The sequence below is a fragment of the Lampetra fluviatilis genome, chromosome 21 (assembly GCF_964198595.1).
Source record: "Lampetra fluviatilis chromosome 21, kcLamFluv1.1, whole genome shotgun sequence".
In the NCBI taxonomy this organism is placed as follows: Eukaryota; Metazoa; Chordata; class Hyperoartia; order Petromyzontiformes; family Petromyzontidae; genus Lampetra; species Lampetra fluviatilis.
Genome location: NC_136295.1, coordinates 5,263,640 through 5,407,818, shown reverse-complemented (window position 1 = coordinate 5,407,818; position 144,179 = coordinate 5,263,640). Strand labels below are relative to the sequence as shown.

General features: G+C 43.7%; 1 protein-coding gene across 1 annotated transcript; it reads right to left on the bottom strand.

Annotated features, from left to right (window-relative positions):
- Positions 1 to 45,721: 45,721 nt before the first annotated feature.
- LOC144938045 (parathyroid hormone/parathyroid hormone-related peptide receptor-like) lies at positions 45,722 to 100,374 on the bottom strand. Its single transcript, XM_078865735.1, has 13 exons — positions 100,309 to 100,374; positions 90,537 to 90,642; positions 82,606 to 82,716; positions 79,994 to 80,115; positions 75,536 to 75,630; positions 73,734 to 73,896; positions 70,195 to 70,345; positions 69,313 to 69,373; positions 67,292 to 67,358; positions 61,854 to 61,948; positions 52,644 to 52,785; positions 51,512 to 51,553; positions 45,722 to 46,758 (listed from the first exon to the last, which is right to left on the bottom strand). Exons 1-13 carry the CDS (start codon positions 100,372 to 100,374, stop codon positions 45,982 to 45,984), a joined length of 1,998 nt encoding a protein of 665 aa, XP_078721861.1. The 3' UTR covers positions 45,722 to 45,981.
- Positions 100,375 to 144,179: the final 43,805 nt, after the last annotated feature.

Here is a 144,179-nt window from a genome sequence, read left to right as displayed (position 1 = left end):
AATTTTATTTAAACACCCAATCCCCAACAATATTCCGGGACCTGAGTACAGAAAAAAAAAACAGTTTAAATCTCATCAGGAAGCGAGTTTTGTACGTATCGAAATGCGCAGTTCAAAGAGTCCCAGCCATTTACTCCTCAACATGGATGGCGCATCACCGATTGCTTTGGATCACAAATTTATCATGGATTAAAGGAGCCACTCGCCACATCAGAATAAGAATATTTATACTGGAGGAATCTGATAAGCTGTAAAGCTCTTTTGAACACATAACTTCCCCTGTAAAACGCATTTTTGCGTATTCACAGAATCGTGTGGCTAATTCCTCCTGTGATCCACGGCACACCACGTTGGCTCCTACCAGGCATATATTTTTAGTTGTTTTGGAATGTATTTATATAAATATATGTATTTATAGTCTGGCTTTGAGATATTTAATAGATAGGCATATATGTGGAACTTTGCACTTGTTTTTGGCTCCACCCGAACCTCACCATAACCCCACCACCAACGTTGGACCTTTCATGGGAATGGATATCTGCGATGCTAAATAACACTGAATTGCAAGACAATATATGGATCTGATGTCCACGTCTCTGAATACACCAGACTCGAAAGCGTTACTTTTGTTCTCTTGGACTGCAGTCTCCATCACAGCGATGTTTCTACACCTGTCTCGCTCTACAGGTCGCCTTTGCTGTCAATCATGACGCTCTGATCTTGAACGCTCACCGAGCTCAAGTTGTATACAGGTGTTGGCTTCGCTCTCAATACCCAACCCAAAAACTCGGCAGAATGTCCCACTAAGTCAATCACCGTGCATGTGCGCTAACAATCGCCTGTACCACACTGTCTGGCTTCATATAATCCTGGTGCATCTTGTGGGGGCTGACGCCCACCTTCTCCTCTCCCCCCTCCTCCTCGGCCACTTCTCGCCGGGCCCCCGCCGATCGGGTAATCGGCCCCCTGCACCAGCGTCCTTTCACGTGACAGATTTGACGTCACAGCTCACTTGCCGTGAAAAAAATATATGCATTATTGAGCTCCCCCCCCAAAAAAATAAAAAAGTGTATTTTTATATTTTTTGCATGGTGTACAGTCTGGAAATTACCCACATGGCAAATTTCAAGCTTGTTGCATGTCGGGAAGTACTCTAAACATTTTGAACAGAAACACATAATAACAACTTTGCCTTTTATATATATGGAGATAATAATAATACTGGTCAGGAAAGCCTCCTACGTGTTAAAGAGAGACTTGTTAAAGGAGACAAGAAATGTCCGAAGTGTGGACTTAAATAGGGGACGAAATCAGCAGTGCAGATAACCAAAGGGTGAGCAATTCACACAGCAGGGGCAGCGGACAATGTACTATTAGAGGAATTTAAATACAGCTATGCTGATGTATGATTGATGTATTGAATTTTGGAAAAAATTGTATTTGAGAATATATGTTAATATGAATGTTGAGAGGCACGAAGACGTACGGCAACACGTGGTACATGCCACATGTTTTGCCATAATAACGACAACGCTCAGTGTTTTTAGTGCACAAGAACTGTCTGTCGTGTTTTGAGATTGAAATGGCCATATGGTTTAGTTTACGATAGATGGCACTATTATAGCCCTCTGATGTGTGTTCGTTTTTAATGTGTATTCGGCATGATGTCTGACGATACGCTATTCGTACTGAAGAATAAACTCCTGGAATGTGTAGCGAAATGTCGGAGTTCGTTGCAATACATGACAAAAAACACATCAGATACAACACAACTGCAAACACATATACAATGGTATATGCCACTTTTCAAATGTAAATACGGCAATGGCGCACATACGTACACACACATGCTTAGACATTCAGGTGAAATTACTGCAGTGAGGAAGAGGTCTATCTTGGTCTTAGGAAGTAATTTTTTCTTCTTTGATGTAAATGAGCAGAAAAAAACCCAGTGAAGACGAAACATTTAACTTTAATCATGTCGCCTATTGAGCGTGGCAGCTGCACGCATTGGACCCTGAATAAGAAATGCTAATCATGCACCAGGCTTTGATAATTCCTTTTAAACGTAAAACATGTTCAAACTTTACTCTCCTAATGTCGTGTCCAGTGACTTCCCTGGAGCAATAATAACAAAGCAAAGATGATCATATGCCATTGTAAACTTTACAAATCCTTGCATTTTTTTTCCATTAATAATAAGATCCAAGAATACATTTGTATATTAATCAGGGACCCAATAAAAGGCTTTTGTGTGCATAAATCTAGCCATCATGGCCAAGCAACCCGGCTTGGTAATCTGAATGTATTATCCGTGTAATAAAATGTTAAAGCGTATTACCTAAAATTCTACATTAAACAGTCACAAAAAATAAATTAAATAAGAATCTTCATATATTTATTGTAGTATAAGTTATTTCATAATTGTACTTCATGTGTACAATGCTATGAGGCTGCTTCATAGGGGACTGGCATGAAATGCATTATACCCACATGTGACAATGATGCAAACTTTTTCGAAAAAATATTACAAATCCACATTGTTATACTTGCAATTAATCTTGTTCATATATAGTTGTTTCTATTGTTTGGTGATGTAACTCACTGACCCGCCTCTACTGGACACCTTTGAAAAAGAGCTTCATAGCTCATCAGATACCTTCGTGATAAAAAAAAAACATTCTCATTCTGATCCTGAAAGATTCTGATGTATTTACATTAAGAATGGTGAAGTTTCTCTGTCGTTGGTGTTGAACGATTGCAATTATTGAAATCATCATTGTGTGAACCACCTACTTAAAATATTACAATGTGGCGAGAACATGACAGGACAGGAAATAGGCCATTTACCTATGATTTTGGCGGGGTTGAGAAGTGGCATAGTGGTTAAAGCATTGCACTATATACTCATCCACCTGAATTCAATTCGTAGCCATGGCTAGTACAAGTGGCAAGTGATATTGGAACTGGCCCTTCCCACTAAACCATACCGCTATGGTCAACATGGTGACGTTTATGGTGCAAGGTTCCCCACAACCTTCATCCAGCAGTGGGTTGACAAAGGGATATTTTACCATTAAAAGTAAAATTTTGTCTGTCTGTGTGTCTGTCTGTGTGTTGACGAACCCTGCGATGGATTTGACTCGCGTACTGTGGGGTTTACATGTTTAAAAAGTTCCCAGGTACGACGCGATAAGCTCCGTGGTGAGCCAGCGCTATTCGAATTTCGCATCTGTCAACTTTAAAGTATCATGGGACATCCTTTGCCAGTACCAAAATATGAGAATAGATTTTCCCCTTTTTTCTGGCAACAAAACAGGTGTTATGATGTTAAAACACCAAACTGAAACCTTTTACAAGGAATCATGTCTGCATTAACCACAATACTTGTGGTCAGAATGCAAACAAAAACATAATATACTCATTGGTTCTTTCGGTAAAGTCATGTATGTAGAAATAAAATAAAATTTAAATAAATCAGAAATACATTTAAAAATAAATCACGACGTTTCGAACGCAATACGAGCGCTCATCATCAGGCGGAAATGTGGCAAAACACATAGCGAGGGAACACACAGAAGGACATCACACACAGAGCACACAGAACGGCAAACTATACAGCAAGAAGATGGGAGACGCGAAATCAACAAATCTTAGAAACATAATGCGATGCAAACCAGTCAAACAACACAGTTAGACACCACGCGGTGGTGGTAGTTCTGGTGGTCTCTTCGCGTGTTTTGTCTGTTTTGACTATATTAGTTACTACTATAGTCAGTGGATACTACTATCGTCAGTAGTTACTACTGTAATAAAATACTTTGTTAGGCACTGCTGGTCTCCGTTGGTCTTTTATTTAGTTTCCTCCTCGCACCCCGCTGGTCCTGACCGCGGACCAGCGTCTCCTCACGCGCCCCGCACGCGCTCTCTCGTCGGCTCCTCTCCTCGCGCGTGCCCCGCACGTGCTCCCTCGTCAGCTCCTTTGCTCTTCCTCGCACCCCACTGGTCCTGACAGTGGACCAGTGTCTCCTCGCGCGCGCCCACGCGCGCTCCTCCAATAGCTCCTCCACTCCCCCACTCCGCACACCGCTGGCCGACGGCGTGCCGAAGATCCTTCAGCCACGTGGCCGATGGCGTGGATTCCCTCCGGCCACCCAACGTGGCTCAGCCTCTTTACTCCCGCAACTGGCCCCGATCCCTTCCGGGCTCCCACCTATATCCTCTTTCCCACGTGACCCTGACTCCTCCTCTTCCGGATCGTCAGATCCGGCCTTCCCATACTGCCCTTCTGACTGCACCCCCATTAACCTCGCTTCCAATTGGACCCGAGGTGAACGGCGGCCCCTTTCACACGCCCCCCATACTGGGCTCCGCCCCCCAATACCCCGGGCCGTGTGATTGGGCCAGAGCCCAGCAGCAAACCCCGTTTACGCTCGCATTACACTACTATAGAGTCGGTAGATACTACTAGAGTCGGTAGATACTACTATATTCAGTAGATAATACTACATACTCTTAGTTATTTCGGTAAAGTCACGTAGGTAAAAAAATTAAATTAAAATTAATAAAAATAAAATAAAAATCACGACGTTTCATTTCATTTTTTTACCTACGTGACTTTACCGAAAGAACTAAGAGTATGAATCCTTGCAGTCACGAAAGCTTAAAATCTAGAAGATAATACTACAGTCAGTGGATTCCACTACAGTCAATATATACTGCTGCAGAGTCAGTAGTACCATTAATGTAGAAATTATTCACCAGAATTTAATAAGGAACATCTCTGTACTGAATGGGCTAGCAATGAATGCTTAGTAGCTCATTATTGTCCATAATAGAGTTGTTTTGGGTTAGATCGCATACATATAAATGCGTTGTTAAACCCACCACCACCCGACACAGCCAATTAGTATAGTTTGTCACGAAAACAAAACATGCCAATTCGTTACTAGTTCAGTACACCGGTGTGTTGGAGAGTAAACCCTCAACATTTACCGACGTTTATATTTACGCGGTTGAACCCAAAAACCTCTATTATCGATAACATATGTCACGAAAGCCTACATGTTAAGCTAGCATTGAAGATTCCTGGCACACCAACATCAGTCTCCAATATCAGCAATGGGGGAAATCACGATGTACTTGGTCTATTCTATCTAGTTGGGGACCATGCCCCAGTTGCCACTACAGTACTTATTCGCTGTAGCACAAAGAGTTAACATGGAATCATTACTTTTTAAGTGGGCCAACATTGTATAAAAGGGCCAGCTGCTCATTAACTTTGCCAGCAACAAAGAACCACTACTTTGTTAAGGGGCTAGTAGTAAATAAATGCAAGAACTCTTCATTAATTTGGGACGATTATTTTGAGGATTTACTATTTTTGATATACGCCATCACTCTATTAAGATATTCCTATTTGCTTATAAGTCGAAGTAACCCACATCATGTCATGCCATTGAGCACGATGAGAAAATTGAGACTATATTGTGGAAGAGACGCGGATGTTCACTGAGTGAGGACAACGCAATCTTTTCTTATCCTGCGAGGAATGATGTAAAAGGTGATATGTACAGAAACATCAACCACACTGCAAAGCACTCACATATAGGACTCTACGTTGTTCCCTACGCAATTAAGAGCTGGTAAAAAAAAGTATTAAACATTAACATATTTTGCAACCGATTATGTAAAATGAGCGCTATGCTGGTCTGTGTAAAATGTCTTAGTTTTGAGAATGTGCATGTCAATAAACGGGTTACATTATATAAAGTACTAGCGGGAAGTACCCGGCGTTGCCCGGGTGAAAAATATATTTGTAAACTGCTCTAAAAAACATAACAAATACATACACAATTACAGAAAAGTGTAATGTATATATAAAGTATTTGTGTATGCATTTTACGTGTTTAGGAGAATACAAGATAATGTAACAAAATGAAGAATGTTTTGTTAGCAGGGTCTCATTTAAAGCTGATTCGATGTATGGGAGGCTCAGGACTGGTTCAGATAATCGTCACCGGTGTTGGCCAGAGAGTGGGAATCGAACTGGGGCCGCCAGTTTCGTGGTGCAGCGTGCTTACCGCTACACCACCGACACACACACACATCACCTGACACACACACACATCACCTGACACACACACATGGACTTAAACACACACGGACATCGATCCACACACAAACACATCGACTTACACACACACAAACACACATATGGACTAACACACACACACATGGACTCACACACGGCTCTTGGAGGCAACACGTTTATGGTAACATTAAGGAACATAACACAATGGGGTAACGGCCCCTTCCACCCGATACTCTAGGGAGGCATCTCCTCCGGACTAACGTGCCCTTCACTCTGGTCAAAGCTCTAACCCTACACTGGTTAAGCATTTAATCCGACCCTAGCCAGGGGTTCGGGTTCTGCCCTTCGGGCTCTTCTCTTCAGGTCTTCAGGTGGCTATTCAGGTCTTCAGGTGGACGATGACTGCCGGACCCGTTTAGGGGTCCGGCTTTTATACGAGGTCCCGTCTCACTCCACCCCTAGCCACCCCTTCCTTCTGGAACTCTCTAGAGGGGCCTGGAGTATGACGACATCCCCCAGCCCCCTCTTGGGGGTTTGGGGTCTGCACCTCTGGTCACAGTCCTCCCTGGGGGTTACTTTGGCCTAACAGCCCGACTCATCCCACTTAGCCTATCTTCCGCCCCCTGTTGACACGTCGCCGCTACTACAGGTAAGGAGTAGTGGCGATACACAGCGCGTAACAATGCCACTACATTTGTATTGGTATATATTTTATATGTTTGGAGATTTCAGGGACACATCGTGCCTGTATTAAGTAAACATGGCTATGACATGGACTTTAGTTGAGTTAAAAGCTTCATGCTACTTCGCAATAAATCCAAACTTATGAAATAACTTGATCCACTTCCTAAGCGTGTATACGGTACACACAAATAAATGTACCGTAGTTATGTTGATGGTAAACTCTTATGTGGTAAAGTTATGTATTTCTTTTTTAAAACGTAATACCACATGTGTGATCTCTCATTAAACTATGCAAAAACACAAAGCCAAAGATCCTCAAATATTCTATTACAGACTGTTGAGGAAAGTGCTGTTAGCGAACACTTATGAAGGCTGGCACCGGCACACGAGGGAATGGGTGGCCAGCACCATGCCTGGGCTCCTTTGTCTCCCCAGTGCTGATGTTCACATATTATACCAGGTATTTAATTCAGGCTGAATCGACCTAAGGGAGGTCCAGGACCAGGTTCAGATATTCATCATGGTTATTGGTTGTGAGTAGGAATATAATTTGGGTCGCTGGGTTCAGACCACATTCCACTAACCACCACACTACAGCTCCCCCTTGCACTACTTCAACTATGTAAGCATTTTCAAACATATGTGGTGGGTTCACTGAGAGACAAACACTAACTCACGAGGGAACACGTTTATTCTATGCACCACAACGGGATAACTACGTAACCCGGGTCAGGACAGTCAGCACACTGCCTGACCCACTATGCCGAGCACGAAGACCTAGGGGGAGATGTACCACGGAGGACTCAATTCCAGCAGACAGCCCCGACCCAGCCTCGGTACCTCCCTTTTATGCTCCCCAGTGTGGCCTGGCTCCACCCTCGGCCACGCCCCCTTCTGAAACCTACCAGAAGGTTCTGGGCCATACCCCACATCTCCCTTCTGTATTTATCTTGGCCTATCACGTGCCCTTGCCAGCCAACCGGGCTGCTACGTCCTCAGATGCCCCCTCTCTACCAGCCACCAGAACCACGCCCCCTAGGGACCCGTTCCATGAGATTGCATGCCCTACTGGCAGAGAGGGAGACTTCACTCCCAGTTCCCCTCACTATCAGTAAGCGCGAGGTGCCAGTGACCCATTTTATGTCACTACACTGACATACCATTATTTTTGAGGGCTTAAACTGATAATATATAAGCAATGTCCATAACTCTCTTTAAAAATTCCCAAGACATTTTTTAAGTTTGACAAGCTTACTGAAATTATGGAAGGTATTGGAAATTTACATATGGTTATCATTTAAACTCAATACTAAGTAATATTTCACCAAACACAGCCCCTCCATCCACTCCATCTCCCTATTAATACACATTTCACCATTGTCTTCATGTAGGTGCTTAGCCAACGCAAATGTAAACATTTCATAGTTAAAAAATGCATTTCAATGATAAATATTGATTGATCCAATTCACCATTTGTTTCCTGGCTGGACGAATCCATGCAAATACATGTCGATTCGGGTCTCTAGCAGGGCAGTCCGGGGAGACACTCCAATCCATCTTGCCACATCAGAATAATGTTCATCTTATGATAGTCACATTGATGTTTTCAATTTAGCTACAGGACCAGATTACATGTCACAGTTGTTTTTGTTGTTGTCCAGTCATTGGTGACAGGGCTGAGACCATCAACTTACACACTCGAGAACCCGGTTTAATCACAGGTGGCTGCTGGGATTGAAAGCCAGGATTCTCAGTTGTACCAGCTCATTGCACTGACATCTGACCCACATGGCCACCTCCACTCTTAAGACACATTTGTATTCTGAAAAAGCAAGTTGGGGCTTGAACCTAGAATCGTGAAGGTGTTGGCTAAGAAGGAGCATCAACCCCACGAGTCTCCTTTTTTGTGGCTGCCTTTCAAATATCTGCTTTAATTTGGCTGCGCATCACTTTCAGGTGTGCATTCTAATGAGCTACCTCATTAAATTACGCAAGTCTAGACATGTGCTCGACATGATTGTGAGCACGACTTAAATTTAAATAGCATGGGTATTTGTGTGTTGTAAAGAAATTCTTGAGTTAATGGTAAACTTTTATTTTGAAGATTCCGAATAAGTCACGTTCAGTTTTAAGACATGACAAAGGTTTTATGTGGACATTGATGCCACAAAAAACCATTTTGCACTCCCTTGGAATATGTGTTAGAATTTAAAAGGCCCTTATTTCCATCAGCAATGTGCGAAATTCATCTGTACACCTCGCACAATTGTTGATTCACAAAGGATATGTGATTTAAGGGGCTCAAATGGAAAGGTGAACACTCATTAGCGCTGATTGCTGTCTTGTTAGCTGCAATCATGAGGGATTCCCAGAAAGACACATCGTGTGCACTTCCTTGCATACAGAGCGGATCCTTCTACCTTATTACATGTACATATCGTCACATTTATAGTATACTGTTTATGTTCTGACTAAATTGGCACTTTTTACGTTATGAACATGCTCATATATACAGGGCATATGTATAACAACATAAAAACCCAGTAATATAAATAATATATAGTATGCTAAATACAACCTATCAAATGTGTGAAAAGTATAACAATACTATTCATGATCGAGTTTTCAGGTTAGATGCTGGTTGTAATCACCAGTGAAAAGTCGTAATACATTTGAATGCTGTGACTTTCTTTCGAACACACCGCTGTGCTTAAGTAATAATACATTGGCACGTTCTATTCACATGACAACCATACTAATTGGCTGTGTATGGTGGAGGTGGCTGCATGACACATTTACACTTATGCGATCGAACGCAAACATTTTACCGTGAATATTGGTCGAGAAAGCGCATGTGATAATTTTATCCCAATACTGTACACTAATTCATTACAACTGTAATCCCATAACAGAATATTTCGTAGAAAAAAACAAGATCATTTATTCACAGTTATTTTTTACACAGCAAAAGGGGAAATTCCGACCGTTGTATCAGTCTTTCCATCGTGCCTTGCATGTCACGCAACATCACCATACTGTATGCGTAATTAACACAACCTTGTATCTGACCAACTCAAAATAGTATAAACAATAATAACGAACACGAGTTATAAAGCGGACGTATTTTACAAATTGGACGCCATGTTAGATCGAGGATGAGAGCCAGAGCTAAAAATCTCACTGTATGCCAACCTAAACAGGTGAGAACCTCAACAGGTTAGAGCCTGAACAGGAAATATATTTGACCTGCCGCTTGATGCTGGATGGTGCTTATGTAATGGGTTCCGGAGACACTTGTAGAGGTAACTTCTTTATTACAATCCAACACTCCAAGAGTCCTGATACTCTGTTACAGCCTAGGTACACAGCCTAGGTACACAGCCTAGATCCACTACTCTGGCTACGCTCTGGAACTCGCCCTCACAAGGACGTAGAGCCGGGAGTTCCAGAGTCCCACCACTGGCTCTCACAGCATCCCAGGGTCCTGAGATGGCTGGTCTTGGGTCTTGGGTCTTGAGCTACAACTGGCCCTGATCGGCCAGGGAGCTGCTCTTTTATGCCTCGTCCCCAACGAGGGGTGGGGTTGTGTGCGCCCCCAGATATCCACAGAGCACACACAGCCCCCCTCCTCCGTTGGTGGCGCCAAGGGGCTTAACTGGCTGGGTTGTCTGGGATCCCAGCACCTGGCGCCAAGGGGCTTAAGCGTCTGGGTTGCCTAGGGTCCCAGAGCCCCCAGCAGCCCCTCCCCTCTTATGTAACTACACTTAGATTCTGCATTGTGTGGAGTGGGAGAACATTCCAGACGATCGGTGCAGCGATGTAGAAACACCCTTCAGCCAGAGGCAGTCCTGGATCTGGGTAAAATGAGTAGATTATTGGATGTATTCTGAATAACACGGCGTTTTTCTGTGGCCATATTATTTTAGAAAGCAGCAGGACAATGATACAACTGTTCCATCCTTATTCAGAATCATCAGTATAGTATAGCCATCATTGCTTACACCTTCTGCCCCAGTGGCTGCATGTGGATAAGCTATCCCAGATCACTGTGGGGACGATTTGGTTCTGCCTACGTGAGACAATAAGCCGATGCTACCATTTTATGTAAATTATGAGAAACTCACCAGAGGTGTATTTATGGCTGGAAGCAAATAAGTGTGAAAATAATAATTCCGAACGATGGTGGTGCATGCAGTGCCGGATTATCCTAGTAGCATAAGTAGCATATGCTACGGGCGCCGCACTTTCAATGGCCTCGCGCTAATTGCTTTCAAGCTATCATATCCGGTTCAGTGAATGTGCACTTACTATAGTACTATACTGCCTTCAACTTTTATAAACGACTTGGTGTTTATGGTTAGCGATTTGTCGTATTATCTGGCTGTCTAGCAAATAAAAAAATACAATTACTTTACTATGAAAGTAAACAATTTGTGCTTTAATATTTACGTGTTTTTTTTTTATTTAGGACCCCTTTATAACATATGCCACAGGCCCCACACTAGCTTAATCCGGCACTGGGTGCATGCCTGTGTAAAGAAGACTTCCAAGCACTTGTCTTGAGATGGTTTCTTTATTAAGGAGCTACGTGCTCACATTCGAACAGGCAGAGACCCCACTGCAACAGCCCCGAGTCTCCCGCGCATCTCCCTTATATACGGTCCGAGGCCACACCCCCATTCCCGAACCTTCTCGCTGGTCCTAGACGCTCACTCTACCAGCAGACATTACCGTCCTCTTCCGTCACCCGGCCACGCACCTATTCTCGATCATTCTCGCAGCCACCAGTCCACTCGTTCTGCAAGCTGACTCCCCTGTCATTACCTCGCGTGGCCACTAGTCCATTCACACTGTAGGCTGACTCCCCTATCATTACCCCCCGTGTCCACTAGTCCACTTACACGTAGGTTGACTCTACTGTCATTATACCTGTATTTCAGTGCTGTGGAGGTGAGAGTTTGTGAAAAGCACGAATGTCATGAAACTCCGTTCCAATGGGCCATACGTTGGCTTGTTATAATATCACAGTCCAGCAAGTAGATTGATTCCCACATATTTTCATTTGTATAGGATAGAGTGTTGCTTCCCAAGGCACAAGTGGGTTTTTCCGGGTACTCCAGCTTCCTCCCACATGTATAACCACTCATTAATGGAGTTGGTCAAACATCCCAATTTATGGTCACGAAACTTTGGGCATGTTTTGACACTGGCTCCGGCTGCATTCACACTCGTCTGTGATTTCTCACACCATTCAATCTAAAGAAATCTGTGCATTAAACATTTGTAACTTTAACTTGTCAACTTTAATGCATGTGTAGTGAGTTCAACTGAGTCGTAGGCATAGTCTTGGAGGCAACACATTTATTTAACACCGACACACGGAGTAACAGCCCCTTAACAGAATAACAACCTATGGTAGTGACCACCAGGCTAACTACACTAATTATAACGTAACTAGTTACAACGGACCGGACCACAGCTTGAGTCCAGGTCCATGTGTTGGAGACTCGGTAAAACATAGGACGTAGACGAAGGTTTCTTCAAGATGAACATCGCCGGCCCCTCAGGGCGCCTGGCTTATACCCTCTGTAGCGTGGCTGGCTCTGGCCTTGGCCACGACCACCTTCTAGAATCCTCTAGCATGATCTGGACCCCGACCACGTGATCACCCCTAGCCCCCACTTGGGGGCCCTTTGTCGACGTGTCCTCTCGGGTCAACCAAAGTGCCACGGCCTTTAGTAACCTCATTTCTATAGCCGGCACTCCCACACCCTATCTTGTAGCGGCCAGCACTGCACACCAAGCGTGGTGCCATTCAGCGCTATCAATCAGCGCTCACCGAGCCCCTCTAGGGCTGGTACTACACCCATACCAGTGTGGTGTCCGCGATGTCAATACACCGCACGCCGTGCCTCTCTTGGGCCGGCACAGCACAATGACATCCCGCGATGTCACTACACATGCAAAAAGTATTTTATAGACAGTAAATGGTGAATGTTGGATGTGTCCTCTCATCTTTCCTTGCATGTCACGTAATAGGTTACTGCTCTTTCAACATTTATTCAAAGATGAAGACCACGTGAAGGATTTCTCCTGAGAAGTCCTGTGCAAAATCACCTGCAGCATTCTCTGACACTGGGCACACAGCTCTGAGAAATTTCTGAATGGATTATTTGTTTTTGCACCTCCGATTAGCACGGTTGGCTACGTACTGTGCGAAGAAAGTTCAACATACATACATCTCGTGACATGATGCTGATATCACGAGTTGAGAAATTGGGGGGAAAAGATCAAAAATATTTTCTTGTAAAATTACCTCCAAAATGGGTGTCATGGATTAAACTATTGTAATATGTGAGTTGTTTTTATAAACCTACAATATACCGGCGGGTGTCTCAGTCTTTTATGAACATCAAGTCAACATGGTTCATTAGGTCGTGATTATTAATTGTGCTACTCTATGATATAACTACAAATTGTTACATGAAAAATATTGCCATAATTAAACCATAATCCAGCAGCTTCCAAGATAAATATAAGCCATTTTAACATCGTGTGAGATTCAAAAACATCGCTTGAAAAACACAAATTGCAAATCGTACAAGATTGGCTTATGCAATCGTTTGGTTACGTGATTTGTAGAGCAGGGAGACTCTCCAACACCATCCTGCAGGGCCCAGTCGAAGAGATGACAGCGAGTGGTCAGCCAAGAAGAAGCTGCTGGGTAATTAACATTGCTTTGGTCGGGGAGGTCAGTGGCAAATATGCAGATTGCAAAAGACCGCAAGATGTGGAGAGAGTTGATTACCAAGGCATGGTTAGTGCCCCTACTACCCCCATGGTTTAACCCAGTGGCGGCTCCTGCAAAATCTCTCAGGGGGGGCAAATGTCTGGATGATTGATAAGGATAAGGTCCACCCATGCAATGGGTAAATTAACAGCTTAAGCATGTAAAGGCAACTTCACTTCTTTAATATTAATGAAAAATAAAGTGACTCTTACAATACATCTTGTTTGTTTCTATACTCACTATTATTACAATCTTACTCAGTTTCTTTTATCAAAGATTCCACTAGGTGGCGACAAATAATATTGTTTGATGAAACGTGCTTACGTATGATGACGTAAGCACGTTAGTGCGAGCCCTCCCGGAAGCCATAGAGAATGCATTGCAGCGCCCGCCGTTCGAAAAAAAACATCTTTGAATGTAAGTCTATGGGAACACTCTGGGCGATTCTCAGCCAGAGTGAAATCGCCCAAAAAGAGGCGGTACTCCACAGAACGTAGCATGACGCTGATTGGACTATATCCAGAGGCACAGTAACGGCTCGCGAAACTCTGTGGTTGAATGACATTGGTGGTGCGTCGCCCAATTGCCCTAATGAAGAAACAGCCCCTGGTTTAACCACTGATGATATTTTACAAAATACAACATTCTGTGTAGTAGAACATTCCACTTCCACAGAAACATTTCCTATATATCGTACGGTATTGTACTGTATACATATAAACACGTTCAGCTGTCGAGAACATGATGTCAATAATTACAAACATTTTATCGGTGTATGTTGAAGTTCTTTTGCACCGTATGTAGCCCACCATGCTAATCGGAGGTGCGGGGGAAGGGCAACAAACTAAACACAAAAAGCAGTTCTAAAGAAATGGGGTTCAATCTAGATTTAAAAGTGCATAGTTTGAGTGGCTTCCTCATATCGAAGAGTGTTCCAGACGGCCGCTGAAGCACATCTGAAAGCGCACGATGCATTGACCAGCAAGGCATTGTGGTTCATTTGTGGCATGCACTTTGTGTGTAATGAGTACGACTTTATAATGCATAATGTGTCGGTCCTATGTTATTACATTTCAGGATCGTGAGATGTGTTGGCGGCTTGGGAAGGCCTTCATACAGTGGTATAATTGTCCAGGGCTGATGATGATGTTTATCATAATATGGCTTAATACATATGGACTGTCATTTTTGAAATCTTATATTTTGAAAAGGACAATAACTGACTGGGTTATCTCCCTATGAATCACACTTCTTCCACCGTAAATCAAAGTAAAGTGCTAGACCCCAAAATAGGCTTAAATTGTTTAGCCCACAGTGGCTCATTTGAAGTCCCCTTCATGTATTTATCACATCAAGTCATCGGTGACTATCTAAACCCTGGTCAACAAAACCATCTCATCTTTTTTAAATGTTTCTTTAAATCCATACTGCTGCTCATTTCAAATGTCCTATTATAATAAGTAAGGGGGAGTGGTGGTGCGGTAGTTGGTCCACTGCAATAAAAAGACGAGTTCAATTTGCAGCCACAGATAACATCAATGGCAAGTGTCTCGTCAAACAATCCCCATCACCGACAGGACATACCGATGCCTTCATATAGCAGTGAAATGACAATGGGCTGTAAATGTTCGTAGTTCTTATTATTAACGTTACAATAGAATATTTTCAGCATGTCAACTGTATGACGATTGTTACACATTTTAGCACTCAGCTCAGTACGGCAAAATTATGATATTCATTTTTTCCAGGAACATGCAACTGAGCTGAGAACTTGGTTTCATCATGGGTGGCTGTTCTAATTTAAACTCAAAATTTCAGGGTTCTGGATCAATGCTTTAACTTGGGCATTTTTAGCTCAAAAACTATGGGAGCGTACAATTGCAGATGGGAGAATATGATTACAAGAGTAAGTCATGTTTTGTTTGATTGCAGAGCTTCCTCAAAGTACTGTAGGTGTAAGGGGTAGCTTCATTGAATGGAGCCTCACATTGTAACTCTTTTCTTTGTAGCAGCGTTGTATGGGACGATGAAAACGACTAGTATAAACAGGAGAACCTCTTGGGTTAACAATGTCCTTCAAGTTTCACTGCTACACATTTAAATGTAGGTATCATATGCAAGCAGAGCCTCTGGATACTTCTGCTTCTTCAGCAGTAAATGAGTAACTGGCGAATAGATTTAATTGGTGAATCAATGAGAACGTGCTTTCGATATGTTCTGCCCAAAAGGGCTAACCACTCTGCTAATGAGGGCTTTGCAAGGACACAAAGAAATTGGTCACAGTCTGCAGCACTATAAACCTGACCCACATTGACAAGATTACATAAAACAAATAAACTGCATGTACATACAGCAAATAGGTATAATTAAACATCTGATCTATGTTTAAAATGTATGAAAGAAATTGTCTAATTTAATGGAGATGCCAGTGTGTATATTTTCTGGAGACTTTTTTAGACTTTGCAGTTTCAATTCCACATTACACCATCACTACTGCTTTACAGCTGAGCCAGCACATATGGCAACTGTTCTATTTTGGTTTTGATCAAAGGTGGGTATTTATATATATGTACATGTCTAATGACAGGGTGACACCTGCTGCAATGACAGGGTGACATCTGCTGGCCTGGGAAGGGATTCACGGGTACGGGCACAGAAGTAACAACCAATCAGAGAAGGAGGTGTATCTGGGGCAAAGGTAACATGTGGGGTTAGCCGAGATACTCCGGAAACTTGCTCGAAGGTTCCACGAGAGGGCGTGGTCGGAGGCGAGGCCTAGCTACGCCTGGGGGGGAGAGGACCCGGAACTTGGGGCTCGTGTATGGGGTCCTGGCTGTGTCGCTGTTCACCGACATCTCTCTTTGTCGTCCGGCCACGTGGAAGATCTCATGCGTGGTTTCTATCGCCGTCATCGTCACGCCGCCAGCCAGCGACGTGGCCGAGTGAGGGTGAGGGGACCATGCCCAGTGATCGGCCGTGCATGTAGCCAGTGGAGGTGTTATTACCTAGAGTTACACTCATTGTGAGGAAGAACAAGTGTTGGCCTGTGTTCTGCCCAGTGTGAGTAATAAAGAAGGAGTACCCTCTCTCTATACGACGTGTCATGGAAGTCACTCATTACACATTTAGATATCTACGCTCCCTACGTTTTCATCATATTTGAAACTTGTGATCATATTATATTAAATCCAGCTGAATCGCAAGACACTGAGATGTAGTATATGTCCAAATAGTTTTTTCTAATTACATTTTTAATGTAAACCTCTAAAAGAAATTGAAATACATTTTGACTTCAATCTCTTAAGTAAATAAAAATTACATTTGCAAACATTTCTATCGGAAGACTAATATAATGACTATTATTATTTAATTTAATTTCTTTCTACGTGACTTTACCGAAAGAACCAAAGAGTAATTCCTGAAGTCACGAAAGCTTTGAATCTAGTTTTAATATAATGACTTGTGCATGTAGCCTTGTTTTTCAGATTGTCTGTCTTGGTTGATTCTTTCTAGAGCTATCTGCCTTGATATAACCTCCAAAACTCAAGTATCAAAAACTCACTTATGGTATTATCCTTTTTTGGTTAACGACTATGATATTCAAATACAAATGAAAAAATAAGTACCAGCCATATTTAAATAAAAATGAAGAGAATATTTGACAGTTTGAATTATTATTACCTTCGGCACTGGCATGGCTTCGCTTGATGGGTAGGGGGTGGCAAAGTGGGGGTACACACTCATACTCACAGATCCGCACACACAACAACCACCATTCGCCACTAAGTGGCGGTAACACCACCATCACGCCTTTGTCAGATTAGGTGCACATTGAGGCCACGTGAAGTGTCCACGGCTCGCTGACAGGCCACATGACGGACCCAGATGCCATCTGTTGACTGATTAAAATGACTGGCAGATGCACCAGCTGTGCTCCCTACTGTGCCAAACTTCATCTTCTTGGTTCTTTCGGTAAAGTCACGTAGAAGGGAAATAATAAATTAATAAAAATAAAACATTATAAAATACAGTTCTCACGACGTTTTGGCCACAACGTAAGCAGCCGTCCTCAGGTGAAGAACAGGTCTGTCGGAAAGACAGCGTCTGAATGAACACCACCAAGCTTGGCAGCGTATATTTAAGCTGGGTTAGGCGAGGAAGGGCGCCTTGACAAATGAATTTGCATATCAAAAGAGGAATTTAGCATATTTTTGGTAAATGCAGATATGGGATTAGTCACTTCTTGTGGAATGCGTAGGAGGTGGAGGGGTCTCAAAGTCATATTATGCCCGTGCATTATATAGGATTAGCAGCAACAAAGGGAGGAGGTAGAGTTAGCAGTAATAAAGGGAATGAATTTTAATAGCAAGGAGCTGCAGCAGCCACCCCACCACGTAAAAAACTAAAATATAAACTACATCAATATCATCAATATACTAAATATACTGTCCAATAAGCTGAGCTACTAATAGTAAGTCATACATTACAATTCTACGTCGCAAAAAATATAATATGCCTCCAGCTAAACTTTTTCCTTACATTGCACGGATCTACTCCGTACTATATATACTGCCATAGACAAACCCAAAAATTAATTATATACTGCATTACCACCCCTATACCTTAGACTATACATTGTAATACATTGTAATATTACACAATGTATTTTGTAAAACATTGTAATATTACACTATGTATTATTCTACCCACCCTACTGTATACCACACTGCTGTATATTCACTATACAATTACGATACTATATATTACCTTATACATTAGATTAAACATTACACTTTTATACTATTTATTATTATACAATCTGCTAAACACTATACCATTGACCGTCGTGTGAAAGGTACTAAGAGGAAGCAACGAAATATGTCAATAGGAGAGTGGTGTAAGGGGACTTGCAGCGGAGCAACGACTCCATTCCCTGCGGAGAATACAAAAGATATATAGTCATTGCCAGTGAGTGGATTGCGGTCTGAAAGTCACCCTTAATGTGAACACAATCAGTTAAGATCCGAAATGGTTTATTACGTCCTTCCAATGATTGCTGAGCCAGAATCCATCTTCTCGGTTGAAATTGTCTCTGTGTTTGTATATGTGGATCGCCTCATGAACGAATCTCTCATGGTAGCCAGATGGCTTGCAGATAACCTCTGTCTTGGAGAAGTCAATGTCATGTGAGCCCACTGAATTGTAACAGTGATCTGCCACGGCTGAGGTGTTTGTCCTACCGTGTTTCAGGTCTGCTTTATGTTTACAGATGCGGTCCGAGACATGTCGTTTGGTTTCTCCAATGTAACTGCTACCACAGAGGCAACTTAGTTTGTAGACTGTATGTCTGGAACCACATCTTTTACAGACGGACCAGATCACGGATTTTATGTGCTGTGTTGAATCAGACCTGGATCTTGTGTTTATTCAGGATTTTGGAGATTTTTTTTATGACCCCCGCAATGTAGGATAAGGTGATGGTTTTGAATGGCTCCTCAACCGGATCCTTCTTGATGGTTGGAGTGATGGCTTTGCGGATTGTGTAGTCGAAGTAACCATTAGCCATAAGAGCTTGGCGTACGTGCTTGAGTTCACTGGCAATGTGTTCCTGGTCGGAGATGCATTGGGCTCTATGGTGTAGGGTCTTTATGAGGGAATTCTTCTGGGATGGATGGTGGTGGGAATCCGGTTTTAGGTAAGTATCTGTATGGGTAGTTTTCCTGTAGACAGAGTGGCTCATTGAACCATCAGGTCTCATTTTCATTAGGACATCCAAAAGGGTAGCTTGCCATCTTTTTCGACTTCCATGGTGAATCTGATGGCTCGGTGCATGGAATTGATGTGGTCGAGGAATTGGTCTAGAGCAGGCCGGCCATGTGGCCAGATGACAAAAGTGTCATCTACGTACCTCTTCCATAAGGTTGGGCGTAGAGTGGCAGTCTGGATGGCGTCAGTCTCAAATTTCTCCATGAAAACGTTGGCTACAACCGGAGATAGGGGGGAGCCCATTGGGGTGCCCTCAGTTTGTTTGTAGAAAGTTCCATTCAAGGTGAAGTATGTATTGGTTAAGCAGTGTCTCATCAGGGTGGGTACCTCAGTATTCAGTCCTTGATGAACCAAGTCTTCAATGATTGCGATGGTGTCAGGTACAGGAACTTTGGTGAATAAGGAAACCACATCAAAACTGACAAGCAGGTCGTCTGGGGACAGGGAAATGTCCTTGATTGTCAATACCAGGTGAGTAGAGTTTAGTACCCCAGAGGTGGTTTTTCCAGTGAAAGGCCGCAGGATTTCAGACAAAAAACGAGCCAGTTTGTAGGTGGGGGAGTTGATAGTAGAGACAATGGGACGAAGGGGTGTATCTTCTTTATGTATTTTTGGCAAGCCATATAATCTTGGTGGCCTGGCTGCAGAAGGTTTCAACGAGAACTGTTTGGTTTGATCAATTAATGCGGTTGAATCAGAAATTATTTTGTTGGTTTTAATGACGAGGCTGTTGGTGGAGTCTCTTTTTATTTTTGTATAGCTGCCATCGTTGAGTAGTTCTTGAATTTTGTTGTTGTATTCTATTTTGTCCATGATGACAGTGGCATTGCCTTTGTCGCCTGAGAGGATGACAATGTCATCCCTCTTTATTAATTGATGCACGTAAATATGCTAAATTCCTCTGTTGATATGCAAATTCCTTCGTCAAATTTCTTTGTCAAGGTGCCCTTCCTCCCCTAACCCAGCTTAAATATACGCTGCCAAGCTTGGTGGTGTTCATTCAGACGCTGTCTTTCCGACAGACCTGTTCTTCAACTGAGGACGGCTGCTTGCGTTGTGGCCGAAACGTCGTGATAATTGTATTTTATTATGTTTTATTTTTATTATTTCCCTTCTACGTGACTTTACCGAAAGAACCAAGAAGATGAATCCCTGCAGTCACGAAATGTTTAAATTGAAATGTGCCAAACTTGCTGTATTTTATCTGTCCGGCGCTCCGCTCGTTGTTGTGAGCATCACTCCTGTGCCCCCGTGATTGTTGGAGGGTGACTGCCTTCAACTACCCAGTCGCGTTCTTCACAAACCTCCTCCACTGAGGCCGATCTTGACACCGCTGGTACTAATCTTCGGCCAGTCCACTCACCTCCACATCCTTCTGTACCATATCAGTCCATCTCTTTTCCAGCCTGTTGTCGTGCCTGTTTAGCCCCCTCTATCCAGCCAAACAGCAGCTGCTTGGGCATGCGGTAGCTGGGCATGTGTGCTCCATGACCCAGCCAACATAGCATTGCCCGTGAGAGGAGCCCACTGATTGGAATGTATCCAGATCTCACACAAAACACTCGCATACAGTAGCTAGCAAGTGTGTCTCGTCTCATCGGTGGCGTCGAATACAGTAACATCTAATGTCAATTCTGCGATCATGCTTTTCCGTTGCCTCAGCCACAGAAACATCTTTGTCACTTAAAACACACTTAAAATCTACCAAAATACCATACAAATAATATATTGTACTCTAAAGGAAAGGGCATTTTTTTTATGTGCGACGCAAAGCAATTTGTGTTCAGGGTAGGTGGAGGTGAAGGCTGAGAGGCGGCGGATACGAGAAAGGACGGATGATGCTGTCAGCGACGTAAGTGCGGGTTGATGCGATGCAAATCAGGTTGTGGTATTAAAACAGTGACGACGTATTTTCGAAACGACGTAAACAAATTGAGACGTAAATCAGGGTATTTCTGCACTATTATTGGTTATTTCTAAATATAAAAAAATATTCGGATAATAACAGGTTAATTTAAAATATGCAGCTGAGCAATACATTTCAGACAGAACCATTTGTATCATAAATCTTGAATGAAGAGAAGATAACGTTATTGACATTCCAGAAATCATTATCTATATAAACTATACAAACAAACGCTTTCAGCAATAACCATTACGGCCACGTTTTTAAAATTCTCTTTGTGCGACAATCTGCCAATTTTTACTTTAGAAAAGAAAATGTTTTTGTTATTTGAAAACACAAGTGGAGTGGATGACCACAACAACATTTTAATATAAAAGGAGCACAATGCTTATGGAATGCTCTTTTGGAGAAATTGGTTGGCTGTGCATTTGCGTGGAATGGCCAGATATTGCACAAAGGGTGTACTTGTGCTTGAATGTGTATAATATTTAATAGTGAGGTCTTTTGTTCTGCAATGAAAATCTGTATTAAATTAAAACTTTACCTTCAAAGTTTAACACGTAGACTTTCGCGACCAATATGATTAATTATACAGGTTTTTCGGTTAGATCACGTAAGAATAAATGTGTCGTAACCCTCCACCACCCGACAGTCATTAAGGTTTGTCACGTGAACACATTTTGAGTACGACGTTTCGCTGGTATTTACATCCAGCATCATTGGGAATATGAAAGGTTTGAATCAGCACACACATGCACGTGTGCTGTAGACATTACTGAATATTTAGTAAGCTTTAAAGCACATACTGAACATGAAGAGCTCATGTATTTTGTATGTGGTAAAACTGTACATTGTGATTATACATTTGAGCCCATGCATAAAGTCTTACTTTCGAAATGTAATTTGTTTAAAATTGTATAGTAATCAGCTGTGTTCTGTCCACTGTGGGATGAGGGGATCATCACACCTTTACCATCCCGAACTGTCCTACAATATAGAATCCATCTTTCTCCTGCAGATAGGCAGACATTATCAATCTATTTGCCTTATGGTTGTTCTCTAGGGTATGTTCTTTCTTTTGGTTTCCATTCCATTACAACTGTCAACCATAGGTCATCTTCCCTGGCAGTAATTGTCAGTAGCCCACTTACATTTCCTCACAGTCAATGATGTCTCCAATTTGTATGTATTATCTGATCCATGGCTTTCTCTCTCTTTTTCAGGATAATTCCCAGCATGCATCTGACTTTTCTCTCTGTACTTTTAAGCCTGTGTTATATTTTCATTTTTTCTGCCTGCATTTATAGTGCTCAACATAGTGGATAATATGCAGTTATTGAAGCCTATATTTTCTAAGAACATTAGTATGTTACTTTTTAATATTAAGTTTATTCTTCCAAAAGCAATCTAACCGACTCGTTCACATCATTTTCATCATTTTGATCCTGATCCACCTTCATTAGTTGCTCTAGGTGTCATCATCATCAGTTAATTGGCCTTGGCCAGAGCATAGTGGTCACCATGAGACACCACCAGGTGACTCTATCCCGAGCGCGCCGCCACGCTGTGCACAGTGCAAGACCGTTTGTGTTTGATGTCAGCCTCAAAACAGCGTGCGTCCACATTAGCCATGGTAGTCCTTTGGCCCAGACCAAAAATATAACTTATTGGTACCACCTGAGGTGGCAAAGTCTAGTAATTATTTTTTGTAATTCTTCATGTGTGTGGGACATTCTGATGTGATAACTTTTGCGGAGTGGCAGCTTAGTTGTAGTTACCATGACTTTTATACTCACAACAATGAAATGGACATTAGTACTGAAAAACTACCTAGACCAAAGCCAGTTAGGTCACAAACTGATCGTTCTTGGTTTAAATACACAATGAAAACACGGGATGATAAGGAATACCATAGTGAGGTAAGGAACTACTTGAATATTATAAACATTGACATTTGCATATACTTAGTCAATGATACATGTGTAATGCTGGTACATCCCGTCATTCTGGTAATTAAGGAAGTGAGCCTGCTGGGGGGGGGGGGCAGAAGGGAGGGCGTAGCCAGAGGGCAGGGGGAAGGCCCTGCTAGGGGGATAAAAGGGCAGCGTGCATACGGTAAAGGGTTGTCATTGTGGTGGGTCCGGTCATGTCGTCAGGTTGGGATCTTCAATAGCCTCGTGTGTAAGGGGGTTACATAGTGTTACACAGTGTTACATAGGGGTAGTTACGTTTACACCAATTACACTGGTCACACTTTTTCTGGCATTAGGTATTCCAACGGTTTTAAGGATAATTTTGGGGTGCTTATTCCAAATCTGGCATCAGTTTTTGTCTATCACATCAGGATTTTGAGATATCAAACATAGCATTTTCAATAAAAACAGCTAATTTATGCTCATATACGAATAGCTAAACAGACATCCATACAAGAATACGATAAGATACAATATACAATAATAATGAAACAAACATTTAATGAGCCGTAGCACAAAGTTGTGAGAGTGACTGCATATCAATGTGAGTGAATGCATATTACCATGTAAGAATTGAATTGTGAAGATAAGAAAAATATGTACAAAAAGGTCATTCACAATAGTGATGTTACATCTGCATAAACGACCTCTTCTTTGACGATCTCCGATGTACAGCTTGTGGAATGTCTCTCATCAAGGACCAGCAGTAATCTGACATCATGTTTGAGTCCCATCGGCCTTGGTAACGTTCTTCATAACTTTAATGTCTTGATGAAAGCGTTCACCTTGCTCGTCCCATGTTCTCTGGAAACTGGGCCAAGTGACTACGTAAGTAGTGAACCTTGATGCTCATTCTACATCCAAGTGCTTGGAAACTCAAGAGCAGCTCTTCCACAATCTCTCGATAGTGTGATCAAGAGCTTTGACGAATTGCTTCATTAACCCAAGTTTTATATGCAGTGGGGTAAATACAATTTTATTCCTATCAACCAGAGGCTCATTCTTGATGTTCTTGTCACCAGGCGTCAAACTGATTCATAGGGCTTGGCACCACAGGGTTAGCCTGCAGACATCACTCCAAGATTGCTGCCTGATAGTTGGCTCGTTGAACATGCATGAAGAGACAGTCTCTACATGGTGGCAGCTGGCTGGACTCGACTTCTCCCCTTTTGGTACAGAAGAGCTGGTAGCGCAGTTTGTTCACCTCACCAGTGCTGCTATTAGCAACATACATGCGACAGGTGAACTGCGTAATTTTCTGGAACAGTTCATCACTCACATTTCATGACTCCCTGTCCCGGCCTCGCTGTGCGCTGCGTTGCACCGCTAGCTGAGTAGTTAACCTCACATCCAATAAACCCTCAGAGCCAGGGTGAACATCCGACTCCAAACGTCATTTATTGAATTGAAAGAGGTAAAACTGATGGAAAACACAGCACAGATACACCATCTGTTAATAACTGGAAACATCAACACAATGCATGAACACTACATCATCACACCATTGTCCTAAATAACATGTTTCTCAAAAATAGATCCTGGATCGACCAGGCACCTACATTAGTACTGAATAGCTATACAAGAATATAAGCTACTATGTTAAATAAAGGCACATCATGTAATCATCACACTGCACCCCAGATGTACAGTACTACACATAACACTGCACTATGAATGAGACATTTCGTCATCCTTGCTCTCCAGATCGCAATAAAGTTACTTGGGTACAAGTTTGACTCGACTTATTCGATTACAAATAACATTCACAGTAAGGCAACGAGGCCTCGTATTTATCATAACAATTTAACAGCATTATAAATGCATTTACGGCATTATAACGGTCATTCTAACATTATAACAGCATTCCCAGTATTATCAGAACATAAAGAACTTACAGACAATGCTTATTTAAGTCCCATAATGAACAATTACAGCTGGCTTCACTGGGATGCGATGTGCACCGCTATCTTGAATTCTGTGTAATGCGGAACCCCAGCCTCGTGGTTGAAAGGCTGTCAAATCGTAACTTCCTGTTCGCGTGACCAAACGCACCATCAAAACAGGAAATTCCTGTGTACTCACACCCACACTCCCGCATGGAGCAAAACACCTGCCTTGAGGCAGAACACTCCCCGAGTCGACCGAAAGTCTCTTGGCAGAAAGTGTCCTTTCTCACCATCTTCAGGGCATTCAGCTTCCGTCAACCTGCGAATGCACTGACAGTGTCGCAGCCTGTGAAGGCGTGTACGCCAATGAGGCTGTCACAGATGCTGCTGTCTCTGAGTGACCTTGCCAGTTTGCTGATATCGACAAACCGTGTGCGGTTGTGTCCCACACTTCTGGTAGATGGGACAGGTGATGTCCTTCTGGAAGAGAAGACAAAGCACCATGACATCAGTGTCCTCAGCTGTGATGATAACTGCCTTTGAGCCGACATTAGCTGCATGCAATGTGTTGCACACTTGAAATGAAGGACGTGGGTAGGTGCTTCAAATCGAGGGCAAACACATTTAAAATGCAACAGCACGTGTGTCACACACAGCAATCCTCAACCGAGTCGCCATTAACCACGTGACTGGTGTACAAGTCTGGTTAATCAATAACCCTGCCAGCCACCCACAGGCGCAAGTCAGTCATCTCATGCTGGTGTACACACGTGCATTGATGTACTGCACATCACATAAGGACTTTCACAAAACCACACTTTACTACCTTGATGCACGAGGAAATTATTAAAAGAGTGGTCCATTCTTAATGTGCCACACTCTCCCCCACAGAATGAGTGTTGTCTCGACACTCCATTTTCCCCCTTGCAAACCTTTTGCAGTCGTTTTCCTTAAACTGGCCATGAAAGAAGTTTATGAAATCGTGAAAACAATTTCTCTAGGGATCATGTCTCTTCCAAGATAGCGCCACTCCATACACTCTCTAGTATAGGTGAGCTCCAACTCTTTGTGCACGAAGGTACTTACTTATCGGCCTACCGACATACTTGAAACCTTTTTCTCACCATTTTTTCATCTTAAGCAATAACCCCTTCTTAACATATTAAACACAACGCTTACAAAAAAACCATATTAAACTAAACAACCATATGACTACAGCTGATAGTTTGTCTTGATCACACATTTTGTAGTTTAAAGTCCCTTATTTCACCATGGTCTCCAGTAGCAACCAACAGTTATCCCTTGTGCTATCGGGCTCCTCACGATGGTAGGTTCGCCCAACTTGTCATAGGTGAGTGTCTTTGGCTGTCTCCTCTCTCTTTGAGGGTGGAGTCTCCTGTTGTGATGACTACTCTCATCCTCTTCATAACTATGTTCCATGTCCCTTGCAGATTCACTTGCTGGACTCAACTGCTCTCCCTCATTATCTTTAGCCAAATCGGTCTCACTGTATTCTGATCCCTTCTGCAAGATCTGTCCCTCAGTTGCTTCAGTTAACTGATATTCACTCTCTGAATCTGTCTCCCTGCTCTCTGTACCAGCTGGTGATAAATATTCCTCGGCTGCTGCCGATAACTGTTGTTCACCTTGTCTTGTGTGGGTGGAATTCTTCAGCTTCTGGGTTCAATAGTGACTCCGTGTCTTGTATTACTGTAGCTTGCTGAACAGTTTTTGGCCAACTGAAGTAACCTCTGTCAAATCCTTCCTTCGTTTCCAACTCACTGTCTGTTGGTTCCTGCGTGTCTTTCCATGGGCCTCTTGTCCGTGTTTGGTGAGTTTTCTTTGTTGCTTTCTTACTCAGTTGCTTTTGTGATGGCTGCTCAATTGGGAGGAAGTCACAAGGTAGCAGAAAATTCTGATTAATCACCTTGGTTCTCCCTTCACCGCTCCCAGGTTTCACCTCATAAACTGGGCTGTCATTACGTTTTCTCCCAATGGTAATATACACCTTGTCCTCCCAGTAGGAGCGAATTTTGCCTGGTCCCCCTTTCTCACTCATATTTCTCACCAGGGCACGATTGCCTTGCTGTAGCTCTGCCCCATGAATTTTCTTGTCATACTGGCCCTTCCCTTTAGTGGCTTCTTTTGTTGCACAGTCAGATGCTATTCTGTAGGCTTCCATTATCCGCTGTCTCCACTTTTCCACATATTGCTCATATAATCCTTCCTCTCCCTGGTGTTCAAAACCAAAAATAAGATCCACTGGTAGTTTTGGAGACTTCCAAAACAGGAGATAAAAAGGTGAGAATCATGTGGCTTCACTACGAGTACAGTTATAGGCATGCACTACCATGGCCAGGGAGCTCTTCCAATCTGTCTTCTGCTCTTCAGTTAGATTCCTTAACATTGACAGCAGGGTCATGTTGAATCGCTCTACCTGTCCGTTACCCTGTGGGTGAAGGACGTGGGTAGGTGCTTCCAATCGAGGTCAAACACATTTATTGTGGTCAATCTGTAAAATGCAACAACACGTGTCACAGCAATCCTCAACCGAGTCGCCATTAACCACGTGACTGGAGTACAAGTCTGGTTAATCAATAACCCTGCCAGCCACCCACAGGCCCAACTCAGTCATCACATCCTGGTGTACACACGTGCATTGATTTACTACACAGCACATACGGACTTTCATAAAACTGCACTTTACTCCCTTGCTACACGAGGAAATAATTAAAAGAGTGGTCCATTCCTAATGTGCCACAAATGCATGCAGGAGCAGACGGGTGTCAGATTCTTCATGCGTGGAGCACAGCTCTGCTACTTCCTCACACTCATCTTCTGTCAACTTGTAGCAGGTTTCCTCACAGGTCATGTACAACACCTTGCCATGCAACATCTCTCTGTATCGTGGGAGTTTCCACCCATCCACCAGAAACTTGATGAGACTGGTCTTGTTTGAAAGACTGCACAGTAATTTTCTCCACTGCTGGACGTGGTGTCCCCCAGCAAGGTTCTTTTACTGGAGAGTGGTGGCTGAACCCTGGTTCAATCGTTCAGCATCTTTGATCGAAGTCTGTCGGTGGACATCAAAAACAGCATAAATCCTCTCACTCTGTGCCCCTTCGTGGTGGACCTGGGTCAAGGCTGACTCGGCCACCTTTGCAAAGATTTTGTTGTTGCCATTCATTTTTTGGACCAGGCTCATCCCATCAATGATGGAAGTAGATGGGGTTGGGATGTCTTCTGCAGCAGACACGTACTTTTCAAGCTCTCTGGCAAGGGCAGCCTTATTTGTTTTTCGTAGGGACCCATCAGTATTTGCCAGTGCCCATGGCTGTGGGCCCAGTGGGTGGGCAAGGACATCCTTAATATTCACCTTCCTGCTTTCAGCCACCAGGATAATGTGGCTAAACAGGTTTCTATCTGCCTTCAGAACCACATCCTGTGATTTCTTTCAGCGTGCTGATTTTGTGCTAATATTAGAGAATGTCTTCAGACTTTGCTTGGTAATCTTGTCATGGAATTTCTCAGATGGTGGGTCCTCAGCTAACCTTGTTTGCTTGAATACTTTTCTCAAGAGCTCTCAAGAGATTCCTGGTCACACCAAGTGGAGCCATGATGCCAGTGGAGAGGCTAACCAGACCTGTCTCATCAGGGGACGTAGGATTGATCCAGTTATTCTCCATAAGGTCAATGAGAGACTGGACATCTATCTTGATCCTTGGACCCTGTAGATCTGGATGGGACAGTTTAGACCTGCCTTGACCTATCAGGTCTCTCAGCTGTCTGAGGTACATGCTTCTGTATTCAGCTGTTAGGTAATATTTGGTCACGGCTCCTGGCTTCAAGCTGAATCCCTTTGTCCCTCCATTCAGACTCTGTCTTTCTGACAGACTTGTTCTTCACCTGAGGACGGCTGCTTGCGTTGTGGCCGAAACGTCGTGAGAATTATTTTATTATGTTTTATTTTTATTATTTTATTATTTCCATTCTACGTGACTTTACCGAAAGAACCAAGAAGATGAATCCCTGCAGTCACGAAAGCTTTAAATCGAAAGGTACATTAACAATCCATTTAGGGTAATGTTAGCACTTTAGATATCTTGTTTGTTGCCAGAAAAAAGGGAAAACCTATTCTCATATTTTGGTACTGGCAAAGGAGGTCCCATGATATAGCATAAATAAATAGAGTAAAACACGGCTATATACTATGACCAAGACTTCACCATAACATTAAAATACATTGTATATATTAACAGAGAACGTATTAGCCATCTAAAATTCCATGAACACAGTCAGTAAAACAACTAATGAAAATAGAATGCAAGCAATAGTTGAAAACGAAACAATGTATGAAAAAAAACACGATTGAATATATATACACTTGCGCTTACAAATATCTGCACACATAAGTATGCCTTGCTGCTCAAGACGGTGAGATGTAAATCACCGTGGGAACACATCCACAGAATGTCTCCGCCATTTCCAATGTGGAATTTAGAAGCACGACTGAGTAACAACGTCTAAATGTTAATTGTGAAAGCACAAGACTGGCAGTAATGGTAGGATTACCCACGCTAATACTGCATGCATGCACGTGTGTGGGTTTTTAATGTGATTGGCTTCGTGATTGCTGAAAGGTTGGTTATTTTCCTAATTGGCAGAGACTAACAGTGGCCATGGATATATAGATTATTGCACTCAGCTTACATGTCTTAAAAGCAACATTTGAGAGGCCATGATGTATTTAACCATAAAAACCTCACAACTGTTTGCTCAATAATCAATGCCATGTATGATTTAATGCACATTGTGGAGTGGATGCCTGATATATGAACACATAATGATGGCTTTATTACGAATGTGTCAGGGCGTTTTGGCTTTGCGTTATTGAGTGTGATGCTTCAAAATTGTTTCAAGAATCAATTTTTTGGGACACATATATGTTATAGGATTGTAATATTAGAAATGTATAACAATATATACTTGTAATGTCCATATATGAATATGTTTGGTCTTCAATTAATTTACTTTCAGTTGCTATACACTTGTTTTGTTATTTACATTTCTTGTTCCTGCAAAGTCCTGTAACTGTAGCACTCTACCTCCGTGGTCTGCTCTTATAATGGTCGAACAAAGATGGTCACCGCATCGCGTGATTTCAGATATGCTTCTGTAACCGTCTGTAACGCTCTTACTTCTGATATTATGAAGCCCCTGGAGCTATGTACTTTTAAATCTAAATTGAAAACTAATTTCTTAAGAAGTATATTGTTTGGGTCTTTTGGAAAAAGCAACGTAGATAGAAAAAAAAATATCACGAGGTTTCGATTGCAACACAAGCAATCGTCATCAGGTGAAAAATAGCGGGAGAGCTGCTGAGGCAGGATGTTATAAAGGTTTGAGATGGGTTTCGCCCAAGGGTCATAAGCGAAGTGTGTGGGGCTAGTAAATGTAAGATCGGGTAAGGGGGCGTCCATAAATGATGTAACGCGGTTTTGGACGATTTTTGAGCCCCCCCCCTCGTCACACGGTGTCACAAAAAGTCAGACCCCCCTCAAATATGACGTCACAAAGCTCTGCCCCCCACCCAAAAAAAATAAAACATGCTTCAAATCGCTTTAAACTATTGTCAATGTAGTGCGTATTTAATGTGCTGCTGCACTCTGATGTTGTAGGAGAAAACATTTATCAAAAAGTCTATTTAATTAAGTAGAACGTGTTGTCTATATTTATTTAAAGTTGCGCATTTTGATGTGATGTCACATTTCTTAAATCCCCCCCCTCGTCACACATTGTCACAAATGTCTGACCCTCCCCCCCTAGGTGCGTGACGTCATTTATGGATGGCCCCTAAATCGGAGAGCTACCTCCACGACGAGGAAGCTGCGGAGGTGGCCATTGTATTGTGAGAGATTAGCATGTCACTGTAAGATCGTAGAGCCACCGCCACATCGAGGAAAACGAGCAACGGTGGCTGTGTTAGTGAGACATTTAACCTGTTAATGTAAAGACATTTAACCTGTTAATGCAAGAGGTAGGATGGAAACATTCTTTAGAACTGCTTTTCATGTTTAGTTTGTTGCCCTTCCCCCGCAACTCGGTTGGCTACGTTCAACATACATCAATACACGTATAATATCTCACCATAAAGGGTTCACGCCTCCCCATTATTGTCAATTGCTGCCACTGCAATGCCTGGATCGATTAACTACCCTCGTCCAACTTCAGTTTCATTTATTAGGTATAACCCCGTGAGCCATGTGGCTCTTCACTCGGGTGCATCCGCAACAAACACAAACATGAACAAGAAACATCTTAAAGTGACTACACACAACAGAAAATCCAGGAAAAAACAGCAACGTCTTCCATAAAAAACACCGTATTTCAACGCTGTGTGCAAAAATCCCAGTGGGATGCAAGTCAAACAATAACAACCATAAAAAATTTGATTAAATTTATCAGTCTAACTCTGTACTACAACAAACAAATATGGCTTAACCAAAAGTTTTTGAAATCACCAAAATAAAGCTATAAAACAATGTAACAGTGATTTTAAGCTTTCGTGAATGCAGGAATCCATACTCTTTGGTTCTTTCGGTAAAGTCATGTAGACTTTACGTAAAGTCTACATGACTTTACCAAAAGAACCAAAGAGTAATGTAATATTGATCATAGGAACTGTGATTCAAATTTAACAATAAACGATATACATAACATGTACGACCAAACTTTGCAGCCATAGCTGGCAGCATAAGTCACTCCATAACACCAGGAGTATCAGTAGGAGTATCAACATTTTTCAATGCACCTTTAAAGATCAGCACACTATAATAATCAAAACTCATGATCATACTTTGCAGCGGCCATCTGGAGCGATACATTTGATTTCAGGCCACTGAATAGCAGTGGCAGCTAGGGGTGTACAACTCCTATAGAGCAGTTTTGAGTGAAGATCTCACAGGTAGTGATCGAAGTTGCAGTTTATTGGCGATAGCATTCCAGACCCTGGGGGCATCAATAGCAAAGGCCCTTCCTCCATGCACTGCTGTATTGAAAGCACGTACCACCACAGTCGGTATGCACTGTTGTAGTGATAGCAGGTCCAAACACAGTCGGTATGCACTGCTGTAGTGAAAGCAGGTACCACGACAGTTGGTATGCACTGCTGTTGTCATTGTGTAGTGAGTTCTTTATAGAGATGGAGACGTTGTCGACGAGGCAACATGGTTTATTGTTAAACTATTACACGGCTCCCCTTAACATCCACTATCTAGGGAGGTACAGCCTCCGGGCTAACGTGATCTCACACTCGGAAACCTGGCCCTTAGCCCTCCGGCTATCAGTGGCCTAGGGGAGGCTATGTGACCCGACCCAGCCAAGGTACGGGTCCGACCACTGGTCCAAGCTCGACCCGGCCCTTACAAGGGCAGCGGGCTCGAGGTCTCAGGGTCCTAGTCTAGCTTGTCTTCAGTCTTCGTAGCACTGCCCCGAGCTGTGCCCAGGGTGCCCCTTTGATACACCTTCAGGGGATCCTCCGCCCCTGGTACCGCCCCCTTTCTGGAACCTTCCAGAAGATCCTGGAAGGCCCCCTTACAGCCCCCCACCTGGGGTAGGGGAGGGGAACCCCGCCTCTCTTGGGTCCGGCTCCCTCTCTATCCCCTTTGTACTCGCTGGCTCACCCTACCGACCTCTGGCTGCAACTGCAGGTAAGTATATACGGCAAACGACAGGTAAGTGGATACCGGCGGTATGTGCATACGCGATCCGACACTACATCTGCATACACAACCCGACGCTACAATAAAAGGTACCACCACAGTATGCACTCATGTAGTGACAGCAGATACCATGACAGTATGCACTGCTGCAGTGATATCAGTTTCCACCACAGTCAGTATGCACTGCTGCAGTGATAGCAGGTTCCACCACAGTCGGTATGCACTGTTGTAGTGATAGCAGGTACCACCACAGTCGGTATGCACTGCTGTAGTGATAGTAGATACTGCTATCGAGTTGCTAGATACTGCTATATAGACTTCGTATATACAAAAAAAATCAGTATATACCACTACGGTCAGTAAATACTGCTACAGTCAGTAGATATTATTATACAGTCAGTTGATACTACTATAGAGTCAGTAGATACTGCTATATAGTTAGTAGTTACTACTATAGTCATGTGGATACTACTAATAAGTCATCAGATACTGCTATAGATTAGTAGTTACTACTATAGAGTCGGTAGCTACTACTGTAAGGCCAGTAGACACTGCTACGGTCAGTAGTTACTACTACAGTCAGTAGATAGTATTGTAGGGCCACTAGATACTACTTCGGTCAGTAGTTGCTACAGTCAGTAAATACTACTATACAGTCAGTAGCTACTACTGCCTCAGTAGATACTACTGAACAGTCAGTAGATACAACTACAGAGTCAATAAATACTACTGACTGTTGTCTGTAGGGTGTGTACGTGTATATAAACCTATGTGGGGGTAAAAATATGTTTTAAGCGGGGGGGGGGGGGGAGGTCTCGACAATTTTCGGAAACCTTTTATATCAACTATTTACCTACACTTTCTATGACTTTTTGTACTTCTGCAAGCTTCTTTTGTTGGTGGAGAAATGGACAAACGGCCCACCGGGTTTTCACAATAGCTTACTATCTGTGTATGTATATGTAAGGTTTTTAAGAGAAGTTTTGAAATATTTTGTCGCCTGGGCAACGCCGGGTACGTACCGCTAGTGCACTTATATTTTGATCTGTTCACAGGTATCAACATGCTCACTTACTTCAAGGGGTTGGGCTACACGTCAGTAGGAACAATGTGTAAATAATACAAGGATATTAAGATTAGAGTCTGCGAGGAACCTTCAACAGCATGTAAAGAAGAATGCATCAATTTGATAGGCTGGGTTGACAATGCCATTGGTAGCAGTACATCTATTACACTGTGTTAAAGGCATCTATAAAGGCCTCTATGGCACACAAGGGGGTGGGTGTTCAGCACCACGCCCGGCAGCCTTTGTCTTCCCAGTGGCGATGTTTACACACTGCACCAGGTACTCATTTGAGGCTGAGTCGACCTAAGAGAAGCCCAGGACCAGTTCAGATAATCGTCACTGGTGATTACCATGAACGGGAATCGAACTCGGGTCACTGGATTCGTGGCGCAGCGGCTTGCTAATAGCACTTGCCCCAACAGTCTGTAAAGGCTATATGGGGGATATTTCTCTTTCCCCCTTTGTGACCTTTTCAAAAAAGATTGTATCATTCATTTGCATTGGCTATCGTTTTTTACTGCTGAAAATTGCATGACTGTAATGTTCAAGTCTTGCCAATAGTATACGGTAGTTGGCAACAGGAGGCACCTTGACAATGAAACGTCACTATGCGAAAGCTATTTACAGTGTGCTCTTGAGCAGTGAGGTACACATAGTGTTAATCTTTTCTTATGACAGGTAAGATAATCACCCTATGTCAATGTCTTATTTGTAAACACGTTACAAGTCAACTGACTTAGTATAGTGTTATGATGGTTTAATGGATATATTTTATTTTAGCAAAATAAAATGAAACTAAAAATAATATATGACATCGTTTCGATTGGAACACAAGCGGTCGTCCTCAGGCGGAACACATAATCCAGCAGTGGAATTGCTGAACCAGCGAGAGAGCTCTTACAACAAGAGGCTATTTATGTGGCGATGGGCAAGCAAGTGGGGTCTGAGCTGGAAAGGAATTCCATCCCCGGACGCAAGCACGTCAGTTGTGTTAATGGGGGAGATTTGGGAAAGAGAGATTAGGGAGAGTGTTTAGCATGAAATGAGCTTCCGTCGCCGCATAACAGTATCATCCCCGCATATGTGCACAACAGCAGTGTTAATGGGAGATTATCACTATGTAGATGGGAGAGATTAGGCAGGGAGATTAGGGGGATTAGTAAGGTAATGTCATATCTATGTGTAACAAGCTGCGGCGCTGCCAACTGCGCTGTGAGGCAAGCGCGTCCATGCAAGGTGGTCGCGCCAGTGAGACACAAAGCCCATCCATCACACAGCCAGAACCATCGATACATCGAGGCTAAGGGAGCAGAGGTGGCCATGTTAGTGAGACCCTAGCCCGTTAATGCAGAGGCACCTAACAGGGCAATGCAACAGAGAATTGCCTGAGGATGACCGCTTGTGTTGCGATCGAAACGTTGTGATATATTATTTTTTGTTTTATTTTATTTTTCTACCTACGTGACTTTACCGAAAGAACCAAAGAGTATGGATTCCTGCAGTCACGAAAGCTTCAAATCAAGATTTATATTTTAGATTAAATTAAAATGTAATTTTACATTACAATTATCACATTAATCAGCACAATGAACGGATAGAACAACTTAACCCTTTCTAAGTGTAATGTGAGGATATATCCGGGTCGCTGACGGATCACAACTCGTCACGATGATTGGCTCTGCCGGTCCTGGTCCATAGCCAATGGGGGGAAGCCTAGGGGCGTGGCCCTGATGTAATGGGAAGGTGACAGCTGTAAGTAGAGGATTGGTTCTGCTGGCTTTAGCCACAGCCAATGGGGAGACGAGTCAGGGGCGTGGTCCCGGCAGCCTACGATGGAGTCTGGAAGATTCCATAGAGGCTAACCAGGATTGGTGGAAAGGTACCACGTTACCCGGGTATTAAATAGAAGTGGAGATGAACAACACGTAGTCAGAACAGGAACGAACGGAGGGAGAGGCCACGCGAGAGCGGGGGTCCAGGCTGCCACGTGGCTGCGCGCGTCTCTCTCTCTCTCTATCCCTCTCACGCTGTCTGTCAGCAGCGTGAAGGAGTGTTGTAAAGAAAGACAAATAAAGACCGGATTCCAGAAGTCGCTTCCATGACGTTTATTACATAAGTATCGCCTTAAGTGTGGTAATTGTAATGAACAATTACATTTTCATTTATTCCAAAATAGAAAATTGCAATGTATTTAATTAAATTATCAAAAATGTTCTAAGCCAAGTGAACAATGCAAACATGAATGCAGGATTCTGACTGAAAGAAAATTCGTGGACATATCTCATGACAGTTTCTATGCCTCCATCATAAAAAGGGAATTGAGGTACTGTGTTACTTGTGAGCAAGGTTAAACATATAACTGAACATGATTTTGTATATACATACACAATGGTTGGCGGTGATACCTGTGTAGTGACATCGAGGGATGTCACTGTGTAGTGCCGACCCTAGACAGGCACAACGTGCGGTGGAACGACACCGCGGATACCACAATGGTGTGGGTGTAGTACTAGCCCTAGAGGGGCCCGGTGAGCGCTAATTGATCGTGCTGGATGGCACCACGCTTGGCGTGCAGTGCCAACCCTACAGCACAGGGTGTGGAAGTAGGAATGAGGTTACTAAAGGCCATGGCACTCTGGTTGACTCAGCGGCACGCGCTACAGTGACTCATATCATGTCACTACATCACCCCCCCCCCTGTGAAAAAAAAAAACAGCCGGCCCAGCTGACCTCCATACATCGCGCAGCAGGACGACATTATTGTAAGGAATTACATAAAATATATTGTGATATATATTAATAAACATTGCAGACATGAACCAACTTTTAATTCTCTGATAAATATGGAAAAAAGCCGTGTAATGTTTACACTAACGCTTTCTTCTGAATCTTGTCTCCAACCATTTGACAAATAATTTTCCGATCTCATCATTGGATAAGCATTAACGTTGCAAAGTAATTTATTGTGTCTTGTACATCTTTGCTTATAAATATTTATAGCTGAATTGAACAGGTCACTCTGATTGTTGCAGAATAGACAGAAAAATATACCTTAAAGTAAAATTGGTTGTGATTGATTCATTCACATTGTCAGCATGTGCATTGTTTACCTTCAATTACTTGACTTATTTCATCCTAGGAACACAAACAGACTGAAAATGAATTGCTTTTATGCTAATGTTTATAAAGAATGACAGAAAGAGTAGTTAGGCTCTGTCAAATATTACATATTTGTAGGTTTTTTCAGCACCTGTGGTGCCACAGGCCTTAAGTGTTACTGTGCAGACTATCAGGGACGGTGGGGTGCTACATCCCAGCAGCCCTGAAACATTCCCATGTCAGAACCAATGACAGCCGGCATTAAAAACCGGCTAATGCGGCAGAGACTGAGAGACCACCACCACCACCCACACCTGCATGCATGCACGCACACGTAAACATGAAGGTTAAGTTCCAAACCCCATGAGTATTTGCCAGTGTTGTGCCAAGAGCCTCCTGCCAACGTGTTCATCCAAGGGAGTTTTGGGAGGGGTTTCATGCATTGCTAGTTTCCTTGAAATGGGGGAGAAACTGGCTGTTAGGATAGAGGGCAGAGCTCACTGCCAGATGTTTACAGAAGAAAGGGTCCCTGTATTTATGTTGGGGTATGTTCAGAACCTCCGTGCTGCCCAGGGAGACATTTAGAAGAGAGAAGACTGGAAGGAGTGGGGGTTTAAATTATACAGGAGGCACCACGTGTCAATCCGTTAGCAGAGCTACACCACATGGTTGTTAATATTACCTTGGGTGCCCAATGAGGATAAAATAATTACCACAGCTTGTTACATGCAGATTTAGGCATAATGAATTGAGTGGCCTGTTTTGGGGGACCATATTGCGGTTCTTGTAATTCGCGGCACACTGATGAGGTTATAATTCGCGAAAAAATGTTCAATGCAATGTGCAGCGGATTATTGGAGAAAAGATCTGCGCAAATCTATCAATCCGTATAAAAGTGCGGATTAAAGGCAGAGTGTGACATTGGACTAGCGGCTCAATTAATCCACAATAAATTGGTGGACTATGATGTTACAAATGCCACAAGTCTGCCATATGGGACAGTGTTAAAGGATTTTTCTTTTTTTATACTTGATATATTAATGTAACAAATGTATCATCCTTTTCCACAAAAGAAATCATGTTAGCACAACTAGTCTCTGTGACATAAACCGAATAAAAGCGAAATAAAAATAGTAGAAAAAGCCATACCTCCACTCTCTTTGCAGCTCCTCAAGCAGCTCCGCTTCAGCCCAGTTCTACCGATCGTGGTTTGTGGTCCGTAGTCGTGTTTTCCATCTGCTGCGGTGTGTCGCGGATTATGGAAGGTGTCACGAGCCGCCAATAATTCGCAAATTACACAGGGATTCGTGGATTATTAATTGTTGGGTTTCTGCTGTATTACATACTCTGACGTGGTGTACGTTACATTACAACATATGTTGATCTATTTAAGGAACGAAACAGGAGGATTTATCCACAAATCTAGCTGCTGCCTGATGATGCCGGTTGTAATTACTGGTGAAACGTCGTACTCAGATTGTAAATGTTGGGGATTTGATCTTTAACACACCGGCGTGCTCTACAAGTAATGAATTGGCATGTTCTGTTTACGTGACAAATCTTACTAATTTGCTGTCGGGTGGTGGCGGGTTAAACGACACATTTATATATTTACGCAATTTAACCCAAAAAACATATATTATGGATGTTGAACTTATTTATCACTGGACATAGCCAAGCGTGCTAATCGAAGGTGCAGAAATAATAAAACACAGGCTATGCATCGGAACGTTTAGATGTAAAGTCTGGCTAACAATAAATATCATGAAAATCAATGTAATAAAATGTAAATAACCCTGGAAACCATATTACAAGATCAGGTGGGCCAGAAACAATTACATGTTGAAACACCGTTCACTGACTTCCAACGAGCACTAACATTGTTGCTGGGCAAGCTATAAGAACCCCAAAAAATCCTGCCAGACAAGCCTGTCCATATTGCCTACTAGCTGCTGCCATAGCCCCAAGGGCTCCCAGGCAGGCTCTTACTGTGAATAAGGATATGTGCGAGAACGCTGCAGAAGAAGAACCCCTTGGACAGAAGCAGGTAACGATGAGTTGAGTGCAGGTGCCAGAGGGGAAACCATGGCAGTCCCAGGCAAGATGAAGGAGGGAGTTCAGACTCAATTCGCAAAGGCAACAGTGCTGTACAAATGTAATGGCCTAAAATGACCCCAAGACCATTGTCTGCAGTCTATATGACGATTCAAAGATAAACCAAGGTCTCTGATTGGAGGTAAGAGGCCTCGACAGGGATTGGTCAGGAGGCAGGCTTTTCAAATCTTACTTAGAAAAATGTTATGATCAATTACCGCCAGTTCATGCTGTGTCAATTGATGCCTTTGTAAATGATTGTAAGTGTTGTGGATTTGTCACTTCAGAGACACTAATATTAGGAGGCACACACGTTTATTCTACACTTCCACAGTACAGGGGATAACTACACACGGGCCAGGACAGCCGGCACACTGCCTGACCCACAACACCGAGGAAGTGAAGATGGGGACAAAGACTTCCGTAGACGACGGGTTCTATTCGAAACGACAGCCCCGACCCAGCATCGGGACCTCCCTTTTATCCTCCCCAGCGTGGCCTGGCTCTGCCATCGGCCACGCCCTCTTCTGGAACCTACCAGAAGGTTCTGGGCTTTGCCCCACGTGTCTCCTCTGTCACCTTAACCCTACATCCCTTACCCCGGCCTATCACGTGCCCTGCTGGCAGACCGGCGGCTGTGTCCTCAGATCCCCCCTCTATGCCAGCAGCCTGCGCTACGCGCTCCAGTGGCCCATTTCACCTGCCCTGCTGGTAGATCGGGCTACTACAGCCACAATCCCGCTCTCTACCAGTAACCAGCGCTACGTGCCCTCATGACCCATTCTATGTCACGACACTAGTAACGAATTGGCATGTTCTTTTTTACGTGACAAACCTTACTAATTGGTTGTGTCGGGTGGTGGTGGGTTTACCGACACATTTATATTTACGCGATCTAACCCAAAATAAAACTATATTATGGATATTAATGTCTTGTTTAACCATGTGAGAGTCCATATATGTTTATTGTAACTTTTTTGGCAAAGGCTCAAATGACAAGTTTTGTTTGTACAATTACTGTAAATTGTAAAATGTTTCAATATACAAATAAAAAATATAATGATTATACATTATTGCACAATTTTCTAAATTAAAATGTAGGGGTCTAAGAGTGGGCAATTGTTCAAATTAAGTTATAGCCTAGATTTTCAAATTAATTATAAAAGGTAGATATAATTGTATTCTATTGTACATATCTATTCACAATGTAAGAATCACGTTCAAATGAATGGATTTAATTTAATGTGGGAATCATCTATAGAAGAATAATGCATTTCTGCAGGAATTACCTTGGGTAGAATTGCAGCAAAATAGTATTTAAATTCCTTCAGGAATCACCAATATCCAAGATATGTATACACACACATCTTTAATATTTACCTTGTATTTATCTGTGAAAAGGAGATCCACAGCTAATCGGATTTGTCCAGGATAAATAAAGATTCTGATTATGATTTTAGCAGGAAGGAACCAATTAGCTAATCGCCTCTTTTTCATGGGCGTCCTGCTCGTTCAGTTACTCTAATACAATTAACAATCAATAAATCATCTATTAGTGCAACTGTGTGGACTAATGTTCGTATTATGCACAACATGCTTGTATGCTTCTCTGACAGATGAAAGTTGTGTGCCATAAATATCAGCAAATGTAAAGTTATTTGTAGTGAGTTGTATCATAGTGTGCTGCTTGTGTGGATATGCTGTATAGATTTGGAGGCCTGTAAAGACCAGAACTTCTACACAGACCATTACAATGTAGACATGTTTCAAATCTTGTTCACGATTACACAACTAATGGAGTGCATCCTCTATACACCATTACTATATATATATACACATATTTTACAGAGTATGCATGTATACAGGTGTTGTTACAGTTTTGTTTATCCACATGTTGTACATAGCTTTTTTCTTAAAGCAACTTTTTCTCATGAAATTCAAGGAAATTTTAATTTATACATGAACGCCTTAAGCATGACACATTCACTTGAAAATGATGCCCATTACAGTAAACTATTAAGAGGGCACGTTATGTGAAACAATTATACTTCACTGCTACCACAAGAATAACCGCAGTGTTTTGACATGCCACAGAGCTGAGATCGTTATACACTCACTACATTCACTTCATAATTACTGCTTTCATTATAAGAATTTTACACTTTTCTGTAAAAATTGCATTTCAAAGCATGAGACTGGCACTACAGTTGTGTTCAAACCTGTGTGGCTCTGGAGAACACGTCTGTAGATGTATGGATTATAAGGATCCTTCTAACCTGTGTACTGCAAAGCCACATACCACATCTTTGGAAGCAGATTTGAGCTGTTTTGCAGATAGCATGCTCACGATTGTAATCCCGTGTGATTATATAAATAATATGCAATCGCCTGTGATCACACAACCAAGTCAAAATCAGCTGTGACAAAAGGTCATTGCAATAGTAAACTGCATGCATTTACCCGAGCTCTCCCTTTGAAAATGCACTTGTTGCCTCAGTTATTGCTCACGTGGAATAATAAAAACAACTCAGCGGCAGTTGTCCTGCTGAGCACTTATGGAGCACACTCCCACGCCCCGCAGATGCTGCAAAATGCAGTCTAACGCTCTTCGAACCCCAAGTGTGCTCCGTTATCTCACACCTGTGATCTCCCCCTTGGTCGTAATGGGTGCCTCTCTGCTTCAGGTGAAGCTCTATCGCTGGGTTCTACTTGTCAACTGCTGTCCTGCACGTGAAGCAGTTTAACTCACATCTGAGCAAAGCCGTCATGATTCGCGTCACCGCTCTGGAAACGAACGAGAAAAAATTGCTGCCTTTAAAATACGTTTGTGATAATCGGGTGGGAATTGTGGTGCACGCAAAAGGTAATTGTCCTTTGAAGTCGTCTAGTACCTCAACAAACACAACACAAAGATTTGCAGTTATCCCCGTACACTTTTGCAATGCCAAAGTCCATATCTGATTTGATCCCCACGGCGATGTTTCTCTCATCGTCCCTCATTGCAATATGTTCTGTCCCAACCCAAGTACTTTCCTTCAGTCAATATTAAGAATCTGATTTGCATTTGTGCATTGATCTATGTGTTCCCCTTCCAGTCTCGTGTGTATATATATAACATGTAGATTTTTTCTCTTGTTAGTTTGTACATTCCCCTCCTTGCAATTTCCTGTATCCGCCACCACTGCCGATGGTCTTAGGCTGTGGTCAATGGGCCTTAACCAGCTAAAATAAAGTCTTAAGTCTCTGGATTCCCAAGCATGCATTGCTCCATGCTTCTTTGCACAATTTTAAGTTTTCAATTTTCTTTGAAAGCATCCATTTTCTTATCAGTGTAATTTCTGGCAAAATTAATTGATTGAAAACAGGCACGTTGATAAACTGCTTTAAGTGATCACATTCCACTTCTTAAAAGCACTGTAGGTTCCTCTTATTCCCCTTTTGATTAAGTCACTTTGATTTTTAACTGGCTTCAGTGATTGCCCTAAGTATACATGTTCTGCTGTTATATTTCATACCGTATGTTGTTGTTATAATGACGATACAGCATAATGACAAAGTGATAAAATGAAAAAGTCATGACAAAGTCAATTTAAAGTTAAACTTGTCATTATAACGTTACTTTGATTTGCACATTTACCTACAGTTCAACTTCGCAGCCATATTTGTAAAATTCTTTACTTTTATTAATTATCATTGTTTGCTTTCGTGACTACTAGCGGGAAGTACCCGGCGTTGCCCTGGCAATGTTTACGCACCACACCAGGTACTCATTTTAGGCTGAGTCGACCTAGGGGAGGGCCGGGACAGGTTCAGATAATCGTCACTGGTGTTGGCCGTGAGCAGGAATCGAACTCGGGTGGCCAGGTTCATAGCGCAGCACGCTAACCGCTATACTACCTCTCCCCACGCACACACACACACACAGCGACTCACACACACACAGCGACTCACACACACACATCGACTCACACACACATACATCGACCCACAAACACACACATCGATTTGCACACACACACAGCAACTCACACACACACATCGATCTACACACATAAACATCGACTTACACACACATATGGACTTACAAACATCGACGCGCACACACACATGGACTCACACACACACATGGACTAACACACACACATGGACTTACACGTGCACATATCGATGTACAGACACACAGCGACTCACACACATAAAGCGACTTACACACACAAATGGACTTAAACACACATACATAGAGTCACATAAACATCGACCTACACACACACATATGGACTTACACAAACACACATATTTACTAACACACACACACACATGGACTCCCATACATATCGACGTATACACACACACATCGACTCACACACACATACATCAACTCACACACACACATGGACTCACACACACACGGACTAACACACACACATCGACTTACACACGCATATATTGATGTACAGACACACAGCGACGCACACACACACATCGACCTACACACACATATGGACTTACACAAACACACATATCGACTAACTCACACACACATGGACTCACGCAGACACACATTTCGACGTACACACACACATATACTGACATACATGGACCCACACACACAGACACATCGACTAACACACACAAACACATCGACTTAAACACACACATACATAGATTCACACGCACATGGAACCACGCACACACATATGGACTTACACACACACATATGGACTAACACACACACGCATGGACTTACACACACACAAAGACTGACACACACACACATCGACTTAAACACACACCGCAGACACACACATGGACGTTCACAAACAAACACCGCGACTGTCACACACACATATTGACTCACACACACATTGACGCACACACACACGGACTCGCACAGAGACAACGAACACACATATATTTACTCACACGCACACATGGACGTACACACTCCAACTTTTATATAGACTAAATAAGTTTGGAAAGAATAGTTTTCTATGTACGTGACTTAAGCGAAAGAAGCAAGGGAGAGGGGAAATGCACGTGTGTATAATAAGTAAGTAATTAGGAGCGACTACGAGGGTGTTCCGCCATTTTGGTGCAAACGCTTGCCGCGAGTAAGAGCGGCAAATAAATGAAAGTCAACGAATACAAAATTAACCTAACCTACCTGTAACTATGAGCAGATGGGCACCAATCAAGCGTCATTGACATAACGTCACTGCTCAACCCCCGTACGGACGGGACAAGTGTAAATATGATAGAATGAAGACGTAATAGCAATGAGTATATTTATATATATTGGTGTGCCCCTGCGCAGTAAGTGATATTACGTGGCTGGTTATGCCTCAAGAGTACAGAAAAAGGCTATTCTTCCCCTCAAACCTGTTTTTTGTGAGCAGGACAGTGATATTTAGAAATGTACCTATGTTCAAAGAGAAAACGTGTACATAAGTGTCATGGCCTCACGTAAAGACGTGGTCGCTAAAGCAACGATAGTGGTAGTCGGGGAGAAAAATCGTGTTACTTAGGGTAACTGTCATAAACATTGGTTAATCCCTGTCATGAAATGTAACCTATAAAAGGCTATTTGTAATGAGCAAACAGTCATGGTAATACATGTTTGAAGGGAGCTGTAAATCTGTGTGTGTTACCTTGCGCAGTGTCCACACGAACGAGAATTCCCCTCTCACCCCCACCGAACGCGTGTGAGTTGGTGGGGTCGTGCATGCGCAATGTAATAAATAAGTAACCGAAAACGGCACTAAATCGCTAATTAAACTACTTTAAAGGTGACATGCGAAATCGGAATAGCGCTGTCTCAGCACGGGGCTTATGGCGTGCTACCTGGCGACTTTTTTTTAAAACGTCAACCCCACGGTTTGCGAACCAAATCCTTCGCATGTTTCGGCCACACACACAGACAGACAAACAATGACATGTATAGGTAAGAGAAGATATGTCGTCAGCCATTCCAAAATTATTAAATGTATTCACCGAGGCTCATTATGCATTTATTTCTCCCAATCCTATTTTAAGCAAATGTATTCAAGTATTCTTGTGAATTTTCTTTGGTGAGATCGTATCTGCCTGCCGCACTTTCTCTTGTGCTTTGCTTTTTGCTCCTGCCAGCATCTAATATTGATTCAATTCCAATTGACTGATTCCTTCTTTGCAATAGTTTTAGTAATTTATTTTCATTAATAAGGCATTAGTGGGCGTTCTGGTTTAATTTCATAATACATATTTAGTAGTATGTTTTTACCCTTTTAAACTGGTACAAAACTGACACCTTTATACAAGGCATCATGTTTGCAATAACCACAACACAAGTAGTCAAAAATGCAAACAAAAGAAGCAACTGGCCTGGCAAACAAAAGTGTGGTGTGTTTTTCATTTCAATACATCTACAGAAATATTCATTTAATGTCACTTGTGACACAGTTGAAACAAAAGCCACGCACAAAATAGAAGTCTGAAAATTAAGCACTGAATAGTTTTACCCTCATTTCAGAATATACCATATCAACTCTATTTAATACATACGGTCACAAATGCTGTTAAACACGATCACCTCAACACAATCTAGGTGTCCCAGCAGATCCTTTTTGCATTATAAAACATTTAACATGAAACGCGTATATCGGTAACAATTGGTTTACATCAAGAATTTATCACGATAAACGAAATTCAAATAAAATGCTGCTGCTGTAAAACAGTACGCAATTAACAAGCTACTAGCCACAACATATCAAGTGTCACGATAGTAGAGGAATGTTACCATATCAATTTCAGTTTTCTTTTTATATAGATTGTTCAATTGTGAACATCTCAACCTAATCCATCAACCGACATTCATCTTACCTATGCTCAATAGCTCCCTTATGCACAAGTTGCAGCATTTGTATTCACATAATTCCCTCATCCTTTAAAATTGTAATCACTGGCCACTCATAGTCTCCGGCTTTTTGGCTGCCTTTGTTGCCAGGCTGCGATGGATTTTGACAGCAAGGGCTAAGCGAGATAACCTTGAAATTCTTTTCCACCTCCGAACTGTACGTGACATATCCTGGCAAGTTCCACGGCTCAGGAGATGCCGCGGGGCATATTTCCTTTTGAACGCAGGTGCTCAAGGCTTGCCGAGGCCCAGGACTGGGTTGAAACCCGTCGCCTGCATTACTTTGTTCATCGGGGGCTTTTGCAGCACCTTGAGACGTCTCCCCGAAGGAAGAGCATCCACACGCTTCGACGGCTTGGTTATCCTCGGTTTTAGAACAACCACTGGCAAGTCTTAAACCCTGAAAGGATGGTGCTCTCAGGTCAGCTTCCAGACTGGTGGACACCTGGTCGTTGGGCTCTATGGAGGCCCATAGCACTTTGGTTGTGTCTGACAAGCGCATGCTCCGTGACAGTTCTCTGAACGCTTCGTCGTACGGTTGCTGTGCGATGGCCACAACCCGCTGCTCGTCGGGTGGCGGCTGCCTTCTCATGAGAGCTATCGTCGCGTCCCTCTCCGGGGTGAGACCTTGCCTCGCCGCCCTCGCCGCGCTCGGGATAGCGACGGCTCGCACGCTGCTCAGGGTGCCAACGCTCGCAGCCATGTTGTAGCTGCAGCTCCCACTCCTTCGTTTGAGGGCCTGGTTCAAGCTCCACCGTGACCACAGCTTCTTCATCTCCCCGCGCACCTGCATTGTGCGAGCATGCAATGGTTAGCGTCCACGGTGTTTCAAACACTCAGCGACCCAGGTTCAATAATGCACTGGATTTGCACAACTACCATGCCGACTTGGTTTTGGGATTCCTCTGGATTGACTAAATCTAGAATATCTGGAAACTGACACAATGGGTTTCTTAAACGTAGGCACCTACCTCACATGCACACTACATTACACAAGCCACAAAAGTTATTTCGTTAACAAATGATGATTTACGAAGAAAAGCCTCACTGAGTCTCAAAACACACTTTTTATGTAAGGTTTTCGTTGGAATGTCTGGACATCACAACTTGGGAATCAAAGATGACTGGGCATGCATTTTCTGAGTACACCAGGACTTGCCACAATAGTTTATATATGCTAACATTGGGGAATATCTGTCTTTGTATGTATTATTTTACATGCTGTAAATGGTATGGATGCGTGTGTGCACCTGCGCAAGTAGATTTGAACGCCTGTGCGTGTGTGTGTGTGCGTGGGTCGATTCCCACTCACAGCCAACATCGGTAATGAATAGCTGAAGTGGTCCTGGGCCTCCTCTAGGTCGACTCGACCTTAAAATAGTACCTGGTGCAGTGTGTAAAACATCAGCAATCGGGAGACAAAGGTGGCCGGTCATAGTTTTGGCCACCCACCCCATCGTTTGCCGTCTGGGGCCAAATCAGTGTTCGCTAACAGTACCTTGCCTCAACAGTCTGTCCAAGGGTAAATCGGGGATCTTTGTGTTTGTGAGTCTTAAAACAAGCACAATCCGTAATAGAGCACAGGAGGTGATTTAAAAAAAATTGTACTGCCTTGGTGAAGTAATTTCTTTTTTTACTAATGAGCAATTCTACTTCACTTAGAATTTGGGCATCACAAAGCTACAATCAGTCAGCAGAGGTGTGTAATTTCAATAATTATTCTCCCCAAATGAAGCAACTACGTAAAAAAAATCGAATTATTATTACCGTCATCAACGGTTAACATAGAGTGGTGCATATACCTCTCCATTAACCAAACTGTGTGGCATCAGAGAGTGTCGTAATTCACGTGGCATGCATGCAGATAAGGTATGGGCATTTTCTGCTGATATTCGACCAAAGTGACACTGTGGTGCAGCTCTGCGAGTGCTGACATTGGTGTGCACGAGTCGTGCATTCCTGATGGTTGGATTGATCTGAAAATTCTGGAAATCGAGGCCACATATGGAAATTTCGGATTATCCGAAAAGATATTTAGTTTAAGATTGACCCCGTCAGCATGAATGACGTAACTTGTGTGCTTTTCTTACCAAAGATGGTGTCGCGTGGCGTCTGGTAACATCACTATTGTTAGCACAAACATATTTTAAGCTAAAACGAATGTGAATAATCTAGAAAATGTGAAAAAAATATCCAAAATTATCCTTCAAAACGTGAAAGTCCGAAAAGCATCTCTAGCATACGTTGTTTAGAGCAGTGGTTCTCAAACGGGGGTACACGGATGCCAGGGGGTACGTGACAATGTGTGAAATTATATCATGCATGAGTCATTGGTGAATAATAATGTATGAATCTTCCAATATAAAATGACTTATAATTTTTTTTATCCATACGGTAACCTAGAACGATATAAAATACATTTCTAAACTCATTGATCGTAAACAATGCGGTTTCTAAGAGTAACCAGCGAGCACGAACACATTACGTCACACATGCAGAGCGTCCGTTGATTTTTGCTTTTATTCACTTGAAGTTACTCGCTAGTTAGGATACCTCACAAAATCAACAAGTGGTTAAAATATTGATGGTCATTATAAAAACATTTATTTCTCAGAACGATGTTGGGTCAGGCAAGGGGGTTATTCATTTAAAACAAAGTCCAACAAGAGGTACAGTAGCCAAAAAAGGTTGAAAACCACTCGTTTCGATAAAGCTTGATGAGTAGCAATTGAGGCTCAGCTCTTGTAGTGACATCAACAGATGCAGCCCATCTAGACCTGTGCTTAAATGTGCAATCTTTCCACGTGAGAGCACTTTGAAAGAGAATCTCTAAATAAAAGAACCACTGTCACCCAAATGCAGTGTTTTTAACATGAATGGAAAAATAAAATCTCTGGGAAACAACAACTGAAGAGATAGAGTAATTGGGTTTCATGTCATCCAATTAAAGGTATTCCAGGTGTTGTGTACAGTACTCATTGTGAAGTATTTTGGTACACAAAAAATACAAATCCCATTACTGTTACTCCTGCACATTGTTCAAACCCCGTTTCAAGAGCTATCATCGCTTTTATCAATCCCAAGGGTTGGTGTTTCTTGGTATTTTGCAGTGGTAGATCGGTTGTTTGGGGCGTTGGGGTGTGTACCCCGATTAACATTTGTTTTATTTATTTTAATTAAAAAAACATTAAAATACAAAACGAGTGCATAGGCTGTCAGCTTATTAGATTTAATTTTCTTTTCTAATCGATTACAATAGAATCTATTAACAACGAATATAATTTGAAGTGACTGCTGTTGCTTAAATCTGGCCCCTCATGAAATTAAAATTTCAGCATTTTATCGGTCAATAAAATGAATTTTCACCAAAAAAAAAACCCCTGGTGTAGATGGCTTGCCATCATCGCCCCTGGCCAATCACAAGATGCCATGCCAATACATTTGCACGAGCACAGCCCGGATGCAAGTGTGGTCCCTCTCCATCAGTGCTCAGCGAAATGCTATTCACAGGCCCTGGTAGTGAAAGTAATTAATTATGAAAATGGTTCTGGTGAGTGCATTGGTTATGATGATGATAATGAATATAGACATTGGCTGATGCCTCCCAGGGTACACCACCCTCTTGGCGTCGCCAATGCATTAAATCAAGTAAGATGATGGTGATTATATGCACTGCTTGATGTTGGATGACAATGATATGCAATTGGCTGATGGTGATAGATATTGTATGACAATGGTGTTGATAAAAATATGTATGAGCTGACTTAAGGTGGTGGTTCTGAGGACATTAGCGATTGTGGTGGTAATGGAGATAGATCATAGTAATGTTGATTATGATGATAAGCATAGTAGTGAAGATGATAGTAGTGGTGATTATTTTTATGGTGATGATAGTGGCGTTTGGCGTAGGAGTGACGAACAAGACTGTACTACTCGTCAATTATTGGCACACCACTCTACCCCTTCCCCAAAAATCAGAGAGACACAGGGAGACAGGAGTAGAGAGACAGGCAGACAAAAAGTCAGAGGCATGGGGAGATAGAAGAAGACCTCCAGATAGAGGCAGAGGAAGACACTGATAGAGTGATACAAAGAGAACGATAGAGACAGAGGACTCCAGAGAGACAGAGGGAGACAGAGATAGATAAGTTGATAGACATAAACAGGCAAAAGACAAAGATCCCCCTATAGCCTTAACAGACTGCAGGGGCAAGGGCTGTTAGCGAGCACCTATGAAGGCCGGAACAGTACATGAGGGGTTGGGTGGCTAGCACCACGCCCGACCGCCTTTGTCTCCCCAGTGGCGATGTTTACACACTGCACCAGGTACTCATTTGAGGCTGAGTCAACCTAGGGGAGGCCCAATACCAGTTCAGACAATCTTCACTGGTATTGGTCGTGAGCAGAAATCGAACCCAGGAACATATATGGACATTGAGGAGCATAGATGGAGTAAAAGGGGAGAAAGAGAGATGTGTAATTTTATTGAAAAATTAATTTAAATTAATATTTGGCTTTGAATTCAAATACGCACAATACTGATTTATAAAGGAAGAGTGCAATGTAGTATACATGTAGTGATTGTATGTGGGCAATATAAAACACATTCCTGCGGAGGGAGCTGGTAGGAACGTTGGGTTGTTCGGTCAATGGCCAGGGTCAACGGCGGCGTGGTGTATTCCGCAAATATGCCCGACTGTGAGGGCGGGCACAAGCCGGCGTGAGTAGGTTAAACGTTGAGTTTTATAAGGACACCACGGGGTGACCAGCCCCTCCCCACCCAGCCCCACCACTCCTACCCCCCACCCAGCCCCACCCTCCCCACCCCAACCTGCCCTCCCTTCCCAGCCCCTCCCTCCCCACCCAGCCCCTCCCTGCACGACGGACGGACACAATAATCCTCTGTGGGCTGGTGTAACCAGGAGGTTCCTACCAGTACAAGATAATATCCAAACATATTTAAACACGATACAATGTTCTTTCGACATTTAATGGTTCGAGTTGTCAGTGTTCGGTTCGATGAAACCTCTGGTCAGCCTGATGAGGAACGTGTAATGCACCTCTAGAATAACCCTATTCTTAGATAACCTATCTAAAACATACTTGCCGTGCTGCCCCTGTTGACGCCTAGTCGCCCAGCATGCTGAAAACTCGTACACATCATAGCGTCATCTCTGTTTGATCCACCAACGTCACCCACACATTTGTTGCATCACAGCAATGACACTGCTTTACGTTTGTAAAAATGGTATGCTCTCCACGAGCACATTTCTCAGAAATCTACACTTCCGCGTCATTCAATATTCCACCTTGTTACATTGATGCGGAGATGCACATCAACATAAATTGCATGCATCGATGAAATGGCAAACACATTAACCTTAACATCATGGTGGAAAGGAAGACATGATGTATACAAAAATGTGGCTCTGATGCATTAACGGCATTGATATGGATGCAGTGTTCTTGATTTATGAGCGAACAACGTTCATAGGTTTTGAAAACACAAGCACACATACAAACAATACAAAGGGTCTTACCTCGCCATTGCAAAAGCAATATATTATTGCCACGAAAAATCCCTGCAAAAGAAAATAATGGGGTTTCTTCACAATTCCCTTTTTTGTTTACATTCGCAGAACATGCAGTGCTTATTAGTCTCGAGTGCACTTATTGTGAGAAGCATGTTCGCCGTTGCCTTGGTCATAAGAAGCTAAAGCAAGGCAAACTCACAGATTGTAGGATATTTACCCCACTCCTGTTAGCATTCTCAAGAAGCTGCTGTCGATTGCCACTATCAGCCTTGGGCGCTGAGACTTAATTTTAAACAATTAATGTGGCTCTAGTTGAGTTTATTTGATGTAAAAATATAAATATCACTTGTATTCAAAGAATAGGTGACAAGATAAAGGTGCTCACACTGTTGCTGGTAGAAGGGCCTTCACTTTATGGAGCCGAAGAGAGCCCTTTAGAGGGTGTTTTGGCCTTTTTTTCACGCTGGCCAATTGTCTAGGAAGAAGCCAGTACCCACACTGCCCCACCATACGCGACCTGCCAAATCGACTAACTGGTTGTACCCATTTATATGTGGAAATTAACAAAGAAATGGAACAGAAGCCCAAATAAGTTAACACTACGTTTATTTGAATAGTTAAGGAGTCTAATAATATGTATCTTTCCATATAAATGTAAACAAGGATATCCCTGAAGGAGCAAATTAAAACCATAGGCAAGTAGAAAAAGCAAACGAGACGCAACCTGGCGCTATGGAAAAAACAGAACAGCTGTAACGACTTGCCATGTTTTGTTCACGTGACAAACCTTACTCATTGGCTGTCGGGTGGTGGCGGGTTTAACAAAACATTTATATTTACGCTATCTAACCCAAAAAAACTGTATTATGGAGAACAGCTGTAGTTGATTGGGGAGGGTATGTATGCATGTATGCTGAACTTATTTTGCGCTGTACATTGCCAACAGTGCTCATGAAATGTTTGTAAAATGTTGGTGTTTTTAACATGACTGGAAAACAAAATCCCTGTAACAATCAGTAATGGCATTATAGTGCTTACGGTCCTTTACTTAGTAAAATGGGAAATAGTAAAGTTCGAACATGAATGATTCATGTGAGTGGCAATGATTCAATGAAGTATTAATTTTCAAAGCAGTTGCCTGGAAAGAGTTGAAGGTCATCTCGTAGTACATCTGGATCTGCCACGCCAAGCCTATCACGTCTGTGTAGGGCATGGCTGCAAATAGCACGTAGTGGACACCAAACAATGGCATCAGGACCAGCGTGGACTTGAGTAGTTTCCTGTGGGAAATATACACAGAATAGCATGTTAGCAGTGTTGTGTGTCATCACCTTCTTGTAAGTATTCAGCAGGTGTTCGTTGATCACTGCATTGATTACAGGCAATACGTGTTTGAAATAAGGTGCCAGAAAGATGTTACTTTTGTCTGGCCAGGTAGCATTGTGGTCAGAAAGCAATGACTAAAAATTGAAAGGTTGTGAATTGACATCTTTGTCCGTAGTCAACTTAGTCCATCATTACAAGAAGAGGCATTTTTTTTCGGAATTCGGTAAACACACTAAATATTTTAAGAGCCGATATTTGAATACGAGGTGGTCCTTAATAAATAACGCCATGAAGCAGTCCTTAAAGAGCTGCATGCAGCTCCAGAGCTGCAGGTTGCCGATCCCTGCTCTAGAGGAAGTCAACAATGGTCATTCTATGAAAAACATCTCTCCAAACCATTTTAATGTGGAATTAAAATAATTGGCTTGAGTCCACTAATCGTGATAAAATTGAGGCTTCTGCCTGATAGCAAGTACAAACGTTGGCAGAAAACAAAGCCACAGGTAGATCAATATGCAAATTAAGTACAGATGCAACTAACATATGTGTCATGCCTTTTCCGTGTTTTACAGTTGGCTAGGATGGAATCACAGAGCACTATAGGGAGCCCCATTATAATACATCACACCTCGCAGCAATAGAGTCCACTCCAACAGAGTTCACTCCAGACCTTATTAAGCTCGTAGCGGGAGGTTTCAACTTTCACGACTCTATCACTCTCAGTAAGGCCAATCTCATTACAACTTTGAAGTTGAGCAGCATTGAGGCTTGCCTATGGGCAGCTGGGGATGCACAGGTTTTGTAGAACGACGAGTCTCTTTGGGGCTGTACGCCTTTTTGTTGTGCTGCTACAAACCTCTATTGGGCCACCAGGCACAAGACAATGCAATATTTTGTCTATCCTTAATGTTGCGTGTTGTCTTCATGAGAAAAAATAGGCAAAAACCAAAGTAATTCATGCTGCAGTCAGATGGGAAATGTTAATTTGTAGAAAATGATTCAATGCCAGACAGCACTATTTTTGTAAAACTATTAACCTAGGATTGTATGTAGATACAGAACTTGTGTGTAGATACAGTATTTGTTTTCTATAACTGCATTGCTTTCTCGATAAATAATCTGCCCTGGTCAACGATTAAATGAATTAAGTAATAAAAAAAACCTCAATCAACATCAAAGGCAATCGTTTAAATAATGTGTAATCACATTTGGATATTATTGTGTTTCTCTCGTGGTATTTGGTGGAGACAAGATTAAAATCTTTTCTTCTTGGTTCTTTCGGTAAAGTCACGTAGAAGGGAAGTAATAAAAGAATAAAAATAAAACATAATAAAACAATTCTCACGACGTTTCGGCCACAACGCAAGCAGCCGTCCTCAGGCGAAGAATGAGACATTATCAAGCTAGGAGCTTATATAGGTGTAGCGAGGAGGAGCGCCTTAACAAAAGAATGTGCATATGAAGAGGAATTTTAGCATACCAATGGGCAATGCGTAGGAGGGGGGGCGGAGGGGTTTCAAAGTCCCATTATGCCCATGCATTATGCAGGATCAACAGCACCACGGGGGGGCGCAAGGAACAACGTTAATAAAGGAAAGGAATGTTAATGATATGTAGCTGCATTTACCAAACAACCACGTAGAAAACCAAAGTAAAAACTACATAAAAAAAAAACTAAAATATAAACTGATACTTACTATACTCTACAATAAGCTGAGTTACTAACAACAAATAATAAATTACAATTCTACGTCGTAAGAAGTATATAATATACTTCCATCTAAACTTTATTCTCTTAGCATATACAGTACTATATACTGCCATAGATAAACCCAACATTAAATTATATACTGTATTGCTGTAAACAACCCTATACTTTATACATTTTAATATAACACTATGTATTATTCAACTCACCCTAATGTGTATCGAAATGGTTTATTACGTCCTTCCAATGATTGCTAAGCCTGAATCCATCTTCTCGGTTAAAATTGTCTCTGTGTTTGTATATGTGGATCGCCTCATGAACGAATCTCTCATGATAGCCAGATGGCTTGCAGAGAACTTCCGTCTTGGAGAAGTCAATGTCATGTGAGCCCACTGAGTTGTAACAGTGGTCTGCCACGGCTGAGGTGTTTGTCCTACCGTGTTTTAGATCAGCTTTATGTTCACGAATGCGGTCTGAGACGTGTCGTTTGGTTTCCCCAATGTAACTGCTACCACAGAGGCAACTTAGTTTGTAGACGCCAGGGTACTGTATGTCTGGAATTACATCTTTTACAGACGGTACCAGATCACGGATTTTATGTACTGTGTTGAATCGGACCTGGATCTTGTGTTTAATCAGGATTTTGGAGATCTTTTTTGTGACCCCAGCAATGTAGGGTAAGGTGATGGTCTTGAAAGGCTCCTCAACAGGATCCTTCTTAATGGTTGGAGTGATGGCTTTGCGGATTGTGTAGTCGGAGTAACCATTAGCCTTAAGAGCTTGGCGTACGTGTTTGAGTTCACTGGAAATGTGTTCATGGTCGGAGATGCATTGGGCTCTATGATATAGAGTCTTGATGAGGGAATTCTTCTGGGATGGATGGTGGTGGGAATCCGGTTTTAGATAAGCATTCGTGTGGGTGGCTTTCCTGTAGACAGAGTGGCTCATTGAACCATCAGGTCTCCTTTTGATTAGGACATCCAAAAAGGGTAGCTTGCCATCATTTTCGACTTCCATGGTGAATCTGATGGCTGGGTGTATGGAATTGATGTGGTCGAGAAATTGGTCTAGAGCAGGCCGGCCATGTGGCCAGATGACAAAAGTGTCGTCTACGTACCTCTTCCATAAGGTCGGGCGTAGAGTGGCAGTCTGGATGGCGTCCGTCTCAAATTTCTCCATGAAGATGTTGGCTACAACCGGAGATAGGGGGGAGCCCATTGGGGTGCCCTCAATTTGCTTGTAGAAGGTTCCATTCCAGGTGAAGTATGTATTGGTTAAGCAGTGTCTCACCAGGGGGGTACCCCAGCATTTAGTCCTTGATGAACCAAGTCTTCAATGATTGCGATGGTGTCGGGCACAGGCACCTTGGTGAACAAGGAAACCACATCAAAACTGACAAGCAGGTCGTCTGGGGACAGGGCAATCCCCTTGATTGTCGATACCAGGTCAGTAGAGTTTAGTACCGCAGAAGTGGTTTTTCCAGTGAAAGGCCGTAGGATTTCGGACAAAAAACGAGCCAGTTTGTAAGTGGGGGAGTTGATAGTAGAGACAATGGGACGAAGAGGTGTATCTTCTTTATGTATCTTTGGCAAGCCGTACAATCTTGGTGGCCTGGCTGCAGAAGGTTTCAACGAGAACTGTTTGGTCTGATCAATTAATGCGGTTGAAGCAGAAATGATGTTGTTGGTTTTGGAGACGAGGCTGTTGGTGGGGTCTCTTTTTATTTTTGTATAGCTGCCATCGTTGAGTAGTTCTTGAATTTTGTTGTTGTATTCTATTTTGTCCATGATGACAGTGGCATTGCCTTTGTCAAGGGGATTGCCCTGTCCCCAGACGACCTGCTTGTCAGTTTTGATGTGGTTTCCTTGTTCACCAAGGTGCCTGTGCCCGACACCATCGCAATCATTGAAGACTTGGTTCATCAAGGACTAAATGCTGGGGTACCCCCCCTGGTGAGACACTGCTTAACCAATACATACTTCACCTGGAATGGAACCTTCTACAAGCAAATTGAGGGCACCCCAATGGGCTCCCCCCTATCTCCGGTTGTAGCCAACATCTTCATGGAGAAATTTGAGACGGACGCCATCCAGACTGCCACTCTACGCCCGACCTTATGGAAGAGGTACGTAGACGACACTTTTGTCATCTGGCCACATGGCCGGCTTGCTCTAGACCAATTTCTCGACCACATCAATTCCATACACCCAGCCATCAGATTCACCATGGAAGTCGAAAATGATGGCAAGCTACCCTTTTTGGATGTCCTAATCAAAAGGAGACCTGATGGTTCAATGAGCCACTCTGTCTACAGGAAAGCCACCCACACGAATGCTTATCTAAAACCGGATTCCCACCACCATCCATCCCAGAAGAATTCCCTCATCAAGACTCTATATCATAGAGCCCAATGCATCTCCGACCATGAACACATTTCCAGTGAACTCAAACACGTACGCCAAGCTCTTAAGGCTAATGGTTACTCCGACTACACAATCCGCAAAGCCATCACTCCAACCATTAAGAAGGATCCTGTTGAGGAGCCTTTCAAGACCATCACCTTACCCTACATTGCTGGGGTCACAAAAAAGATCTCCAAAATCCTGATTAAACACAAGATCCAGGTCCGATTCAACACAGTACATAAAATCCGTGATCTGGTACCGTCTGTAAAAGATGTAATTCCAGACATACAGTACCCTGGCGTCTACAAACTAAGTTGCCTCTGTGGTAGCAGTTACATTGGGGAAACCAAACGACACGTCTCAGACCGCATTCGTGAACATAAAGCTGATCTAAAACACGGTAGGACAAACACCTCAGCCGTGGCAGACCACTGTTACAACTCAGTGGGCTCACATGACATTGACTTCTCCAAGACGGAAGTTCTCTGCAAGCCATCTGGCTATCATGAGAGATTCGTTCATGAGGCGATCCACATATACAAACACAGAGACAATTTTAACCGAGAAGATGGATTCAGGCTTAGCAATCATTGGAAGGACGTAATAAACCATTTCGATACACATTAGGGTGAGTTGAATAATACATAGTGTTATATTAAAATGTATAAAGTATAGGGTTGTTTACAGCAATACAGTATATAATTTAATGTTGGGTTTATCTATGGCAGTATATAGTACTGTATATGCTAAGAGAATAAAGTTTAGATGGAAGTATATTATATACTTCTTACGACGTAGAATTGTAATTTATTATTTGTTGTTAGTAACTCAGCTTATTGTAGAGTATAGTAAGTATCAGTTTATATTTTAGTTTTTTTTTATGTAGTTTTTACTTTGGTTTTCTACGTGGTTGTTTGGTAAATGCAGCTACATATCATTAACATTCCTTTCCTTTATTAACGTTGTTCCTTGCGCCCCCCCGTGGTGCTGTTGATCCTGCATAATGCATGGGCATAATGGGACTTTGAAACCCCTCCGCCCCCCCTCCTACGCATTGCCCATTGGTATGCTAAAATTCCTCTTCATATGCACATTCTTTTGTTAAGGCGCTCCTCCTCGCTACACCTATATAAGCTCCTAGCTTGATAATGTCTCATTCTTCGCCTGAGGACGGCTGCTTGCGTTGTGGCCGAAACGTCGTGAGAATTGTTTTATTATGTTTTATTTTTATTCTTTTATTACTTCCCTTCTACGTGACTTTACCGAAAGAACCAAGAAGATGAATCCCTGCAGTCACGAAAGCTTTAAATCGAAAAATTAAAATCTTTATATTTTCTTGAAAAATATTGAACTTTCAAAATTAAACTTTTAGCACCGTGTACTTTTTTACATTTTAGTGAACCATGTAATCTTTTCACAAAAAAACCTTTTGATCCTTTTATAAAACGGTCAACATTAAACATAACATTGAGTACTGTATATAGCTTGAGGTTAAGATGTCAATAGAAGTAATTCCGTTTATGTCTGCACACTTTAACTTAGCTGTAGGAGAGCTCAGGCAAAGAGGGAATTATAAATGATTGGGATTCTTGTAAACTCTGAGAATCACATGTCATTTTAGAGTACTTCAGATAGTACTTCAAAGTTCATTTTTGGAGCAAATATACACTCCAACAATGAGCTAACAAGATGTGGAAATAGATCAATTATATGAAGACATTATCCGACTTCTGAATGAGAGAATAAAACACGACAACATCATAATAGGTGACTTCAGTGCAAAGATTAGAAAAAGGTACAAATAAGTAGATGATTGGTAAATGTCATAGGAAAATGAAAATGGTAGCCCAAGCAGCAATATTATAATTTCAATTGACTTGATTCTCATGGACTCACTCTATATCGTCAGTGGAAGTGATTGGAGTCTGGTACGATGCAAGTTATAATTCAACATTTCCAAAGGGAGGAAAAAGCTGATTACAGGGAAGACCAGCACATATACCATAACAATTGTTAAGGAGGAATGGTAATTTAGACTGGTTCTTTGTAAAAAATAGAAAAATCCAATGAGAATAAGAATGATGAAATGTATGTGATAAATTATAGTATGTTTTACATTGCAATTGATTATGATATGAAAGGAGGGGGTTGGAGGAAATAGATGACAAATGTTAAATAACAAGGAGAGGCATGAAAAGGTATGAAAATGTAAAACAATATAAAAATGATGGAAGATGTCATACTAAGCATTGGGCGAAATAATGCAAAAAAAGGGAAATTGATGATTATTTGATCGCAAATATTACCCATTAGAATGCAACGTTGAATTTGAACGCATGCTATAAACGGAACAATAATATAACTGGAGTAAGAAATGGATTTAGATCTCTATTAGCATATAAAATCATATATCCCAGTAAATAAATACTTTTCAGGTGAGCAGGATGTTCCAATTGCAATATCTGCATAGGAAACCACTCAATTGGGAATTGAAAAGAAGGAAAAGCTACTGGGTCACACAGAGTAAAATTGTGACATCAAAAAAGTGGCACCATTGTTGGATCAAAACATAGCAAGCATAATTACTAAATCTTACACTGAAATTAAATACGTCTATCATGGACTTCTTTTATCAATAAAAGTGAGATAAAACTGATGTGAAAAATGATAGCCTCTATACTTATTTTCACACTTGCATACACTTCTAGCAACGTTTTACCTGTAGTACACATTGGGAAGAGGAAAAGTATCCGGAAGAGACAATAAAACGAATGGGAAATGAGATGAAAAGGATGGAAAATTAATTGAAAAATGGGACCAAAAGATGAGTAAAGTCGAGGAGAGGGAGGAATGGGCTACATTAGGGTCTCAAACTGCACAGAGCAGCGTCTGTTTCCACAGAGGACAGGGAGAGAGAAGGGATTCAAAGTGGGGTGGCCACACAGAAGTCAGATGATTTCCAGGAGGCTTGAGCTCATTTAGATATACATATACAGATGAAAGAACATAATGGATTTATTTACACTATGCAAATATATTGGATTAAGTAGAATCTGTTGCAGTCATCCAATAGTTTTCAAGTTAATTTTTCTTTTTAAACCAGGTGAGGTCTCAAGAGATCAGAATGAGTTTTGTGTGCAAGAATCACGACCTGGGTCACCAAAATGACAACAATAAAGTACAGAGATGAAGTAAAGCAATCAGAACGAAAGCAAAAACACTTTCACAAGGAATGGAGAATACACCGATTATAAATCAATATCAAATCAAAGCTAAATATTAAATTCCTGCAGCATATATCACCTCTGGCAGATTACCTTCAGATTGATAACAGCACAAATTACCCAACTAAGCAATAGAAATATTTAACATTAAACAGATGTAGGTTGCCAATAGCACTGATATGTAAACAAACATAGATATACTGTATGTCAAAAGCAATCGCAAGTGCAGTTACCGTAATGAAAGGCATGACGATATATGATGAATATGTTAACCATCTCAGATTCGCTGAAAACACAACCATAACAAAATTATTATGGGAAGTGGTGGACCAGATGGGAAACGATTGAAGTACCTAACAAAGAAGACTCAAAAGTGAGGCTCAAGATAAATGTGGACAAACACAAAACACACACACACAGGTTTGCTGAAGCAAATAAACAATTAACCATTTCCGTTTAGGCGAACTAGGAACAACATTATTCAGTAAACATGCGAGTAAGATGAAGTATTAAATCAGTGCATAGTATCTGCCATGACATGGGTAATAGAAACATAGGATGTTACAAAAAACGTGAAACAAAAACTGAAAATTATGAAAAAAAATTAGAGATACATGCTGAGAAGTACACAAGGACGAACACATATATCAAAGAAGAACACATTTGAAGAGACATCTTGTTTAAGTTAGTGGGCTTGGGCAGGACACATCGCTAAATAGAACGTTATATTGATTGACATGACCCTGCTAATTTCATTCAGGAGTATAAACCATCACACAAACTTCGGTCAAAATCTGGTCATCCTCGCAGCGGCTTTCGGCTAACCATTGAACAAAGATGGCCACTACATCGCACGCTTTCAGATGTGCTTCTGCGGCCGTCTGGAATGCTCTTCCGATATTCGGAAACCACTGGAGCCATGCACTTTTACATGTAAATTGAAAACTAATTTCATTAGAACTGCTCTTTGTGTTTCGCTTCTTGTCCTTTCCCCGCACCTCCAAATAGCACGGTTAGCTACGTACGGTGCGAAAGAAGTTGAGCATACATACACACACATGACGGTTGATAAAAAAAGCAGCGATCGGAGGGAAAATGAACACCTTGAAGACAGAGTAATGGGATCAGCTCCTGTGCAGGAGTGGGGGATACATTGCAACATCGCAGGTCTCTAAGAGATGGTAATGACGTGAGCAGGCCTGCATCCATCAGTGAATAGACATTGAATGATGATGAATTTGCCTTGGTAACTGATCTCTGGGTGTATTTAAATATAAATGTCAATATTTATAAAACATTCCTCAATATCATTCATCTTAACTATGGCCGACTGTGATCTAATTAATCATTTATGTTCGAAAGTGCAGCAAATTACAGTGTTGGAAATGTTAAACAAAGCATGGCAAATAAAGCATCAATAATGTAGCCTGGAAGAGGGGAGAGCACATTGCTGAACCAGGCATTGGGGTAGCACCCAGACGTGAGTGACCAAGGGGCTGAAACCAGACAGTGTCAATTATCAACTGCGCAACAGCTCACTGGCCTAGTAGAAGTAAGGACACAACGGGAGGTGTGGTGTCATAATTGGCGTTGGCGATGATGGCGTCTTGACAATGACTGCTACACTGCGTCTTCATCAGGCTGAGACAGCGTGCTACCTAGCTACATTGCTATAGGCATATTACCTGTACTGCTGCCGCGATTCTTGTCTTGCCGCGTTTGTCTCCCTGAGCTTGGTTGCCAAGACTCTCACAATGTTCACAAACAAGACGAAATTAACCTGTGTAGAAAGACAGGAAAAAATCCCACGTAATTATACAAGCGTCAAAGCTGTCGCCTCGACAGACCTGGTTTTCACCTGAGGACGGCTACTTGCGTTGTGGCCGAAACGTTGTGAGAATAATTTTATTATGTTTTATTTTTATTATTTTATTACTTCCCTTCTACGTGACTTTACCGAAAGAACCAAGAAGAAAAATGTGTAACTGCATGGGGAAAAAAAACATATTTGGCAAGAATATGAAATATTTTGAAAATAAAGCCATCGAATCTCAGCGAGGCTTTCCTCCACAAATATTGTAAGTTAGTATTGATTACATTTCAGCTTATACACGGTTCATTTCCGCATATGTTCTGCTCTAAAATGTAAGACAATATAACAAGTAACCGGATACATTTTTATTGAAAGCTTTCGTGACTGCAGGGATTTATATTCTTTGTTCTTTCGGCAAAGTCACGTAGAAGGGAAACAATAAAATAATAAAAATATAAAACAATAAAATTCTCATGAAGTGTCGACTGCAACACAAACAATCATCATCAGGTGTGAAATCCACAGCAAGAAACGTCGTGAGAATTTTATTGTTTTATATTTTTATTATTTTATTGTTTCCCTTCTACGTGACTTTACCGAAATAACCAAGAATATAAGTAACCGGATAGTTGACATGACCTCATGTATTCAGGATATACGGGGGATTTTTATCTTTATTACATTACAGGACTTTTAGAGATGGTGACAGCTTGGGTCGTCTTTCATCCAGCAGTGGATTGCTAATGACTGATGATGATGTTCATTCTAGATTTGAAGTTTTCGTGACTGCAGGGATCCTTACTCTTTGGTTCTTCTCGTGACTTTACCAAAAGAACCAAAGACTGATGATGATTTTGTTTTATATAAACAGTAATTCACAACGTCTACAGCCAAAACATAATTTGACAGCCAAATTAAAATTAGTCATCTTTTACAACAGCATTAATTACCAGTTTAGATTGTGGAATTAGATTTTATAATCCATTTAAATTTCAGTTTATATGCAATTTTCAATATGGTGAGCTCCCGTCGAGTCCTTCCAGGTGAAACATTACGAGTAATGCCGTATGAAGTTAACACTCGCCAGAGTTAAATGAATGTGAAACAAATACTGCTTTTTACAACCCTGTAAACATTCTATTATTATATTTTGATAAAAATATGTCTCTAATAATATCTTGGTACGTCACCCATTATTTGACCCAAGGAGGCTGTAATATTTCCAATTATTTACTTAAGTCACACATTTACATTCTCAGAGTGACTCATGGATCTCATATGATAGACCCTTCTGCGAAGTGACGTTACATCTCCTTTTCATTAAATTAATCCATGACTCATATATTTTGTGAATTATGTTGTGGTTTAAATTTGGCCATTGTATGTGAACGGCCAGGTTATAAATGCAATATTGTTATTTTAAATTTTAAATCAGCCATATGTAATAACATATCTTCACCACAGGGATCGTTTTTTAGATTAAATGTCCAAATTCCCAATGACCTATATGACCAGGCCACGCAAATTACATGTGACCTTTGTGACCACTCGCAAAGACCCTCGCAAACATAATACAGAGGCTCATAAATGTCAGGCCAGGAAGAAGTGCATCGTTTAAATAAAATTAAATTAACGTTATACATGTTCATAAATATACAGGGTGATTTATTTAAGACACTGCACTGGTTTATAATGGACATCTTGTTTTCTTCTTAACAAACGATTTAATACAGTGTTCTGAAAGTAATATAGTCCCTATATCTTACAGGTGAGATTGCTAGGAAGGGTAAAACCGGTTATTCTTTTTCAAAATTTGATACATGCTCTGACGGTGTTCCCTTAATTTTTTTTCACAGTTATTTAAGATTTAAATTACAAATATAATACATTCTCCAATACCTTCAGAAAAACACGTAATCTTTCCACATCGAGTGAACCTCAGCCTTCCACCTCCACTTCTTGGAGACGATGAGAGAGTAAGCTGGACAGCAGTGATTTTGAAATGATATTAAATTAGAAATTATAATAGCATTTAATTACAGGCATCCCTTGCGTAACGCCAACCCCCTTACTCAATTCGCAGTTACGCAATTCATCTTTTGGGGGAATACTTCACACTTACGTTCTGCGTTTCACAGTTACGCGCTCAAGAAAGAAAGAAAACATTGTGTAAGTAAATATTTCAAAATACAATTTTCAATGAAAAAAATTCAAATAAAAAATAAATATATGTCTGATGGTGTGACCGCGTCCACGTCAGTGCCGAATGTGACGGGCATCACGCGCTGCTGCTGCTGCAAGCAGCCCACGGAGCAGTTCAAGAAGCCCTGAAGGGACTCCTTAAGTAATCTTTGTAGGTAGTAATCTGTTTGATTTTAATTATTGCTATTAAACTCATTTAGTATTTTTTTTATAATGTCAATAGCATTGTTAGTTGCATTAATACGTATTTTGTAAATCCAGGGCTAAAATTATGAAATGATGCTTCATTTTTCTTCGGTTACGCACCCCCCCCCCCCCGACAACATGGATGCTTATGGGAAAATAGGCTTCATACAGCGCATGTCGCGTGTTATGCGAAGGATGCCTGTACTTATGCGTATTATCAGTAAGTTATTAAATATGTAGTAAATGTACATTTTAGGTGATAATGAAATGCTTATCAATAATTTTCAAATATGTCTAGTACTCTCCATAACAGGAAAGGCTCTCCCCCAGCTTTGAGAGATTTTGCTGTCGTTATAATACGAATATAATGTTTGTCAGAGCACATGAATACTTTGCCTTTGTGTACTTCGTATATACAGGTGTATTCTATCGGATGAGGTCATCATCATAAACTACCATGAGCCGATCAATGCTCCCTGTTCAGGAGATCGGATTCACATTGCTGCAATCAGAATAGCTTTGAATGAAAACCACATTGTACCAAAGTCATCCAATTGGATTCTGTCTGATCGATTTTGTGCAGTTAAATATTATTAGCAGGGAAACACTTAAATGTTTGGCGCTTTCTCAATCCAATGTGGGATGAAGGCCTTCCCTTGTGTCGCTCACGCTGTCGCATGGCCATACTTCACCACGCTGGCCAGTGCAGGCTGGTCAAGGGAGTCTATATGATTTGAAGATTTCGTGACTGCAGGAATCCACACTCTTTGAATTTTTGAGTTTATTTTATATTTTACACGGTTGATCCCGTTTCGCCAGTTGCCCGGCTATTTTACAAGGAAGATCTATGTTGAGTGAGCACAGCACAAACAAAGACAAGACAAAAACACGTTCCAAGCCATGCCAGTTGGAATCACCTGGCTAATTTTGTTCGATTGCTAGGAATCGTGCATTTAATAATATTTGTTTAGAATCGGATTTTCGATTTGATCCTGAAACGTGATTGTATTCAAAACCCATGAACCGCTCACCCACAGTATGCAGAATATATATGTATGTGCCAGCTCCCAATGGGGAAAAAACCAATCACATGCAATCAAATACTGCCAAAAGGCATAACACACTTGATGGCTCTGCTCAGAAAAGCAAAGAGGCACATCCCGACCACCACAAGCATGACCCTGTCAGGAGCGTTAGATTTCATTAGATTTGAGTTTCCCAAAGGGTACTTCAACATATCTGCCCCTTACAGACACATGTATGCACACACACACGCACATAGACTCCTGTTTATACTTACAGAATGTTGGAGAGAGTGCGGTTTGCATATATTTTGTATAGAGGCTCAAATTGATGTTTACAAATAATGGAGATGAAGGATCCAGGGGAAAAAAAGCGTGCATTGCATAGTATATGTAACGTTTTACAAAACACGTTTGTCCTCCAAATGATGTAAGAGCAGTATTGAATCCAAAGGTAATTGCCATGGCAAATGGTTTTTGCATATTTTCAAATAATAATAAAATGATTATGTTTTTGATATAGCTCCCTATATGCCAAGGCGTCTCAGTGCTTTTCACATAAAGTCATCCCAAACATTTGAAAGGACACCTCCAGTGGAAGCTCTCCTTGTTGGCGCAAGGAGAGCTGCTACAGGGGCATGAGTCTGCCCAGCAGGGAGGCGATAATTGTGATGTATAATCCCAAATCGAGTACTTTTTCGATTACATTTTATTTTTTGCAAAGATTCACCATCCAGCGGTCCCATGATTTGTCATGATTCAAGGTCACGATTTTTACGTTATAATTTGTTTTGTATCATATTCACTGTCTTGCTTTAATTGTTTTTCATTTGTTCGGTGGGATGTGTGCAGTTTTATTTTAATCAGCTTAAAAGTAACATTCACGTATCATATTGGCATACATAATAAACAGAGCTAACCAAGTCTCACACGCACAATTCCACACGTGTATTGTCGATTAATTGATGCATCGTTACATGCCTATCAGAAAACACTTGCCCCTCCTGTTGTGCAGGGCAAGGAATTGAACCCAACATTCCTCAATTGCAGGGCAGTAATTTGCATAATCAACGACTCGTTATTTGTAGCCATAAAACGTGTTCCTTGTAGGTGTACTCTATAAACAGGACAGCATAATTTGTGGATACCAATTGAAACACCAGTTGAATCTTTCTTGAAGTAAGAAATTCAAACGCTTCCCACATTTAAGTACAGCCATACGAATATTCATGATACTGTATTAAATGCAAATTACAGTCATCGACTACCTTTGGGCAGTCTCGAATAAAGTGGCACAACGCAAACTTAAAGAGATCCTGCATTTGCGAAAAATGGCGTGTCAAGTTGGAAGCTTTTGATTTAAAGCTTTCGTGACTGCAGGGATTCATATTCTTGGTTCTTTCGGTAAAGTCACGTAGAAGGGGAGCAATAAAATAATAAAAATATAAAACAATAAAATCCTCACGACGTTTCGACTGCAACACAAAAAAATCATCATCAGGTGTTTTTCACGTATAAAATTCTCACGCCGTTTCGACTGCAACACAAGCAATCGTCATCAGGTGTTTTTCACAGGTGTTTTTCACACCTGATGATAATTGCTTGTGATGATGATTGCTTGTGTTGCAGTCGAAACGTCGTGAGCATTTTATTGTTTTATATTTTTATTATTGTATTGTTTCCCTTCTATGTGACTTTACCAAAAGAACTAAGAATATAAGTTGGAAGCTGTAGTTCTCGCAGACGTTTTTGTTAAATAGCTGACTAGATACTGCGTATTTCACCTGACCTTAGATCGAAGGTACGAACCAACGTGATGAACATGTAACCCACAGCTGGTAAGGTGGGTTGGAGCAATCTAAATTACTATAATTGCACATTTGAGTCAGAGAAGAAATACCGCCACTGCTGCCAGGATGGGTGCCTGGTATATCCACTTGAGCCACCCAGCACTAAGGTCCCAGCATCTGTATGGGTCAGAGACACGACACGGTAAGAATTTCCTCGTGCAAAAAACGAAGATTCAGTCCTAGTAGCTGGTTTTTTTCTCTAGTCTCCAAGCAGAGTTATGTGTCAATTTCGTTGAATGTTTGTACCTTTCAAAATTAATTGCGCTGTTTCTAATTCATTTATAGATGGCAGAAAGAGCCTCACAACGAGTTTTTCGGGTTGTGCCTTGTGCTGTTTGTTTGACATGTTGTCTGACGCTTCGCCAATTATTCTGTTTTTGAAGAAGCTGAAAGAAGCTCCCCAGCACGTGCAGGAATACTTGGGACATCGTGACGAGCAAGACAGAGTGGTAACAACCAAAAAGCACATCAGAGAGCCGTAAAGCACGACCGTGAAAAGCCTACGCATTGGCTGACATAAATGTTGGACGTGTAGCAGGATTACACATAGCCTGCAAAATAACATTCAGGTGATGACGAATCATCCTTTATATTACAGAAATTGTCATGTCAGTTATAATGAGCAATGGACAGCTGCGTGTGTATCAGGTGAAGTTTTTCAGGCTGTGTAAATGTGTTTTCACTTCGATATGAAATTGCATTAGTTATTAAGTGGAGCACCCACGCCTGCTGGGAATTGCTGTCTGTTGATGCGTTGCCATGCATCTCAGGTTAACTGAGACTGCCATGCACGTAGGGCGCCTATGTCTGGTTGTGAGCTTGCGAAATCACAGCGGGAATGTTAAACCTTTATTTCGGTACATTACTGGCCGATGCACACCTTATAGGGTAAATGAGAGTGTGCATTCGGGAAAGAGTAATAACTACACAGCCTTTAAAATCGTGCAATTAATCGTGCAAGGAGGCATCGTGATGTTTATGCATTATAGTTAATCAAGTACGTCTATGAAAATAATGTACAGCTATTTGTCAATCCACTGCTGGATCAAGGTCTGTTCCACACCATGACAGTCATGGGATTTGTGTGATCGAGTTGGTGAATGCTGATAGGTGAATGCGAGATGTATCCTTGGACTATTTAAGTTACGATAATAATTTCTACTTATAACGCACACAGTACTCGCTCCCTCTCGAATAAAGAAAATGATTTGGAGATGCTATGGACCACAGACAAGTGGGCAAGGCAGCCAGGTGTGAGCCAGCACCACATTTCCCTCCAAAGTTCTGCAATCGATACATTTAGGTGTTATCAGGCTAATTGATGAGTGTTTATATATGGGAAGATACCAGAGCAGCGGGAGAAAACCCATATGTGCAAGGGGGCAACACTTGATCGCACACAGTGTGGAACATGTGGACTCCACATTTGCCGTACCGCTTTTTTTCTGGAAAGACGGGATATGGAACCTCGGCACTTACACGAAGGGAGTTTCACAACATTTGTTGTGATCCACCAATCATCGTCTCCACAGTGCTCGATTATAGGCATGCGCCACCACTGCCTGGCTAAAATATTTCTTTCGCCCAACGTATTAAGCATGTTTGGGAATTGATATGTTGTATCAAAATTATAGGAAGATCCATAAAACTAGACCCACCGCAAGGCTGAGCCTGTATCATTTATACAAAAACTGATTACACACACAACTTTTGATTTAAAACAATTTGGAATTAAAATGCGTCGACTTCTATTTTTGAGGGGGAGGGGTTTGCTTTGTTCCTCACATTAGGAATCGCGGGTGAATATAATGAATTAACTTTTTAAAATTATCTTAATTGTAAACTACTGAAACTAAATTAATTAAGGTGTCCAGTTTGGAAGGGTGTTGCACCCCCTGCCCCCCCAACTCCGCCCATGGACTAATGCTTTATTATTCTGACTCTCAGAGGCGTAATTTTTTAATTGCAAATTAACATTTGTACAAGTGCTTATAACTGTGTTGTGAGTTTTGCTTCGGTAACAACAGTTCGTCCGATCGTGTGCCGACGGAGGAATGTGCGTTGTGCTCACTGTGAGTTTGCCAGAGTCGCCCTGGCTGCAGCCCAAACGAACACAAATACGACGGGAAACCCTGCAACAAGGCAGCAAGGGGAGAGGGGAGGACGAGGTGGGATCGGTGGAGTTGGTCATAGGGGAAGGTGGAACAGAGCAAGGTTAGAGGGCTTGGCGCACGGCAATAGACAGCAAACACGCCGGGGCGTTGCGTTTACCTGGCAGTTGGTCGCAGTTACATTGCTATTAGGGGCATAGCGATGTTCTCCCTCATGTTGCAATCAATTATTCAAGGTCGCGATTCAATTTAAATTTTACGTATTTTTTGTTTACTGTAGCAGAATCTAGTAGCCGCAGGGATTAACATTAACTCGTTACATACAACATTCGCAAGTTGAAACATGTAGATTGTTACGTGTGATACGCTGCATGGATTGTAAGAATAAGAATCAACGGATTAATGTATTGTTCAACCACTGCTAAGATAGATAGATTTTATTTATTTCAGCAGGAATGGCTAAAAAAGCAAGTCGGCTCTATTTCATGGGCGTCCTGCGATGGTAAAGACATTGTCGGATTTTTCAAATTCCAATGGCAGGAGCCAATCTATCGATACAACAGTCGACGTTTACTTCCCATAATACGGTGCTCATTCTATTGAACTTCTAAAAATAATGGGTCAACGTGACCCCTAACTTGGATGTGAACTTGAAATCAGATTTTGAGGCCCAAACGCTCATCCAAAAGTGCCACTGAGCTGGAAAATGAGTTCCTGACTTTGAAATAAAATTTTCGGTTGACGTAAATCGTTGGACCCATATGACTTGCAAGCATTTTTTTCATTACTGGTATTAAAGCATATTTAACTCAACAGATTATGCTGCTGCGTTGGAGCATTACCCCAGCCGATGAGAGCAAATGTCCACAGGCGTCCAGATGCAGAGAAGGTGAGGAAGATGAGGCTGTAAAGGTAAAGCCCTTCAACCAGCACCCAGAAGTAGCTGGTGGCCAGGCAGTAGAGGAACAGAGTCACCACCACCCTGCAGCCTGCCTGTTGGCAGTAAACCACACAGAAGGCTACGTTTAGCTTCATAAAATGTGTGGGCAAGCGCTGTTAGCGAGCAGCTATTGTAGGGCTAGCACATAAGAGTATATGGTATGATCAACACTGGGCATGAAACATTGAAGAAGCTCATCCAATAATATTAATATATACCAGATACAAGGGGAGGCTAATTGATGCGTGAGAGGGCATACCTGTCACACCCCAAGGTGAACAGGACATGGCTATGACTCCTGGCAATCCAGCATTACTCAAGCCTGCCCACCACAAAGGTCCTTAATAATCATGAGCAGAGGGTCGAGGACTCTGAACGCAGGAGGAATAACACATATCCCGGACCTCTTAATGTATATTGGGCATTTATCAGGTAAATAAAGCAGAGATATAGATCCTGTTGAAATCCCCCACACCTCTGCTATGGCAGATGGATGGGAATAGGGCGTTTGTACAGGATGTCCTTGACCTGAAGCCAAATTGGGCCTCTGCAAGGTTATCCGCAGAGTCCCTGACAAGGCAACGTGGAATGATCATTGCAAGTACCTTTCATGGCACACTGAGGAAGGAGATATGGTTATTACAAACAATGCGGCCCCCCTAGACCAGGACAATTATTCCAATCCTGTGGTCCAGGCAGGCGTAATGATATAATTTAAGGAAGCCTGTTCACGAGGGTCAGAGTTTGAATCTCCAGGTAATAGGAGTGGTGCTGAAAGTTACCTTTAAATATGAAACTCCAGAGTGATTTGTGATTGTGGGGGTGCTGATGCAGCTTCAATCTCCTTAGAAAATGGGCGACCATCACTTATCTGTGCAGGACTGCATGGCTTTACTAGCCTACAAACTAAATGATAATTATTTAGCCAAAATAATTGTAATGTTACATATTTGAAAAACAAATATCCATGCGTTTATTCATGATTTTAATTGTGGCTAAGCTCAGATGTGTCAATGTAGCTCTAAACAACGCTTAATAATGCAATTTTCTTGAAGTAGTAACTTTTATTTTTTAGATTAATTGTAAATGCAGCGAACACAAGAAATTGATGCATTACTACACATATGGAAGTCACCAATACAAATGAGTAAATCGGACATTGACACTTAATCAATTGCTAATTTGCTCATGATAATGACATGAACTTTGAAGCGATAAGCACAAATACACAAACACCCACACATCCCAGCACGTCCATCTAAACTGATTCACACAGGAGACAAGCCTTACCAACAACCAATCACTCGCAAGAAAAAAAATAACAGGATTGAGGGATTAAGTCTAATTTCATGGGCTCAGTTTACAAACAGATGATAGGCATTCGTGACTGCAGGGATTCATCTTCTTGCGTTGTGGCCGAAACGTCGTGAGAATTGTATTTTATGATGTTTTATTTTTATTATTTTATTATTTCCCTTCTACGTGACTTTACCGAAAGAGCCAAGAAGAAGATGATAGGAAATGTTATTTTCTCACTTTTTTGTCCTGCATTCTACCTGGGCCCAACAGCCCTCAAATAACAACAGCAGCGGCAATGGCAGCATTCTCTATTTCAAATAAACAATCTCAATGAGTTTCAAGACTCTTTTCATGAGACGCCTGCTTGGGATCTCTGGCGACATCTTAAGTGAGAGTTGTGTGCATTTGGGAGGAAAGCATAGCGTTCCGAAAACAAAAATACCCCAACGTAGTCTGCACATGCAAGTCAACTGACTGTTGTACATATCTCCTACATCCACCTCATATCCCTGTAGGACGAATGTCTCATTCGTGTAATGACACTTTCTCAATGTGATCCAACGGCCTCACCTTTGAGCCATATATTCTAGGTTTGTTTTACCACTTATAGCCAGCATGCTCCCAGATGATCTATTCGTCATTAATTGCATTTGGCAGTTGGAGATAAAACATCACCTTTGTACTTCCCTTTGGACGCTCAATCTAGTAATAATCATATAAATGTCTCAGTTGTCAGCCCGCCCTGTCAATAATAGGGAGTTACAGGACATTTGGGGGCTCTAAAATATAATCAATGAGTGACTCTGATGACCCTTGTCGGAATAACTTTGCCAAATGTGTTTCTTCTTCAAAGACCGCATGAAGAGACTGCAGGACGGCATTTGGCTAGGGTGTAGTTTTCACCGAGCCTCTGCTGTTATTCTCACAGCTGTCCAGTGGTTTTTGCGTGTCGAATAATGAATCGCGCAGGGTCCTCTGCTGTAATGTAGGCACTGACTCGCCTGAACGCGCTGATTAAAGCAGCGACTTGTGCGCTGCCATTGCCGAAAAGCCACGTTAAAACAAACTACTGCCACCTCATCACTAACATGATCATTGAAGACTATTTAAAATGACCTGTGTAACCCATCTTTAACTAGTTTACACTGATTAAGAGTTTTAATTTCACAGCCGTGTGCAAAATTGCGTGGAAATTAACAGTGCACGCTGCCATACCTACCATACGTTGGATAATAAAGAGCCAGAAAGCTCATGTAAGAGCAGGCACTCGTGTAATGTCAGAGCCCAAAAGCCAAATAAAATATTTTTTTTATATTTGTTTAGTATTTATACGGAAGGTCTACATGGAATGCATGTAAGATGACAACCACTGAGGAGCAGGAGTCATACATTGCGGTGTTGTGCAGAAGCTGGATGTATTGTTGCATGAGAGGAGTGTGAGAGATAGTGGCCAGCTTGGGGAGGCCTTCGTGCAGGAGTGGATTGACCATGGATGATGAAAATACAGTAAAATGCCAATATAGCAACCAATGTCCCGTTTAACTCAAATATGTCTAAAATATATGTAACAATTCTAAGTTACACGATTAGATAAAATACAGTTGAATGTGCTAACCAGTAACCACAATTGTTTACTAAAGCAAGTGTAAAGCCAGGGCCCCGTATGTTACCAGTACCCAATCTCCGTGGATGTTATAGCAGGGAGAGAATGTTCCGACTCGGAGAATCCTGTCGCTAACTTAGCCCACATGCTAATCGGCAGAGGTGTGGACTCGAGTCATGTGACTTGGACTCGAGTCAGACTCGAGTCATGAATTTGATGACTTGCGACTCGACTTGGACTTGCATAACAATGACTTTGTCCCACCTATGAGATGTGGACTCGAGTCATGTGACTTGGACTCGAGTCAGACTCGAGTCATGAATTTGATGACTTGCGACTCGACTTGGACTTGCATAACAATGACTTTGTCCCACCTATGCTAATCGGTCTCTGCCCAGTGGTTCTCTTGGGCAGGGAGGGAAATATTTTGCTCATCCCGGCTTCTCTCGATCCCACTCGTTATAATCACTGCTACCCTAGAGCCAGTCCCCCATGTTTTCCCTTCTGTCCGGCCAGTGAACTCCCGTGCAAAAACGTACAAATATGTACGGCGCTTCAGCGGGAGGTGATGGTCCTGGGGTGGAGAGCCTCAGTTCATTGTCGGAGTAGAGAACACCATCCTTGACGAAGATGCTCGCGGCCCGCAGCATGAACGACACAAACAGGTGCATGTGGATGTAGTTGCGCGTGCAGTGAAGCCTCCTGCAAGCCAAACATCGGCGTAAACATTTAAAAAAATAGGAGCCTGCTATTCATTCACATTGGCTTGTGAGCCATTCATCCTGGCAGGCCACGCGCTCTCTGTCTTGGCAGAGATGAAGGTAAAAGATGAAACGCATCGACAAAGTGCCCCGTGAAAGCTTAAAGGACTCTTTGCCAGTTTGTGATTGTTCACAGCTTTTATCCTTGTTCAGAAAACAAACATGGGGTGCAAGTTGTCTCATGCGTGATGCCCATATGTAATAATCACAATAATGCCATTTGATGACCCAGGAAAGCTTTGTTGAGTCTCAAGCAAGACTTTATATAGGGTCCTGCATTACGATGTTTGGCTAATGTCATTAATAAGTGTTTGACGTGTGACAGGCGTATCAGAATATGTATTTATCCTGGCCGAATTCGATGAGCGATGAAGCTCTTTTACACGCTTTTATTTAACTCACTCTGTTGTATCCTCAACTCTGTCTGTTGTCGTATACTCACATCTTGTAACTCAATTTTAACCCACTTCCCAATGTCGTATCGACTGCAAACTTGGTATACGTATGTCATACTGATGACAAAACTATATTCTTTTAATAAAAAAACAACATTTTTTTTAAAGCAATCTTTTTTAAATGTTATGTTTCGGCTTGGGTCTAATTGTCCACGCTCAACTAACGTTGGCTGTAAATCACCACAGTTCCTTACGTTATGGCAAGCTTCGGGTCCACTTCCTGGAGTCGTGGAGTTCTGCCATTACTCGTACGGTACATTTCATTAAAGCGTGTTTTAAAAAAAGTATATTTTAATATTACTTGTTTTGGTAGATGTCCAGTAGGGGCGGGTCAGAACGTTGCAATAACAAACAATGCTAAAACACAATTGGAGTGTAAAGTATAGGAAGGGTAAACAAATCACTTAAAAATATTTACAAATAAAACTAAACACATTTTTTCGTCTTACCAGGTAATGCCTACTGATATATTAACGTATTTTTCACAAGCGACGTCGCTGAAAATGATAGCTCAACAAAAGTGTTTAAAGAGCACCCAGGCGTATGAGGGGACGACACTCAGAATTGTCATATCATTGGCCGCGTCAGAGCCCAAGGAGTAAATGTGCCTTACTTTGGAGCAAGGAGGCTTCCCACTGACTCTTAATAATGCTGCGAATTTCCCTTCGGTTGCACTGAAACAGCAATGGAACTTCCACATTCTTACGAAGTGATCTGTTCTCTCCCACTATTCATTCCCCCCTCCAAAGTGACCAAATTGAAACCCGAAGTAATGATGACCTGAGTCTACCCCGACCTAGATATGAACTGGCAACTTTATGATTGCGAGATGAACACTCTAACCACAGTGCTGCTTGGCCATATCCCGCAAGGAAAATGGGACAGAATTACCCGACAATTACCAAGCTGCCCATTTCCTCTTGAGCTCTGCTGGATACGAGATCATGTGTGGTTAAGGTCGGAGTTAACCTCTCGCTCCAGGGGATATTTACTACGAGGACACGCTTGGCACATGAGTGGTGGTGATAATCATGACAATGACAATAGTGATAATGCATGAAGGTGATGGTGCTTTCAATAAAGCAGCGAGTGCAATGTGTTTCTTTTTGCTTCCATGGCAATTACCTGAACATCGTGAGGATGCATAGAGCAATAGCCAAAGACGCCAGCGACACTGAGTACCCGATCGTGTAAAGAATGGAGAGGCGATGTATGGATTCCTGCACGTGAACACCGTACACCAGTGTCAGATCAAAGAGCATCATACAACAATTAAAAACACAAGCGTTTATATGTTCTAAAATTTTGGCAAAAAAACTCTACAACTTTATCAAATCAAACCGTATATGTTCAAATAAAGGTTGGCACAGCTCATCTCCGTTTGGTGGCTTGTCAATTGGAGGCATTCTACATTATTCTACATTCTCAACACTAAAATAATACTTGCAATTATACTGAGAACTGCTTAATGCCATTATGTGCTTAAATGTGTACCATTTATTCCTGTTAATTAGGTATTGCCTTTCTATGGAATAAAACAATTGCAGCCTTTGGAACACATTAGACCCACTCGTACACAGCACTGAATTTGATTTAACATTTGTGCTAATCTAACTTAAAATTGCCTCTGCACCTATCCTTACAGATACAATTACTCGATTGTGCCTGTAAGCAATGCTTTTTAATTGGTGACAGAGCTGGAATATTAGAAGCATGTGTTTCATCCAGTGTTAAATAGCTAAATGCAATTTTCATTTTGGTCATATCATTGCTCTTAATTGTTTTAAATTTTGCTATTGGGTAAGAGGTAATATGAGAACATCAACATCAAATTGCTTTAAGGTTCAGTGGAGTGTGAGGGTTAATTGGATTATATCTGTTCATATTGGCAATTCATTGTGAGTGTATAAATTCTCAGCTGCAAAAAAATACTTATATAAAACAAAGCCATGGTATTTCTGAATTTCTGAATTAACGTTAAACTACGTAGAACCCACACGTCGACTTGAATTGGGCAGGTTAATCAGGCGAGACGTTTAGCCATACGAGAAATTGTACCACCGTGATGTAAGTTTAGCTGGGCAACTTATGAATCTCTCTGTTCTTACTTGAACAGGGCATTTTTTAAAAATTAAGTCTGAAATATAGACCCAGCTGGATCCTGGTCACAGCTTAGGCCAAATGTTGCTCATTCAATCAGTCAATTACTTTATTTAAAGGTATATGACATCCCATAAAGATGAAATACAGGGCTTCCATCTATTAAACAAAAATATTATTATACAGAAGTTTGAAATAGATGGATAAAACTACGCACACACAAACACTCGGTAATGTGAATATTTCATCGTACGAGTCTCATTATTCTATGTCCGCCATGGTGTTAGCATTTCATGTCGCATCGATATTTAAGAGAGTCCCTGGTGTTCACCAGCTTTTCAGCTGCGACTGTTTAATATTATTCTATTATGTCGCTGTTGTAGATCACTCAAGAGTTTTGGTTTAATACAACTTAAGCGCACAATTCAAACATTTCAAAAATGCTGTTCACAATACGGTCTCAGTCGAATTCGTTATTTACGGAATGTACTTATATGGGCACCCTGTTTTTCTTTTGCATGGGAGACTTTGGTTAAAGAGTAGAGGAATAAACATCCTTAATACAAAATGAACAATCTCGATTTGAAGTTTTCGTGACTGCAGAGATCCATACTCTTTGGTTCTTTCGGTAAAGTCACGTAGGTATAAAATAAATTAAATCACGACGTTTCGGGCGCAACACAAGCGTCCGTCATTAGGTGGGACAACCACAGCAAGAAACAATTGCTGAAGTGGGCAAAAGGGCTGCTTGTAACAAGAGGCTATATAGATGAGAGAGGGGGGAAGAGCCAGGGAGGAGAGATCTCTCCTCGCTTGTGTTGCGCCCGAAACGTCGTGATTTAATTTATTTTATACCTACGTGACTTTACCGAAAGAACCAAAGAGTACAAAATGAACAACATTACATGCACAGTCCAAAATTAGATACGTAAATTAATTATTCAAGTGTGTGGGAAACTGGAGTTGTGCATTAACATTTGATTTCCCTTGAGGAGTCTGGACACCCACATAAATGAGGTGAACGTATCTCGAGGGACCTATTATGTATAAATGTTTTGGCACAATAATGTGAATTAGCAAGTTGTATAAATAATGAATGCTCATGGCGATGTATAATTAGAAACATGTCAAAGTAAATGTAACTTAAAATGAGTTGTCAAATTTAAAGTGATCATTTTTAGAGTTTTGGACATTTTTTTATTTATGGGTGTGAATTACGTGAGTAACAATTTAAATCCCTTCACGATTCAATGATTTGGCAGACTTTGGGTTCACGAATTGATTCAAGAACTGATTCTTTTTCTTTAACTCAGTGGTGAATGTAGCATCTCTGATGGCTGCAGGTGTCACATGGACGCATGACAGAATCAATCCTTACATGCACAATTCTGTATCGTGAGTATAAGAATCGATTTTAATCGATAAATTACTGCACGAATCAACTATTATATATATTGTTTCCAATACATTTAAAAACTCACTTACATTAATTCACATAATTCTACGTGCAGGCCTTCACACCCAATATGATCCATACTTAGTTTATATAATACTCAGTTCCATGATTGACCTCCGATTAACATGGTTGGCTACGTACGGACCGAAAGAAGTTTAATATACATGCATATATATATGTAAATGTTTAACTATCACCCTCCACCACCCGACAAAGCCAATCAAATCAAGCTGTCACATGGGCAAATGTGCCAATTAATTAGTTTTTTACCTATTCTGCTCTATCAGTACATGAAGATGACCTTTCAAGATCAATATGGCGTTCTGTTATTGCTACACTGTTTTGAATGGGGAAGTAAATTACTGCTCTCAGAAAACTAATTTCCCGCAGTAATTAATGTGTGTATGTCATCAATAAACAAGTTAAGACTCCATTGAGCCATCATTGAGCCATCCTGTCGTAAAATCAAAAGTTCGAATTCCTATAATGGTGCACGTTCACCCGATTTTTTTGGAGACAATGTGCTGACATCTCCTCTATCAACAATGCAATAAAATGCCGAAATAAAGTCTTTCAGCCATTTCATCAAGAGTGAACGTGGCCCAAAGTGTATTTACGCTTTAAGAGTGCATTGGGCGAGTGCACATCTCCATTGACAGCCCCTGGGGGGGGGGGAACCTCTCCGCATGATGACCACTGTTAACCCCTAATAAAGTGGTACTCAATTAATTGACCCGGAAAGGATAATGGACATGGCTCCAATAGGGATTTTAACTCACAATCTTCTGGCTGAGGTCAATCATGGAACTGATTATTACAGTATCATTAAGCAGCAGGAATGCCTTCACACGTGAGGGTGAAACACACATTGGCTTATTTCAGTGAATGACCCGTCTTTGTTACAAGGTCTTCAATATCCAGTCTCTAGCAGGCGGTACACTTTTTAAATTACACCTCACTGGATTGCTTGCGGAAATGGAACTGTCGAACCTCTGTGAAATGGCTCATTGGTTCGCCCAAGCTGACTGCTACGCTACACGCATTTATGACCGTCCACTGTCCCCTCGCTCGATGAGTGGTTATTTATTGTGTGGTTGTCACAGCCGGTCTGAAGATAGCTGACCCAACTCAATCACCCGATGGTCAATGCCCAGCCGTGCATTGCAGAGGGTAAATGAGATGGCAGGCTAGATAGACGTTATTTCCTTCTCCGGAAGACTTGTGCGCGCCTACGTTCTCATGCTGGAAGATTGGTTGCCGGTTCGTCATCAATATGTTGATTTAACCATGTGGCAAGATAAATAACTATTGTGCCTGAATATGGGAAATGAAGCTACTAGAGATACGATCAAAGTCAAATATTGAGACAAAGTATTGCCCGGTGTAGGTTGGTGCAATCTTCGTCTCGTTTATTTAGAAAAAACATTCACAGCCATTTCATTGCTGTATGAAGTCCTTGCCATTCTACGTCAGTCGTCGTATCACAATCAGTATCACCATCGCGCAACAGCCATGCTCTATCCACTGCTGGATAAAGGCCTCCTGCATATGCGATGATCCTCGTCACCCCGCCTTCATGGTGGTCAAGCTCTCGGGCATGTTTTCCCTCCTTTGGCAGCCACACTATTGTCATTCTTGACCATTGGTCATCAATATGTCTTTGCTTAGGCCCACTTGCTTTGCTTATCAATCAACGTCTCTCGAATTGTTTGTTTGTTTTGTGAGCCATGCGTGGTTATTTACGTATTTCAGTGACATTTTAAGGAAGCGCCTTTGAATTAATTTCCCACAACACAGACATTATATCAACAAAAGCGGAAACGTGCATAGAGATAGTAGCTATCCGTCATACGAACAGTACACCGATCCCATAACACTGTCATGAAACAACAACGATGAGTATTTTTTGTTCGCTTTGCCCTGGTGGTACAGACACAATTAATTCTTAACAACGTGTGCCATGCCGACATTTTGTTGTGAATTGTAATGTGCGATTGCTGAGTGAATTGTGGTGTGGATTCCTTCACCTTTTCCTTGGCTTGTACATGTGGATTGAGAAACTCGGTGCATTCGGAGTAATTTGCCCACAACCGGTTTGCTGTTGACATTTTCCAGGTCCCATTACTCTCACATTTCCTATAAGCGTGACCTGCAGCATAAAAGACACTTTTGTACAGTCGCTTAGCTTTTGATAATTAATTAAGTGTTGAACAAAATAAATTGACAGATCTAATGTTCCTTGAAAATCGAGAGAGTGGGAGGCAAACCCTTTGCTTGTAAACAGAATCAATCTATGTGCCACTGTCTCCTTGCCACTTAATCTACGTGACACTCAGTCCACCTAAATGGATTTTCGTAAGTGACTGGGGAGAAGATGTTTCGCTGGTATTTTACACAAACTCATAATGACAATGTTATTGTTTTAGATTCAGGGGCGGTTTCTTCATTAGGGCGATTGGGCGACGCACCACCAATGTCATTCAACCACAGACTTTCGCGAGCCGTCACTGTGCCTCTGGATATAGTTCAATCAGCGTCATGCTACGTTCTGTGGAGTACCGCCTCTTTTTGGGCGATTTCACTCCGGCTGAGAATCGCCCCGAGTGGTCCCATAGACTTACATTTAAAGATGTTTTTTTTTGAACGGGGGGCGCTGCAATGCATTCTCTATGGCTTCCGGGAGGGCTCGCACTAACGTGCTTACGTCATCATACGTAAGCACGTTTCATCCAACAATATTATTTGTCGCCACCTAGTGGAATCTTTAATAAAGAAACTTGAGTGGATTGTATTAATAGTGAGTATAGAAACAAACAAGATGTATTGTAAGAGTCACTTTATTTTTCATTAATATTAAAGAAGTGAAGTTGCCTTTACATGCTTAAGCTGTTAATTTATCCTTTGCATGGGTGGACCTTATCCTTATAAATCATCCAGACATTTGCCCCCCCTGAGAGATTTTGCAGGAGCCGCCACTGTTTAGATTACATGTGGAGACTCAGAATGGAGTCCTGCGTATAACGTGCTCTTACCGGTGCTGTAACAATTTTGGAACGAATGGCCATGCTCGCATTGCATTACATACCAGATACTGTAATTTTCACATTCGGTGTAGGTAATGTAAAGGTACATTTCCTGCGTAGTATTTACCCGTATGAATGTATTTTTTCAAAAGGACCCAAAATTTGTGGAGTGCGTGTTTTATTTCCGGAGCATCGTTTATTCTGGTATACAGTACTATGTTAATCTCTGACATCAATAAAGAGTTTATATCATTTGCTGGGGACTGCTAATAGAGATGAGCACCTCCCAATGCTCGTTGGAGTGTGGAGACACATTTACTTTGACCTGGTAATAAAATAGTAATAATGGGACAGTGTCTTAAAAGTTAATAGTGGCCTATGTCAGATAACTGACCCAGCAATTTCCAACCTGTACTTTCCAATCCATTGTTATCAAGCAAAATTGGCACGAAAATGTCTCTCGCGTATAACAACGCACTAACTTCATCTTCCAATATCGCATAAAATCGCTGCCCGTAGGAAAAAAAACTACACTAAAACTGCAATTTGCACTCGATAGGATTTACCTCTCTCAGGGTAGACAATTGTGATTGAGTCGAAACTCAATTAAAATGATGAAATGTGTGAGGCCTCCGGGCTAGCCAGATATTGGCTGAGTTTTCGTTATGTTCTTTAATATTTTTCCTGGGCTATTTCTGAACTTGATATGCGTGTTCTGCTGCTGGTGGTGATTATAAATATTAGGAATAAATACATTTGTGCTTAATACATTTTCGTATAATGAAATGAATGAATAAAAAAGGAAAGTAAGGTTTTGATTCATTACTTGAAGTATGAAAGTCAGCTTCAATGATACTAAATTAGCACACATTTAGCGCCCTGCAAAAGTATATCATTATTATATAGATAATCAATCATTATTGTTGACATCTGGTTCTCCAGTGTGCAATTAACATATCATTACAAGTGGGATAAACAACTTTCAATAAAATAAATACATTTGTCACAAATGATTAATGTGTGCAATATTTTCATTCCATTAAACAACCATTTCATGTTGGGCTTTACCAGTCTTTTAGCTTAGAATGCATTTTTAAGAATTCCGAACGATATTTTACAATCTATAAGGTAAATGTAAATTATACCCTTCGGTGTCGCATATATGAAACACCACTCCCACGCTTAAGGCCGAATACACATTCCTGGGATGTTGCTGTGGTGTAATGGTGATCACAATGGACTTTCAATCCAGAGGACACTGGTTCTATGTGACCTCCCGGCAGGGGAAGTTGACACATTTCGGTATGTTTCTTACATTCAGCCCCACCTCTTTCCACTCGGCAGTATAAATAGGTAGGCCACAGTGAGTCGTTCGGCAGATCACATGTTGTGGGTAAAGTGTGGTTACTCCTACCTATTCCAGGATGACTGGCCAGCGTGGAAGAGTAGGCCAAATACTATCTAGAGGGGCTCTCTAGAGCTCCATCGAGTGGCGGCCCTTGCGCCAGCAGTGACGTGAACAAAACATTTCAGGATTGCTCCTTTCACTTTTACACATTGCTATAAAATGGCAACGTTGCACTGACCTCACATGGTTCCAAGTTATACGAACTCACCGTGTGCGTTAAAGTCGTAGATGTAGGAAGGGCATTTCTCACGCACCATTGAGCCTGGCAGCCCCCACGACCAGCAGATCAAGCCATCCCACTCAGCAGTGCAGCGAGTGTCTGTGGCACATATAAATGCTGAGTTCCTGCTCATAACAATGATGGGAAGGCAATGAGGGAGTTATCAGTATAAGATAGATAGAAAAAGCAAACCCCTTAGGAGCAAGTCCAGGTGTGCTTATATTTAAAGTTTTCCTTTTCCTCCTCCCCGCCAACCAGTGTAATGTAAGGATGCATTTCTCTTAACCTAACTGTGCTTGTAGAAGACGTTCTTATATCCAGTCTCTGCTGTTTTCGAAAATATTTAAATACAAGTTCATCTCTGCCATAAAAAATAAATGTAAAACATAATAAAACAATTCTTTTTTTAATTGAGAAATTCTGGAGAAACCCGATACTCACCAGACCTGGCTCTCAGGAACGTTTACATATTTGCAAGTTAAATAATCGATTTGTTGAGAAAGAAATGTCCTAATGATAACGAAGTTAGGTGTGCTGTGAATGGATGGTTCGAGGTATGAGACAAATAACTCTTCTTGGCACAGATTAAGTCTTGAAACATTGGCGGGCCAAGGGTATTACACTTTATTTGGAGAATGTATGTGTTTAATCATTAGCTCTATGATGTGTTTTTGCGGTTGTATCAAGTGTTATTTCTGCAGCTCTCTAGCGTGTGGTGCAAAACGTTAGATATTATGCCAATCAATGCACAGCACAATCCAAAAACACATTGAATGGCCGTACCACAACATTTAAAGAGTAGTGAGTTTCATGATCGTTATTCGTAACTTGTTTTTGTTAGGCCACAGTGTTTTCAGTGCCTTGTGTCCATGTAATCATCACAATGTCCTCTATTGTTGTTTGGTTTTCCGATAATTTAGACATTTCTATTTACGTAATTATTCTACCACATGTATCTGAATTAGCATCAAATCAACAAATGTAATATACATAATTATAGAAATAATAGTACGAACCGTCCCCGACTTACGAACGGGTTCTGTTCCATTGTCACCGTTGCATTGGTTACATTGCCAGGTTGTGTGAGAAACTTTCCAGATTTTGTTATCAATTCTTTTTTCGGACGGATGCTCTCAACGTCATTACAAAATGCAACTAATGGGACGTTTTGATAAAGTGTGGCCCAAAGATTCACTTATAATCGTTTAAAAAACACGCACCTATTGTAACAATAGCTGTCTGCTGCTACGAAGTGACGGTAATTTCCCCAGTGCATGTGTAGTGACGTGGAATGAGTCACTGGAGAGCGTGACGCTGGGAGATTGGGAGAAAAATAGATTTAGGGGTAACAGCCCGTTCTACCAGTTGCACCTGTGGGCAAGGCACAGAGCCATCTCGGGGATCCAGAGGGGTGTCGAGCCGAGGGTGGAGCCTGGCCACAATGTTCAGGATATAAGGCGAGCTCCGACTCACAGTCGTGGCTGCTGCGATCTGGAGTGGAACTCGTTGTGCCGTTGTCGTTGTGATCTTCACCCTCTTCAAGCTGTGGGTCTGGCAGCATGTTGGCTGTCCTGACCCAGTGTGTGGCTATCCCCTAAGGCTATGAAGGCCGGAATAAAAGAGAGAGTACCTCCTGCTCGTGTCTGTGAATTAGCACACTACATTTGGTGTCAGGAGTGTTAACAACATTTTTTTCATTTCTATTGTAGGGTTTTTAGGAAAAAAAATGTCCTTTCGAATCCTTAAGGGGGAAATAGGCTATGGCGGAATCCACAAAGAGGATGGTTCTCATCAGAACGTCCTCGGGCGAAGATGACGACAGCGAGGAGGGTTCTTGGGCAGCCCCAGCAGTCGAGACCCCGGCGGGGGGGTCCCGGAGTGGCGGTCCCGGCAGGGCAGCGGGTGAAGGACGACGATCCTGAGCCGTCACCGGTTGGAGAAGGGCTGTGGGCACTCAGCGCGCACATCGTGGAGTTGCTCTCCACGGTGACGGCACTGGTGGGGCAGCTGGGCAAGGAAGGGCCGGTGGAGGAGGCTGCGAATCGAGGGCAGCGAATGGGCGACTCCGCCGTCACTGCCGACCAAGGGTGGGTATCGAGTCCCGCCGAAAGTAACCTGCCGTGGACGGCTCATTTGGGGGTGCCTTCCCAGTGGCTGCCGTTTCTCAAGTGATTTTCGGCTGCGGGGAATGATTGGGCGGCCTTCCGGTGGTGGTTCGCTGCCACTTGTGGGCTCACGGGGTGGTCCGATGCAGAGGCACTACATATTCTTCCCACCACGCAGGATGACGCAGCCTTGGCGGTGCTCATTTCCATTCCCGAGGTGGACAGAACGACGCTGCATCAGGCGTATGGCCAGTTGGCGGCAATTTTTGACCCGCCGTCCAACGCGCAGTGGAAATTCGTGATGCGGAGTCGGGGGCAGACTGAGATGCCCCTTGCCTGCTGCAGCGCACTACTGTCACTGGCCCAGGATGCGTATCCAAGGATAGAGCGGGCAGGACTGAATTCTCTGGTGCTAGAGAAACTTTTGACGCTGACTCAGGAAATGAACGTTTTTTTGCCGGCAACAGAGGAGGATGACCTGTCATCGATTCATGTCGCCCGATGCATTCAGGCCCACTGTAACCTGCGACGATGTGGCGGGGTGGCGTCCGGGGCTGGATTTCCAGGAGAAGAGGGCGACCAAAAGCACCGGGAGTCTCCCTGGGTCTGCGCGTTGGGTGGTTGGAGCCCACGGGGGAGAGTCGGAGCGGGACGACGACGGGACCAGCGGGGGGGACCTTGCCTCCGCCATGACGGAGCCCCGTTACCTGCTTCAGGTGTGGCCTGACGGGCCACATCTCCAGGATTTGGGGCAGTTTTTCCCGGCTTCGCCGTCCTCCGCCCTGCCGGCCTCCACTCCTCTGGGTCCAAAGACAGGTCGCGATGCGTCACACACCCTTCCGACACAGCCACCTCATGCATTCCCATTGCAGTCAGTGTCGGGTGCACATGCCATTACCCCTCATAGGGATACGGGGTACAAAGGTGGTGCTTCGGTGCGTGATGGTTGGCCGTGGGGATTCGGGCAATGGACCTCACTGGCACACCGTGTCATGGCAGTGGGATCATCCACAGTATGTGGATTTGTGCAGGGTGTTGAGGTGCAGATGGTCATAGATACGGGGGCATCCGCCACCATGGTTTTTGAGTTAATTTTTAGGACTCTGCCGTCGACGGAGAGTTGCCTTAGTCCGGTCGATAATCCGTGTGTTGCCGCTAATGGCATTGTGGGCCAAATTAAGGCATCAATACGGATTGGCGATATTGAAAGGACGGGCCCGGTGTTGGTTTCACGTTCATTGGCGTTGCCTTGTTTATTGGGGATGGATTTTTTGAAGAGAATGCCCCTCCAAATTTAATTTGACCAGGGTTGTGTGGAGTTACCGTCGGGGCATCGGTTGAGGTTTTTGGAGTCCCCAACTGGGTGGTGTATGGCTAACGCTGTGGTTCGGGCCCTGGTGTGTGAAACTGTTAGGGTTCCCCCGGGTGCACAGGTGATTGTACCCTTGAGGCTGCAGAAGCGGCTCGACCAGAAAATCATTGGGGGTGGGGTTATTTTAACCCCTTCCAATAAAGCAGTTCATGGGCTCACTTTGATAGGGGCTCAGACAATAGTGAGGGGGGATCAGGAGCCCTTCCTGCAAGTATTAAATGCTGGGCTGGATACCACGGTCATACAGGCTGGTACAGTGTTGGCCCACGCGACGGCTGCGTGTTGTGAGGATACGGATGATGTAATCACTCGGGTCGTGGCCGGGATTGAAGGGGGAGCGGTGTTGGATGACTCGTGGATGGATCCGTTGTGCATGGGTAATTCGGGTTTGTCGTGGGAGCAGAGGGGCGAGTTGCGGGCATTGCTTCGGGAATTCTCCGATGTATTTAATAAGGGTAAATGCAATGTGGGCTGCACGTCCCCGATGCGTCACCATATTGATACGGGTGGCGCCGCTCCCATTTGTCAGAACTCATTTCAATTTAGTCTGAAGGAAAAGGTCTACGCTTGTCAGGTGGTCAACGAGATGTTGGCCGCTGATATAATCTCCCCATCAACCAGTACATGGGGTGCTCCCATTGTTCTGGTTAAAAAGGACAGGAGTTTGCGATTTTGTGTGGACTTTCGGAAATTGAATAAGGTCTCCATGGCGGACGCGTATCCTCTCCCACGGATGGACGATTCGTTGGATGCTTTTTCTCCACCCTGGATCTATTGTCAGGGTTTTGGCAGTTGCCCCTGGATGAAAGTTCAAAACCGCGTTCCGGACTCCGCAAGGGCTGTTTCAATTTATGTGCTTCCGATGGGGCTTCACTCGGCTCCGGCTACGTTTCAGCGACTTATGGAGTTGGTACTATTGGGGCTCCAATGGGAGTCATGTCTGATCTATTTGGATGACGTAATTGTCTTTGGCCGCACGTTACAAGAACATCTGCAGTGGTTGCATGCGGTATTTGTTAAAATGCGGGCGGCTAATTTGAAATTCAAGCCACAGAAATGTTAGCTCTTGCAAAAATTGGTTCAATACCTGGGGAACATTGTTACCGAGTCCGGGATCGCCATGGTCCCTGACAAGACTGTGTGCGTAAGTGGCCGACCCCCACGTCGGTGGGTGAGGTCCGCAGTTTTGTGGGGTTCGTGTTGTATTACCGCCGCTTCATGCCCAGATTTGTGACAATCTCGATGCCGCTCCATGCTCTCACGGCTAAGGGCCAGAGGTTTCGGTGGGGGATGGAGGAAGCCGCATTTGTTACGCTGCGCGACGGCTTCATGAACGCACTCCCCCTTTGATACCCCGATTTCTCCTTGCCGTTTACATTGGATACGGACGCCAGTGATACCAGGATCGGCGCCGTGTTGTCACAGGTGGAGAGCGTGGTCGCTTATGGTAGCCGGGTGGTGTCCCCCGCAGAGCAGCGCTATTGTGTTACACTCCACAAGTTGTTGGCTATCGTGCACTTTGTACAACAGTACTGCCTGTACCTCCTATGGTAGGCAGTTTATGGTGCGCACAGATCACGCGGCTTTGCAATACGTGCTATGTGTTAATCAGCCGTCCGTGGGTTGGAAATATTGCAATATTATTAATTCGAAGTCACCTAAAGGAAAGGGTTACACCACTGCAACGTGGACACTATGTCACAGTTATCGCTGAAGAGCCAGTGTGCATGTTTGATGAGCGCCGGCCATTGTAAGCAGGTGAATGTGGGTGGGCCGGGTGCCGTGGTAGCATCGATGGATGCTCCGCCACCCGCACCGGGGGTGGCATGCGATAATACTATTGGTGTTGCGCATGAGGAATGGGGGCGCCTCCAAGCGGAGGATGCCTCCTAACTAAAGTTATGGCGCCGTGGTGATGCACCAAGCGATAGCATGGGTCTAGGGAGTATGTCCCCCGTGCTCCTCCGAGATGGGCTACTTATGCGCTGGAATAGGGAAGTACAGCGGTACTGTATCGTGGTGCCAACTGCTCTGCGGGGTAGAGTGGCGAGAGCTGCCCATGTGCGATTGCACCTAGGGGTGCAGAAAACATTGGCTACGTTGAAGCTGAACTTCTTTTGGCCCGGGTTGTATAGAATGTGCTCACCGGAAGCGCCCGCCGAGACTGACCCGACCACCGCTGCAATCCATTGGGGTGTCCCGTGTAAACGAGCTCGTTGCCCTCAACATCCTCAGGCCATTTCCTACCACTCTGAGGGGAAATAAATTATTGCTGGTAGGGGTAGAGTACCTGTCACGGTGGCCAGTGGCATGGCGCCTACCGGATCAGTTGGCAGCGTTTATTACGGACGTGTTCCTGCATGGTTATGTGACGTCTCCTTACGGACCAGGGTGGAATTTTTTCTTAAAAACTATTGCAAGAGGTATGTGATTTGTTAGGTATGAAGAAAATTCGAACCTCGCCCTACACATCCCCAGACTGACAGGATGGTCGAGCATTTACATAGGACACTTACGTCCATGTTGTGCCAACAAGTCAACGAGGCACAGTCCGATTGGGACCAACACGTTCCGGGAGTTCTTGCGGCCGATCGGATGGCCCCTCATGCCTCTACTGGATTCTCCCCATTTTTTTTTTTTAATCTATAGAAGAGAATGCGACCCCCCCCCCCATGGAAGCCAAGTTAAATATTGAGCCAAGCAAAAAGAGAGTCGCTGTGCCGGGACTGATGAGCCTCGCCCTAAAGCGGTTGACGGAGGCACAGGAGGCGTCCCGGGGAAATTCGACAACTGGCAGGCTGCAAATGAGAAATTGGCTGGGCTTAAGGAATCGGGAAAACCGTGGGAACCTGGGGTGAGGGCATGGCTGCATTGCCCTCAGGTGCCCATGGGCACATCTCCTAAATTACATAGGCCATGGCAGGGCCCGGTGGAGGTAATTGAGGTTTGGAGGCCGCAGTGTGTATGTGCACCCATCACGACTGAAACCATATTTTCCACCTTATGAGGGAAATTCATCTCCACCATCTGATGGCCAGGTGTGTGATGTGTCTGACAGGGACGGACGTACGTTTACGGAGATTTCGCCTCTGCGAGACTCTGTTCTTCCATCCGCAGGATCCCAGGGCGTGACGCACATGGAAACGGCGGCGGTGCCGCCCACAGGCAGACCGGGGTAGACGGTACAACTGCCACCCGCTTCTTCCTCTTCTCCATCTTCGTCCTGGGGGGGACCACGCCATTGGGCCAGCTGCGAGTCACCCCCAGGGTCCCTGGGGGACCCGTGCCAGGTCCATACAAGGGACTGGCGAAAAGGACCCATTCCAATATGGTTCGGTTCAGATGACCACCCCTACTCATCATTGGATTGCTGTTATTTTGGGGGCTGGATTGTTGCCATACATTGCGAAGTGTTGCATGGAGGTCAGCCGAGACGGCTGGGTTTTTTTCACGGGGGGGGGGGGGGGGGGGGTGTGATGTAGTGACATAGAATGAGTCACTGGAGCGTGTGCCGCTGGGAGATTGGTAGACAATAGAATTAGGGGTAACAGTTCATTCTACCAGTTGCACCTGTGGGCAAGGCACGGAGGTTATCTCGGGGATTTAGAGGGGTGCGGGGCCGCGGGCGGAGCCTGGCCACGCTGGGCAGGATATAAGGCGAGCTCCGACTCACAGTCGGGGTTGCTGCGATCTAGAGTGGAACTCGTCGTGCCGTCATCATTGTGATCTTCACCCTCTTCAAGTTGTGGGTCTGGCAGCATGTTGGCTGTCCCGACCCGGTGTGTGGTTATCCCCTAAGGTTATGAAGGCCGGAATAAAAGAGAGAGTACCTCCTACAAGTGTCTGTGAATTAGCACACTACACATGTACCAATCTAGCTACACTTTAATATCAGATGAGGTGGTGACGACTCGCTGGCAGAGGTCATGAGTCAAACCCAGAAGTTATGGGTTAACTGATTAGGGTGATTTACAGATACACTGTCTGTGTCCCCCATTCTTGCAATCCACATACATGTTCAGGATGTGTTCTGAATTTCAAATGAATCCGATACATATGAAACTTTGGCGTACATACAATATTTGGGAGATCAGAAATTTTTTCTAATTAATCTTAAGATATGATGTCGCCAGAAGTAAGGTAAATTCCTGTAAAAAGTGTGTTTATGTGTAACTTCTTAAATTATAAATATATATGTAAGGTTTACATTAAACTGTTAGTTTACCTAATGGAAAGTTCTGTTAAAATGCTTCATTAAATTCCTCATTTAAAATTGTTAAAACGATTATTTTTTGAGTAAACAATTAAATTTAGTACATTTTGTAAAAATGTGGAGAAAAAAGTGATTCACCTGAAAATGGGCCAAAAAATATAAAAATACATGAAATCTGAGACTAATCCCAGATGCATGAAAACCGATGCACACTGACACAACATCATACCCGCTAAAGATGCATTTGTGGAGAGAATTGTTCTCTCGCAATGTTTCTTGGCCTCTGTCAGCATGAACATCTGCTCCTCTTTGGTGATGACATCGTCAGAATCGATCTTTCGGAAAGGGTACAAAAAATCGTGACGCAGCATTAAATTTGAAGCAGTGCATAGCACACACGTCGCAAATGTCTGAGACACTTCAGTTATAGGTCAACAGATAAATGACATCAGTAGGAAAATAAATCCCGTTGCTTCACATAATGAAAACAGGACTAATGAAAGTGCTTTAAAAATACCAAGCGGAATTCTTGATAGCACTCTGGTACGAATTACTCATTCAATGCATATTCGGAAACCACATTTTAACCCAAATAATTCAATTATCCTTGAATGCTACTCCTGAGCTAGTTACCTCATTCAAAATATGTTGATACTACAGTTACAGTATGACCAGTGACCCAAGGGTCAACTAACACAACTGTATATATTAACACTTAAGTTGTCCTATAGAGAAACTTACCACCACATTGGAAATGCGGAATCTCCAGCAATGGCTCAGGACCGGCGTCAGACATGAGTGCGATCCAGTTCCAAAGAAAATATGATTCATTGTAGTGTGTTATTCGAAATTAGTTATTGTAATACACGCATTTCCGATTTACCTACATGCATTTCTGTCGGTCACGTTTGCTCAAATATATTTTGATAGTGATCAAAGATATGAGGGACCACAATGCACTTCCTTAGGAAACATTGATGGCTTTTGTGTAATACACAAAGCCTAAGTGCTTTTTACAAATGTTTGCGTGTTTTAAACCACTGTTTTACCTGCGTCCGAACTGAAACACTTGCAAATGGTGAAAACTCAATCGCCCTATTAAGTAAAAAAAAAATGGGATGCCACAACAATTCCAAAGGATTTACATTGGCTTTCCATATCCAAGGGATGCGGATTTTAGATCCTCATGTTAACCTATACAGCCTTCAATAAAATGGATATATATCCAATTAACTTCATGTTTACACTCTGGGAAGAGCCCTTAAATGAGCATACCGCTCTCCATGCAGCTTCCACGTGTTTAAGACTGACTGATAGTCAAAATATCTTTAGGTTGTGAACTTTATGTTGTGGCAGAGGTGATCCTGCAGGATAGCCTTTAAACACGCGTGCAACAAAAAATATCGTTTGGAATGTTAAGATTGGTTACGAGGAAATTAATGTGGGATTAAAAAATATGTTGCCAACAAACTTTGATGACGGAGACTTGTGTTGCCTCCGAAACGTCGTGATTTTTATTTTATTTTACTTTCATTTATTTTAATGTTTTACCTACGTGACTTTACCGAAAAAACCTAAGAATATGACTATCCGTGTTTATTCTGCATATATCTTTCCGGTTAGTTACCTCAGCTAGTTGGGGTGACGACCGCGATTTTCCCTTGGCCCACACACAAGCAGATATGTCCATATCGCTAAATTAGTACAATCTTCCAATGCAAGCATCGCCCTAATGAACACAACTGCTCTGCTCATAGCACACCTGCACACATTACTTCTTGCTGAAGGAGTTTCAGGGCAAATTTACTCACTGTATATTTTTAGGGAACGCCGTCAGTTTAATTTGTAAGGGATTATTGGCACTAGGCATTAGTGCGGCGTACAATGTATAGTTATTCATCACAATCATTTATTATCTTACTATATATTATCTATAATATTCAAATTGAGCCTTGGGTGGGGTGCCTTGGCACTATAATTTCCCCCTTTTTTAAATCCTTTATATTAATTCTAGATTTGAAGCTTTCGTGACTGCAAGGAATCATATTCTCAGGATTTTCGGTAAAGTCACGTAGGTAAAACATCAAAATTTATGAAAATAAAATAAAATAAAACAAAAATCACGACGTTTCGGAGGCAACACAAGTCTCCGTCATCAGGTGGGACCGTCACAGCCGAATTAGCTGCATCAAGTGAGGCAATGATTCAAGATGTAATCCCTTATAAGCAAGTTGAAGGGGGGAGGAGAGGGGGGGGGAGCTCATCAGAATGTGGTAGCTAATGAATGGAACGTATCGGGAGGGAGGGGGGCGGGGCTCAAAGACAGCACGGGGTGTTAATACAACGCATCGGGAGGGGGAGCCAAAAAAATTGGACGACGGCTTGGACGCGGTTACTGCTGCACACGCCAACACAATGGACAGAGAGGGGGAGGGGAGGTCTGATACACATGATAGACAAAATAACGAAAATGCCCATGTTTATACCAATGCTGGATGAACAATGAAGAGAGTACTGTTAAAAAACTGGGGATGTTAACACTCGGTAAAGTAAAGTAAAATAGTGCCTGTCAGATAAGATGGTCCAAAAAAGTGTAATTAAGTCTTTTTTGCGTGGTTGATAACATCTTTCCAATGATTACTAAGTTTGTACCCATCATCACGGTTGAAATTATGTCTGTGTTTGTATATTAGTATGGCTTCGTGTACAAACCTTTGATGGTAGCCGGGAGGTTTGCAGAGAACCTTGGTCTCGGAAAAGACAATTTCATGAGAGCCCACCGAGTTGTAGCAATGATCGGCAACGGCAGAAGAATCAGTTCTGCCGTGTTTCAGATCTGACTTGTGCTCGCGGACACGATCAGAAACATGACGTTTCGTTTCTCCAATGTAGCAATCACCACAAATGCAACTCAATTTGTAGACTCCTGAGAATATGATTCCTTTATATTAAGTTCGCATGCTTGCTTGCGTGCTTGCTTGCGTGTGTAGTAAGACCGAATTAGGTGCACACACACACGGCTTGGAGGCAACACTATTTATTAAACGGTAAGTAATATAACACTGTACATAAGGTGGTGACCACCTTCCTCAACTCACTAACACTCTGGAACACGACACAGACTGGACCAGGCAGGCAACGGCCTGCCTGGCCCAGGACGACGACTCGGGACTTGACGACCGATGATGTCTTCACTTTGGAGTACAGTACAACAGCCTCGCTCTGCGTTCACACCACGCTTATATCTGGTTTGGCGTGGCTGGCTCCGCCCCGGCGTGGCTGGCTCTCTTCAGGCCACGCCTCCCTTCCCAGGACACGCCTCACTTCCCCCACCTCTGGGAAGGTCCGGATCCCTCCAGCACGTGACCCCCCAGGCACCCCCTTGGGGCCCCCAGCCCTCGTACAGGCCGACACAGTAGTGACCATTCTATGTCACTACACGTGCTTGCTTGCTTACGACCGTGCAAATCTTTCGGTCGTTTTTTAACCCACTTCCCGTGATCCAATCGAGCTGACATTTTCCACACAGACTCGTTGTGACAGACAATTACTGTTCGTGAAAAAAAATTCCCAAAATTTTACACTTTTTAGGCAAAAAAATATTATTTTACATATATTCAAATAGAACTCATTCTTGGCTTTGGCTGAACGTCACAGTATAAGAGCCCAGAGCGTAACCCCTCCACAGGCCGTGGCGGAGTAGCGCAGTTGGTAGCGCCCTCGCTTCCCATGCCAAAGGTCGCGGGATTGATCCCCGCGTCCTCCACAGGCGAATATATTTTTAATCCTTTATATTAAGTTCGCTGCCACGCATATAAAGGATTTATAGTGAAAAACTTTGTTTTTACGGGTTATACTTATCAACAAATTCACCACTGGTTTGCATGGAGTTGACAGGAGGCATTGTCTAATCATGCCGTTTGCTCGAAATTGGATGTTAAACACCCATTCACAAATATTTCAATATTTACTGTTGCAAAATGTAATCATTGACAGAATGAAAATAGTATTCATAGCTGACTTATTTTGCACTTAATATGGATGATTCGTATGTATGAATGTTCATGTGGATTAGCAATGCTGCACGATGTCCCTTTGGGAATGTTTTCAGATACCAATATCAGTGACTCACAGAATGTGTTGGGCAGTCTTCATGTTTTCACCATCACTTGCACCATTGATTATAAATATTAGCGGTTGTGTTAGTTGAAGTTAGGTGAACGCAGCTTGTAAAATTACTTCTAGGTAATTGTAATACTTATTACCGAGGATTTTTATGGATAACACGTATATGCTGACGAAACAAGCAATCAGAATTTTTATAATTAATATTTCAGTGCACCCAAACCGATTGTGGCTAAATTAACATCTTAATTTGAATCACAGCTTGTGAATGGAGAGTGACATGAACTGAAATTGTAACCCTAAAAACTGACATAAATTTTATATAGTGTGAACAGGGGCACAACCATAAATCAGAACCCACGTGACTATCATATTAAAAGGGATAATCGTAGAATGTAAACCGGAACTGCATGTCAGAAAAAGGGCATTGGCTCCCAGTGCACACACACACCACAAAGTGTATCAATGCCCTGCAAATTTGCAGGCACTGGAATAAGAGCCAGGAGCCCTCTACCGAAAGAGTAACACACTTAAATTTTGACTTAAAACTTTCGTGACTGCAGGAATTCATATTCTATGGTTCTTTCGGTAAAGTCACTTAAAAATAAATAATAAAAATAAAATAATAAAAATAAAGATAATAAAAATATCACGACGTTTCGATTGCAACATAAGTAGTCGTCATCAGGAACAGGGAGGTTAGCCTCTGAGGGCAAGCTGTTTATAAAGGTTTAGAGATGGGCGGGGCAGCTAATGTTAATGTAGGAGAGGGCTCGGACACTGGCATTAGGTCTACTCCAATCAAAAGCTGTTTATAAAGGTTTAAACATGGGTGGGGCAGCTAATGTTAATGTAGGAGAGGGCTCGGACACTGGCATTAGATCTACACCAATCAAAGAGCTGTTTATAAAGGTTTAAACATGGGTGGGGCAGCTAATGTTAATGTAGGAGAAAGCTCCGACACCGGCAGTAGGTCTACACCAATCAAAGCATTGCACCTCGCTCCACACACCCACACTGCTGACAGTGGAGGTTGACAGGAAAACACAAATCAAGTCATGACCCAAAGTGGTTGATGACATTTTCCAATGATCGCTCAGTCTATAACCTTCCTCTCAGTTGAAACTGTCTCTGTGTCTGTATATATGGATGGCTTCATGAACGAATCTTTGTTGACAACCAGTAGGCTTGCAAAATACCATCGTCTTCGAGAAATCTATTTTGTGTGAGCAAGCCGCAATAAAATAATGATCAGCCACGGCAGAAGTATTAGTCCTACAATGTTGCAAATCTGCCTTATGTTCACGGACACAGTCCGAAACATGTCGCTTAGTTTCCCCAATGTAACTGCTGCCTCAAATACAGCTTTGTTTGTAGACGCCGGGATATTGTATGTCAGGAATCTTGTCTTTCACAGATGGGATCAGATCACGAATTTTATGTACTGTGTTAAATCGGACCTGGATCTTGTGTTTGTTCATGATTTTTGAAATCATTTTGGTTACCCCTGCTATGTGAGGCAGGGTGATGGTTTTCATTGGATCCTCAGATGGCTCCGTCCTCACGGTTGGGGTGTTGGCTTTGCAGATCCGTAGTCAGGATATCCATTCGCCTTGAGAGCTTGGTGTATGTGTTTGAGTCCACTGGTTAGGTTTTCATGGTCGGAGATACATTGAGCTCTATGGTGTAGCGTTTTGATGAGGGGATTCTTCTGGGATGGATGGTAGTAGGAATCAGGTTTTAGGTAGGCATCAGTATGGGTTAATTTCCTGTAGACAGAATGGCTCATTGAGCCATCTAATCTCTTTTTTCTTAGGACATCCAAGAAGGATAGCATGTCATCCTTTTTAACCTCCATGGTGAATTTGATGGCTGGATGTATGGAATTGATGTGGTTGAGGAATTGGTTTAGAGCTGGTTGGCCATGTGGCCAGATGACAAACGTGTCATCTACGTACCTTTTCAACAGGGACGGGGGTAGAGTGGATGCCTGGATGGCGTCCATCTCAAAATTTTCCATGAAAATATTGGCTACAACCGGAGATAAGGGAGAACCCATTGGGGTGCCTTCAGTTTGTATGTAGAAAGTGACATAACCCCTGACTGCAAAAACTTGAGAGAACCCTCCTGAAAATAAATGTTTCATGACTGGGTAAGGAAGGCACATACAAATAAAAAAACTAACCAAAAAATATATTTTTTAATTTTACTATGTAAGGCCCACTGAGCTATATAGTTATTTTTCAGAAGCGACCTGGCCATAAGTGATAGCTCAACGATATGATTTATAAACAGAAGGTGTGTACCGGATTAATTGCACTTGTGGCAAATGCTATGTTGGGCAAACAGGACAAATAATCAGCACCAGACTAAAAGAACACCAAAGAAATATTAAATACTCCCAAATACAACAGTCAGTAGTGACAGAAGACGCGTGCCAACAAAGACACTCAATTGATTTTGATAATGTTCAAGTTCTGTGCAAAACTAGTTAATACTGGTCAATACTAATTAGAGAATCTATCGAAATTGAGAGAAATAAAAATAATTTTAACCATTCGGATAGCTATAGACGTTGTGCTGCTTGGAAGTGAATCATTAAATAATACAATATTAAAAATGCCTATACAGTTTCGATTTAAAGCTTTCGTGACTGCAGGGATTCATCTTCTTGGTTCTTTCGGTAAAGTCACGTAGAAGGGAAGTAATAAAATAATAAAAATAAAACATAATAAAATGAGTACCCATAGTCATTGATATGCAATCACGAATCCCCCATCACGTCGCGCAAGAAGAGCACACAAGTGTTGTGTGCTCTATTTAAGGAACGAAACAGGAGGATTAATCCACGAATCTGGCTGTCGCCTGATGAAGCTAGTTGTACTTACTGGCGAAACGTCGTACTCATATTGTAAATGCTGTGGCTTGGCTCTCCAGCACACCGGTGTGTTGTACTAGTAACGAATTGGCACGTTCTGTTTACGTGACAAACCTTACTAATTGGCTGTGTCGGGTGGTGGCGGCTTCAATGACACATTTATATATATTTACGTGATCTGACCCAAAATCCTGTATTATGCATGATATTGGTCGCGAAAGCCTACGTGTTAAACTGAATTATGGTAAAAATAACGGATGAATATGATAAACGAGGATCATGATTGATGACGATGTTGATGAGAATTACTGATGATGTACCAACCCTTATTTAAGGTTGAGTCTTCCCTAGGGGATGCTCAAATCTGAGTTTTTCCATGGCTGGGAATTTAACTTAGGTAAGTGGTGTTGTAGCAAAGTGAGCAAGCCACTGCGCCACGACTCCCCACTTAAATATTCGAAAAGCAAAGGCAGTGACTTCACAAATGGCGGTAAATTAATTGTATTGTTCAAGATGAATGGTAAGGTTAATTAGAGTGATCAATGTTAGGAGGAAAACATACCTGGATAACAGTAACACAAATTGCTAGTTAAAATGTAGACACGGAAAGATTGCATATCCTTTCCGTAATACTCAAAATGTATAGAGTCTTCCCTCGTTATTCGCGAGGGATACACTCTGGAGATGCTCATGAACAGCACATTTCGTGGATAATGATATTTGCCTACGAAAACCTATTTTTTTTTAAATCATTTACCTTATATATATTCGTAAATACGCTGTTAAATACGTATATATCATCATTGACGCAAATATTTTAATTGGTTGTAATTATTTCTTTACCTCATTATTTTCGCTCTCATCATTTTATCTCATCACTTTCTCTCTCTCTCTCGATGCAGTCATGTAGAGTTCCAGATGCGATTTGCAGACAGCCAAATAATCGCGGATATCAAGTGCGTATATAACGAGGGAATACTGTAGCAATTAAAAAAATGTAGTAAATACACAAATGTGCAACTCACACAGTTTTTGTTATATTCGGAGGCACAGGAAAACACAGACAAACGGGAAGGCAGCCAGAACCAGCACCAACGTGTGCTCAATCTCTGTGGCCCTATATTGGGATATTTGGCCAACTCCATGAATTAGTGTTTATGCCTGTGGGAGCAAACCGGAGGAAACCCACGTGTGCAAGGGGGGCAACAATCCACTGATAAGTGGAGTCCTCTTAACACCATTTCCATCATGAGTGTTTGACCGTACTGAGCTGCGAGATGGCCAGAAAATGGCAGAACAAAAATGGATCACTGAATATTCACAATAATTTTTTTTGCATTAGATGGCGTAAATACAAATATGTATGTCGTTCACCAACCCCCACCCGACACAGAAAATTAGCAAGGTTTGTCACGTAAACAAAACGTGGCAAATAGTTACTACCGGTGTGTTGGAGAGTAGAACCACAACATTTACAATTCGAGTACGAGGTTTCACTGGTGATTACAACCAGCTTCATCAGGCGATTTGCCAGAATTGTGAAGAAGAATACTATTAGTCACGAAAGCCGACGTGTTGAATATGTGTGGAAAATTGAGAGCCCCCTCGAAGCATGGGTTTTCTGTGAGTACTCAAGTTTTCTCTCACAGACCAAGCACTCGTTTGAACTCAGATGTTCTCCCGGGACCACTATCTCCTCTGCATCATCTTCTATGTCAAAATTGTCACCATCAGCAATATCATCATCGTCATGGCCATTATCATCTGCTGCATGCAACAGGTCAGTATCATCCTCATTACCATCAAAGCAGCTGGGACATCCTGATCATCTTTCCATATCATCATCGTTTTTTCGTCTTCATGTTCCTTTGTAATCATATAATTATCAATATATCCATGAACACTTCATCACAACGTTCATATGACATTAACGTTAATTAAAGTAATGTTTTGGTATTTCAAAATAATGTTGTGTTAAAAAGCAACGCATTTCACAAAATATCCCAATCATGCAATATTAATTTTGATATTAAATAGCTATTAATAATATTGATTTTAAATGCACATATATTTAGCATGCATAGCAGTAGTTAATCCAAGCATTATACATGATGATTGAAATAAATAAAATACGAATTGCTTGTCTCCAAGCGCATGTATGTAAATAAAGAGGAGTAACTGTATTGTGAGCATAAAATTAACGTAACCAAGCTAAAACCCCATCTGTTTTCAGTCACTGATATTGATGTTAGGGTTTTACATTCATGGTAATCGCTGGGAGTCTGTTGCATACATTTACATTCTCACCTAACTTCATTGTTGCATGCATGGTTGCAAAATATTATATACAAAGAAAAAAAGCAAGTGGTTCATACAATATTTTTGGGGCACATCCTCGTGAGTAAAATGTGTGTTGCACATCCCTCCACCACCCAACAACGCCAATTAATAAAAGTGTCACGTCAACAAACGTGTCAATCTGGCTGCTTCATCAGCACCACCGGTGTGGCGGACAGCAATCCACACCACTTAGCAATTTCGTACAATGTCCTGTGTGTCTAAATACCAAACATTCCATATAATGCTTACATGCTCATATTAACTTTATTTTCAAGCTATAAAAAATAATGTCACTTCCATAAACAAATTAATAACACGAGCAAAAATGTTTTACGTCCCTCAAGCAGTCAAGTCACCGCTAGATGAAGGCCACCGCATGCACGTGTTAGTCATAGAGATTGTTTGGCCATACTTCACCACGCTGGTCAGTGTGTATTTATGAAGGGTTTTTAGGTGTGGGAGTGTTCCAGAACTGTTTCAGATATCACTCTCCACGAACGTTAGCCGTGGACGACAATCGAACGATCACGTGTGCACATTGGTTTCAGTCAGTGTTAAGCACAATTATTTAAAATGCACTTAAAATACGAGAGTCGCCGACTGACTAATTTCCACTTAAAAAAAATACAACAAGAGGCACGACCATTATGTTTCTCACCTGTGCGTAGACGTGGGCACACACCAGCAGGACATGCACGTGCAGTGCCCGTGCATAGAATCCCATTGCGGACCACCGACTCGATGCACAGCAGTAGCAGCAGCAGTGGCAGATAGACACCAGAGCGGGCGTTCCCCCCTCTTTCCGCGTGTGCGTCTTCCTCTCGCTCGCTCTCTCGCTCCCTCTCTCCTGCTACACCACTTCTCTGTGTTATACGGGACGTATAGGATCCGCGTGCAGCCTTGTATCTCTAGCGCTCGGCCGAAATGAATCGATGTCAGTGGGGCTTTTCAATTGCATGGCGGTGCGAATTAATTCCAAGCGTTCACATTGATTTTGCTTCCCCCCCCCCGCACTCCTCCCCTCTCCCTGCTCTCACGCTGCCTCTCCCTGTCTCCCTTGAGCCCGTCACGCCTTGATAAGTTCACACGAGCGGCCACAGTGTGCATGGCAGGACTAACACGCCGGCTATAATATGTAAGTTATACAGGGTGGCCCAAAAGTCAGGACACATAGGGTTATTTCATTTAACACTGCCATTATTTTTTGTATTTTTCATTCTTTATGTTAATATTTTTTTCTTATAATTGCTAATATCTATTTTTATTTGCCTTTTCAGATGAAATAAAAAAAATCGAAATAAAACTGGTGAAAGGCGAACAAGTGCAATTTGTTTTTGTATATGCTTTTTATATATGCAGCTGTAATATTTTTAAAAAGTCCTAATTCATTTCAAAATAGAATTCATGCACGCATTGATGTGAATGGAAGTCAATTTGAACGTTTGTTAAAGTAAATATAATAACCTTGTGTCCTAACTTTTGGGCCACCCTGTAACTCCGATTAACACAGTTGGCTATGTACGGTGCGAAAGAAGTTCAACATACATACATACATAACACTGCGTGCTCATGTGTGTGTGTAGAGCTACACATCTAATCGTACTTGAGGCGAAAGCGTAGCCCTAATAAAACAATTGTACAGCATTCATTATCTCCTTTTGCAGCTCTGCCTTGTCGTGGCAATACCACATTCCCATAGTTAGGATCAGATCTCTCTCGGATGACCACCCACTTTGTGGGCTTCACACAATGTGGGATACTTGGTGTATTGACCCAAGAGAGATGATGGGTTTAGCTGACCCCCAACTTGGAATTGATCTCACAACTATCCCATTGTGAATTGTTTCGTCCAATTATGTAAGCCAGCTACAATATATCCACTGTGGGATGAAGGACTCCCTAATCCAATGCCATATCTCACGGCCTAGCGATATAACAATCTGACTCCTGCACGTGAGCTGATTTCATCATTTCATTGTGCCCTGGTGTCCTCTCAAGTATGTAGGTGGAGGGAGTTGCAGAGGTAGTGATGGGCAAGACCGTGGATGGATTTCAATGCGAGGACAGGGCTCTTGTAGTCCACACGCACGGATGGGAAGCAAGTGAAGTGAGGCCAGGACTGGAGTGATTGGACTGCAAGCAAAGAGGGCATTGGATAAATCTATCCTGGATGTGATTAAAGTATGGACCAGGGTCTAAGCAGCCGTTGGGGTGTAGTAGGATGGAGACGGGCAATGTTGTGGAGGTGGAAGCAGGCGGTCTTGTTGACTGAGCAGGAAGTAATCTCAGCTTGGGGCGCAATCTTTCAATCATTCTTCTAAAACCGACTTGATGAATCACAAACCGATTAGCTTCTTATTGCACACAATTTATTGTTCATGACAAACATTTAGGAACCAGACAACAGACAATTGAGAGGTCAACCAACTGCCACAAGCAAGCTGGATGAAGGACATATTTCTCTACCATCAGCCACATTCAATCAATCAAATTCTGGAGAAAAACCTGATGAATGTGAAATGCCATTATACCTGTCCTTTGCAGGCTATGAAACAGGCATTTGACTAAGTAGAAATTGATGCGGTCTTCCAAGCTCTCGAAAGGCAATATCCATTAATACATGTTAGTGTGTATATGTGTTAGTTACTATCGACAGATGGTTTGTCTGATTTGACTCTCTAATGTTAAATGCTCATAATGTAATCATATGTACGATTTTTGTGAATGTATTTTTTAAAATATAACATTTTTAATTTTATTTAGCAGTGTTCTTTATGTTATTTAAAAGAACAATATACAGGACGTAAAAAGGCTTAAAAATGTAAACTAAATAGAATAAATGTACACACATATATACCAATATGTATTGCGTTCACAAAATAAAAGCAGCAACATCGCACTTATATAATTGTAATATCGTTGAGGACTCTTGGACGCCGGGGTTGAGGCACACGTATTTATTCCGCAACAGTTGTCACAACCGCGGACATACAACACTGGAGGGGGTATCGGCCCCCTCACCCGCTAGCTGGGAATACACTGCTAGCTATCTCTGACCTACCTCCTAGTCCTCCACTAACGGGCTAGGGGAGGCTGTCTGGCCCGACACTGGTAAGTCGGGCTACGGTACCCGGAGTCCCAGAGCACTAGCTCTGGTTCTCGGGACCACGCCGCTGGCTCGGTCCTGCGCGCCCCTGACAAGGGCGGCGACCCAGGGGAGTCCAGGGCTCTAGCTAGACGATCTTCGGTCTTCACTGGTTTAGCTTTAACATTCTCCCCCGAGCTCTCCGGCTCATCCCCTTTTATACCAAAACCCCTCGCTGAGGGGTGGGGCCAGCCCCCCCAGGCTGCCCTGTGCGGACGTCGTTGAGAGCACCTCCCCGTGCACTCACGAAGCCCCGCCCACTGTGTTTGTTTCCCGTGTGATCCTATGTATACAGCCCCTCCGTAACACCCCTACATCACCCCCCCCTGTACAGCTTGCAGCCGTCCCAGCTGCAACAAACGACAATAAAAGTTTATTTACCCCTCGACCCCGCGTGTGCCTCACAATTTTTTCAACAATAACGCGAACGAGAACAACAACAAGAAACAGAAAAGCAAGAAGGGAAAATAACCCGACGCACCCCACCCCCAAATAAATACGAAATCCGTAAAACCAACGTATATACAATTTGCAGGGAACCCTAGCACACACACAACACACCGTGAACACAACATTCGTACAATCCAATGTGCCAGGAACACACCACCGACGCCGTACACAGTGAACATAACATGTGAAAAATATTTTTTTCTTTTCTTTTTGTGCATCACAAGAGTCTGCGCATTCTTGCGCGCGTCCTTGCAGCAGGCCCGTCACACGGGGCAACCCCGGATGGCGGGCCGTCGGGTGGCAACTGTCCATTTCCAAGTGAGTCTCCTCTCGATGTCGCGAGACCCTCGGCATCCCCCGTAGGGGTTGTTGGGCGTGAGCCCGTCATTCCTGGTGCACCTGGGGGCGGGACAGCCGGCAACACGTCAGGCGAGAGCAGCGGAGACGGACCCTTTGAGTCGGTCGACCCCCCACATGTTTGGCCACGCGTGTGTGGAGTGGGACTTCGCACCGCAACGAAGGGTTTCAATCTGGAGGGGTGCACAAACCACCGGCGCCTCCCCCATTTGATGCGTACGCACTGAGGCCGCAAAACCTCAACCACCTCAACAGGGCCCCGCCACGGCCGCACCAGTTTAGAGGAGGTCGCGAGTGGTACCTGGGGACAGTGCATCCATGCATTGTCCCCCGGCTTCCACTGTAGCACGTGCGCGCGACCCAGTCTGAGCCTCTCATTAGCTTTCTGACGTAGGTCGGAATTTTGCATGGCAGCATCCCGTGTCTCTGTTAATTTCGCAAGATTAAATTTAACATGGTCGGCCAATTTAGTTTTACCCTGCGGCGCGGGGATCTGCAGCTGGGCCCGAACAGGTGGGTCAGGTTCGCGGCCATACATGAGGAAGAAGGGGGAAAATCCCGTTGCCGCATGGGGGGCCAATCTGTATGTTGCCAGGACCCCTTGAATTTGCAGGTCCCAATCGGTCTGTGAGTCCGAAACCTGCTGTGACAACATGGACGTGATGGTTCGGTGCAGATGTAGTGGTGGTATTGACGTGCGCCGACTGTGACAGTGATGGATCACGGGGCGGCGCGGGGTGCGGGGTTGCGCACGCGTTGTGGGCGTGGTGTGGACGCGCGCGCCGGGAGTGACAGATGACGAGGCGGCGCGGAGTGAGTGGTGAGGCACGATGAGATGTGGGAAAAGAGGATCGTAGCCAGCACCCGGCGATTGGTCGAATAAGTGGGTGCTCGCAGCGACGTCCGCAGGTGGGGTATAAAGGGGGACGCGCGAGAGCACTCGGGGAGAGTTACCCAGTTGAAGACCCGAAGACGGAGCTGAAGACCTAGTGAAGCCGAGTAGCTCAGTGGCGTTAGTCGCCGAGTAGCTAAGTGGATGTTGGTCATCCGAGTAGCTCAGTGGCGTTAGTCGCCGAGTAGCTAAGTGGATGTTGGTCATCCGAGTAGCTCAGTGGGCGTTAGTCGCCAAGTAGCTAAGTGGGTGTTTGTCACCCGAGTACTAAGTGGATGTTGGTCATCCGAGTAGCTCAGTGGCGTTAGTCGCCAAGTAGCTAAGAGGATGTTGGTCATCCGAGTAGCTCAGTGGGCGTTAGTCGCCAAGTAGCTAAGTGGGTGTTTGTCACCCGAGTACTAAGTGGATGTTGGTCATCCGAGTAACTCAGTGGGCGTTAGTCGCCAAGTAGCTAAGTGGGTGTTTGTCACCCGAGTACTAAGTGGATGTTGGTCATCCGAGTAACTTAGTGGGCGTTAGTCGCCAAGTAGCGAAGTGGGTGTTTGTCACCCGAGATACAAAGTAGGTGTTAGTCACCTGTAACCAAGTTTGATAAAATAAAGAGTGTGTTACCCGTGAAGTCGTCTCCCGTGGAGTTACTACATTACAACTGGCGTCAGAAGTAAACCTGTCTTCAAGAAGTATGGACACAAGGAAGACTACCCGTACCCACGAGCGAGGTCGGGATGACGACGGCGTACCGGGGACACCAACCTCGGGAGGAGAGGACGAGGAGTGGCCGCCGATGCAGCACCTCGCGGTGATGGCCGACGCTCTGCTTGCCTCCGACACCAGCCTCCAAGACGCACACTCCCGGTTGGCGGAGTTGCTGCTCGCCGCCGCTGCAATCTTGGCCGAGATCTCCGTTCCAGCGGGCGGGAAAACGGCTGCGGGGTTGGAGGAAGGAGCGAGGCTGGCGGGATCCCGCCAAACGGCGCTTCGCGCCGAAAGCCTGGAAGTTCCCGCCGTTTTTGAGGGGCCGCCATTGATTGGCGGGAAAGACGGACGCCACGTGGCCGCACACCTCCGCGCAGCGCAGCCCACGTCATCAGCGCGCGCCGGAGCCCTCCATTTTGCGCCTGACAACCGAGCCGACATTTTACACAACTCCAGCGGAGCGCGGGAAAATCTCTCCGACGTCGACGACGATCGGGTCCTCCAGCAAAGATTGCCCGCGCTGTCGGCGTTCAAGGCGGATGGGGGCGACTGGGGAGCCTTCCAACGAAGGTTCCTCGCTCATCAGGAGATGTCGGGGTGGTCCGACACCACTGCCCTGCGTGCGTTGCCAGCGATGCTTGACGACGACGCGCTTGCAGCCTTCACATCTGCTGCAAGGTCGTCCCGCTCTACGCTCCAGGCCGCACTACACCTGATGGCGAAGGTGTTCGGGCCGCCCTCCACGTGCCGCCACCAGTTCTACGATCGGCGGAAGGTGGCTGGGGAAACGACGCTAGCCTACCGCATGGCACTGCTCGCCTTGGCGGACGCGGCTTTTGCCCGCATGGATAAGGAGGGGAAGGACGCCATGGTGACGGAGCAGCTGCTGGTGTTGGCCCACGAGTTGGGGGTCCCCATCAACGTGGCAGACGAGATGGAGATCTGCTCCCTGGCGATCGCCACGAGCATTCACGCGTACGAGGTCCTCAAACGCAAGCCGGGGGTCGTCGGCAAATGGCCGGGGAATGTGGCACTGGCCGCCACGATCGCCGAACCTCAGCCAGCTGCGATGCAGGAGCGGGGCTTCGCTGCATCGTGTCCGGGGGAGTGGAGAACGGGAGGTCGTTCGCCCACACGTTCGCCCCGCAAGCTGGAGCAACCGAAACCTACGACTTCCGTCGTCTGCTACAACTGCGGCCTTCGGGGTCACGTCGCAGCCGGGTGCCGGGCCCCGCGTCCGCGCGCCGCAGGACCACGTCGGGACGACGACCAGGGCCACAAGTCATCCCAACAAAACCCGGCAAGTCGCGGCACCTCACACGTTCGGTCCACAAACACGGCACATTCGGGTCGCCGCTTCGCGGTGGGGGGTTCGCGGCTGGGTGCCGGGGGTTCAATTCGGCGAGGGGGGTCCGTACGTGGCCCGCAAGCAGTCGAGTGGTCCGAATTGGCCCACAGGATCGTGGCTGCGTCAGCCGGGTCGTCCGTGGTAACGGGGTTCATTGACGGGGTTGAGGTCCGGGTGCTTGTTGACACGGGTGCGTCGGCCACCATCATCTCGGACCTTATTTATAACATTCTTCCCGTCCAAAGTAGACCCCTTCTGCCGGTAGACGTGCCATTTTATGCGGCGAATGGGGGATCCCTGGGGATCATCGGCCAGATTCGGGCGACTATTTGCATTGGGGACATTAAATTAGCGGGCCCTATTTTTGTATCATCATCGCTGGCCGTTCCCTGTTTGCTAGGTACGGACTTTTTGTCAAAAATGCCCATCAAAATTCTTATTGATCAGGCCTGCATAGAGCTTCCGTCAGGTCGGCGGGTTGCCTTCTTGTCGAGCCCTATCAAAGTGCGCACGGTTTGTGCGACGGTGCAGGCGCTGGCGACTCACACTGTACGGGTACCCCCGGGATCGCAAATGTTAGTACCCCTTCGGTTCAGGAAGCCACTCGAGGTGGGTGCGGAGGCACAGGGGGTGCTGTTGGGGCCGTCAAACAGAGCCAGTAAGGGCCTCGACTTAGCGGTTGCTCAAACCGTGGTGAGAGGGGACAGTGAGCCGTTCGTAATGGTCCTGAATACGGGGTTGCGGCCGGCCGTAATTGCGCAGGGAACGGTGCTGGCTCACGCCGCGCCGCTGCCCGTTGAGGAACGGCTCGTGGCTCAAGCAGATTTTACTGTCGAGTCGCATCCTCAAAGTGATGAGGGGACTGAGTGGTTGGACTCGCTGTGTGCGGGTTCTGATAACTTGTCCGGGGTGCAATTGGGAGCATTGAGGGGTTTGCTCATCGAGTTTGCTGACGTGTTCAGCAAACATAAGTACGATATCGGCTGCACTGACCTGTTGCGCCACCACATAGCTACAGGGGACGCGGCCCCTATTCGTCAGAATCCCTTCCGGCTCAGCCCGGCCGAGAAGGAACATGTGCAATCGGCGGTTAATGATATGTTGGCGGCCGATATCATTTCGCCTTCTTCTAGTCCGTGGGGTGCTCCTATTGTCCTAGTAAAGAAACAGGACGGGTCCTTGCGGTTTTGTGTCGATTTCCGCCGCTTAAACAAAATCTCGATGGCGGATGCGTATCCGCTCCCCAGGATGGATGAGTCGCTGGATGCCTTGGCGGGAGCGCAGTTTTTTTCCACACTCGATCTGCTTTCTGGATTTTGGCAATTGCCACTCGATAACGAGTCTAAACCTAAAACTGCTTTCCGGACACCTGGGGGCCTTTTTGAATTCAACCGTTTGCCCATGGGCTTACATTCCGCTCCCGCCACGTTCCAGAGACTCATGGAATTGGTTTTGTCGGGCCTCCAATGGGATACCTGTTTGATTTATCTTGACGATATTATCGTCTTTAGTCGGACTTTCGAGGAGCACCTCCAGCGACTGAGAGCGGTGTTCCTCAGGATGCGTTCCGCTAAGCTAAAATTTAAACCGGCTAAATGTTTTCTGCTTCGGGAATCGGTCAGGTATTTGGGCCATATCGTGGGTCGTTCAGGGATCTCGACGGACTCTGCTAAGACGCATTGCGTCAGCTCATGGCCAACGCCAACCTCGGTCACGGAGGTTCGTAGTTTCATTGGTTTTGCCTCCTATTACCGTCGTTTTGTCAAGCAATTTGCCACCATAGCCAAGCCCCTGCACGCTTTGACGGCTAAGGGTGTGAGGTTTCACTGGGGGGCAGAGGAGGAGGATGCGTTCTGCTCCCTCCGTGACGCTTTGGTGCAGGCTCCCCCCTTGTGTTACCCCGATTTCACACAACCGTTTTTGCTTGACACGGACGCCAGCAATACGGGTATCGGGGGGGTGCTCTCACAGTTGGTCGGGGGGGTTGAACGGGTGGTCGCCTACGGTAGTAGGGTTCTTTCCCCCGCAGAACAACGCTATTGCGTAACTCGTCGTGAATTGTTAGCCATTGTGTTTTTTACACAGCAATTCAGGCCGTATCTTTACGGCCGTCATTTTACGGTCCGGACGGACCATGTGGCTCTACAATACGCTATGCGCGTGGCGCAGCCATCGGGCCAATTGTCCCGATGGTTGGAGGTCCTTCAAGACTACCAATTCACGACGATTTACCGAAAAGGGTTGCGGCACTCAAACGCGGACGCATTGTCGCGGTTGCCGCCGTGCACGGACTGCACATGTTTGTTGGGATCAGCGCGGTGCAAACCCCCGGTCGCCGGCACCCCGGGAGTTGCGCTCGCCGCCACTGACACCCCGGGAGAGGACGCCCCCACGGGGAGGGATTCGCTGTTGTCGTTGCCCCTCATTGAGTGGGGCCGCCTCCAGATGTCCGACAGCTCCCTACTTACGCTGCGTCGGAAAGTTGGCGCTCCCGAACAAGGGGAGGCGCGGGTCGGTTCCTGGGTGTGCAGACAGGGCCTGTTGATGAGGTGGGACAACATGTCCCGGCGTCACGTGCTCGTGGTGCCTGTTGCTATGCGGGGTAGGATTGTTCTGGCAGCTCATGAACGGCTCATGCATCTGGGTTTTCACAAAACGCTCGCCCTAATCCAGCGAGACTATTATTGGCCGGGGATGGGTAACGACGTGGCAAATATTCTTAAGGGATGCGTAGAGTGTGCCAAAAGGAAACCGCCACCATTGGCGGCTAATCCACCGCTGCAATCCATTCAGGTTTCGCGTATAAACGAATTGGTAGCGTTGGACATCTTGGGGCCCTTTCCGGTTACACCAAGGGGAAATAGGTTCCTGCTGGTTGGCGTGGAATACTTCACCCGATGGCCTATGGCATGGCCGCTCGCCAACCAGTCGGCTGCGGCGGTGGCGGACGCCTTTGTCCAGGGTTATGTGTTGGACAAGGGCGCCCCCGAACGCTTGCTGACGGATCAAGGGAAGAATTTTTCGAGCGTTTTGTTGCGCGAGGTGTGCGACCTGTTGGGTACAAAGAAAGTGCGTACTTCCCCCTACCACCCGCAGACTGACGGGATGGTTGAGCGTCTGAACAGAACGATTACGTCTATGTTGTGCCAACAGGTCTGCGACGATCAGGTTGATTGGGACTTACAGGTGCCGGGGGTACTCGCGGCCTATCGAATGGCCCCTCATGCGGCGACAGGGTTTTCCCCATTTTTTCTTATGTATGGGCGGGAGGCCGATCCGGCCATGGACGTCCAACTGGGGATTTCCCAGCCACGTGAAAAATCTAAATTGGCAGACCACATCAAATTTAATATCGCCAAATTGACTGAAGCGCGGGAGGGGGCAAGGTTGAATTCGCGGTCACGGCAAATTGCAAACGAGAAATTGCATGAGCGGAGGGTGCATACGCATGATTGGAAACCAGGCGATAAGGCCTGGCTGCATTGTCCACATGCACCGTTGGCTACGTCCCCCAAGTTGTTGAGACCTTGGAGGGGACCGGTGGAAATTGTGCGGGTTGCACGGCCCCAGAGTATACAGATTAAATGGGGGAAACGCCGTTGGTATGTGCACCCCTCCCGACTGAAGCCCTATGCGGCACCGTGTGACCCCGTTCTGTGCCGTGACGACCGGGCGTGTGATGTGACCGTCGACTCGGGGAGGGAGGTGTCGCAGGCTGCTCCTCACGTGTCTCCACCTGACCCACCCCCAGGTGCCTCGGGCTTGACGGCTGCTGACCATCGAGAGCCTGAACCCCGGGGCACGCACGAGTCCTCGATGCATGGCCGATGTCTTCCTGAACCGCCGGCACCACCGGACGTTCAACCGCGTCTGGTGCCGTACGACGGACCGGCAAGGCGGACTCGGGCTAGGTCTCAACAATTTTCATGAGGACGGTTTTTTTTTTTGTGCTCTACACCGAGCTCGCCCGGTGTTCCCCTCTGCCGGGATAATGTCCCGTTGTAGGGACGCTCGGAAGAAAAGGGGACACTGCACGAGTCGAAAAAAAAAAAAAAATTTCCATTTATTTTTTTTGTATACACATTGCTATTGTCACTCGCCGGTTTGTATATATTGTTCTATTGTCGCGGTGGCATTGGTTGAGGGTTGCGGATGGTGGTGTTCGCGTCGTGTTGTGTTGTTAGCTTAGTTGTTGTTCTTGTTGTGGTGTTGTGTTACGGGGCACACAGGGAGGGTTTGTAATTTTTGTAGCAGCCGGGGCGGCTGCGAGCTATGTGGTAGGGGGTGATGTAGTGGTGGTATTGACGTGCGCCGACTGTGACAGTGATGGATCACGGGGCGGCGCGGGGTGCGGGGTTGCGCACGCGTTGTGGGCGTGGTGTGGACGCGCGCGCCGGGAGTGACAGATGACGAGGCGGCGCGGAGTGAGTGGTGAGGCACGATGAGATGTGGGAAAAGAGGATCGTAGCCAGCACCCGGCGATTGGTCGAATAAGTGGGTGCTCGCAGCGACGTCCGCAGGTGGGGTATAAAGGGGGACGCGCGAGAGCACTCGGGGAGAGTTACCCAGTTGAAGACCCGAAGACGGAGCTGAAGACCTAGTGAAGCCGAGTAGCTCAGTGGCGTTAGTCGCCGAGTAGCTAAGTGGATGTTGGTCATCCGAGTAGCTCAGTGGCGTTAGTCGCCGAGTAGCTAAGTGGATGTTGGTCATCCGAGTAGCTCAGTGGGCGTTAGTCGCCAAGTAGCTAAGTGGGTGTTTGTCACCCGAGTACTAAGTGGATGTTGGTCATCCGAGTAGCTCAGTGGCGTTAGTCGCCAAGTAGCTAAGAGGATGTTGGTCATCCGAGTAGCTCAGTGGGCGTTAGTCGCCAAGTAGCTAAGTGGGTGTTTGTCACCCGAGTACTAAGTGGATGTTGGTCATCCGAGTAACTCAGTGGGCGTTAGTCGCCAAGTAGCTAAGTGGGTGTTTGTCACCCGAGTACTAAGTGGATGTTGGTCATCCGAGTAACTCAGTGGGCGTTAGTCGCCAAGTAGCGAAGTGGGTGTTTGTCACCCGAGATACAAAGTAGGTGTTAGTCACCTGTAACCAAGTTTGATAAAATAAAGAGTGTGTTACCCGTGAAGTCGTCTCCCGTGGAGTTACTACATTACACAGACGCTCGACCATCCCGTCAGTTTGCGGGTGATAGGGAGAGGTACGAATTTTTTTCGTGCCCAGGAGCTCACAGACTTGTTGGAGCAGTTTGCCGGAAAAATTTTTGCCCTGGTCGGTCAGCAGCCGCTCGGGAGCACCTTTGTCCAGGACGTATCCCTGGACAAAGGCCTCCACGATGGCTGCTGCCGACTGGTTGGCCAGGGGCCAGGCCATAGGCCAGCGCGTAAAGTACTCTACCCCGGTCAACAAATATCTATTGCCCCTGGGGGTGGCGGGGAATGGGCCCAGAATATCCAGCGCGACAAGTTCGTTGACTGTGGAGACTCTGATAGACTGCAAAGGCGGGTTAGACTCCCGTGCTGGTGGTTTCCGTTGCGCACACCGAGGGCATGACCCCAACAGATCTGCGACATCCCTTGTCATGCCCGGCCAAAAAAAATCAAGCTGGAGCAAGGCGAGGGTCTTTTGGGTCCCCAGGTGGAGGAGGCGCTCATGAGCGGCCCACACCACCTTACCCCATAACCCAGAAGGGACCACCAGCCGGTGTCGATGGGATTTCCCGTCCCAATGCATCAGCAGACCCGTGACCATTTCCCATGCGTCGGCATCACCCCTACCCCGCCCAGCATCCCCGACGCGACGACGCAACGCGAGGAGGGAGGTATCCTCCATCTGTAGGCGCCCCCATTCAGTGACAGGCAACCCCAACAGGGAATCTGATCCCTGTTGTGCGATCGAATTCGTCATTGACGCTGCGTCGTCTGCGGCCGCCAAGACCGGAACAGATATTTCACCCGGATGCCTGCAACGACCCGACCCCAGGAGGCATGCGCATTCGGGGGTGGTTGGCATGCGCGACAGAGCGTCCGCATTGGTGTGGCGGACGCCCTTACGGTACGTGGTTTCAAAATCAAAGTCCTGGAGAACCTCCAACCATCGAGACAATTGTCCCGATGGTTGTTGAACTCGCAGGGCGTACTGTAGTGCTGCATGATCTGTACGGACGGTGAAACGCTGACCGTACAGATATGGGCGGTATTGTTGGATGAAATAGACAATTGCCAACAGTTCCCGACGGGTGACACAATATCTTTGCTCCGCTGGAGACAACACCCGACTACCGTACGCGACCACCCGTTCCACGCCGTCAACCACCTGGGAAAGCACGCCCCCAATACCTGTGTTGCTCGCATCGGTGTCGAGCACAAAGGGTTTAGAAAAATCGGGGTAAACCAAGGGAGGAGCTTTAACCAGAGCGTCCCGAAGGGAGCGGAAAGCAGCCTCCTCCTCCTGTCCCCAATGAAAGCGGACCCCCTTTGACGTCAAAGCATGTAGGGGCTTTGCAATTGTCGCAAAATCCGCGACAAAGTGTTGGTAATATGACGCGAATTCAATGAAACTCCTGACCTCCCCCACAGAGGTGGGAGTCGGCCAGGAGCTGACGCACTGCGTTTTGGCGGGATCGGTAGCAATACCCGAGCGTCCAACGATGTGTCCCAAATAACGCACAGATTCGCGTAACAGATGACATTTTTGGGGTTTAAATTTCAAATTAGCAGCCCGCATTTTGAGGAAAACCGCCCGCAACCTCTGGAGATGCTCGTCAAATGTTCTGCTAAAGACGATAACGTCATCCAAATAAATTAAGCACGAGTCCCATTGCAATCCAGCCAAAACCAATTCCATCAATCGCTGGAAAGTCGCCGGCGCCGAGTGGAGTCCCATCGGCAACCGGTTGAATTGGAAGAGACCGTGCGGTGTACGGAATGCAGTTTTAGGCTTAGAATCATCGTCCAGAGGAAGCTGCCAGAATCCCGAAAGCAAATCCAATGTGGAGAAGAATCGCGCTCCCGCCAAAGCGTCCAGCGATTCGTCAATCCGTGGGAGCGGGTATGCGTCGGCAACAGAAATTTTGTTGAGGCGGCGAAAATCGACGCAAAACCGCAACGAGCCATCCTGTTTCTTAACCAGGACGATCGGCGCTCCCCACGGGCTGGTAGAGGGAGAAATGATGTCGGCGGCCAACATGTCATCAACAGCCGATTTGACATGGTCCTTTTCGGCGGGACTTAACCGAAAAGGATTTTGGCGTATTGGCGCGCTGTCACCTGTATCAATATGGTGACGCAGCAGATGGGTACAGCCCAAATCGAATTTGTTCTGACTGAAAACGTCGGAAAATTCACGCAGCAGTGTCTTAAGCTTTTGACGCTCTAAATCCGACAGGTCCGTCGATCCCGCACAAAGCGCCTCGAGCCACCCTTCATCGGTGTCCGAATGTGGATGCGGCAGAGGGACAGTGCCTACGTGATTCGCGACAGGTTCCTCACAGGGCACCGGCGTTGCGTGAGCAAGCACGGTCCCTTGAGGAACCACCACTGTCTGCGACCCCACATTGAGGACCGCGATGAAAGGGTCCCCGTCCCCTTTTACGATGGTCTGGGCCGGAATCAAATGAGGTCCGCTAACCCCGGCCCTAGATAGCCCCAGCAGAATTCCCTGGTCCCCAACGCCTTTAGCGAAGGGCCGACGAAGTTTGAGAGGCACCAACATTTGTGCCCCCGGCGGTACGCGAACCGTTTTAACGACGAACGCCGGTACCGTCGCGAACGCCGTCCGAGCCGCAGTAGGGGACGGCAGAAACGCCATGCGTCATCCCGACGGGAGCTCAATGCAGCCCTGGTCTATTAAAATACGAATCGGCATTTTGCCCAAGAAGTCCGTCCCCAGCAGGCACGGAACCGCCAGCTATCGACCAGGATGCGCACCTCAACCCCGTCAATGTGCCCCACCACGGCTGACGACCCCGACGATGCAGCCACAACGCGATGGGCCAACACGGACCACTGCCTGGGTTCGATCTGAGTCCGCATAGTGGTGCGTGTTGGCGCGATGGTGCGCAATGTCGGCCCCCCGTTCGTTGCGGTGTGCGAGTGTGTGATGGGTGTGTGCGTGGGCCAAACATGAGGGGTGCCGCGACTCGCCGGGTTATGTTGATGGAGCTTGGGAGGAGGGCCGGCGTCCTGTCGAGGCGTCGTCCCGCATTGCCGAGGAGAGCGGCACCCCGAGGCGACATGGCCCCGGATGCCGCAGTTGTAACAGCGCGGGAGCGCAGGCGGCAATGACGGATGGTCGGAGCGGCTCGCTCCATCCCGGCCCGCCCGTACTCCCACCCTCTGCTGCAGTCGATGGTTGATGGCGCAAACTTCCTCCGCCGGGAGGGTGGCTGCAGCCACCGTACGCCCGGCCGCTGCCCTGCTGGCCTTCCGTCGCTGCGACAGCAGGTTGGCGTGGAGGAGCCGCGCAGACTGGAGGGAACCCATTTCCGTGTCCTCCTGTGCAACGACGGCGATGTCCAGGTCGTCCGCCAGCAGGAGGATCTTTTCCGTTACCATCGCGTCCACGCCTTCGTCGTCCATTCGTGGGAAGGCCGTCTTCGCCAGCGCCAGGAGACTCGTACGGTACGCCAGGGGCGACTCCTTTGCACCCCGCTGGCGATCATAAAAGAGCTGCCTGCATTCCGACGATGGTCCATAGACCCCAGCCAGCAACTGCAGCGCCATCTGTAGCGTGGAGCGTTTGTCCTTCGGCGCCGATGTAAGAGCGGCGAGGGCGTCGCTGTCGAGGAGCGCCGGCAGCGCGCAGAGGGCCTCGGCATCCGACCACTGCGCCATTTCCTGGTGCGCGAGGAAGCGCCGCTAAAAGCCGCCCCAGTCGCCCTCCTCGCCCACAAACTCTTTGAGTGGAGGTAGGCGTTGGTGCAGCGCAGCGGCCGCCGTGGAAGCTCGCACTCCGCTGTCCCCGTTACTCGGCTGGGCTTCGGCGCGAACGACGGATGGCATCGCCGGTCGCACCAGTGGTGACGCTCTGTCCGCTGGTGATGACGCGGCAGCACCTGTGAGGCCGATGTCGTACCCGAGGTTCAGGCCGGCTACGCCCTCATCAGCTGCTGCGGCGATAGCGGGAGATTCAAAGTTGTGCTCCGTTGAAATGGCGGGAAGGCGCACCGGTCGTCGGCTGTCCTCGCCCCGTGGCGGTCCACCAGCCCCCAGCCGTGTGATGTGTTCGAGCGTGGCGGCAGCAGCGTACAGCAGCTCCGCCAGTCTGGCGTGAGCCAGCCTCAGTCCGTCTGTTGACGGCTCCCCTTCATCCCAATGCTGCGGTAAGGATGCGTCCGGGCCCGGCTGCTCAATGCCTTCTTCAGCCGTCTCGGGCTCCACAATTTCAGCGGTGTCCTCTGCCTCCGGTACCCCGGCTCGAGCTGTCCGGCGCGTGTCCATGTTCGTGGTCGTTAACTTCTGTCACCAGATGTAATATCGTTGAGGACTCTTGGACGCCGGGGTTGAGGCACACGTATTTATTCCGCAACAGTTGTCACAACCGCGGACATACAACACTGGAGGGGGTATCGGCCCCCTCACCCGCTAGCTGTGAATACACTGCTATTTATCTCTGACCTACCTCCTAGTCCTCCACTAACGGGCTAGGGGAGGCTGTCTGGCCCGACACTGGTAAGTCGGGCTACGGTACCCGGAGTCCCAGAGCACTAGCTCTGGTTCTCGGGACCACGCCGCTGGCTCGGTCCTGCGCGGCCCTGACAAGGGCGGCGACCCAGGGGAGTCCAGGGCTCTAGCTAGACGATCTTCGGTCTTCACTGGTTTAGCTTTAACATTCTCCCCCGAGCTCTCCGGCTCATCCCCTTTTATACCAAAACCCCTCGCTGAGGGGTGGGGCCAGCCCCCCCAGGCTGCCCTGTGCGGACGTCGTTGAGAGCACCTCCCCGTGCACTCACGAAGCCCCGCCCACTGTGTTTGTTTCCCGTGTGATCCTATGTATACAGCCCCTCCGTAACACCCCTACATAATGAGCACATCGATTTTGACTTAAAGCTTTCGTGACTGTAGGAATTCAAATTCTTGGGTCTTTCGGTAAAGTCACGTTGATAGAGTTTTGATGAGGGAATTCTTTTGGGATGGATGGTGGTGGGAGTCAGGTTTTAGGTAGGCATCCGTATGGGTGGCTTTCCTGTAAACATTGTCCCTTTGAGCCATCTGGTCTCCTTTCGATTAAAACATCCAAGTATGGTAACTTCCCATCCTTTTCCACCTCCATGGTGAATTTCAAACTTGTGCTTTCTTCACAATTGCTTTGCGCGCCAACCCCTTGGTTGCGGCGCTGCAACATGCGAATTTTCACCTGGCAGCCCTTTGATTGGTGGAAAACGAACCACCGCTGGGCTGGCTGCCGAACACTTACATTATCATTGATTGCTGACATTTGGGCTATGCTCATTCCAAACCCTTATAAAGTTTCCCTTGGAAGCTAACTTCCCTTTTCCTGAAGACGACCGCTTGCGTTGCGATCGAAACGTAGTAGTTTTTTTGTTTTTTCTTTGAACCTATCTTCGTGACTTTACCGAAAGACCCAAGAATATGAGCACATAGATGTTTTAAATGCAGTTGCATGTACATATGCTGCAGTTAATGTTAATGCACATGCTATGCATATGCTATGCATATGCAGTATTCCCTCGTTATTCGCTAGGGAATATGTTCCGGAGATGCCCGTGCATAGCAGATTTTACGAATAATGATATTGGTCTCAGAAAATATATCTTTCTCATAAATTACCTTCCATAAATAAATATGCAAATAATCTATTAAATACGTGAACATTATTATAATAAAAAATTGTTATAATAAACAATATAAATTCAATTTTATATTAGAGTATTAAATAATAGTTAATAAATAAACTTAGCTTTAAAAAAATAAGGACATCGAGAAATTGCTTTATCTCATCACTTAATCTCATCACTTTCTCTCTCCTGATACAATCGTGTAGAATTTCAGATGCGATTCGCGGATAACCAAAATTGCGGGTTGCAAGTTTGTGAATAACGAGGGAATATTCACATTATGCCATTCTGTGTATGAATGTAGAATATTATTGCTACGTGCAAAAACACAAATGAAAAACACCATTATCAAGTTGCATATCAAGCCATGGGCAAAAATGCAACCATCATGTTTTCAATAAATTAATACGAACAAATAATAGACCGCATGTAAGCACATCGAGAAATTGTTTCCCAAGCAGAATAGCCTAGTGCAAAAACGGAGTATAATGCAAATGACAACACGTCGGGAATTCTAAAAAAGAGATGCAAATTGCATCGAGAAATTGCTTTATCTCATCACTTAATCTCATCACTTTCTCTCTCCTGATACAATCGTGTAGAATTTCAGATGCGATTCGCGGATAACCAAAATTGCGGGTTGCAAGTTTGTGAATAACGAGGGAATATTCACATTATGCCATTCTGTGTATGAATGTAGAATATTATTGTTACGTGCAAAAACACAAATAAAAACACCATTATCAAGTTGCATATCAAGCCATGGGCAAAAATGCAACCATCATGTTTTCAATAAATTAATACGAACAAATAATAGACCGCATGTAAGCACATCGAGAAATTGTTTCCCAAGCAGAATAGCCTAGTGCAAAAACGGAGTATAATGCAAATGACAACACGTCGGGAATTCTAAAAAAGAGATGCAAATTGCAAATGCGTGGCTATATATCACTGGAGACCCACCGGATTCAAATTGCGAAAATGACACGACAAAGTACATTGCTGTTTAGTTTGGCATGAGCCTTCGTGACAGAGATGTATAAGTTTTAATTTAACGTTTGAATGACTGACCTACAGTACTTGCATACAGTCACGATACAAACACAATTTATTCCATTTGTAAATTAAAATGAGATTCTGCAATTTCAGCATCGTTGTTCCATCTTCATAAATCATTTTTATTCGGACACTTGGTTTGTGAGTACCTGTCTGACCGTATAACTTTTAATTATTCAACTTTTCATAGTCTACATAAGTCAGATACAATGGTATTGCAATGCATTTATCCTTTATTCACAATCTGTTTGATCGGATGTATATGTCTAATGATATATATTTTAAAAATCCACTTCTATATCCAGCTTTATTGCTTGGTTGGCTGCCCGTGGAATTGCTGATTCTTCCATGTGATCTTCGTGAATATTGTATTATTTGCATGGTAATGTACCTTTATAACAAAGTCTAACCATTACACCACAGCGACATCCAACGTAATTTTATCACAAGTAAATTTAAATAGTACTAATAACACTGGTCAACACACTTTTTCTGGCATAGGGTATTCCAACGGGTTTAATGTAATTTTGGGGTGCTGATTCCAAATCTGGCATCAGTTTTTTCTATCACATCAGGTTTTTGAGATATCAAATATTGCATTTTCAATGAAAACAGCTAATTTATGCTCATATACGAATAGCTAAACAGACATCCATACAAGAATAAGATAATATACAATATACAATAATAATGAAACAAACATTTAATGAGCCATAGCACAAAGTTGTGAGAGTGACTGCATATCAATATGAGTGCATGCATATTACCATGTAAGAATTGAATTGTGAAGATAAGAAAAATATGTACAAAAAGGTCATTCACAATAGTGATGTTACATCTGCATAAACGACCTCTTCTTTGACGATCTCCGATGTACAGCTTGTGGAATGTCTCTCATCAAGGACCAGCAGTAATCTGCCATCATGTTTGAGTCCCATCGGCCTTGGTAACGTTCTTCCATAACTTTAATGTCTTGATTAAAGCGTTCACCTTGCTCTTCGCTCACGTGACCCATGTTCTCTGGAAACTGGGTCAAGTGACTACGTAAGTAGTGAACCTTGATGCTCATTCTACATCCAAGTGCTTGGAAACTGAAGAGCAGCTCCTCCACAATCTCTCGATAGTTGTCCGCTTTCCTGTTCCCAAGGAAATTCCGCACCACATCAGAGAATGCATTCCAAGCTCTAGCCTCTGCCACAGTCATTGTTGTGATCCCTGATGAGTGTTCTTATTTGAGGGCCATCAAATATTCCTGCCTTTTTCTTCTCGGCACTGAGATTTGAAAAGGTTGAACATATATAGCTGAAGCAGTCTCCAGTGTGATCAAGAGCTTTGACGAATTGCTTCATTAACCCAAGTTTTATGTGCAGTGGGGGAAATACAAGTTTATTCCTATCAACCAGAGGCTCATTCTTGATGTTCTTGTAACCAGGCGTCAAACTGATTCTTGGTGGCCAGTTCTTTTTAACCCAGTGTTCTAATGTAGCCCTACTGTCCCAATAGCACAGGAAACAAGGGTATTTGGTGTGACCTCCTTGCTGACCCAGCAGAAAATTAACCATTTTCAAATCAACACAAATTAGCCATTCATGAACATGGTATTCCAATCTATCCAGAACAATCTTGATGTTGGCATACTCTTCATTCATTTTTACAGTGTCCTATTGGGATTGAACCATATATATTTCTGTCCCATATTGAGAAGCCCTTCAACATCATTACAATAAACAAGTTGACCATCTGAATGGAAGTACTTTCGCAGTGCTGCTTCTCTGTTACGATAAAAGGAGACACTAGTGCCAAGTCTGAGTAGTCCTTTCTCTTGCAGCCTGGAAGCCAACAATTCAGCAGACTGCTTTGGCAAATACAAATTTCTTACAAGATCATTCAATTCAGGCTGACTAAACAGATACATTTTATCACAATCTGCATCAGATGGTGTATATTCGAACTGAGCATCATCATCATCTATAGAGGCAGGTAAACTGAGGGATTCAACATCAATCTCTGGTAGCTCAGTAAATACAGGCACAGGTATTTCCTCAGTGCTCAACTGGTCGTCTGGCAGATGGGATATCTGGGTATTGTAAGTGTTGTTTGTTTTTCTTATTGAAACCTTTTACATTGACAAGGCAGAAGTAGCAGTTATCCAAATGGTTTGTAGGTTCTCTCCAAACCATTGGCACACCAAACTTCAGCTTAGCATTATTTCCTTTAGACCATGATCGCAAAGTTTCAACACAGGTTTTACACACTTTGTGAGGAGCCCAATTTTTGTCTTGGTCTCCAAGTCGTACTTTAAAGTAAGCAAGATAAACCTTCTTGACAAAGGTATTGATGTTGCGCCTTTGATCCTGCAAAGTGAAGCTGCCACAGATGTAGCAGAAGATATCTGGGTCATTACTGCATTTCCTTCTTTCGGATGTTGTAGCCATTGTTAGATCACGCCGTGCAGAAGAAAAATATTAAATAAATGTGGATATCTACATAAAATTATATTATAAACACACTATCCTAAAAATACACCACCATATTTTAACTCTAAAGCAGTCACTGACTCGTAACAACTTGCAATCATAAGTAAAATCAATGAAAATGGGGTATGCCGATAGCATAAAAATGAGATGTGATAGAGCAAATCTGAGATCAGATTTGGAATCAGCACCCTGAAATTAGTCTAAAACAGCTGCAAAAGTCCAGGCCAGAATTTTTTTGTTGTTGACCAGTGTAATTAATTGTGTTATTGTTTTATTTTTTATTAATTTTTATTTCATTTTTTTACCTACGTGACTTTACCGAAAGAACTAAGAGTATAAACAAAGAAGTTGTTTCCATGAAAGTAATGCAAAAATATTCTGCTTAAATCCACGATGGGAAAATAAATACAAACACTTAGCTCCATGCTCAGAAGGGTGTTCGTCGATTAATTGCAAAACAATTTTGAAGAGGAAATCAGTGTGATATATTTCCATGTGCATATCGTTGAAAAATGCGAGTCACGTAGAGAGCCACGAGAGTTTGATCTTTCGGAAAATTCGCACTGCAGTCAAAACCATAAAAAGTCACAATCGTGCACCCCTTTAAGGTCAGGGAAACGCCAGCCCAGCACATCAACAGCAGTCCATCTTTCGCACACCGTTAAATCAATATATGCACGCAATTCTCATTGTCTGGTCACTCTTGTGTATAACTCAGTGGTGGTCAATACACCAAACGCTGTAATCCATTTTGAGGCGCCTTCTCCCCCCTCCTCAGCGTCAACTTACAACCCTCACTACAAAGGCAAAACCCTCATGTCACGCGATCTCTTTAACGCTATTGCGACATAGAACTAAAAAGGACGTCATGATGAACAAGAGATTATAACCTTTAAATGAAATAAGTCCGTGTCACCGCGGCCTTACAAATTGCACACGAATGGATGCAATGAATACCACGTCGCGATCTGCTTTTCGCTTGCAAGTTTCAGATTAACTGCAATACACCCGTCCTTGGACGGGCAAAAGGCTAGTTCACAAGATTAACCCAAAGCCCACATTTCATAAACAAAAACTACTGTATATAATAAAATTAATGTTCCTATATTACTATACATATAGGTCTCCATTGCAAGATAATTCACATTATTGGCCTCTCGTCTCATCATAATATCATCACCTCATTCATGGCCATGACCAATTCACCAAAAAGTTACCATCTCTTGACATATATTAGCTCAGCTTTCAGCATCATTTCACAAACCCACACTGAGCAGCATGGTGAAGTAAAGTCAAATACCCGACCTGTAGAACAATGGATTAACAAGAAGGGCTGTACACATACATATGCGACTTTAATCTGAACTTTACTGTGCTTGGCAAAGCCTCGCTGCCCAAAATAAGACCTGAAATTACACTAAGCTAAGAGGGGTTTCCCCCTTTTCTCTGGCAACAAAACTGACACCTTTTGCAAGGAATCATGATAACATTAACCACAATACTTGTGTAATGGGTTCCGGAGACACTTGTAGAGATAACTTCTTTATTACAATACAACACTCCAACAGTCCTGAAACTCTGTTACAGCCTAGGTACACAGCCTAGGTACACAGCCTAGGGACACAGCCTAGGTACACAGCCTAGGTACACAGCCTAGGGACACAGCCTAGGTACACAGCCTAGGTACGCAGCCTAGGTACGCAGCCTAGATACGCAGCCTAGGTACGCAGCCTAGATACGCAGCCTAGGTACGCAGCCTAGGTACGCAGCCTAGGTACACAGCCTAGGTAAACAGCCTAGGTAGACAGCCTAGGTACACAGCCTAGGTACACAGACTAGGTACACAGCCTAGGGACACAGCCTAGGTACACAGCCTAGGTACACAGCCTAGGTACACAGCCTAGGTACACAGCATAGGTACACAGCCGAGATACACTGCTCTGGCTACGCTCTGGGGTCCTCCGGCTACAATTACCCTAGGGGAGGCTATCTGACCGTCCGAGCCAAGGTGCGGGTCTGGACTCTGGCTTCCTCGGAACTCGCCCTTACAAGGACGTAGAGCCGGGAGTCCCAGAGTCCCACCACTGGCCCTCACAGCGTCCCGGCCCTTACAAGGACAAGCGGGACGAGGGGGTCCAGGGTCCTAAGCTGGCTGGTCTTGGGTCTTGAACTGCGACTGGCCTCGATCGGCCAGGGAGCTGCCCTTTTATGCCTCGTCCCCAACGAGGGGTGGGGTTGTGTGCGCCCCCAGATATCCCACAGAGCACACACAGCCCCCCCCCCCCCCCCCGTTGGTGGCGCCAAGGGGCTTAACTGGCTGGGGTGCTTGGGATCCTAGCGCTTGGCGCCAAGGCTTATCTGCCTAGGATCCCAGAGCCCCCAGCAGCCCCCTCCCCTCTTATGGCACTACACTTGCAGTCAAATGCAAATAAAAAACAATACTCTGATAATTTCTGCATTGTCCTTGAAACTGATTGGTCCACACCAGAGATAGCAAAAGGGGAAAAACCCTATTAGTATATTTTGGTACTGGCAAAGGAGGCCTCATGATGTTTACACTAAGCTCTTCCTGCTCTGAATAAGGCTTCTTCCTCACATTTTTTTGCATTTATGGTAACTAAATCTGCGACAGACAAACTGCACCTATCATCTTTCTATGGTCAATTAATTTAATATCACATGCTGAGAAGTTAACGGCCATTGTTCTATGCAGAGCCTGGTTCCAAATTACAAGAATGTATGGAATTCTCACCAATGGCTCAGTTGAACCTTCATTGTTCATTTCAGTGGGAAGACTTGTATCAAGATAATTTTAAAATTGCATAAAACCACGGGCTGCTTATCAGAGACATAAAATAAGCTAATTTACAGAATCAACTGATCTCAAAGAATCAAGTTAATGCAAGTCATCATCATAGCCAAAGTTTACTTTTAATTTTTAAAACCAAATTTAATATTATTTCTTGGTGTTGAGTGGGCACGGCTTTATTAGATGTAAGTATAACCATCGCAGATGGATAATACGAGAAAAAAAATGTATTACATTTATAATAGAGGTTTTTTTTGGGTTAGATCACGATCTAACACAAAAAAATCTCTATTATGGATGATATTGGTCGCGAAAGCCTGTGTTAAATTACATTTAAATTGCTTTTTACGGGCCTGTAGTCCTGTGGGGAAATATACATATTCACTTCTGGCGAAAATGTTAAAGTTAATAATTATATTGCATCACAAATGTCAAAATTGAGTCTGTGGCTTTATGTAACACGCGAAATAGATAATGAACCAGTTTAATAAGAATAATGGTTTATTTTATAAAGCATTTAAATGCAACGGCTACTGCCTTCTTGCAATAGTTAGTGCACTGGACTTACGATCTCGAGGTTGGTGGTTCAATCTCCTAGTGTGGCATTTTAAACGATGCAATTTTCTTAAATTCCCACACCTGTATAAATGGGTACACCACATTCAATCTATCGGCAAATCCCGTGTGTTTCAGTGAGGTGCGGTTACTCCCAATTCTTTCAAGACGTCTGGCCCAACTGGTAAAGTCAGCCAAAATACCATTTACTGGTAGTAACCACCTGGTTCCACCAGCCCACAGGGGATTATTGTGTCCGTCCGTCGTGCATCCAAAAATGAGAGGGGTCGGGCTGGGTGTAAAGGGGCGGGTGGGGAGAGGCTGGGTGGGGATGGTGGGGAGAGGCTGGGTGAGGAGGGGAGGGTGGGGAGGGGCTGGGTGGGGAGGGTGGGGCTGGGTGGGGGGTGGGAGGGGTGGGGCTGGTTGGGGAGGGGCTGGTCACCCCGTGGTGCCCTTATAAAACTCAACGTTTAACCTACTCACGCCAACTTGTGCCCGTCCTCACAGTCGGCCATATTTGCGGAATACACCACGCCGCCGTTGACCCTGGCCATTGACCGAGCAACCCAACGTTCCTACCAGCTCCCTCCGCAGGAATGTGTTTTAAAGAGGCTCTCTCTGGAGCTTCTTCTAGTGGAGGCCCTTCTGCCAGGAATGGCATGAGAACATTATTTCAGGGCACTGAACAATAGAATACATTAAAAACACTTTTTTTTAAACACGCTTTTATGAAATGTACTAAAAAGTTTCAAATAAATATTTTCTGCTCAAGTACTTTGCATTGTACATGTTTCACATACTCGTGTTGTAACTGACTCTAAATACAGTACAAGCGTGGGGCGTACGTACTATTTTTGAGCAAGTATGTCTGTATTGACAATGGGAAGTTAGTGTTCATGTCTTGTGAATATGTTGTAATTTGAACGTAAAGGTTTTCAGCCGTTTATTTTTGGGAAAGTCTGCATTGAGAATGTAAATAACTATGTAGTGAATATCGTATTATTGTAACGTACAGCTTTTCATGTGTTGATGTTTGTGAATGTCTCGATTGACAATCGCAAGTAACTGGTGATCTGTTGGTCATATGTTGTAATGTAAACGTGTAAGTTTTTAAGCCGTTTATGTTTGTGAATATGTCTGCATTGACAATGGAAAGCAACTGCTCATATGTTCTTAATATGTTGTCATTTAAACGTAAAGTTTTGATGCCGTTTATTTGTGTTAAATATGTGTGCATTGACAATGAAAATAACTGCTCATGTTTTTAATATGTTCTAAAGGTAACGTTTTTAAGTCCTTTATTTTAGTGAATATGTCTGTATTGGCAATACAAAGTAACTGCTCATATGTTGGTGATATGTTTTAATATAAACGTCAAAATTTTACGGCGTTTATTTATGTGAATATATCTGCATTGGCAATGGAAAGTAACTGTGATATATTTTGGTAATGTGTTCAAAAGTAAACGTTAAGTGTTTATGGCGTTTATTTTTGTTTATATGTCTGCATTTGGCAATGAAAAGTAACTGGTCATATGTGAATAAGTTGTAATTGAAACGTTACGTTTTTAAGCCGTATATATTTGTTAATGTCTGAATTGGCAATGTAAAGTAACTGCGCATATGTTGTTAATATGTTCTAATTACAAGGTAACGTTTCTTAAGGCGGTTTGTTTAGTAAATATATGTGGATTGACAATGGGAAGAAACTGCTCATATGTTGGAATTGTTACAGAAAGTTTTCAAGGCGTAAATATGAGCGCCCCACGCTTTTATTTAGAGTCAGTTACAACAAGAGTATATGAAACATATCTACATATATATAAAAGGCAAAGTTGTGATTATGTGTGTCTGTTCAAAATGTTTAGCATACTTCCCAAACTTGAAATTTGCCATGTGGGTACTTTCCAGACTGTACACCATTCAAAAATTATGAAAATCCACTTTTATTTTTTTGGGGGGGCGGAGCTCAATAATGCATATACATTTCGATTGAAAGCTTTCGTGACTGCAGGGATTCATATTCTTGGTTCTTTCGGTAAAGTCACGTAGAAGGAAAGTAATAAAATAATAAAAATAAAACATAATAAAATAAAATAATTCTCACGACGTTTCGGCTACAACGCAAGCAGCCGTCTTCAGGTGAAGAATGAGACACTACCAAGTTAGGAGCTTATATATAAGCTGGGTTGGAGGTGGAAGAGCGCCTTAACAAAAAGAATGTGCATATGAAGAGGAATTTAGCATATTCATGGGAAATGCGTAGGAGGTGGGCGGGGGGGTTTCAAAGTCATATTATGCCCATGCATTATGCAGGATCAGCAGCACCAAGGGGGGGGGGGGTGCAGGGAGTAGCATTAACAAAGGAAAGGAATGTTAATGATATGTAGCTGCAGTTACTAGCTATACAAAAATAAAAAGAGACCCCACCAACAGCCTCGTTACTAAAACCAACAAAATCATTTCTGATTCAACCGCATTATTTGATCAGACCAAACAGTTCTCGTTGAAACCTTCTGCAGCCAGGCCACCAAGATTATACGGCTTGCCAAAGATACATAAAGAAGATACACCTCTTCGTCCCATTGTCTCTACTATCAACTCCCCCACCTATAAATTGGCTCGTTTTTTGTCTGAAATCCTACGGCCTTTCACTGGAAAAACCACCTCTGAAACTAAACTGACCTGGTATCGACAATCAAGGGGATTGCCCTGTCCCCAGACGACCTGCTTGTCAGTTTTGATGTGGTTTCCTTATTCACCAAGGTTCCTGTACCTGACACCATCGCAATCATTGAAGACTTGGTTCATCAAGGACTGAATGCTGGGGTACCCCCCCCTGGTGAGACACTGCTTAACCAATACATACTTCACCTGGAATGAAACTTTCTACAAGCAAACTGAGGGCACCCCAATGGGCTCCCCCCTATCTCCGGTTGTAGCCAACATCTTCATGGAGAAATTTGAGACGGACGCCATCCATACTGCCACTCTACGCCCGACCTTATGGAAGAGGTACGTAGACGACACTTTTGTCATCTGGCCACATGGCCGGCCTGCTCTAGACCAATTTCTCAACCACATCAATTCCATACAGCCAGCCATCAGATTCACCATGGAAGTCGAAAAAGATGGCAAGCTACCCTTTTTGAATGTCCTAATCAAAAGGAGACCTGATGGTTCAATGAGCCACTCTGTCTACAGGAAAGCCACCCATACGGATGCTTACCTAAAACCGGATTCCCACCACCATCCATCCCAGAAGAATTCCCTCATCAAGACTCTATATCATAGAGCCCAATGCATCTCCGACCATGAACACATTTCCAGTGAACTCAAACACGTACGCCAAGCTCTTAAGGCTAATGGTTACTCCGACTACACAATCCGCAAAGCCATCACTCCAACCATCAAGAAGGATCCTGCTGAGGAGCCTTTCAAGACCATCACCTTACCCTACATTGCTGGGGTCACAAAAAAGATCTCCAAAATCCTGATTAAACACAAGATCCAGGTCCGATTCAACACAGTACATAAAATCCGTGATCTGGTACCGTCTGTAAAAGATGTGGTTCCAGACATACAGTACCCTGGCGTCTACAAACTAAGTTGCCTCTGTGGTAGCAGTTACATTGGGGAAACCAAACGACATGTCTCGGACCGCATCCGTGAACATAAAGCTGACCTGAAACACGGTAGGACAAACACCTCAGCCGTGGCAGATCACTGTTACAACTCAGTGGGCTCACATGACATTGACTTCTCCAAGACAGAGGTTCTCTGCAAGCCATCTGGCTATCATGAGAGATTCGTTCATGAGGCGATCCACATATACAAACACAGAGACAATTTTAACCGAGAAGATGGATTCTGGCTTAGCAATCATTGGAAGGACGTAATAAACCATTTCGATACACATTAGGGTGGGTAGAATAATACATAGTGTTATATTAAAATGCATAAGGTGGTTTATAGCAATACAGTATATAATTTAATGTTGGGTTTATCTATGGCAGTATATAGTACGGTATATGCTCGTGTGATGTAAGAGAATAAAGTTTAGATGGAAGCATATTATATAATTTTTACGACGTAGAATTGAAATGTATTACTTGCTGTTAGTAACTCAGCTTATTGTAGAGTATAGTAAGTATACTGATGGTGCTATGCAGTTTATACTTTAGTTTTTTATGTAGTTTATACTTTAGTTTTCTACGTGGTTGTTTAGTAACTGCAGCTACATATCATTAACATTCCTTTCCTTTGTTAATGCTACTCCCTGCACCCCCCCTTGGTGCTGCTGATCCTGCATAATGCATGGGCATAATATGACTTTGAAACCCCCCCGCCCACCTCCTACGCATTTCCCATGAATATGCTAAATTCCTCTTCATATGCACATTCTTTTTGTTAAGGCGCTCTTCCACCTCCAACCCAGCTTATATATAAGCTCCTAGCTTGGTAGTGTCTCATTCTTCACCTGAAGACGGCTGCTTGCGTTGTAGCCGAAACGTCGTGAGAATTATTTTATTTTATTATGTTTTATTTTTTATCATTTTATTACTTCCCATCTACGTGACTTTACCGAAAGAACCAAGAAAATGCATATACAGTATTTTTTGCACGGCAAGTGAGCTGTGACGTCAAATCTGTCACGTGACCCGCGCATGTGGAAGCGTAATGCATTGTCGTGAGTGGTTCACGCGCTACGCTACGAACCCGGCGACCCGAGTTCGATTCCCGCTCACGGCCACCACTAGTGACGATTATTTCAACCGGTCTTGGGCCTCCCCTAGGTCGACTCAGCCTCAAACGAGTAACTCGTGTAGTGTGTGAACATCGCCACTGGGGAGACAAAGACGGCCGGGCGTGGTGGATCCAAGTCCCGGGCGAAGCCGGGTAGTACAGCTAGTACTGTATAATGCAAAGTACTTGAACAGAAAATATAAAATAAATAAAATATTTTATTTAGTTATTTTTAGTGGCATCGAAAATTGTTACCAAATTATATTTGTCAAAATATGTACAAAAGTTAAAACATTTACAAGTATTAAAGCATTTGAGCGAGCATCTATGAAAGCTGACAAAGCACCACCCAGTACAACACTTAACACAGTACCACCCAGTACAGCACCCAACACAGCACCACCCATTACACCACCCAACACAGCACCACACAGTACAACACCCAGCACTGCCGACTTGTCATCCCATGAATCCCCGCGTCTCTCCGCACCTCCCCCCTGGTCAACTCCGAGCTCCCCCTCCCCGTGCTCCCTCCCCCATCGCCCCTCCCCTCCGTCTACAGCCCCCGCCCCTCGACGAGCCACACTTGGCTCTGCACGAGCCTCTTTATACGCTCCGCGTGTCCCGTGTCTCCACCACGCCATTAAAAACACAATGAGTAATATTAAAAAAAAACTTTTGTAAAAACACGCTTTAATGAAATTTACCATACTCGTAATGGAAGAACTCCACGACTCCAGGAAGTGGCCCCGAAGCTTGGCACAACGTAAGGGGTCGTGATGATTTATAGCCAACGTCAGTTGAGCGTGGACAATTAGACCCAAGCCGAAACATAACATTAAAAAAGAATGTTTAAAAATTTTATTTTTTCATTTTTAATGATAGAATATAGTATTATCATCAGTATGATATACGTATACCAAGTTTGCAGTCGATACCACATTGGGAAGTGGCTTAAAATTGAGTTACAAGATTTGAGGATACGACAACAACAGACAGCGTGAGTTAAATAAAAGCGCGTAACAAGTATAACCCATAAAAATAAAGTATTTCACTATAAATCTTTTATATGCGTGGCGGCTAAAGTCCTCTCGTCATCTGGCTTGAGATAGCTGCCACCTATGGGTCAGATGATTGCATGGCAGCATTAAGCAATTGGTAATTAAATATAATATTTTTGTCCTTAAAAGTGTAAAATTTTGTAAAAAAATTTTCACGAACATTAATTGTCACGCACAACGAGTCTGTGTGGAAAATGTCAGCTCGATTGGATCACGGGAAGTGGGTTAAAAAACGACCGAAAGATTTGCACGGTCCTAAGGAAGCAAGCAAGCGAACTTAATATAAAGGATTTAAAAATAAGGGAACAAATGGGAAAACAATGAAACGGGGGCAACATCACGACACAGCCCAGGGCCAACGAGGAGGCACATCAGTAACGAAATGTTAACTATCTCGCCAGGCATACATGAGGTCGTGGGTTCGAACCCAACTGTAACGCCTGTATATTTGGATTTTTATCCGGGTCCTCTGGTTTTCCCCTTCACATTTAGCAACATGCTATACATTTCCAGATATTAAGTCACTTCGTTGAACTATTAATTCTGGCATTGTCGCTTCTGAAAGAGAGCAATATAGCTCAGGGGGGACCTTACCCGATGAAGTAGAAAAATAATATGTAGACTCGGGGAGAAGCCTCCTATCTGGCTGGAGCAGGAGTTGGGCGACAGGGCCTGGAAGGGCAGCAAGCAATACGCAGAGTCGTACCCAGGCAGGTGACAGCTGGCCCTTTGAGCACACAGCAGCAGCAAAGTCCAGGATCAGCGAGGCCCATGGGCCTAATGCTTATAAGGTCTATCATAGATGAGGCCCAGAGGCACAACTAGGGTTGCTACCGCTTATGTACAAAAAACTTGCAAGAAGAATAATTCACAAGATTACAAGAGGCGATAACTACCAAGGCCTTGAAGGATGCTTTTTTTTAAATGGAAAAGGGATTTGGGGCACAATTGCAAATTACGAGCTTAATTCAGAGATTCACATTGTATTAGAGAGTATGTATCTCAAGAGAGACAATTGCAATAACATAATGTTCAGTGATTACGGCACACAAATTAGACATTTTTAAGTCGTGTCATTAAACGGAATAAATAGGCATTTTTTATTCATTATTTTTTGCACGTCATAAAGTCGTTATTCTACTGCAATGTTGACACATCTGTTATGCTTTGCTCAAATATTTAACAACAAAAAATATCCTCATTTACTGAAAAATATCTCAATTGAGTCTCAAATCCTTAATTAATCTTAATCCTGGGAGTAATTTTACACCAAATCCTTCATGAATATTTTTCAAATGAACAAAAGTCAGAGTACCGAGTGAAAACCCATTCATTCGAGGGGATAACACTGAAAAATACACACACCTAACCCATCAACAGGCTAAATTTGCTTTGGATGTGGGAGTCTATGGTTAACACCCCTGAATATCTCACAATACCGGAATAGGGGATAACTATGTGTCAATGTATTTTGTTGAGTGGTATATTATTAGATAACCAACAAAAAAATTTACCCATAAAAACAAAGTTTTTCACTATAAATCCTTTATATGCGTGGCAGCTAGAGTCCTCTCGTCCTCTGGCTTGAGATGGCTGCCACCTATGGGTCAGATGATTGCCTGCCACCATTAAGCAATTGGTAATTAAATATAATTTATTTTTTCCTAAAAAGTGTAAAATTTTGGAAAAAAATTTTCACGAAAATAAATTGGCACGCACAACGAGTCTGTGTGCAAAATGTCAGCTCGATTGGATCACGGTAAGTGGGTTAAAAAACGACCGAAAGATTTGCACGGTCGTAAGCGCTCAAGCACGCAAGCAAGTGAACTTAATATAAAGGATTTAAAAAGACGCGACTTTTTCCAAGTCCTTGGAAGACGTGAACAGATTTCCCACGACAGCTGCTTCAAAAAGATGCCCCTGAGGAAACCAAGACAGGTGGTAGCCCTAGGCGCATTGCCAATGAGATCGAATGCCTACAAAGACTGGAGACCAAGCTCAAATGAAGCCAACGGCAGGCAATGTAAGTGGCAACAAGGACCAGGGAGGTGGAGAGAGGGCCAGGCAAGGGTTGGGATGTGCTGAGCAGACAGGCCAAACAATTGAGGGAGAAAAAATACAAAAGAGTAAATAATTGGTAAAAAAATAAATAAAGCGATAGAGAGGTGACTGTAAGAATTAGGGAGAAGGTTGGGTTTGACAGCAGCAATATTTTCAACACTTAATAACCTCAACCCAAGTGGAAGATGGCAGACATTTCCTGCAGTTAGCATTAAAGAAAGGTGTATAAAATGATGGATCACATAACAACTCGCATACTTTGCATTAGACATTTGTCGTTGTCAGAAGTCAGTAGTCAATGCTGTTACTCCGACGCCAGCTTCACTGTTGATGCTTCAATTCCTGCAGCTTTCCAAAATGAAAGTAAATGCCTCAAGCAGTCGGCTATCAACTAGCTGTTACAAATCGTATGGCATTATTGCTCGCAAGCCGACAATGTCTTTTGTATCAAAGTGCATTCTCCAAATTAGAAAAAAATATCCACAGGGACAACACGATTCCTGTCCTTTGGTACAGTTCCATAGATCTAACAACTACACAAACTGCCATTATTAAAATGCCCTCCACAATAGCATAATATACCAGGCAATGTCCCTTTTTCAAAGCAGGGAAGGCCATTGAATTATACAAAATCCCATCACTGTTTAAGTAACATTGCCATTTCCAGAATTCATGTATGTGTATAAAAGGACACTTCACACGTTTTCCACTGAGCAAAAAAAAACCCCGAACCCATTTTCTACAGATTTCGCCACATACCAATAACTGTAAAATATTGGGGGAACATTTTGTCATCAAAAGATAAAAAAAAATGCAAAGAAAAAGAAGGTTCTGCGCACGAGTTGAATTAACGCATATACCGTTAGAATGTGTGCGGTCGATTAGATGTAAGTTTTTGTATTTCTCGGAAAACATTTTGTTATTCCATCAAAATCTCTAAAAAGAATTGGGGTTCTCTTATTGGACAGACTCATTATCATCGTCCAGGGTCTGTCTGAAGGCCTCCTCATTACAGTTACCATCCCACATTATTCTGTGATGGCACAATCCATCTCACTCCTGATCATGAGCCGATCTCATTCTTTCTCTTCTGTGGTGGCTGTCCTCTCAGGCATGCTTATCACCCTTGATTTCCATGGCCATTACCATTTTCGTCCATTGGCTATCATCCTTTCTGTCCACTTTCTTTACTTAACAGATTGAAAACGTTCTTCTTCACGCACCATCACATTCATTTTTCTGAAAGCACGTAATTTTCATCTTTATTACTTAATAATATATATCCTAATCAAAAATCAATCATTGCCTAGGTATATATTTTTTGCTGTGCCTTCTATGTGTGTCCCTCCAACAATTATTATGTTTGGATATAGAATTAGTGGTATATTAAGTTTGGTTTGCTCTTATTTATCTAAAGCCTAACTTTTCAGACAAAATTTGTATGCTTTTCAATAGCAATTTTATGACTGTAGGTAAATCTGAGATAAATGTTTTTTCGATATATAATTACAAATGTTGTGGATTTACTGTGGGCTGGAGTAGTAACTAATTGGCGCATTGTTTACATGACAAACCTTACTGGCTATGTCGGGTGGTGGAGGGTTACGACACATTTATACTTACGCGATCTAACTCAAAAACCTTTATTATGAATAATATTGGTCGTGAAAGCCTACGTGTTAATCAAACATACACCAGAGACAGCTTTCTTTATGGCAATGTCTCACCAGTGTTTGACCAGGGAACGCCAAAAAACGAACAGTACAAAGACTATGCAAGTGTAGTAGAGTTACCCACTCGATATTCACAAACTCGGAGAGCAAATCGTTAACAAGGTTTTCCCGCTCAAACTAACGGTCAGGGTCTCACAAGCTGAGAGCTGACCGTAAACAAGGTTTTCCCGCGCGACCAAACGGTCAGGGTCAGATAGGGTGAATTGGGATCGAAAAGCATATTGGGAACGACCAATCACAGGGTTCCACAAGGTGGCCGGGGATTGGACAACCCGGCCACGAGCAAGTATAAAGCCAGAGCGCTCAGAGCTCTCGGGGAGTTGAACCACACGAAGACCCAAGACAGCGGAAGAAGCTTAGGACCCTGGACCAAGCCCTCCAGCCCTTATCAGGGCTAGGGTTCAGTGTAACCAGTGGTCGGGAGACATCTCCCTAGGTCCAGTCAGAGGACACTGAAAGAGCGGGATATTGAGTAGCCTGTAGGGTACAGGGGCTTGTATGTTCTGAGTGTAACGGGTGAGGGGACCGTATATCCCTCAGTGCATAGGGATCGTGTTGATAAAAGTGTGTGCTACAAAAGACGTTGAAGAGTCCGTCTGTACAACACTACACAAGTATACGAACACTTATAGCTCGGGTCGAGCAGTTATATCTTTGGGATCTTTTTCCCAGTATCCAAAATAATTAAAAATAATAATGCATTTTACCCTTTCTGGCAATAAAATAGGTGTTAAGATGTTCAAACACCTTTTTGCAAGGCATCAAGTCTGCATTAACCACACGTACTTGTGGCAAAACATGCAAGGAAACATGCTTTCAAAAAGGTCCCATAGATTTAAATAAAATTTATATCCTTAGTCATTCCATCTGGTTCGAAGCACTTTTTTTTATCTTTCATACAGTGAAGAGCAATGGTGGCTTCTTCAAGTGTGACATCTCGAACCTCTTGTTTTTTTAAATGAAGATCTGCATAGCCTTCCTCCCACATTTTCACAAACATGTCTCTAATCGTGAATTATGGTTCAATCTGGCGAAGGAATATTTGTGATTTACCGATCACTAACTTCCTTCTTGCTGTTCTCATGCGCCTCCGTTGCTTGTTATGACATCTTCAATTATTTTGGTGTTGTTTTTCTCAAGATTTTTTGCCTTTTTTTCAAATGGTTATACAGAGTTCTGTGAATTTCTTTCATTTCACATTTCCATTATTTTGTTGTATGTTAATATATTTACTTTACCTTGCACCTCGAGTGCACTGTCTAAAACAATGATAGTTGTTGAATTATTTCTAGTGGTGACATCCATTTCGTTATTTTGCTTATCTATAGATTTTAATCTATTGCTAAATCTAACTCTACATTATACTACCATAGTGTTATGTTTAGTTTGAAGATTATAAAACAATACTTTGTCGTGTGTATATATATACGAACTAATAATGTCAAATGCCATAAGCATGCTTTGCTTACACTGGAGAATGGCAATTAATTCCACCGATAATAACGTTTGGAAATTAACTCTGGTATTTATGACCAAACGATAACAATCAAATTGGCCACACGGTCACAGTGTGAATAGGAAAGTTTATGATAGCCACCCTTTGTATCTGTACTTACTAGATAAGACTTCAGCATCTGATAAGGCTTAAAACATAGGCCAACACACACCATTATTGGATACACACAAACACAAATTTGCTATCGAGCCATGTTATGTATGCAATTTAATATCTGGAATATCTTCTTTTTCACCACTGGGTATAAATGACACATTTAAAAAGTGAACAAAATAATACTTGAATGCATAGTTTTACATTTCAATACGTTAAGCGTGTACTTCGTGTTTATAATCTTTCATTGATAAAATAGCATAATTTCTGGTATAGCAAATTCTGTATGTATACCAGTTATCGAAAGCAGATATACTACATAGTGTGTGGTGCCTACGGTCTTTACGGAGATGGGCAGTATCACAATTCTAAGTAATTTAGATGTATAATTTATTTAATTTGTATTATTATTACGCCTGTTTTTTTGCCAGGAAAGCCTCACTGAGTCTCAAGACTCTTTTTTAAGAGGGTCCTGCCAAGTTTTCACAGTAGGGGGACCATGTTGCTCCGTGTACTCCAAATTGAGTAGTTTAGAGGCGATATTTCAGCATTTAAATGTTTGGCCCATGCCAGTTATATTGTATCTTTATTTTTGCTATGGGAGGAAACCAAAGAATACAGAGAAAACCCATGCAGAATTGAGAGAGACCATAGCAACTCTATAAATTAAGTTGCTCAAGTCGGGAATCGAAACCCAGGCCCTTCTGTGAGGGTGCAATGTTACCGTCGCTTCACTCTACTGCCCTTATACATTTGTAATTTCTTTTAAAATGTAATTTGTATCTAAAATAAACACGAAAAACGAATTGGCAATTTGTATCCACATTACACAATACACGGTTAATTCGTATCTCCATTACATGACACTTGTCATGTTAATTTGATTGTATTTTGCTACGGAACATAACAATGAAAGGTGGTATGCTGGGCTGGCACTGATGTTTTCCCTTTAAATATATATTTAACTATACTCTCGTTCCACACCTTGTTACCATGAGTCTGCCAGTGTAAATGTCAATTAAATAAACATTCCGAGGCTAGATGACCACAGGCTCCCAGCGAGCGAGCACAGGTGGGTGAGGTCTCCGATGTGTTTTTGAGTTGTACCGAGTGTTTGTTTGGCATGATGTGCAACGTTTCGCTCTCCGGAACTGAATAAGCTTCCAGCACATGGTAATGAAACGTCCAACATGATGCAACAACGTGCGGTAAAACTTGAAAACACATCAGACATCATGTGGTACGCGTCAACAGTAGCAGGTGGCAAATAGGTGTTTGAGTCACAGCAAATAAACAAGCAGACACATGGGATCAAATGATCAATTTCAGTCATCGGAATAACAGCAAAAAAAGGAATTGTGATTGAACGGATATGAAAGCCAGGTATACACAGATAGCAACATCTAATCATGGCCATTCGAGCAAATTCTGGATTCGGAGTGGATCAAAAACATGGGTAAAGATAGTGAGGATTAGGATTATGGGGAAGATGGGTGAGGAAGAACGGATGGGTCTGTTAAGGGAATTAATTATGCGATGGGAAATGCTGGGTGGCAGTTGGGAGATTTGGATAAAGAGGATGACGCGTTTAAATGAGTGCAAGGCTGAGAGAATGAAGATGACTTTTATTTACGTCCTCAATTTTGCGAGGGGTTCATATGTGTGTATATACGTTGAAGTAATACAACTTACAATTGTGTTCCTTGTAAAGGCAACACATGCTAATCAAATGTGATTAACAATCTATTGTTATATAATTACAATAAGCCCCTCCCCCCTCTGCTCTCCGCACCTGATGGGTTCACAGCGATGAAGTCGTCTTGCTCTATTTAAGATCGGAAGCAGGTAGATTGCTTCACTATTCTGGCAAATCGCCCGATGATGCTGTATGTAATTACCAGCGAAACGTCGTACTACTCAAATTGTAAATGTTGGGGATTTACTCTTCAACACACCGGTGGGCTGAAGTAGTAACTAATTGGCGCGTTTTGTTTACGTGACAAACCTTACTGGCTGTGTCGGGTGGTGGAGGGTTACAACACATTTATACTTCGGAGATCTAACCCAAAAACCTTTATTATGAACGCTGAACTTCTTTCGAACCCTTCGTAGCCAACAATGCAAATCGTTTGGCTAGGTACGGCTTTTTACACGAGCGGCATATCTCGCAAAGCCCTTGAGTGTAATGTGGAGGCTATCGTCTTCATTAGAAGCTTCATGTTTGAAAAAAAATGGCATGATTAAGTAAATGAAAACCCAAGCTGCCAACCCCACGCAATCGTGGGTGGGACTTTGGGCTAAGAAGTAGAATTACTATGTTGTTATAGTTATAATTGTAATTAATAATACAATTCGGGTACATTATCAATCCACTGCTGGATAAAGGTCCTAACCACACATGTCCGTCATTGGGATTGTTTGACCATACTTCACAATTCTGGTCAGTATGGGTTAATGAAAGGTGGGGGGGCGGGGGCGTGAGGACGTCCAGGACTGGTTCAGATTTCACTTGCCACTGATATTAGCCGTGGAGGGGGAATCGAACTCATATAAACTCTCCCTCTATGAGGTCGCCACTATTCAGAAGGATTACTTCCGGTATTCTCCCGATTCCTTCTTACCTTGCCACCAACTCTATTTTACACGCCTGGGGGCACAACTCCAGTGATTACAGGTTTCCCAGGTAATCATTGCAATTACATTTTCAGAATATCTCCTGTCCTCATTTTCCATGTTCTGCTGTGTACAATGTGAGAGACCACTACCTTGATCAGGGACGCTCACTGTTATGTATGGGTATGTTCGCCTGAGGGGCTGCGCTCTTGATCTCTGCTGGCTGAACAAAAATTTCCCTTCACAGGAAGCAATTTTCCCTAGGGTTATGTCAAAGCAGTAATCACAGTTGCCCAGTCACCTTAAGGGATGTTAATCTACCTTATGGGTTAGTTTGTGTGTATGTCAATCATAGTGATTTGAGCAGTGTTAACTATTTAACTTTTTTTATTTTACCAGGTAAGGTCAACTGAGCTATGTAGGTCTTTTTCAGAAGCGAACTGGCCACGAATTATAGCTTAACGAAGTGGCTTATCACATGGAAATGTATAACGTCTGACTACTCTAAGGGCATGTTTCTAAGTGTGGAGTGAAAATCTGGAGAATCCGGAGAAAATCCACACCACCACGGGGAGAACATGTAAATTCTAAATATACAGGTGCTAGGGTCGGGACCGAACCCAATGCCTCCTGCAGGCCAGGCGAGGCAGATAACATCTCGCCACCATGTTTGATTCCTGGACAAGAACATTCGTGGCAAGTGAGATCTGAGCCGTACTTGGGCCGCCTATATGGCAAACTTATCCTAAAATCATCTCCGACATCAAGAGTCAAAATCCACATTGGAGAGACAAAGGTGGCTACGTGTAGTGCTGGTTACGCCACTTAGTTGTGGTCTTAACAGGTGCTTGCTAACAAACACATGTACCAGTAGTCCATAAGGTACACGTGGAAAAATTTGACTTGTGTGCACATACAGGGATGCTGCCGTGGTGCAATAATGGTTAGCACACCAGATTTTCGATGCAGAACGTCACCGGTTCATTCTACAGTTGACACAATTGGAGAATGTCTTAAATCCCCCCCACCCACCGCTTCTGTCCTCGCAGCAGTCAGTTAGTTAGTCGAGAAGGTTGTGGATGTATGTGTAATGGGTTGATAGAGGCGCTTACACTCGTGTGGAGGCAACACTTTATTTAACACAACTGAAATACAACTGCAACACACCCTACACATAAGGTGGTGACCACCGTCCTACTCTCGCTAACACTCGGGTACTACTTGGCGTGGCCAAGCCAGGTTGGCTTCTGCTTGGCCACCATGACTGGAGGCTTCTTTCTTCAGAGTCTTCATGAGACGGCTTCATCCCAGGCACCAACAGCCCAGCTCTCCCTGCTGAGCCCGCTTATAAGCCTCTCTGGTGTGGCCGGTCACACTCTGGCCACGCCCCCCTTCTCGAACCCACGAGAAGGCTCCTCCTCCCAACCACGTGTCCCCCAGGAACCCCGGCCCTCTCCTGGATCCGGTCACGTGCCCATCCGGGGTCACTTGGAGTGCCACGGCCTAACACAACCCCGTGGCACCCATCAACAGCCTCCATACCAAACAGGCAGTGACGTCACGTGTACAGACCCAACATAGCAGTGTCTTCATGTGTATACAGACCCGACACAGTAGTGACATCATATGTCACGACATATGTATGTTGAACTTCTTTCGTACCGTGTGTTTGGTGGGGTAAAGTGTGGGTACTCCCACCATTTTCCAAGATGATTGGCCATTTTGGAAGAGTAGGCAAACCATGCCTGTGCTCCGTCTAGTGTAGACACTCCTGCCAGTAGTGGCCTAAGCAAGCAATTGCGTTAAGAGAGGAGGAATTAAGGGATAGGGTTTACAAATTGGAAATACAATAACGTATGTGTGTGCATTTAATAGTGTATGCTCAAAAACCTATTGATCGCCCTTCATGCCTGGGTTAATGCCGAAAGCGCATTGCCGAGCAGTTTCTCAGACTTCCCCAGCAGTACATACTATGCTTTCATGTAGGGATTTCAAGTTCAATACTGCATCAACCATCAGCTAAATATGTCAATTGATCTCCTCAATTATATAATTAATTCTATGTTAATATTTTAAGAAATTATCACAGATATTAAAATAGTTATCGATGTTTTTGCTATTTTTTATGTATCTTAATACAACTTCTTTTTAAGTCTTTTTGGGTTAATTTGTTTTTAAGTAATGACATCCAGTGGGTTTAAGTTACATGGTATTTCTCCTTCATTAACATCACTGGGCTGTAACGCATACATCTGCAAACACGTTTTTGGTGGTGGCGCAATGGATCATTTGTTGTGATTTGAACACAAGAACTAATGATGATGACAATGATAACGAATGAATGAAGATTATGATGATTATTTAAAGTAGCCACGATGTTGGCGATGCTCGTTTGGAATGGTAAAAAAGCCATGAAACCCTGTAGCGCAGTGTTCTTCATTACAAGGCCCGTGGGCCACTGGCGGCCCCTGGTGGCCTTTAGGGGCCGTCCATAAATTACGTCACGCACCTGGGGGGGGGGGGGGGGTTAGACATTTGTGACGATGTGTGACGAGGGGGGGGGGGTTGAGAAATGTGATGTCACATCAAAATGCACAATTTTAAATAAATATAGAATTCTAGATTTGAAGCTATCGTGACTGCAAGGATTCATATTCTTAGGTTTTTTCGGTAAAGTCACGTAGGTAAAACATTAAAATTAATGAAAGTAAAATAAAATAAAAATCACGACGTTTCGGAGGCAACACAAGTCTCCGTCATCAGGTGGGACCGTCACAGCCAGATTTGCTGCATCAAGTGAGGCAATGATTCAAGATGTAATCCCTTAAAAGCAAGTTGAGGGGGGAGGAGAGGGGGGGGCTCATCAGAATGTGGTAGCCAATGAATGGAACGTATCGGGAGGGAGGGGGGCGGGGCTCAAAGACGGCACGACGTGCCACGTAGAACGCATCGGGAGGGGGAGGGGGGACGGGGCCAAAAGAATGCACGACGTGGTACACGAGAGTCGGCGGCGTGGACGTGGTTGTGCGCAAGCAACTACTGCTGCACACGCCAACGCATTGGACAGAGAGGGGGATGGGAGGCCAAAAGAGAGTGTGGGGTGCAAGTGTACGTGGACATGTGTGTGTACAAGCACCTGTTGATACACATGATAGAAAAGAACGAAAATGCCCATGTTTATACCAGTGCTGTCTGAACAATGAAGAGAGTACTGTTAAACACTGGGGATGTTAACACTCGGTAAAGTAAAGTAAAATAGTGCCTGTCAGATAAGATGGTCCACAAATGTGTAATTAAGTCTTTTTTGCGTGGTTGATAACATCTTTCCAATGATTACTAAGTTTGTACCCATCATCACGGTTGAAATTATGTCTGTGTTTGTATATTTGTATGGCTTCGTGTACAAACCTTTGATGGTAGCCAGGAGGTTTGCAGAGAACCTTGGTCTCGGAAAAGACAATTTCATGAGAGCCCACCGAGTTGTAGCAATGATCGGCAACGGCCGAAGAATCAGTTCTGCCGTGTTTCAGATCTGACTTGTGCTCGCGGACACGATCAGAAACATGACGTTTCGTTTCTCCAATGTAGCAATCACCACAAATGCAACTCAATTTGTAGACTCCAGGATACTGTAAGTCAGGAACGACATCCTTCACAGATGGAATCAGATCACGGATTTTATGCACCGTACTGAATCGGACTTGGATCTTATGTTTGTTTAGAATTTTGGAGATCTTTTTGGTCACGTCTGCTATGTATGGTAACGTGATAGTTTTGGTCGGAGTTTCATGTGGCTGTTTCTGTGTGGTGGGAGAAACAGCTTGGCGGATAGTGCGGTCAGAGTATCCGTTCATCCTGAGGGCCCGATGTACATGTCTTAATTCACCGGTCAGGTGGTGTTGGTCAGAAATGCCATGGGCTCTGAGGTATAGCGTTTTAATGAGATAATTCTTTTGAGATGGGTGGTGGTGGGAATCCGGTTTCAAGTAGGAATCTGATTCTATCTGTGAAGGATGTCGTTCCTGACTTACAGTATCCTGGAGTCTACAAATTGAGTTGCATTTGTGGTGATTGCTACATTGGAGAAACGAAACGTCATGTTTCTGATCGTGTCCGCGAGCACAAGTCAGATCTGAAACACGGCAGAACTGATTCTTCGGCCGTTGCCGATCATTGCTACAACTCGGTGGGCTCTCATGAAATTGTCTTTTCCGAGACCAAGGTTCTCTGCAAACCTCCTGGCTACCATCAAAGGTTTGTACACGAAGCCATACAAATATACAAATACAGACATAATTGCAACCGTGATGATGGGTACAAACTTAGTAATCATTGGAAAGATGTTATTAACCACGCAAAAAAGACTTAATTACACATTTTTGGACCATCTTATCTGACAGGCACTATTTTACTTTACTTTACCGAGTGTTAACATCCCCAGTGTTTAACAGTACTCTCTTCATTGTTCAGCCAGCACTGGTATAAACATGGGCATTTTAGTTCTTTCCTATCATGTGTATCAACAGGTGCTTGTACACACACATGTCCACGTACACTTGCACCCCACACTCTCTTTTGGCCTCCCCTCCCCCTCTCTGTCCAATGCGTTGGCGTGTGCAGCAGTAGTTGCTTGCGCACAACCACGTCCACGCCGCCGATTCTCGTGTACCACGTCGTCCATTCTTTTGGCCCCGTCCCCCCTCCCCCTCCCGATGCGTTCTACATGGCACGTCGTGCCGTCTTTGAGCCCCGCCCCCCTCCCTCCCGATACGTTCCATTCATTGGCTACCACATTCTGATGAGCCCCCCCCCCTCTCCTCCCCCCTCAACTTGCTTTTAAGGGATTACATCTTGAATCATTGCCTCACTTGATGCAGCAAATCTGGCTGTGACGGTCCCACCTGATGACGGAGACTTGTGTTGCCTCCGAAACGTCGTGATTTTTATTTTATTTTACTTTCATTAATTTTAATGTTTTACCTACGTGACTTTACCGAAAAAACCTAAGAATATAAATATAGAATTGTTATAACAACACTAATTTTGATTAATTATCATTATTAACCAAGGCCGTAATTATAATATATATTGGGGGGGGCACACCCCCCCCCAATATTCAAATATGCTCAAAATGTCCCCCCCAATATATTGCTATAAAAAAATTGCTATGCTATGTAAAACAAACTAACAATTTGCTAAACATTGGCCACAATATCTGGACTTGTCTTCATATAAATCAATGCATAGATTTCTGTTTATATGATTGTGGTTATGGTTGTACTTTATTAATCCGTAATCTTTGCCATTACATACAATGAAACAAGAAATGGTAAAAAAGTAAAAACAGAGCAATGTAATACAATACACTATTACACATTATTGTAAAAAAAAAGTCTATCCCGTGTGTTAGTAAATTTTTTAATATATTAGGCAGGAAATTAGTTTTCTAATTTAGATATTCTAGGTTGGGACCCTGGAAGATTTGGTCCCCCCCAATGTTGACTCCATGGCTACGGCCTTGTTATTAACTATTTGGTTATTAAAATTTACTAAGGTCACCTTTTATTTATTCCATGAAGGAGCATTTTGCTTCTCCATGGGAGAATGGAGAAGCATACATTTTGAACATTTTTTTGATGATTGTTATTAAACATTTTGATTCTGATTCTCCCAAGGCTTTTTATTCTGTGGAATAAATATATGATTGTTATAATTGTACTCTCCATTTTGCTTCGTTCTACTACAAAGCTTCAAGTATTTTTTTAATAGTTATTACTTTTAATATTTTATAATTATAAGATAATTTCAATATAATTTTCTGAACATCTGGAGTTTTAGTTAGACGTTGAATATTTTCAAGTGAATTTTATGATAAATTTAAGATTTCCAACGCCTCCTTTTTAATGCGTGTTTTCTCCTACAACATCAGAGTGCAGCGCCACATGAAATACGCACTACAATGACAATAGTTTAAAGCGATTTGAAGCATATTTTATTTTCAAAATGGAAATATGGTTTGGGGGGGGGGCAGAGCTTTGTGACATCATATTTCAGGGGGAGGTCTGACTTTTTGTGACGCCGTGTGACGAGGGGGGGGGGGGGTAAAAAATCGTCCAAAATCGCGTGACGT

Bases quoted from the DNA above. Each gene is read 5' to 3' on its own strand.
- LOC144938045 (XM_078865735.1), bottom strand. From the start codon at position 100,374: ATGGGATTCTATGCACGGGCACTGCACGTGCATGTCCTGCTGGTGTGT. The intron at 82,717-90,536 runs GTATGATGTTGT...TATGTGCCACAG, and splicing joins CACAAATGCATCTTTAGCGG to ACACTCGCTGCACTGCTGAG. The intron at 46,759-51,511 runs GTAAGACCCTTT...CGCACAATGCAG, and splicing joins ATTGCTTTTGCAATGGCGAG to GTGCGCGGGGAGATGAAGAA.